Source organism: Phocoena sinus, chromosome 12 (genome assembly GCF_008692025.1).
Source record: "Phocoena sinus isolate mPhoSin1 chromosome 12, mPhoSin1.pri, whole genome shotgun sequence".
Lineage (NCBI taxonomy): Eukaryota > Metazoa > Chordata > Mammalia > Artiodactyla > Phocoenidae > Phocoena > Phocoena sinus.
The window spans coordinates 65,791,497-65,935,675 of NC_045774.1; positions in this window are offsets into that span (position 1 = coordinate 65,791,497).

The following is a 144,179-nucleotide window of genomic DNA, read 5'->3' on the forward strand; positions in this document are numbered from 1 at the left end:
AAAATGTTAAACAGACTTAGGAGGCATAGTAATCATTTGCAATATGTGAACATATCCAAGCTCGGGAAAAAAAAACTATAATGTTGGCCAAATGGAAAATTTGTATATGATTTGGATATTAGATGACATTAGGGAATCGTTGTTGATTTTTCTAAATATGAACATAGCATTTTGGTTATGGAGAAAGATGTCCTTATTCTTAGGAGAAGCGTGTTGAAATATATGAGCATTATAATTCTGCAGCATACAAATGTACAGCAAATGTGTGTGTGAATATGTACACATATTTTCCAAAATGTTAACTATTGCCAAACCTAGATGGAGAGACTACAGGTATTTGTTGTGCCATTTTCTCAATTTTCCTCAGTGTTTAAAGATTTTGATAATACAGGCTTAGACACAACTATCATACACTACATACCATACATGTAAAGATAGTAAATATTTTTTTCAAAAATATCAGTAAATTTTAAAAAAATCAGTAAATTAAACAAATAATATAGCTTTTATTTGGAAAAACAATTTTTTACTTGTGCAGCCATCTATGAGGCTTTGACCTTGAACAGCCGTGTTTTTATGTATCCAAATCTACTGCCTCTTTCGCACCCTCTTACTCTGAACTTGGCGATGCTCTCCATGCTGAGATGATGGCTCACTTACTTTTGCTCCCTATATGACATGCGGGTGGGAGAGTCAATCAATACTTCCTATAGTTCAATGCAGCAAATCATCTTTCAGAATCATTTGATTCCACGCTTATCTCAAAATCTTCTAATTCCTAGGATCCCTTCTAAAGGGAAACAGTGGCTATAGGTGAACACAGGTGTCCAAATGGCTCAGAAGGAATCACCCCTATTTAATATCAATCAACTCTATTTATGAGTAGTTGTGAATTTCAGTAACTCTAGCGCTTAAAACTCCATCAAATCTGGATTACTTAATTTAATTTTAAAATGGTGAGAGCCTGCTTTGGAATTCTGTAGAGTTCACTTTATTTCTACCATAAGTATTTCTCAAGCCTTCAGTAAGTCCCAGGCCTGGTACTAGAAGCTGGAGATAACACCAAAATATTGAGTTATTTATTGTTTATTTTCTCACCCTTCTCCTCCTTCCGTGCTTCACTCACCAGACTATCCACAGAATCATTATAAACCTCTTTCTTCCCTCATCACTGTACAGAAATGAAATACTTTAAGAAAGGGAACGGTCCTTTTGCTGTGTTCAACAATACAGTTATTATAAGGAAGCAGGAAACTTGCTCCCACCCAGAATAACCGCCTGCGCCTTCCTCCCCAGGCTCTGAGAGAGGACTGCAGGGGAAGGATTACTAGCACGTCGTGGGGTGGTGTCAAAGGGCAGTCACGTTAGCAAGTGCTGGCATGAACGGACCCTGCCTGTACCTCTGGGCAGTGAGGAAGTAGATGTAACATATATGGCCAGCTTACACGGCTGCTTATCCAACAGGCATGACTCCCCTTCCTTCTTTTTTTTTTTTGCGGTATGCGGGCCTTTCACTGCTGTGGCCTCTCCCGTTGCAGAGCACAGGCTCCGGACGCGCAGGCTCAGCGGCCATGGCTCACGGGCCCAGGTGCTCCGCGGCATGTGGGATCTTCCCGGACCGGGCAGGAACCCGTGTCCCCTGCATCGGCAGGCGGACTCTCAACCACTGCACCACCAGGGAAGCCCCCTCCCCTTCCTTCTTGATAACAGAAGTTTTGTTCCTCATTGGGCCTCATCGTGCTCTGGGGGAGGCTCATTTCCTCCCTAGACCTACTGGTTGAATTATGACCGATCAAAGCCAATCAATCACCACACCATTCCCTTTACCAACAACTGATTTAAGCGTGGATGTAAGAAGCAATTCTAAGCAATGAGTTTCTAGCAGATACCTTCTGAGGAACTGCTGGGACTGGTTTTCCTCGTGGATGAAAATGTATGTGATGGCATTAACATTCCATTAATGTTAATTATGCCTCTGCTGTCACTGATACCTGAAACGGAGACAGCCAACTTGCAACCCACCCCATGAGGACCAGCCCACGTGCTATAGAGGGAGAAGAGAAAGGTGGAAAGTATGCAGTTTCTTGATGACAACATTGAACTGCCGAATTCAACAAACCTAGAACTATCCTACCCCAGACTCATGTTATGTGAAGCAATAAATGTTCCTTCTTTAAGCCAGCTGAGTCACAGTTTACTCTTTGCTGATGAAAGCATCCTAACTGATGCAACTCTATATAAGTGGAGGGGATGATAAAAATTGTGCAGCTTAGAAGCGTGTGTTTTAGGATTTGGACAAGGTTGGGTTATCTGCTATCAAGAAAGTAGAAAAAAGGAAGTAGCTGGGACCAAAAACAAGACCCACACATTGGGTCAAAAAAAGACTTAGTGGATGGGTCGATTAGTGACTGTCCTGGGGAGTAGAGCCGGTCTGCAAATTAGATCAAGAGAGAACATCTCTGGACTCTCTGTCTGAAGCCTGGCAAACGTCAGCCCATGATCAGCACCAGGGATGTCAAGGTGAGATAATGAGGTACAAAGAGGTTGGAAGATCACACAGATATACTCTTGTGCAGGTAACGTTCAGCAGCAGAGGAAAATTAGGCAGAAGCTCATCATCCGACACCTCGGTTCCCAAGAAGCAAGGGCTCAGGGAAGTCCTGCAGTCCATTGTAGGGGGCTCTGCTATTAGATAGAGTAACCAGCTGAAACTTCTGGGTTGGAACTAAGGCTTATGTACTCAGTCAACATGGAAATACTATGGAGGGTTATGAGTTATGATCTGGGGAAAAAACATGTTGTCAAGCATCTTTAAAAAGGGATAGGGAAGATGAATAAAAAATTATGAGTGTAATATGTGAAAAGTAAGCTATGCCAAGTATTACTCCCATCTTAAAGACAGAGAAATTAGGATCAATACACAAGATGAGAGAGGAGATGCCATTGACCCATGCTGTGATGGAGAGATAAATGGTCGTTCCCTGCTGTGCTGGGGCTGAGAGATACAGTTTCCAGAAAGTGAAGACAGAGGGATAGTTGGTTGTATCTGAATACATTGAAGGTAGCCAGCTTGGGGTGGGATGTGAGGAGACTGAATTAAAGACACCAGTCCTAGACTGGAGAGTCCAGCGTTGGCAGCAGAGAAGGCTGCCTCTGTTGTTCCCATAAGGCAAAATCTGACTGCGGGAAGTCCTGTAGACCCATCTAAGTACTCCCTGCGTGGTCCAGAGGCTCAGGCCAATTGCAGCTACAAGAGCCTCTGAAGCATACCAAGCACCCATATTCTTTACCTGTAGTCGTAGGTCTCATGTCCAGTTGACAATAAGGGGATACAGGAAACAATGCAGGAGCCCCACGAACATCAGTGAGACGCTCAGTGCTTCAATATTGAGCCTCAGAGGCTGTGGGAAACATCGTGTTGATGGATCATGGAGGTCGTAGACTGTCCCTATTTATGGAAGCTCAGAGCTCAGGAAAGAGGGGGAGCTGGGATGGGGAAAACCTATGCAGAGGAGAGGTCAGTGGAGGTGGCAGCAAGCAGCCACGATAGATAAAGGCTGGAAGAAAAGCAAGCTGGAGCTCTGCCCTGTGCACTTTTCATTGTGAATTCGTAGCAGATTGCCTGACACACAGCAGGTGCTCAATAAATAATTGTTGGATGAATGATTTAATTAATCGAGGCTGTTTGGTAGCCCATTATGATCTAAGCGTTATACTTCACAGCGAGAAGTGTGTGTTTATTGTTTCATTCCACAAGCTGGCCTCAAGTTTCCTGGCCACTGTGTCTTCCACGTTTTAAACCGGCCATATTTCTTACTTTATAAAATTAAATAAATGCTAATGTGATAGCAAAGGAATGTAAACAAATGTGCTTAGACAAATTCAATGTGACTAAAAAGAAATGGTAGCAGGAGGATGAAAGTGGGCCCAGTTAAGATATATTTGCTTTTGTGCCACAGATTCTATGCTTTTCCGAATAGAACTGTTAGATGCTAAGGGGATGGGGACTATTTTTGACTCAGTTTTTTTTTTTTTTTTTTTTTTTTTATCTTGGGGAAATATATTTTCTCATCGATATTTTATGCTATTCTCTTTTCATACTTTGCTTTTGTGATGCTTCCTTTAAAGACCTTTTGTTCCTTTTTACTTTGTGCCATTGTTTATGCTGAAATTTGTTGCTGTTATTTTTGCATTTCTATTGCACAGAGAGACAATACTTAACAGTATAAAAATCCCGGAACTGCATCAGGATAAAAGAGGTGATTTATAAACACATAATAGTCGTTTCTGATACTTTTCATCATTAGTCAAGCTGAGAGAACAAATTGGAATTTGTGCTTCTGGTGGGCTTTCTGAAGGGATCCTCAGATAAACGTAACCAAAGATGAAAGATAATTCCAGTTAAAAGATGATGGATATTATACACAATTACAGCTGTGGCCAAGTCAAATACTTTGAAATTAAATGTCTTTGTGCGAGAAACCACAGTGTTAAATAAAATAATCAACAGGAATTTCTTTCTTTCTTTGCTCTGATCTACTCACATGCTCATTTCCTATTTTTGGTAGCAAGTGACAGTTCCACTTAAATAAAAAGACACCAAAACTTTCCAACCTGGAATAAAGACTAGCATTTAAATTAGTAAAGTATTAAGGTTATTTAAACTCTTCAGAATATAACATCTAATTGTATTTATGTTCATTTAATTTTCCTTATTTAGAGCCCCAAATTGGAAAGCTTCTGCATGGCAAATAATGTCTGATCCTGGTGACGATGCCTCTATAAATTTTCTATGTGCTAAATTTATCTTAGCTAAATATCACATCTATGAGGAACTATGGCAAAATAGACAATAGAAGAAATGACAGGATTCTCACTTTAAATGCTATGCTACCACACACCAGTTCATAGGCCTGACACCTGAGACACACAGAATGATAGCAAAGAGAAGAACACCTGAGACACACAGAATGATAGCAAAGACAGTAAAATTAGTACAACAAAATGAGTAAAACAAGTGTATTATTAATTCCAGCAAAACCACTAAATCTAATGACTCACCGATATGAATGTGTCAGGAGCAGATCTTAAAAAAATAATCTTAAAACGACTGTCTTTCTTCCTTGATAGCATGTTGACCATCTGATGTTACCAATGATAAAGTGGGTTTCTCTACAGACGGGGAAGATTTGTTATTTTAGCATATAGTTTCATCAAAAAGAGAAAAAAAAGCAGAAGCAGAAATATGTAGATGAAATACAGAGTCGTGGATTATCACGAGTTATCACTTCATGCTCGATTCAATTTGAAATCTCACAATCTTCTCAGTCTCCAAGGCAACTGAACCCTTTGTCCCATGGATCATCTCTAGGTACCATGTAAACATTTGCCCCTGAAGCTCAGTGACTGGTAGCTACAGTTTATCAAAAGTTGTCACCCTAGGAAAATCAATCAGATCACTGAGCTCACCTCATTTTGTTCTATTAGGGTCCTGATGAGTCAGGTGAGTAATAGGAACTGCTGTATCTTTCCAGAAACTGGTTATGTGGAGATATGCCTATTAATTTAATGCCTGTGTGTTTGTCCAGTTCATCAATTTCAAAACCCATGGAATGGGAGGAAGGATTTGAAATTAGAACTGGCTAACAAAACACTCCCCAGATTGGACTTGGAGGACATTTTGGGAAAGGGTATAAGAGGGCCCCTAATGTTTATTGCACCCCTGCAAAGAATACAGTTAACGTCCCTTAATGTTTATTGCTCCAGCTCTGAAAGAACATCACTAAGTCCGAAGCATCAGCCAATGGCATTCTCATCCAGCCACACCCCCTGAGCACAGATGGGATATTATGTAACACAAGGAGAGCAGGGTTGCTCACCCGGCTGCATTCGGAGAACTGTATCAGGAACCTTCTTTAAACAAATCCAATAACATGATAATATGGCAGCCCACGTCCCCCGTATGCCACCATCCTGTAAACTCTGTGGCAACAGAACTGTATTAATATTCATGATTCATGGTCTTAAAAAAAAAAGGAAAGAATGAAAATAAATACCACCACTATATGCTCTGCTGTATTAGTGTATCTAATGAGAATAAATTAAAACCCAGCTGAGACATGACCCTGAAACTTTTGCTTCCTCTTAACTGTCAGTTTGACTTTCCCTAGCACTGTGATCAACTGCATTCTAAGTGCAAGCTGACACTGGCTCAACATTCTGCGAATACAGGTAAAATGCGAGGGGAACTGCCTGAAACTCAACGCTGATGGCACCTGGTTCTGCCCCATTACCCCTCACCTGTGTAGCTTCAGTTTCGTGTAGCTCCAATTTCATTTCTTTAATAGCCTGGCTTTTGATAAGAATCGTCTCCTCTCTGCCACTCCCATTGCCAAGTTCCCTTCGTGGTGTCATTGCTAACTTCTCATACAATGCAACTTCATTTCTCTAAGAAATTCCCAGCAGTGGACTTTAATAGCAGGTCAATGGGCTGTTAATCTCAAATTCTCCAGGATGATTTCGTTACTAGAAGTAGTCTTCCTCCTATTTCCAGTGTGGTCAATAGAGGCTTGTTTTAGAGGCACTTAATTCTTTATACCCTAAGGGTATTGTGCCCCAAATGAGACCAAACAAGAGACACTTTTTATTCCCTTATGATATCGACATCATTTTAGGAAAATGCCTGCCATGGGTCCTATTTGTTATTCCTACGTAAATCAATAAAAGCTCTGAAAAATGCAGGAAGATTTGCCAGCTATGTGTTTACAAATATTAGATGAGAGGGTTCACAGATAGCAGATCATCCATAAGCTGGTTCTCAAGGCTGTGTTGTCATATGCTTCATGACTTGTTTCATTACCTGCTACTGCTACCCTATGTTGACTATTTCTTTCTAAACCCCTCATAAACAAGATCCTTAATGATACATAGCCCAAGTGAATTCATTTACCAAAAAAATAGAGTGCAAGGTTATATATAAACCAAAAACCCAGGTGCCTTGCTGCAGGATTTCTATAAAGTATAATAGCCTGTTGGAGTTTATTATAATTCCTAATTGGATCAGCGCTATAGATAGAAACCTAGCCAATGCCGATATAAAATTATTCCTAATGATTTTTAAGAATGGTAAGTAGCTATTAAAATCATGATAATTAGGACAGATGACAAAGAGTAAATGACAAAATAAAGCACTTTCCAGGTATACAGTTTTTGGACCTGATACCCTTCATGGATACTACCTTAGGCTAAAATAATTTATTGCACATTTTTAAAATAAATTTATTTATTTTATTTATTTATTTTTTGCTGCGTTGGGTCTCCTTTGCTGCGAGCAGGCTTTCTCTAGTTGCGGTGAGCAGGGGCTACTCTTTGTTGCGGTGCGCGGGCTTCCCATTGCGGTGGCTTCTCTTGTTGTGGAGCACGGGTTCTAGGCTCGCGGGCTTCAGTAGTTGTGGCTCACAGGCTATAGAGCGCGGGCTCAGCAGTTGTGGCGCACGGACTTAGTTGCTCCGCGTTATGTGGGATCTTCCCAGACCGGGGCTCGAACCCGTGTTCCCTGCATCGGCAGGTGGATTCTTAACCACTGTGCCACCAGGGAAGTCCCTTATTGCACATTTCTCATTGAATGTTTAAAATGAAGGTTGTGCCAGTTCTTAACATGTAATCTTAAGGGATTTGCATACAATTTTTATAGAACATAATATTCTTTCTTTCTAATTGAACAGTATAAATGTATCACCATTTATTAGAAATGAAACGGATACAGTCCAAAGAGCTATTTTTAACCAAGAAACTTAAAATCTAGTAGGAGAAATTTTTACAAGTACACAAATGACTAAAGTACAAAATGAAAATTTAAAAAGTTTTTGAGACACCCTTTTTTTTTTCTTTCAATATGTTGTTAATAAATGAGATATTACTTAGGGTTTTGCTAATAGTCAAAAAATAGGCAGAAAAATATAATGGTACACACATAAAAGAAGATAATCTATCATACACATAAAAGTTCAAAGCAGGTGTATACCTTGCATGTAGAGACTCGGGGATATAGTATCTTTCCGTCTAATGGATCTACCATCCCTTAAGACCTCATTGTCATTTGCATCTGTCTTTAGAAGGGGAAAGGAAGGTGCAGCCTGCATACCTGCGCAGGGGAGGAAAAGTAATTTTTCTTCTGCCTTTCTAGGTTCTTCTTGGTCTGATAATTAAATTGATATAAAGCAGACTAACGGGAGAAACACAAATTTAAGTTTGTATGTACGGCAGTCCCGTAAAAATATGAGACTCAAAGATAGTCAGGCAGTTGAGGTTTATATACCATCCTGAGCTAAGAAAATAGATGGGGTCTGGGGTTTCAAACGAGAAGGAGAAAATTCACAGGAAGATGAGAAAAGCAAATATTTGGTAAATAAATGCTTGCTTTGCCATGCAGGTAAGTCTTTCAGGTTAAAAAGATATCTGTGCTCTAACCACTTTTCCTGGTACAGGCCCCTTTACTAAATTATTTTAGGCAGTTAAGGGGAGGTAAGAAGATTATCCTGAGTCTGCTGGGTCTGGATTGCCTTCACCTCACAAGCCAAATGGCGCATTTTGGGGTGGCATAATCTGCTCTCTTTCTTTTTTAAAAGCCTTTACACAGAAATAACACATATTGCTTTCATTCATATTCCATTGCCTCGAATTCAATGACAAGGATACAGCTAACTGCAAAAGAAGGTAGAAAATATTGAATAGATCCTAGCTGTGTCCTGAAAAAAAGAAAATGGATTTTAGTGAAGGGCTAGCTAGTGCTTCCTTTTATGGTATTGGGAAATTGAAAAATCCTACTGGATCAACTTTCATCACTCTCTGAATAGGAATCTTTAAAGTAGGAATCTAAGAATTTTAAAAGTGGGAAGGCAAGAGAAACTCCATAAAGAGAAGACCTGAAGCTGAAATCAGAATGTCTTGAGTATAAACAAAGTATTGTACATAATTGTATTAGACACACTTGGGAGGTGAGTACTAGAGCAAAGCAAGCAGACAGGAGAGAATACCAAATGTTGGGTTACCTGGTTGTGAATGGCAGAAGAGTGAAACAGTGAATCAGCCCTTATTGGTCATAAGTAAATAGCGAATGTGACAGAGAACATGGCTCAGACCAGAAAGGAAGGGACATGAAATCAAGATGGATGTGAGAAATCAAGATAATCAAGGGGAATAGTGAAAAGATGAAAATCAAAGGCCTTCTAAGACAAAAGTTCAGTGGTAAATAGCTAAAGAATATAAAAACGAGTCCTCAGAAAAAGAATTTCAAGGCAAGAAATTGGCAAATAAGTTATTTCTATTGTTGCAGTTGTGAGATGGGTTTTTTTTTTGCCAGTGGGTGAGTGACTGGAGATAAGAGATCAATTGAGGAGATGACACTAATAACTTGAGAGTGTGGGATGTTAAAGAGGCGTCAGTATAAACATGGAAGGTTCTGATAGTGACAGAAAGAAGGGCTCCACCAGGAGAAAATGGTAGCCACAAGCATGGCAGTGGGGAGCAAGGAAAAATTTCACCCTGCCCTAGATTTTTTTTTTTTTTTTTTTTGGGTTACGTGGGCCTCTCACTGTTGTGGCCTCTCCCGTTGCGGAGCACAGGCTCCGGACGCGCAGACTCAGCGGCCATGGCTCACAGGCCCAGCCGCTCCGCGGCATGTGGGATCTTCCCAGACCGGGGCACGAACCCGTGTCCCCTGCATCGGCAGGCAGACTCTCAGCCACTGCGTCACCAGGGAAGCACTGACCTAGATTTTTTAAGTTGAAAAGAAGTATAACTTAATGAAGATGGTTGTGAGAAATGTTATGTTAAAGGCAATGTTTTGCCACATTACTGAAAATAGGGTTTAGAAATGGAGTTATAGAATATTTGACAATGGATTTTAGGACTCATATTTCTGTTCACTGAGGCAGTAAATAATTTTTTGTTCTTTTTAGTAAATAAATGTTTTAAAACTTCAGGATAAATACTTTAAGTTAGATGTAAGTTACCATGATTTAAATCATTTCTCTGAGAGCTCAAAAATTGGAATCTTAACTAGTGGGGATGGTATTACATTTAGAAGCAAGGATAACAAGAAAGAACAAAATGTGTATCCATAAACAGTGTTTATGTCTTTAAATCTACTCCCAAATCATAACCTTAGTTAGTATTCTTTGCTAAGTAAAAAATGTTTATTGAATGTAATTATTACTGCAAAATCATGGTGGGTAAAATTTAGGTTTATTTTTATTTACTAAAGGCATAATAAAAATAGCTGTTAGTTATCTTTAGCTGCCTTTAAGATTGGAAATGTGCGGAGCAGTATAATAGACTATTTGGCTAATTAATCTTTGTTTCCATAAACTTTAAATGTATAATTATAGTCTTTAGTGGTAGCACATTAAAGACTCAGAGGAGATTTTCTTGATTAGGACACACTTTGATGGGAGTAGAATGGTGGGTTGCAGGGGTTGGAGGGTCTAGATCAACTATATTCTGTAAGTAGCATTTGTATTGAGTGTATTTCAATCAGTAACTACCTAGATATTCATAGAAGTAAAAACTAGAGCTCAAATTCATATAACATAAGGAGGAAAGAGAAATGTTTTATAAATGTTTTCTGGTATCTGTGGGCAAGAAAGCTCATTAGAGATGACAGAGAAAGAATAAAGAGAGAGACAGGGAAGGAGGGAAGAAAGAAAGTTATCTCATTTTTAAGAAACACGTAGTTTGTCTCATTTTAGAAAACATTACACACACAATTATATGTAAAAGCCACACTATGTTGGGTGGATAGTAATTTGATTTTCTAAGAGAAGTTAAATTTTAGAATGTGCAATTGCTGTTTGACTGCTTTTTGTGGTCTATAATAAAAGTTTACTATAAATAATTTACAAGTCAACCACACATTACTCTGTTGAATAGGCACTCGATAAATACTTATTGAATGAATGAAAGATAAGTACAATGGATCTTATTTCAAAGAGGATAAGTAAAATGGGAAGAAGATTATGAAATCTATCTTACACATTATTAATAGTCATGTCCCTTCTTACCTTCAGAAAACATTTCATGATTCCTTTTATGGCAAAGCAGAAATTAGATTTATTATTTTTTAGTATTTTTACAGTAAGAATTGTTGTGGGAATAAAAGAACAGACATAGATTCCAAGTCATATCGTGTTGGTTACTTAATAATAAAAAAGAAACCATCATACTCAACTGAAGCATGACAACACAGGCTCAAGGATATGAAAGCTGCCTGTGGAATTCCACGGAGATCCATAGAAAAGTTGAATGTACTTTCTCTGTCTCGATAAAGTTAGTAAAGGACTGACTTCAACACTCAGTGATTAACAAAACCATGGAGTTGTGTAGGAAGAAGAAAGCAATGTCGCAAGCAGACAGGCAGTCCCAGGGCAATGCTTTGGTGTAAGGAGGTCAATAGAATCTGGGCCGGACAATGGCACTTCAATGACATTTTTATGATGATTCTTGGGAGACTATACAGGAATTCATTTTCTTTCTCATGAAAGAATATAATTTGATATATTCTTATCCCTTTTTATTGTCTCTGCTCCCTTCTATACTTCTATATCTAAGTTCATTTCTTGCTCCCTTTTCTACATATTAAATGCAAATCACTGGAAATGCCATAGCTGCCCCATTTTCTCCCAGTCTCAGTGCTGCATTCGGGGCTGTCTTGCTCATCTCTTATTCATTTCTGAGGTCCTCAGGAGGCAAAGTAAGCACACTTTCATCTACCAGTTTTAGGATTTTGCTGCACTCAAACATTTACTAATGTTACATTTAGAAATGTGTATTTATTAGCTGCTGGTATTCTTTGGTGGTCTTAATACAAGTGTCATTAAAGCTTCATAATATTTGGAAGAATTGCTCTGCTTTGAGATATTCAGGTTCATTAATGAACATTATCCATCTGACACATTTGGTAAACCACCAGCGCTTCAGAGAACAGCTCATCAGGGATAAGCTCGGCCCTCTAGGCTCACTTGGAGAAGCTCATGAACTCACTACTGTTGACCCTCATTAAGCTTGAGATGCAGAGAAGAAAAAAACAACACTGAAAACTGCCAATATTTGTACTTGCGAGTTTAGAAAGTCTAATGTCTTCTTTTGTTGTTGTTATGGAGATTGCTGGGCAAGAGAGAAAGAAATGCCCTGTGCAAGTTCTGTTTGCTTCTCTTTGGAAAATGTCAGCATGACCTTGAAATTCAGTTCAGAAAAAATAAAAACAAGGTTGAATTTTTTTTAAAAAAAGACTTTCTATCTAGTTCCCAGGTTTTGGGAAAAAATCAGGAGAATCAGGGCACAAATATTATCGAAAAAAAGCCAGAGAAAAATGTAAACATTATTTTTCTCCTAAATGACATTTCCTCTCATATGTTGCTCTGTGGAGCAGAAGGCATGAGCCACACTCACATATGACCCATACACTCTAATCCATGGAAATATTCAAAGAGACTGAATCAAGGTCAAGTTCCCAAAAGTTACATGATCCCAAGTATATACACTTTTGGACCCTTCAAATAAAATATCTTTCCCAAAAACATAAAAGATGCTTTTCTCAACACTGCAAATTATAGAGTAAAAAATATTTGAGTATCTGTGTAATTTTTTTGTACATGAAAGATATGTAACCATATCGTACAATCTTTACCTGGGAATAGGATTTTAAAGATCTATCATTAAAAATATCTTTAACGATTTAACTTCCCATATTTTATTATTTCAAAACTTTTTATGTTGGGGCTTCCCTGGTGGCGCAGTGTTTGGGAGTCCGCCTGCCGATGCAGGGGACACAGGTTCGTGCCCCAGTCCGGGAAGATCCCACATGCGGCGGTGCAGCTGGGCCCGTGAGCCATGGCCACTGAGCCTGCGCGTCCGGAGCCTCTGCTCCGCAACAGGAGAGGCCCGCGTACCGCAAAAAAAAAAAAAAAAAAAAAAAAATTATGTTGAGTCTAGCACTTAACAAGAACATTACTAATGTCTCTTTGAAATCATAAATAGTTCCCTGTTAAACATGTAAACTCAGTAAGCTTGCTCATTTTAAAGATATGGGGAGATTCAGCCTCCCGAAACCCCTGAAATCTCCATATTCCAAGTGTGCCCACTGAGGCCATTCAGATATTTGGTCCTACTGTGAAAATAAAAATCATTTATATTTCTCAAAAGACTTTCTAACTCTCATGAAAATGAAAAGGCAATGTAGTTACTGACAAAGGAGTTGGAATCAATTCGGTACCCGAAATTACATCCAAGAGAACTTCGATTCTTATTCAGATCAATAATCTTCACTTGTCAAATATTTATATTCTTTAGCTTCTCTTAGCTTTAATTTGGCATTCATAATAAAATCAAAATAATTATAAATGGGTGAATAAAACAATTCATTGTATTAACAAAAATAATGTTCATTATGGTAATTTGATAGTTTTCCAAAAACTTACAAGGAGATACCACTGATCCTCATTTTTCATGGATTCCATATTTGCAAAAACTTATTTGTAATCCCCAAATCACTACTTATAGGGTTTTCATGGTCATTTGTATTCTTGCATAGAGTAGCGAAAAATTTACCCAACGCACATGTTCCCAGCCGAGGTCATACAAGGCGATGCTCTGCCATGTTTCAGCTCTTATTCTGTCAACAAGTGTCCTTTCCAAGGTCTATTTAGTGTCAGTTTTTCACATTTTTGAGCTTTTTTTTTTTGGTGATTTTGCTGTGTAAAATGATCTCCAAGCATAGCACTAAAGTGCTACCTAGTGTTCCTGAGCCCAAGAAGGCTATGTTGTGACTTTCAGAGAAAATATGTATCTCAGATAAACTTTGTTCAGACATGAGTTATAGTGCTGTTAGCTGTGGATTCATCGGTAATGAATCAACAATGCATATTAAATAAGGTGTCTTTAGACAGAAACATAATACATAAAACAAGGTTATGTATTACTCAGTTGATTAAAATTGTTGTGACCAGAGCCTCACAGGAACCTAACTCTGTATTTCCCCTAAGAGCAATGGTTCCGTATTCACTAATTCACTGTTCACGGCAATGTATAGAACATCACTACCACAAATAATAAGAATTGACTATATATATATATTATTTTGTAAGTCCTCTTAGGTGAGACTGGAACTGTTGATATTACTCTTTTCTTAGGCAATGTACAAATTCAGTATTCATCAACCTGAAGTCTTTGTATGTCATGTTATGATTCTTATAAGAAACAAGTGCAATATAATAAAGATTCTCTCAACTTTTCTTTGGTTACCTAAGCATTCCAAAGAATGTACATGCAAACTAATGAGGATTATCATTTGGTAGGAATAATTCTTTTGCAAATATTTTGGTTGGGTTTTGTTTTGGTAAGTCACATTAAGATCTTATTGTTATATCATCTTGATTAATTAAGGGTTCTTCCATATATTCATGTTTAAAAGCATAAGATAAAATATTTGTTGTATATAACTATACTGAAACTGTCAATGTGTGTGTATATATTTATATTATATATATAACATATATATAGTCTTATTTTTTCTTTGCAGAAAGAAGTCATTTATGTATATATATGTAATAGTATATATATGTAAAAGTGTACATGTATATGAATACATATATATACATCACTATTTTATATGTTGTACAATTTCTTCAGATAAATTTGAAGATAATTATACATTTGTTATAGAAATAATCTAAAGAAAATAACTATTTCAATGCTGTTAACATAACTAGTACCCAGAATTGAGTTAAGCATTGAGTAAATAAAAAATAATTTATTGATGATACTTTATAACAATCAGAAGTTTACAGATACAACTGATTAAAATAACTTCATTTGCAAAACACAACTTAATGATTATTTCAAGACTCTGAGCCAAGTTATAAGGGACTTCTGAAGTTTTCAAAATCTAGCCAGCAGTTCGCTGGGAATTACCATGCACTTGGACTTAATGCTGGCATCAATAGGAAGATAGATATAGCATCAAATGTTGAAATAAACAAATACATAAGTAATAATAAAACTGCATTTAATCAGAATATATCTGGAAACAAAAGCCCAGTGAAGGGCATGGTTAGAACAGGTAGCGGAAAAAGAAGTGGCCAATGGAAAGACTAGAAGATTCTTTAGGTGAGGCTCAGATTGAGAGGAGCAGCTTGGATCGGGCGTAAAGAAAGGCATGGAGTGTTGGCAGTGGTGGTGGTTTGAGCACAGAGTTTTAATCTTGGCAAGCTGGAGATTTCATGCCTCTATGCATTGTTTTCCTTTGAGAGGGACCTTTACTTACCTCAGACACTCTTGCCTGGAATTCTTACTGTAATTCCTCATCCATAGTTGGCTATTCAGCAAGCAACAGAGCATAAGAAGCAACATTTGTTGTTCCAGAAAGGTTTCTGGGTAGTTATACCATCAGACCTGTCAGAAAAACCAAGAGCACTGATTTAAATCTTTCGGTGTGTTACTTAATTACTTTTTAAATTAGGATAAAATGTCTTCTCACCCTCTCCTATTTGAATACCGCCATCCTTGCTTTCAGGGCCAAGTTATAAATACACTGCAATGAATAGCTCTCGTCCCCTCCCCTCTCTTTCCCCACTGAGCCAGCTGCTCCTGTGTGTTCAACTGTCAGGATCTGTGCTGCAGAGACGCTCCGAGGGCTCCCTAATAACTCGGGGAATCGGTGCCGCTCATCGCGGAGGCTGACAGCTGAACACAGCTCAGGGGAAGTAAATGTGCCAGAGGAGCAGAAAGAAGAGGGGAGATTGATTCTTTGAGATGCAAGGATAAAATGCCTACGAAAATAGCCATGATCCTGCAGGCTGGGTGATGCGGCTGAGCGCCGGGAAATGTGTTGGTCGATGTGGGAAAGGGAAAATAAAGCTCCAGTTGGAAAGCCGAAGAAAAGATAATAACAAGGAACACTTGATTTATTTCCTTTTTCTCATAGACAGAATTTTTTAAAATCTGCTGGGACCCAGAACTGGGAGACATAGATGACCAAGGTTGGGGACTGTTTGCCCAGCCCTGCCACGGAGCCAGATTTCCCTTTTAGGGAAGAGACTATCTGTCTAAGAAAGAAAGAGCCTGCAAGTAGCTCTCTGCATGGTCTTTACGAGAGCTTCTAGAATTATAAAACATTCTAACAACAAGAATCCTGAGATACAATTTTAAAAACTATGTTTAATTGTGGTAAAATACACATAACATGAATGTTGTCACCTTAAACATGTTTAAGCATACAATTCAGTGGTATTGAGTACATTCACATTGTTTTGCAACTTTCATCACCATCCATCTCCAGAATTCTTTTGATTTTGCAAAACTAAAACTCTAAACCCACTAAACAATAACTCCGTAGCCCTCTCCCCCTGTTCCTGGTCACCACCATTTCACTTTCTTTTTTTTTTTAATTTTAAATTTTTTATTTTGTTTAACATCTTTACTGGAGTATAACTGCTTTACAATGATGTGTTAGTTTCTGCTTTACAACAAAGTGAATCAGCTATACATATACATATGTCCCTATATCTCTTCCCTCTTGTGTCTCCCTCCCTCCCACCCTCCCACCCCTCTAGGAGGTCACAAAGCACCGAGCTGATCTCCCTGTGCCATGTGACTGCTTCCCACTAGCTATCCACGCTACGTTTGGTAGTGTATTTATTCTGTCTGTGAGTTCAACTGCTCTAGGTACTTCATATAAGAGGAATCACACAGTATTGGTCTTTTTGTGACTGGCTTCTTCCACTTAGCATAATGTCCTCAAGGTTCATCCGTGGTATAGTATGTGTCAAATGTGAGTCCAAATTTCTCAATTTCTCAAGAAAAGCCAGAAATTTGGGTTTTTATATGAAGATTTCCAATTTTGAAAGATTACCTGATGCCATCTAATTTACACTTTAAAAAAAGTACCTCATGGGTTTCCCTGGTGGCGCAGTGGTTGAGAGTCCACCTGCCGATGCAGGGGACACGGGTTCGTGCCCCGGTCTGGGAGGGTCCCGCGTGCCGCGGAGCGGCTGGGCCCGTGAGCCATGGCCGCTGAGCCTGCGCGTCTGGAGGCTGTGCTCCGCAACGGGAGAGGCTACAACAGTGACAGGCCTGCGTACCGCAAAAAAAAAAAAAAAAAAAAAAAGTGGAAGATGTAAAGCCAGAAGAGAGTTATAGGGTGATTATCTTTTTCCCTGTATTTCCAAACACATCGATATAAAGACACATATCACTTTTATTATAAGAAATAATATTTTTTTAAGATGAAAAAAAGCCTTCTTGGTGAATATCTGTTTTAAATAAGATATAGAATAGGGGGAAATGTAAATCATTGAAAAGCAAGATTACAATTTTGTCCTCCTTTAATGTAATTATGACCCTAAATTGCAAGTAATTATCCATCTGTAGACTTGCTTGCCACTTGTAGAGGAAACTTGGGAGATGAGATTGGATGAGTTATCAAGGATTACCTGGGAAAGTAGCAGGAGTTAGTAATGTACCAGATTTCGCAATCTCTAGGTAGGCCACACTTACTGATCTATAAAGGTAAAATCAAGCTCTGCCCTCAATCACAAAATATGAATGTATTGGGTAATTCTCTAGGGGGCAAGAACTTTTGATTTGAGAAAAATTTGAATTTTCTACACACCAAAGATGGAAATGTTTTAAGTCAGGGAAAGAATGGAAACAAAGGAAGGGGAAACATAATATAAATGATAGCAATTCAAGGGAGTCACAGTAATAAGCTCACCGATATTTAAACAAAACAGGTCTCTGTTCAGGCCCAAGTCACACATTGAGCCTCCATGTGACTGATGGCTGAGTGAACTCAAAGCTCCCTGGCTTGAATCTAAAACTTCTTTTCCACTCTCTCACTTCGTCCCATGGACATATATACACTACCAAATGTAAAATAGATAGCTAGTGGGAAGCAGCCGCCTAGCACAGGGAGATCAGCTCGGTGCTTTGTGACCACCTGGAGGGGTGGGATAGGGAGAGTGGGAGGGAGACGCAACAGGGAGGGGATATGGAGATATATGTATACGTATAGCTGACTCACTTTGTTATACAGCAGAAACTAACATACCATTGTAAAACAATTATACTCCAATAAAGATGTTAAAAACATAATAAATTTTAAAAAAGAAACCTCTTTTGCTGTAGCAGAGCTCTATGGTGATCTAGAATTATACCTCATTCTCTCTTAGACTCATCTATGGAGCTCACCCATAATCACCTCTAAAACGGAACCTGTGAAACCAAGAGGGGGACAGTCCAAAAAGAGAAAAAGAGAGTCAAAAGAAGTATTGAGGTAATTTGCATTGTGTAGCTTTTTCAACCTGGAATTTTCTCTCAAAAGTTCATTTTTTGTTTTGTGTATCTGATTATTTTGCTCAAGTGTGTTTTCTTATAATTTGGGGAAAGAGGTAATTAGATAAAGAGTTAAAACGTAAGCAAATAGGCATCAGAAAATTTGTAGAACATTTCTGTCATAATAGACTCCATTGTACATAGAGACTTCTGAAGGGTACCATTGGCCTCAGAACTTAGTAATGAATTATGGAAATAGTTCTTTGAAGGGAAATAATAGTGTTTCAAATTAGTGCAAAGGTATGAATCTGAACTATGACTCAAGCTGAGTTTGTGGCGTTGTTTGAAATAATATGATCTTAGATCAGTTTAAAATATACATGTGAATTCCTATTTATTCTTAAAATTAGCCCTAAAGCTGACATTCAAAATATAAAAAGCTTATGCCTGGATAGGTGATGAAATATGACCCTCTCTTTTAGAGATAATCAGTCATTAAAGCTTAATTTTAAATCAATTATAGAAATAAATAGAACTCTGTATAAGTGTTCAACAATTCATGATCTAAGATTATTTTCCAATACTATCTTCTCTTCTTGTTCAAAGAAATCACCAGATCCTACCAAGTCTGCATTTTTAAATGTCTGGTTCTATCACTTTTGCTTTATCCACTCTACTACTGCCCCATTCATGAACAAGTCATATACCTAAGATACTGCATACATATGACTATGCTATTCATCTATTCAAAGTCCTTCAACTTCTAATTTGTGGTGGGGGAGAATGATAAAAGGAATATTAAAAAATCTTTAGCCTCCTTTATAGAATAAGACCTGCTATGACCTAGCTTCTGTCTGTTTCTCTCCCTAAGTCTCATCTTTTGCCATCTCTCCTCAGACACTCACATTCCAGGCATATAGAATTAATCCACAACTATTTTGTTACCAGCCCACCTTGTACTAGGCTAGGTAAGTGGTGGTTCTTGCCCTCAAATGCTTTATTCTAGACCATGTAGGGAAAACAATTAATAAATGTAAATTTCATATTTTCAGAAGAATGACACTGCAAAAATAAATGACAAAATAATAGGGAATTGTCAGTGGGGAGAGGGATCCCTTTGAAGAGAAAGTCATGGAAGTTCTCTTGGGATGAGTGATATTTGAGACAAAATATGGAGTTTGAGAAGGACCAGCTGTGTGAAGCACAGAGGACAGATCATTTCACTCTGGGAGGAAACAGGATGAGCCAAGTCCCTAAGAGAAAGAAAGAGGTGACTTGATCAGGATGAACAAGGTGTCCTATGTTGGAGATGCTCTTAGAGACACAGGGAGTTGCCATATTACATAAAGACTTTTAGACCATGATGAAGAATTGGCGTTTTATACTAAGTGCAGATGGCTTTAAGCAAGGAAGTGACAGGAACTAACTTTTCCAAATCTCACTGTAGCCACTGTGTAAAGGATGCAACGGCTCCAGAATATAGCAGGAACACCAGCTTCAGGTCCCTGGACTTTCTTGCTCATGTAATTCAAAGACTATTTACAGCCAAGAGACTTTGGCTTTAAGTCCCATATCATTCCATTACCCAAGTGGATGGTCTGGGGACTGCAAACCTGGAAGAGAGCGCAGAGCCTGGGGAGAGAAGTTCTGACTGGCCCTGCAGCGTGGACTCTGAACCTTGGAGCCTCCTGGACTATAGCAGCCATGGGTGTCTTCCTCCAACTCAGCTGGATACCATGCTCAAGGCTTAGCATTTCACAAATCTCTTAATGGGTTAGTGGAGAAAATAACAATAGTAGTAGTAGGTCAATAACAGTAGCCATAATTAACTGAACCCTGAACACAAGCTAGGTATTTGTGATGAATACCTTTATCATCTCTAATGCTCTTAACAACTCTACAAGGTAGTTTTCCTCCTTTTAGAAATAATAAAATTTGGGCTTCCTTGGTGGCGCAGTGGTTGAGAGTCCGCCTGCTGATGCAGGGGATGCAGGTTCATGCCCTGGTCCGGAAAGATCCCACATGCCGCAGAGCGGCTGGGACCATGAGCCATGGCCGCTGAGACTGCATGTCTGGAGCCTGTGCTCCGCAAAGGGAGAGGCCACAACAGTGAGAGGCCCGCGTACCGCAGAAGAAAAAAAAAGAAAGAAAGAATAAAATCTGAGAGCCCAAGATGTTGAATCTTAAGTGGCAGATGCGGCACTCAAGACTCAGTCTTGCCTGTCTTTAAAGGCCACTTTCTTTTCATTATACTGTGTCAAAGAGAAAAGGTTTTGTTAGGATTTGTGCTGTTGTTGTATTAGAAGAGAAAATAATTTAGTACTTTTGTTCCCACCCCTTAACCTCTATAGCACTTTGAAAGCAAAACCTCATCCACAATGTTCAAGCAAGAAAAATAAACAAGTACATACAGTTATGGGAAAAGTAGACAAAATTAATAAGAAACTTGAAAAGGAAGAAGAAATCTTTCCTGACATTAAAAAAAAAAGGGAGGAGATCAAAAAGCGGTTTGGCCTAATGTGGATCTCCCTGGATGGGCAGCACCGGCCAGCAGGAAAATGCCTGTTAACGTAGGTGAACGTCCTGTTTCCCTCCTGAAGTTGGTAGAACCACATCATTGCAGCCACACGGAAGGGCCAAATGGAGAACAAAGACCAAATCCCTCACTGTTTGAAGCCAAAGGCCAACTTATGCTCTCAAATGGCTCCACAGCTGGTCCTGGCCTTTCCGGTCTTGAGAGCATTCCTGACAATGCAGGGATGAAGGCTGTGTGCCCTGATGAGAGATGCTGAGGGCTTCTACCACCTCTAAGTCCATTTAGCACCTAAAGGGTGTGCAGCCTATTTGGATGCAGCAGAAGGTGGGTTTTAGACAAGGCACTGGTCCCACAATTAATACACTGAGCTTTGTTTTCTATCCAGTTCCATTCCTGGCTCCCAATCCTTATATTTCATTATGGAAGAATCAGATCAGGAGAGTCAAATATAACAGCAGATATTACTTTTGCTGAGTGCTGAGGGCTGCTTCGGGAGAGGACAAACAGGATTGACATTAGCATACATAGGCAACTGGTGACACAGGTTATTTATTTTGGCAAGGGAAATTTCTTTTAAAATTTATTTATTTTACCTATTTTATTTTTGGCTGTGTTGGGTCTTCGTTGCTGCGCGCGGGCTTTCTCTAGTTGCAGAGAGCGGAGGGCTACTCTTCGTTGTGGTGCACTGGCTTCGCACTGCAGTGGGTTCTCTTGCTGTGGAGCACGGGCTCTAGGTGCACAGGCTTCAGTAGCTGTGGCACATGGGCTCAGTAGTTGTGGCTCAAGGGCTCTAGAGCACAGGCTCAGTAGTTGTGGCGCATGGGCTTAGTTGCTCCGTGGCATGTGGGATCTTCCCGGACCAGGGCTCGAACCCGTGTCCCCTGCATTGGCAGGCAGACTCTTAACCACTGTACCACCAGGGAAGCCCGGCAAGAGAAATTTTTAATCAATGGAATGGGTATGGGCTCTGGAGTCAGACATAACTAGATTTTAATGTGGAGTTCCCAGCCATCTTATGACATTAGGTAAGTTAATTGAATTACACTGAATTACAATGTCAATATTGACAAAATTAGAAATAATAAGCAGTTTAAAATTTATATGAAAATGTCCCTAACACATAGATGGTACTCAATAAATATTTGGGGTTTTTTCCCCTTATTTGAATAGTTTCTTGCAGCAAAAAGGGGTTGAGCCATGAAAGACTGCTTATTGATCCATGGCATGTTGAAAAAAGAACCACTAAGTAACGTGTCCTTCACCAATTTGTTTAATATCTCTGGGTTTTAGTTTCAACATCTTTCAGAGAAAACTATCTCCCCAGAAAGCAATTACGGAACAAAGGATAAGAATAATTATGATTCTCATAATCTCTAGTCAGGGGTCTTTACTCATAGAGTTTGAGAAAAATATGTTGATAAAGTCAGGTACTTTGATTATTATAATGTATTCATATTTGTATTGAGCCTAATAAATGCCAAAAATAAGCACCAAAGAGATATTTGAAAAGCAGTGCTATTCCTTTGGAAGTTGCTCCTTTCCAAAATGTAAGATGACTTTGATGTTCCCTTAGATTGCTTTTTGTTAGAATTGTTTTTACATAGATATGTACCTATCCAATCCTTAGCCATTAGTACTAAAATGTGTTTTCTCTCTGAGATATAAATGATGTTCAAAGGCCAATCACTGGGTACAAATGTCACAGTCCTCAAGATTGATTTATCATTTCTCCAACCTTCAACAGAATTTTGAATCAGTAATACTTGGAGACACAAAGCACATCAAATATACTAGTGTAATGCTTACAAAATCAATAAATGGTGGTCTTGTGAGTCTTGTTATGTCTAGTTTATTGATGGAGTTTTTACTATACCTGTAATTATGGTTCAAAAATGCAATTTGATAGTCTTAAAAAAAGTATTAATTCTAAATTCTCTTAACCATAGGGCTTTAACTTTTTCCTTTTTTTCTATTGCTCTATTGTTTAACATTTTCTACATCCAAAGCCACAATATGGCAGCTGAGGTCCAGGGGCTGGAGTGGAACCTCTTATTGTGATAGTCAGATAAGTCCACCTATCGACCCAAGGAAGTACTGGGAAGGGCTCCTTTAACTCAGAACTTAATGGAGATAATCAAAGATGGTATTGAGATTGATTCATCCCACTTTCTTTAATGAGATAGTACTTACATACAATAAACCCTAGATAGCGAGTGTGATGTCTGGTGGTCTTCAGTTTCTTCTCACCAGCAGGTTGGTGATAGTTACCAGAGGCATGACTAGAGGCGAAATGCTGTGGCTCAGTTTTACTGCTATTCTGGTTCTCCTACTTCTTAGATCTCTACAAGAAATGGACTGTCAAGAACATCTGCTCGTATTCCAATGCCCTTATTGTTATGTCATATGAGGACTAGAATTTATTTTAAAATATCTTGGCATAGGTTATTTATGTATGTGACAGCTATTTGGAGATGGTCAGCTGTCCTAACCATAAATCCACTCCAAGGGGCAGTCAATATCTAACTAGAAAGGACACTCCTAGGTGCCATTTTTGTTGATCAAACATGCTTGAATATTGTCCATTTCCTATGGTTCAGATGAATATAATCACTTCAATTCATAACTTTGAGCAACATAGAGGCTTAGCTGTTTAGCTTAATCCATCTTCAAAGAGGGGTTTTCACTGATAAAATTGGTGTCTTTGACATGTATGTTAATGGATTTTGGAAATCATCTTTCTCTGGTAAAATTAATGCTCTTCAGTTATGTGGCCTGGCTTAATTATTTCAGAGACAAACTACTCTCTCATGAACCGAGTATAACATTCTAACAAACCCTTTAAGGCATAGCCACAGGGATGATGCCTGAGGCTTGATCCTTTAACGGTCTTGTGTCCAGCCATTGGTCTCTAGAATATTGTTGTATCTGCTTCAAGTTACCCTCCAATGCAAAGTATGATAGTAGAACCTACAAGTATAGGGGACTGAGGTTTCATTCTTCTTATAGAGTAAGTTGTTTGAAATGTTCTATGCCTACTTGGCAACACATGATTGTTTAATATGTGTCTCTGTGAGTGGTCCAATTTGATGTGACACTTGCTTACGTTATTGGTTGGTTAGGAAGTACAGGAAATGGCAGCTACATGATCACCTAGAATATCCTCACAGCTGTACATAACTGAGTTTTCTTAGGTCACTCTGTGGCACAATATCTTAATCTTCTAAATGTGTCCTTGATCAAAATACAGTCTTTGTGAGGTAATGACTCATCAGTCTCTGTGGAAGACTTTCCTTCCTCCCATAAGGCTGCCCTGTGCTGAGTGTCTCTGTGATGTCATGGTTCATTGACTCTAGACCAAGTGCTCTGTGTTAAAGTCATGTGGTTTGTGTCAGCTCTCACTGGGATCAGCATGCTCTCTGAGAGGATTTCAAACCTTTTCAGCTGGAAGAGTCACTTCTTGCTTAGGGCTAGGACTCCAAACAGACATCACCTTATCAATTTGAACAGGGATATGGGGTTGTGGTACTCAATGTTGACATTACTATACTCCCTGCCCTGAAATGTGGGGCATTACTGCTTTATGGTTTCATGTCCAGTGTCTTGCAGGAAAAGCATTATGTGTGTCCATTCTCTAAATCCTACTTTACAACCTGTATGGAAGCGAGGCACGACATGCTGTGATTTATAACGTAACATATTATCACATATTAATTTTGGAACACAAATGCCAGAGTTTAGGGTTTCCTGGAAAACAGATCCGGAGACACTTGATTCATATCAACTGGTCATTGAGTGTGAGCTGCTCTCATAAACGGTGTGTAATATTGGACAAGGCTGCTTCTTTTTGCCAAAGACAGTGCCCAGAGAGGGACCTGGCCATGAGCTGTCAGCAACCAACGCTCTTGGGAACTTGAAGAATAAGGACCACTGTTCTAAAGCCTGGTCAGGTTGGCACATCACAGAATCACCTTCAATTTAGGCTGAGGTTTGGACTATTCTCAATGAGTATTAGGTAACTTTCTTTTCCTGAGAATGTCCCTCTGTTCTGGACTTGACTCTAACTCAACTTTGACCTTGATTTCTGCAGTGTTACCTTAATTATCTGGGCACCCCACTTCTCTTCATAAATATGAACCCTGAGAGGACAATATTCGTCAAGAGAATAGTACAGTCTCCCTTTCCTGTTCAACATCAACCTAAACTGCTTACAGCGCTAACTAATAAGGGAAAATGTAGAGACAAACCACTGTTGAAGAGAAATCTGTTAATTTTTTTGCTGTATAGTAATAGTAATAGTAATCTCTGCCTCCTCCAATGTGAAGATGGAAACAAAAGAAAATACAGAACTTCCAACATGGAGCCAAGTGCCGTTGAGAAGTAGGAGAGGCTAAAAAAAGAGATTGGAGTAATTCGATATTTTATATAGCTTAGTAAGTTAAAAAATGACTTAACGACTGAGAAGAAGTGATCAAAGATGAATTAACAACTGGAAGATTACAGTTGTACCAGTGGGAAGAAGGAAATGATAGTGGGAAAAGAGTTCAAGAAAATGTTCAATTATTTTGATATGATATTTCTGGGACACCAGGAAAAGCAAGAAAGAAGGAGCTGGACTGATCAAAGGGTGGGTGAAGTGACTTCTGCTACTCTTAGGCTAACAAGTGTTCTCTGATAGCATTCGCCTATAAGACCATCCTCAATTTCCTCAGGTTTACGAGACTCCACATTAATGCAACTCCTGCCCAGGGACAGCAAGAGTGGGATTGAGGACAGCATTAAGACCTTCAGGAAAAATGTCATCCTTTAAAATAACATAATTTCTGCAAAGTTTCTAGATAACATTTCTAATTTTGACCTTTTACTTAAACCACATGCAGGCATATCTTGCCAATTTTCACCTCACCAATTCTACTTTCATTCAAAGTGTTTTTGAAATGCAACTTTCACCACGAAGTCTTCCCTCATAAGAATTTCTTTTTGCAGTTCTAGCTAATCTAAGCATGCAAATGTAGTGACGTTCTCACTTATCCCTGCCCTGATTTCATATACCTGGAATACGTGCTTATATAGAAATCTATTCCCTAGTTTTCCTCATCCAGTTCACCGATCCCAGAACTTTACAGGTAGCTTTGATGCCAATGAACTCCTGCAGAATAAAAGAATACATAATAATGACACAGTTTGTCACTTAAAATTACATCTAATTTGTGAAAGTATGGTCACATCCTGTACAAGAGTACACACTACACAAAAGTCAGAAATTCCTGTGAGGGGCCACTAGTCATCCCTCAGACTGAATTTATTCACATCTATATCTATAGCTACCAGTATAACTATTTATAACAATCTCTAGCTCTATATCTCGTCTACATCTACAGATATAGAAATAAAGATATAAAAGGAAAAGAGGTGACCCAGCATCTTTAAATAAAAGGGAGCAATGATTTTCACAGATTGTCTCCATGCAGAAGAAAGTCCCTGTAGAGAGGTCTATAAACAGAAAGGCAGTGTAGTCATGATATTTTATTCAGAGATATCAGTGTTTATTTTTAAACAAAAAGCAAGGCTCTCATGGAAGGCTCCCATTAGTTTTCTCTTAACCACAGACAAACTTCACCCACCACCTTTGGAAGCTGTGATTATTTTCATAGTACTCTGGATCATTTCAAAAAGAATAAAATATAGTGAAGGGCTGCTCTTACAAACAAAAACTTTGTAGAATCCTTTGCACTGGCAGCTTTGGAAATTCTTCTCTCAGGGGAAGTAAATTTAAGTAGAGCTGCACTTGAGTTCAGTTTGTATTCCCCTCTCAACTACCATCAATGCAGCTGAATCAGGAGCTACACCAAGATTCTTGAGACAGCTTTTTAAAAATCCAAAATAAAAGAAGAAAGTGTTATTGCAGACTGAGGTGAAAGAAATCTTGAGATAAGAGGGACAAAATCCCCGGAGGGAGGGAGTTGAGGGCAAGAAATAATGAAACAAAAACCTGCAATACCCAAAGCAGAATATGCACATTGTAATCTTTGTTCTTTCTTTTAATTGTTTAGGCCTGCAAATATTTGACGTGAGGTTGCTTGGCTTAAGAGGCAAGGTAATTTTTTAACAGATATAAAATAAATAACCCAGGTGATTATCATAATGTGGGAATGCCAGTTAGGGTAATATATTTGGAAGTCCCTGTGATTAGAAAACTCCCCAACAATGGACCTCAGGCAGCAGACGCTGGGAGAGTCCCGATCATGCCTTATTGCTTAGGCATGCTGCAGGCCACTACTATATCAGCATTTAATAGCTCAAAACAATAAGATATGTTTGTAAGAACATTATTCAGCAATGCTTCTCTACTACCAGTAGCTAGATCTTTGCTTGGGCTTCGACTTTTCAATAAATAAGAGGCATTTTGACAAATTAAAATGTGAGAGTAAGTTTCAGAGCTGGTTGCTGGATTTGAGCAATTTCAGGAAAACAGCTCTCTTGAAGATAATAGTGCAATCTGATATTTATGAAATGCTACTGAAACTTAATAATCAAAATGGAGTAATTAGCAGTGGAGCTATTTATCACTTACTTACCTTCATGCCTTAACCCAGGCCCGCAATTCAAGCCATACAAAACATTCAACTCTTTTCTGAAAGCCCTAAGTGCTACCAGGTGGGGGTTTTAACACAGTACTAAGAATATCCATGGGTGCATCATTAAAGTTGCCCAGAAAGTGCATCTTGATACATTATTTCTAGTCTGACAGCTCTGCTCTGTGAAACACAGCCTGGCTCACATATGCATGTCAGTACCATTGCAGACTTCCCTCTGTTGACCCAGGATACCACTGTGAAGATCTAAATTGGGTCTACACAGCAAGAATCTGAGTCTGTTAGATAATAGACCCAGGGTTGTCTGATTCCAGAAAGATTTTCCAGGGTACCTCCACAGACATTTTTGAAAAAAGAAGAAAAAAAACCAGAAAGAATTTGGTCCACATTTTATAAACTGACTAAATGAATCAGTGTCAGATTTGTGATGGTAAATGTAAAAATTGCACTTTGATTCTCATCTATCACAATTTAGATGGGCTAATTTTATGGGTCCATAGTGGGTAGTGCACCAAATACTGTGGATATAAAGGTAGAACAGATCTGGGCTCCAAGAATTATATTAACATATAGAGATGCACAAAATATATAAAGTTAAGAATTGGATGAAGTTAAGATTTTAATAGATTTAAGACTTTGGTGTGAGCCAGATCTGAGATTAAGACCTGGTGCTGCTGGGTAATAGTTCTGTGACCTTGAGCAAACTCCTTCATCACCATAAACCTCAACTGCTTGGTCTGTAAAATGGAATTAACACCAAGAGCTGCCTCATCGGGTGATTTTGTGATTTAAGTGAAGTAATTATGTAACTCATTTACTATAGAGCCTTGCTGATAATAAATGCTCAATTAATGTTAGCTAAAAGGTAGGTATTTTAACCAGTGATTTAAAAAGAAACAAACAGACTTCGTGTTTGAAGTTCTGAATATACAACAATCACAAAGGTCCTAGTGAGAGTGAGAGAGAGGGAGAGAAGTGATGGTTAATGTGTGTTCCTCTACTAACTGGCGGCTTTAAGTTCCACTTCATAGGGCTGTTCAAGAACATAATAACGGGCCACAAACACAACCGCCCTTCAATAACATGAAGGTGAGCTGTACGCAGAAGGTGGGCAGAAGAACTACAAAGGTGCAGTGAAGCACAATGGGAGGAAACATAAAATAGCTGCTGATCACTGGGAAGGAGTAACAGCAAGAGCTGGCGGGGACCAGTCAGAGAAGAGGTGGCTTAGAGTACGGGAGACAACTGAGCTTCCCATGAGGCAAGTTCACTGAGCTCTAAACAGCGGGTGACTGGGCAAGTCCACCAAAGGATTTCCCCTGCCCTCTGGTCTGGGGTGCTGTCCAGGTCAGTGGGTCTCTCTCCCCGCGGTTGGTACATAGATCCAGACAACAACTAGAGATAGCCTGGAAGAGTGAAAAGAGCAGAGGCTGTGTGTTTTCTCACAGCTCTACTACCTACTAGCTCAGTGAACTTGGGCAAGTCACTTGACCTCTGTGGGGCTCAGTAACATGGTGTATAAAATGTGGCAACATTGTCAACCCTGCAAGCAATCATTAATCGTTAGTGTCCTCTGATTTCTGTCTCAGCCCCAAGTCATCTAACATTTGGCTTACTTATATGTATATGTTTTTATTTTAGTACAGGATCCAGCACTTAAAGCACCTGGGGATTACTAAAGTGAATCTGTTGATCCTTTGCCATGGGGACCAAGTAGATTTCCCTTCTCTGTCACAACAGGAAATCATCACCACCCATCATTCCGCAGCAATCATTTCAACTGCAGCCGAAACTGGTCCCACTTTTTATCTCAGGATTACTTTTGCGCCGGGGAACTCTCTAGAGCTTCAAAATTCCTGGTGCATTTAACAAATTTTGCTTTCAATCCAGATACCGGATGCAGACTTTTAAAATGATTATTATTTTTTTACATTGTGGCAACCAGACTTCAGGTCTTTTAAAACCTCAAAGAAAGCCTGCTGCCATTGGGTTTTTCCCTTATCCAAATCGGCATGTACTTCCTGACCACGGATCAGGTCACAGATGAGTTTGGAGCTGCCAATCAGCCTCGGATTCATCAAGCATTTTAAACTGCTGGTGCCACAGTATAGAAGCCAGTGTGTGCCACAGATAACGGTATCATTTGCATAGTTACAATCAGTTAGCAATAGAATGCCTGAGAGGCAGAGCGGATGCGTGGCAAATACAAAGTCACTTTCAGATTTGCATTCATTTCGGTTTTAAATGGGGAACAGAGGACCTGACTGAAAGGGACATCACCTCCTGTGCAGCTTGATTCTGCGGCGCCTGTGCCTATAGAGCGTTTCAACCCTTTGAAAGTGCTTTGTGATCTTCCTATGAGCTATTCTTCTCAACAATGTCTGACATACCTAGTAGGCATTATTATCCATGATTTAGTGAAAGGGAAGTGAATCTAAAACAGGTTGAATGACTTGTTCAACCCTGCAGGAAGTCACAGCCGAGGCAGAGGAAGAACCCACAGCTTTGTACTGGCTTCCCATCTGTTGCTAAGCCCCTTTAGCTGTGCTTCCTACCTGGACCCAGTAATTAGCCCAACTAAGAGCTGCCAAATAAAGACGTTGCGTTGATTTTTCTTTTCCATCGTGTTCCATCTTTTGAACTTACTCATTTGACTTGCAAAACAGTGTAAAAATTACCCCCTCCCAAAGAAAACCCCAGGAACAATAAAAAAAGAGAGAGTGAACTGGAATTCTGAGGGTTGAGAGAGCACAAGCAGTTAATGTTTCTAAATGCTGTGGCTGGTGCTGTGAGAGAGGCTGGTAAACCTTGAGGGAATTGTGTTCTACTTAAATGACAGGTACCAGGCATCCGATTGATACTCTCTGTAAAGTTTTCCCCATTTACATCGTTTTTCCTTGGCATCTATGATTTATGGAATATCCCTGTATTAATTAGGCATATGCTAGTATTTTGGAACAAGAGGCAATGAGACAATTCTCCCGCATTTCACTGCATAATATATACAGTTTATGGAAAAGACATGATTTTAGAAACTGGGAGAAAAGGTTAAGCACCTGCTTCAGGTACCATAATGGAAAATGCTGTCAGAAGAAGATAGCCATCCCCTAAATATCAAAAAACCGAAAAAGTAAGTAAGTTCTTTAGTAGGAAAAAAAAAAGTTAAAAACCACAGCATTCCCTGACCCAGCAAAAAAAGCAGTTGATAAATTCACCTGCTAACCTATCTACAGCTGATCTAGACTTTTCAGGGTGGCCTTATCAAGTTAAGATCTTGTTGGAAAGTAATGAACACGAAGAAAGACCCTGGTCCTCAATTGTTCATCATTAGAGTTCCTTACACGACTTGAGTGGGAGCGGGGACTGGGATAAATCTGTGCTTTGAACTCCTGATAATTGGTGTTCAAATATCAGAATCTGGGTATTATTCTTGGCTAAAGTATCTGCCACCTGGCTGGACTGCCCCCTACATTCATATGGCAAAGACTAAGTTGGCAGGCTTTCGTCCTTGCAAAGGGAATTAACAGAGCTGGGAGACATAGGAGCCTGACTTACTGTGCACCCCGAGCAGTCTCTTTGTACCTCAGTTCCTCCCACATGGATTAAGAATGACAGTCCTTCTGGAGAGGGCAAGGGAGAACACACAAGAGGGGAGTTTACGTCTAATTAAAGGGCCACCTAAATGTAAAAGCAAACCTACCTATTGCAGAAAGTTAGCAAAGTGAATGAAACATTTGTTGAATACCGACTTGGGTGTAATTGCTAGGCATCTTACAAAGGATATTTCTAAACATCACACCACCGTGCAGAACAGGTAGCTCAGAATGACCTACATGGGCAGCTAAAAAGCCAAGAGTGGCAAGGTCTCTAACTCTGGGGTCAGAGGGCACTGCTCCCGAGGCCCTGTTTGAATTTGTTGGGCGATTCATAGGAAATCCAAAGTGAGTTCTTCCTTCTGTTATCTGCAATCTCTTAGACTTGCTCAGTCCTCAATCCATTTTTATGAATACAGTTACCTCTGGGGACCCCTTCATGTTCAGATCTTCCTTACGTGTGGTATTTTCCTGCCGGTGTGGCACCCTGGGGCATCCTGCCATCTAACCACAGGTTGACAGACACCTTCCTGTAAGTGGGAGCATTTTTATTCTCTTCTCCACCCCCAGCCCACTCCATCAGCTCCAGATTCCTTCTGTTAATCCCACATGCTCCGAGGGATGGAATACTTCTGCTCATATCAGATAGGTCCTAGATATTTTATTATTTTAGGGTGACATTTAAAGATCGTAGCAGCCACAGAAATGCAGGATCAGGATTTCCTAGTGTTTCCAAGATTGTATACAAAACACGAGTGGCAATGATTACTCAGCCTAGCTTAGGAAGGAGTCTGCGGATGAGGGACAGTCCAGGGGGGGCTCAAATCATGGTTCAGGCTGTGGGCAGCAGGGGGATGATTATACTACAGTGGTCACTTTGTTCATCATAGATTTATCTTTATCTAATTTGCTTAAGAGGAACTCTTCAAATTTATTTGTCCCCATTTTATACATGTTCAGCCAATGTAAGATGGATAGGATACTCTGAACAATGGACAGTTTTTTACTAAATCTGTCCAAGACATGCACATATATAAAATATATTACATTTCCCAAAATAGAAAGTATGGCTGCATCAAAATAAAGTGATTAAGAATGTAGGTTCTGGAGTCAGTTACTGAGATCCTTAGCTGTGAGTTCTGGGGAAACTTAGTTCATTTCTTTAAGTCTTTGGCTTCCTTCTGTGGAAACAAAATAAAAACAGAACTTACATTATAGGGCTGTTTGGAGGGTTAAATGTGATAATGTATATAAAGCACACAGCACAGCTCCCAACTCGTACTAAACACTTGATAATTGTTTTCACAAGTACCTCTGTCCGCACGCGTACAAAGGCCACACACAAGGCCAGGAGTGCAGCTCATCAGTAGGATAGACACTTCCTATAACGAATTTACTCCATTAGAGGAGATATTACTGTTCTTATCCATGAGGGAAAAGAAGAGACAGATTAAAATGGCTTCCCCAAGCTCACACGGCTGGTTATTGATCAAGTCGGAATCAACTCAAGATTCCGATTCCAGCTTGCCTCCATACAAAGGCTCTTCAGATAGCTATGCTCTGCTTCTAACAACATAGCATTCTCTGCTATAGATATAGTCAGCACGAACAAAAAGCAAAGGCATAATAAAAAAGCTTCATGGAAACGACTTTCAGCCTATTCCAAGTCCTTTCTCCACAATTCCTCCTAACTATTCATCCCCTGATTATCTCAGAGGATAGATATGCAAGGCTAGTTCCATTGACCTGATTTTTACTCCGGCACAGTTCCCATGCCCACAGTCCTAGATGGATAATGTTTTCAGGGAGTGCCACATCCTTTGGGAAATGATAGATTTAGAGAAGATTCTTGAAGACCCAAATGTGTAAAATCCAAAAGAGTGAGTCAGTAAGGGCAGAATTTAAGCATCATAACAGAAGAGGCAAGGAGATACTGGATATGAGAAGAGGAATTTTGGGTTTTAGCTGAGGAACTCTTCTAAGATGCTCGAATCTCTTCCTTTTCAGAAACCACCCTGCTCCACATAATGTTTTCCTTTTTGCAGTTTGTTTGCTTGATTTTGCTTTTGTCTTCCTACTGTAAAATTTTACAGTAAAACAGTTCAAGTATTATTATAATCATATACAAAGAAATCAGTCACCCTATAGCTGAGCTTTTAAAATATCAACTAGATAAACAATCTTCTTTTTTAAACCAATAAACACACATAATTCTGAGTTGCTCCCATGAAATTTGTGATATTCAGTGGAAATATCTTCCATTCTATAAATGAAAATCAGCATTAGACAACATTCCAAAAGAGACATTTATATGTAAAATTAAATAAATATAAAACAGTTGATAAATAGTAGAATTTAATCATAGGCAATATAGTTCACATGAAACTAATAATGAACAACAGGACCTTTTAAACATATCACAGAACCTTACCAGTCTTGTTCTGTGTAAAGATGTTAACAGTGTAGCCCACAGATATTTCATGTTCTAATGGATGAGACGCCTTGTATATCAATGTATATTTTCAGGTCTTGTTTCTACCACTTGCTACTTATATAAATTTGGGCAAATTTGTAAACCTCTGTGCCTCATGATCTCCTTTGAACACACAGTTAAGGATAATCTCTACTTCCTGGAAGTAAGGATTAAAGAAGTAGTTCATGCAACATGCTTAAAAGACACCTGTCATAGTCAATGTTTGATAGAACTTTTGCTGTTATTACCAATGTTACTATGATTAGGCACATGGTAGTCATGCATTGATTTTAGGGTAACCAAATTTGTGCAAATAGAAGTCAATTTTTATTTATTTATTTTTTTTTGCGCTACGTGGGCCTCTCACTGTTGTGGCCTCTCCTGTTGCGGAGCACAGGCTCTGGACGTGCAGGCTCAGCGGCCATGGCTCACGGGCCCAGCTGCTCCGCGGCATGTAGGATCTTCCCGGACCGGGGCACGAACCCATGTCCCCTGCATCGGCAGGCGGACTCTCAACCACTGTGCCACCAGGGAAGCCCAGAAGTCAATTTTTAATGGTGTTATCTATAACAAGGTTTTTAAAACAGTTACCATAAAATTGCTGATTTGGGGTCATCCAATGGATTGAGGTCCATCTGGGTCTAATCACCCGCAACCTGGGTTCAGCATAGGTGTAAGGATGCTGCTTCCAGAAGCTGTAGGAAAACCAAGTAATACAACTTTTAAAGCAGAAATGAATAAGATTAAAAATGTTCTTAACCTTGAAGAGTTTTTTTTAAGTTCCATTTATAGCTAGTTATTTTGATTAGCCATTTTCACATAAATCTTGTTTATACGTATTCTAAGTTTCAATAAAATGTGCAGTGGTTCTTGTTTTCCCATTTTATACAGATCTGTATCATCCTTATTGACTTTACTTAATGAAAAACTGGTTTCCCAGTGTCATTAGTGTTGATCTTGATGAGGGCAAAAGTGACTGTTAACTCTCAAAATCACCTGTAAATATTTAGTCACTCCCATTGATATTATGAGAAATAGATCAAGTGCTCTTTTTCTTTCCTGCAATAATAGCACTTGACTCTGTAAATGGAAGAAATCTGTGTCCTTGTGGTTTAAAAATACAGAAACCAAAACAACAGCAAAAACAAAGTAAAACAAAACCCTGGATATCTATGAGACTTCTCAGATATCAATAAAAGAATAGGGCATAAGAATCTAAAAATAAATCTTTGTCCATTGTCTTAAGTTATTATTTTGCATCATTGCTAACAGTAGATATCCAAAAACTTCTGAAAGAAAGTGTGGCCAACATCACAGCTGCCTGCCAATATTCCCCAGGACTCCTTTCCTTCTGGGTTTACAGTGGGATTGACCTACAAGACCCTTCATAATAAGGTGTGGTCATAGGACTTTCTTTGGTTACTTGAATGTTAGCAAAAGTAAAATATTTCAGTCTGAAATAGTTAATTACCAATGTTGAATCTCTAATTCTTTCTTGCCCTTTGAGGTTGGTTGTGGAAGAATTCCTGTATCAATATCAAGATGTTGAAGGAGCTCAAATCATCTATTGAGGGGGCTGCCGTGTACTCACAGATGGCTTTGAGTGATTGGAAGCTACACTTTATTTTGCTAAGCTACTGAGATCTGGGGAGTTGTTTAACCAAACCTATTCTGATTTATTGGCCTAGCTATAAAGTATTCACGTCAATTTTCTCTTTTACTAAAAGCAAAGATTTAAAAAAAAGTACTCAAAGACTTCAGTATCAACACGTGGCCAACTTTTGTCCATACATGTGATTATAAGTGAGAGATAACAAGAATTAATGACGTAAAATTTAGCCAATAATTTTACCTCCTCTCTAAATTATCCATTTTTTAAAGATCAAGGGCCAGTGAAATCGACAATTACTGTTAAGCCTTTGCAGACTATAATCTCTAATAGTTTCTAGTAAACAAAAGAAAATGGCTGGAAAGAAACTCAATGATATAGTCATTCAATATTATTTTTAATAAAATTAAATTGTTAAATCCTTAAATTATTGTAAAGGATATATAGGAAAAAGAGGATTGAAAGGAAATATACATATGTCAAAAAGAAGTTCTATTAGAGTGGAAGAATTCTAAATTATTTTTGTCATATTCCAGGTAAAGTATGTTTTTATAATTTGGTCACATTGCATTTTTTCTTTTTGTTTTCTTTTTCTCAGCTTAAAACAACACATTTTTTGGCTCATAGTTTCTGTGGGTCAGGAGTCTGAGCCCAGCTTAGCTAGATTCTCTGCTTCAGGGTCTCACAAAAATTTAATCACAATGTTATCCAGGAATACGTTTCCATCCGACACTTGACTGGGCAAGGGTCTGCTCATGTGGTTGTTGGCAGTATTTAATTTCTTGTGGACTCTTGGACTGAGGGCCTCAGCTTCTTGTTGGCTGGTGGTCAAAGGTCACCCTCAGTTCCTAAGACCTCCTTCAATCCTTCCCAGGATTTGTCTCATTAGTCCCAAGAGATCCAACTTCCACCTGCTCTGCACCCCAGGAGGCTGACTTCTCTGGAGTGCATCAGCTAAGCTCCTCTGCCTTCCAGCTTCTGGCTGTGTTTGACTAATGACAGGCACCAGCAGAAAATGTAGAGACAGAGGAGACTGAGTTTGTGTTTCTATTTCCCTGGTTCCCTCCATGCCAGGCATTGAGTTGGCTAGTTTTTTCTAAACAAAATTCAAAGCATTTTTCATCAGAGGCCTTCAGGTCCAACTGTTGTTTCTGGATCCTGGTAACTAATTCCTCCCCTTGCCACTTAGACAAAGAGTAGTGATGGCTTCCCCAGTTTGTTGGTCCTGGGAGGCTTTACCATCCCTGCTGGTTTCCCTTAATTTGCTCATATCTTTGAAGATATTTCCTTATTTATACTCTCCCTTTTTACCTCGTTTGACTGTGCACGTGTTTGTCCAGGACCCTGATACAACCTACTTTGTGAAAAATAGCCTAATTTTAAATGACTACTCAGTAGCATCAATCACTTTCTTCTCTCTGCCAATTATTTTACCCAGGTTTTTATATAACATAAAATTTATTATCTTAACCATTTTAAACTGTATGGTTCAGTGGCATTAACTACATTCATATTGTTGTGAACCATCATATCTGGAATTCTTTTCATCTTGCAAAACTGAAATTGTACCATTAAACTGTAACTCCTCTTTCCTCCTTAACCTCCAGTCCCTGGCAACCACCATTCTGTTTTCGGTCCCTGTGATTTCAACTGCTCTAAATATCTCGTATAAGTAGAATCATACAGTTTTTCTCTTTTTGCTTGTTTCTCTTAGCATAATGTTCTCAAGCTCCATGCATACTATACCATATGTCCTTCCTTTTCAAGGCTGAATAATATTCTATTGTATACATATATCACATTTTGCTTATCCATTTGTCCATTCTTAGACAACTTGGGTTGCTTCCACATTTTAGTTTTTGTGAATAATGCTACTATGAACATGGATGTACAGATATCTCTTTGAGACACTGCTTTCAATTCTTTTGAATACATACCCAGAAATGGAATTGCTGGATTATATGTTACCTCTATTTTTAATATTTTGAGGTACTACCATACTGTTTTCCAGAGCAGATATATCATTTTACATCCCCATCAATAGTGCATAGGATTCCAGTTTTCCACATCCTCACCAGCACTTGTTGCTTTCTGGGTTTTAGAGATTTTTTTTGATAGTAACCATCCCAACAGGTATGAAGTGGTAGTTCATTGTATTTATTCTTTGAATTTCCCTAAAGATTAGTGATGTGTGTCTTTTCATGTACTTATTAGCCATTTGTTTATCTTATTTGGAAAAACGTCTATTTAAGTCCTTCGTTCATTTTTGAATTGGGTTGTTTCTTTGTTGTTTAGTTTTAGGAGTTCTCTCTATATTCTGGATATTAATTCCTTATCAGATATACGATTTGCAAATATTTTCTCCCATTCTGTGGGTTGCCTTTTTGTTTTGTTGATAGTGTCTTTTGATAAACAAAAGTTTTAATTTTCATGAAATCCAATTTGCCTATGTTTTTTTTTTGATGCCTGCACATTTGTTGTCGTATCTAAGAAATCATTGCCAAATCCAACGTTGTAAAGATTTTGCCCCATATTTTCTTCTAGTTTTTATAGCTTTACGTTTTACATTTAGGTCATGGATCAATTTTGAGTTAATATTTGTATACAGTGTTAGGTTAGAATCTATCTTCATTCTTTTACATATGAATGTCCAATTTTACTAACACCGTTTGTTGAAAAGACTGTCTTCTCCAGGTAGAATGATCTTGACACACTTGTCAAAAATAATTTGGTCATATATGAAGGTGTTTATTTATGGATTCTCTATTCTATTCCATTAGTTTATATGTCTATCTTTATCCTAGTACCACACTCTTTTGATTGCTGTAGCTTTATAATAAGTATTGAAATAGAAAGTGTTAATCCTCACACTTCATTTTTTTTTTTTAACCAGGGTTTTTTTGGGTATTCCAGGGTCCCTTGAGAATTCATAAAATTTGAGGATGGAGTTTTCTATTTCAGCAATAAACGTTATTAGGATTTTGATAGGGATCACATTAAATCTGTATGTAGATCACTTTGGGTAGTATTGATGTCTTAATAATCCTTGAACATAGAATGTCTTTCCATTTATTTATGTCTTCTTTAATTTCTTTAATTTCAGAAATGTTTTGAATTTTTTTATTGTACAAGTCTTTCACCTTCTTGGATAAGTTAATTCCTAATTTATTCTTTTTGATGCTGTTGTAAATGAAATTGTTTCCATAATTTCCTTTTTGGATTGTTCATTGTAAGTATATGGAAACACAGCTGAGTTTCATGTGTTGACTTTGTATCCTGCTACTTTACTGAATTCATTTATTGCTTCATTCATAAAATCATACCATCTATAAGCAGAGATCATTTTACTTCTACCTTTCCCATTTGGATGCCTTTGACTTATTTTCCTTGCCTAATTTGCTCTGGCTAAATCTTCCACTACTATGTTGAAAAGAAACGATGAAAGCAGGCATCCTTTTCTTTCTCCTGATCTTAGAGGAAAATATTTCAGTCTTTCACGATTGAGTTTGACTTTCCTTGAGGGTTTTATCCTATCTGTTTTTTATGTTGAGGTACTTCCCTCTTATTCCTAGTTTTGTGAGCATTTTTATCCTGAAAGGATGTTGGAATATGTCAGATCCTTTTTCCATATCAATTGAGATAATCACACGGATTCTTTTTTTCCTACATCTGCTAACATAGTATATTACACTGAGTGATTTTTGTATATGGGATGATCCTTTTATTCCAGGAATAAATCCCATTTTGTCATGTATATAACCTCTTTAATACACTGTTGAATTCATTTTTCTACTATTTTGTTGAGGATTTTTGCATTCGTGTTTATAAGAAATATTAGTCTGTAGTTTTCTTGTAGTGCCTGTAACTGGCTTTGGTGTCAAGATAATGCTAGCCTCATAGAATGAGTTAAAGACTCTTCCCTCCTCTTCAGTTTTTTTGGAAAAGTTTGAGAAGAATTAATGTTAGTTCGTTTTTTGAAGTTTGGTAGAATTCACCAATAAATCCATCAGGTCCATGGCTTTTCTTTCTTGTGAGATTTTTGATTACTGATTCTGTTTCCTTACTCTTATAGGTATAGTCACATTTTCTATTTCTACATGGTTCAGTCTGAGAGGTGTTATATTTCCAGAAATTTTTCCATTCTATCTAGTTTCTCCAATTTGTTGGTGTACAATTGTTTGCAGTACTCTCTTTTAATAATTTTATCTCTATAGAATAGGTCATATCCGAATTCATTGATTCTTTCACCTGCTTACTCAAATCTGCCTTTGAATTCCTCTAACAATTTTTTAATTTTACTTATTGCAATTTTCAGTTACAGAAGTTCTTTTGGTTTGTTTTTACATTTTCTATTTTTTGACATTTCCATTTTGTTCATACATTGTTTACTTGCCTTATTAATGTCTTCTTTTAATTCTTTGAGCATCTTCAAGACAGTTGTTTTAATGTCTTTGTCTAGTAGATCCACCATCAGGCCAGTTTTTCAGGGATAGTTTTTTGCTTTATCTTTTTCCCTTCAAAAGGTCCATACTTTCTTGTGTCTTTGTATGCCTTGTGGTTTTTTAAGTGAAAACTGGACAGTTGAATCTAGTAATGTGGTAACTCAGGAAATATGATTCTTCACCTTCCCCAACAGCCATTAAGTTCTAATTTAGGTGTTGGTCATTTACTAAACCAATCTCCCTCTTTCTTCTCTACACAGACTACATTTCTCAGCTTCTATCTACTATGGACAGAAATAAGGAAATAACACTTTCCCCAGTACTGTATTTGGGCTCTGGTTCCAACCACTTGCTAAGTTCTGATTGATTTCCACCCTGGCCCAAGGGCACTGATTCTCCCTTCTCACTCTCCACCAAGTGCTGCTTGACTGCAGAAGAAAATGAAGCCAAAGCTGGAAAGAGCCTGGTCCCTGGATGTGACTGCATGGAGTCATGGATGGACTGTACATGAATAAGACATAAGCCACTATTTTGCTGAACTATTGAGATTCATGCATTTATAAGACCCAGCAGCTAGTTATCTGATAAATACAGAGAGAAAAAGACAAGTACACAGAAGTTTTGTAACTTTTAAAAAATTTTGTTTTGTTAATTGTGATTAAGATTGCAGTTTGATGAGAAGTGGTTCTCTCTCCAACATGGCCAAAGCCATTATCCTGTAGGTTCATCTCCACCCAAGATGTGGGCACACCCCCACCTGGGCCATAGGAAACTTTAGCAGCTATGGATCATTCCTCATGGACTCAGAATTGGACTTAATATCCACTTCCTGAATCTTGGATCCTCTCGTCTCCTTCCCTCATTACATTACTGAGTCCTTTACTACTTTCTCTCAGCTTCTTCTAGAGGTGAAATATTTGTTCTTCATGACACAAACTTCTGAACTGATCCTTACTAGCTACTGTAAGTTCTCTTCATCACGAACTTTTCCAAGACCTCAGACCTGTGGCTGGATTTGCTGAAGATCTGGAGCTAGCCTACTGGTCACCAACGTCTGTGGGATCCAGATAGAACCTTCTAATATGATGTTGATTGTCCACATATTCTAGAATCCTCTTATTTCTTATTTTTTTGGAAATATTCCTTTCTCCAGGGCTTTGGTTCTATCCACCTGCTGAGCACTCAAATGCCTGACATCCCAAAAGACACATTAAGTAACCCTGTACTTAGTGAGCCAATAGAGTAACCTGCTTATCTGATGACCTGCCAAGCAGAGGAACCTGCTTTCTGGTCCCGAGCTCCATGTTCACCTAGTCACCTAGGGTCCCCAGTTGCCATGTCTGGGACTCTGTATCACTCTATGCTCCAGATTTTTCAGGAACTAAAGTCATACCTGACCTTCAGTCTTAGAGGCTGGATTGGTTGGTTGATTTTTGATTTCCCTGATCACAAGTTGAGTCCTTCTTGCCTGCCTGATTACACTTTGAGAGCTGGAAATAACATCGTAGGTCCAGCTGGAAAATATGAGAATAGAAAAATAGAAGATTCCGACTCTGTCCTCCTGAAGCCCATACTCTAGTTGGGGAAAAAGTTACAGATGCACAAACCAACCAGAAATGCAGAGTGACAGGAAGGTAATAGTAAAGTGTTTACCAAGATAGAACAAACCATTTGGATTGGTCTAATAAGCAACATGTAGTCATTGCAAATAAGTTATTGAGGAGCCAAGGAATATGTGAGACAACCTCATTTATGTATGTTGAATGAGGCTGACCTTGAATGATTTGCTTTATAGCATACACCTTATTTTTAGTAGATTACATGTATTATAAATATTGAAGACGATCTAAATGATCTGATCCGGGTATTTCCCTACTGACTGGAACTGCTCCTTTCCACTTCTTGTACGTGCCTACTTGAGACTGAGATTCTGGGAGGTGGGAAGTGAGACTTCCTTACAGGCCTCGAGGCCCTAGGACATACATATTTACACACCCAGTTTTCACTTTGTCTGTGTTCCCAGTGTCACTCTATCTGCTTGAGCAGCATAAGATTGTAAACCACTTTAAAATTGAAACAAATGAAAGCTCATCACCACATCTCAAGGTACAGACTCTGCCATATCACGTAAATCACAATTTCATATCTGCACATACCTGCATGGAATCAAATTACATGTAGGCCCGCTGGACTCTCTTTCAGCAACCTCTTCATAATCTTGCTTCATTCAGTGGGTTCTTCACTACCACTGACCCTTAGAATAATGGTGCACACTCAATGATTCTTCTCATGTCATAGCCTGTGAAACAAGAGTCAAAAGAAACCCCAGACTTCAGTTCAAACTGTTTTTAACCTCTGTCACTCAAACCATCCTTGGGACATCCTCTGTGATCTGTCCCTAATAATCTCAAACCCATCCTCTCTCCTGATGGAAGCTCCTGATTTTTCTCCTTTAAAGACCTTTAGCTCACTTGAAATTTGCTCTATCTTTCTCACTCTGTCCCCCACCAAAATCACTTAACATCAGGGGTCAAATCCTTGGGCCATTCTCAGCCACATGAAATTCAAATTACCATGGGGCTTTTGTTTCTTCTGAGATAAGTCCTAGCAAAGTCAACCTTTGCTCAACAATTTAATTAGAGATTAAGATCTATTCCCTGATGTAAATGGTTTTAGGAAGCCTGTTTTTTGGTCATAGTCTAGTTCTATTTATTAAGTGTTGAAATCCACAGAACCCCCCCATACCTTCAAATACTAAAGTTAAACATCACTGTAGTTATGTAAGATTTGCAAGTAATAGATGTCATCTTTCTTCTTAATACTATGCAAATCTGCCTCAGATAAGTTTGAAATGTCCTCAAAATACAGGAGATATAACAAGAATTGAAGAGAACTCTGTAACCATAACTTTAGTGGTGGGAAAAAGTACTTAAAAGTTGAGATGTGTAAAACTGCCCCCAAAATAACCTTTATGTTCCCACTCTTTGCAGAAATATTTCCTAAAGCTTAGTAGAGCTGGGTAGAAATGGGCTCTGGATTAATTTTGACCTTCTGTGGCAATGCATTTTCAAGCCCAAGAATTTATGTGTGCAGAATATTAAATGTCAAATGCAAATATGAAAATGGAGCTACACAGTTGCAGATCGTCCCTAATTGATATTGAACAGACTATTCCCTTTAAATGTTAATGAAACTGTTGTAATTACTAAATGACCAAAACAGCACAGAAGCCAAGGTTCACAGCTGTAAACCATTACTTGTAAATTACTGGCACAGGACTGCATTAGCAGATGGCTCAGTCCACGGAAGAAATCTTCCTCAAGATGCTTTTCTTCCAGGCTTGGGCTTAGGAGCAAATTAGATGAGCATATTAGAGAGGGCCAGAGTGCCTGTTTGGACATGTCACTGGAGATAAGCACCTTCTTTGATCTTCTTCTTCTTTTTTTTTTTTATTACATTCTTTGTGGAAAGTGCTGAATGTCATAGAACACAAAGAAAGGAGAAGGAGAAACTGACAGAGCTTATAAATGTTGCACTAGGGTTCAGATATGCACATTTCTGCTGGCTTTTAGGGAGCAGTGGGTTTCCTAAATTCTGAGGCAGATGGACATGCTGGAATGGAGGTAAATACTGAAGTGGGGGAAGGGAGAGATTGAGAGAGAGAGAAACGGGTAAAAGAAAGAGAGAGGGAGAGAGAACACGAGACCTGCTAACAAGCCAGTGGCAGAAAAGCAATTAGAAGAAAAATAGGGCATTTGAATGCGCTTGGTACCCTCAAGACAGAGAACATCTATAAAGCTGTGTAAGCAAAACTATGCAGTAGAAACAAGCGATATCTTTATTAGAGAAGGCCTGTGGCTCTTCACAGCTTTGTTCTGTAAATTCCATACCAGCTTTGCAAACTCTCTGAGGTTATTAACTTTAGTGAAGATTTTTTTTAAAGAGTTGGGTGAGTCCTACAGTTGAGGCTTTCATTAATATGAAAGAAAGATTAATTAAGACATCTGCCAAGAACAGGAGGAAGGAGGAGTTTGTCTTACAACATACAAGGTAAACTCTCCTAAAAATGAAAGGATGGATTTTTTCGTGTCATGAACTACTCTGTGGAGAAAATGTTTAAGGGATAAGGTGTTGACTATCAAACTGGAGCGTACGGGCAATTTCCATCTTCTGAACTGTCTGAATCCCAAAGTGGTGTAGAAAGCAGTTGTTAGGATTTCAAAAGGCATCTTCACAGATAAAGAATGTTATAACTGTTTCTATGTTTAGAGGAAATATCAAATGAATCTAAACAACCTGAGCTTATGTGGCAGAAGGGACAAAGCATGGAGGTGTGGGGTGTGAACCAGGACATGGGTCAGAGTTGCTGTGAAATAACCAGGTGCAAAAAACTGAGACAATTTGAGAAATTTGCCAAGGTAATGCATAATAGTGAACTTTCCAAGATATTTATGTTTTATGTGTAAAACCTATGAGATCAGAATAATCAGAGTTAGAATGGAGCCATAAAATCAGGGACCAATGATCAATGTGCTGATACAGTGTCTGGAGTCTGGATTCTAGGATTCGGAAGTACTGCATTGCAAGAGGCAAAAAAGTGATGTATGTCATTCTTAAATCCCTACTGTAGGCTAGTCGTAGTATTAGACATGGGGGTAGCAGAATATGGGACATATGAAAATATAAGACAAATCCTGTCCCTCCCCAGTGAGAAATGGAACAGTAAAGAAACATTATCATGTAATATAACTGGTGCTATTTACTGGGAGTCCAGTGCATTCTTTCACATAGGAGGAACATCTAACCCACACTTGAAAAAAGATTTCTTGAGGAAGTGGCCTCTGAGTTGAAACCTGAAGGAGAAGTAGGCATTAGCCAGTTGATGGCAGAGGTGTTTGTTTTTAGCACAGGAAACATTATTGGAAAGTGTGGTTGTAAGACAGAGTAGTGGCAGAATTTTAAAAAGCTCTGAAAAGCTAGAATATGACATATGAAGGAGGTGAGAACAATAGATAACATAGGAAAAGTGAGCAAGACCTTGTTTGCCCTATTAAGAAATCTTGACTGTATTGGAGAACATTAGAGAATCTTTGAAAGTTTCTGGAGTTAGATTTGCACTGTAGAAAGCTGACTCTAAGGGCTGTGGGGAATGGACTAGAGAGGGACAAAACTAGAGTCAGGGAAAGCAGTATTAAGTCACTTGCAGTAACATGAGGAATAGATGATAGAGTCCTGGACTCTTGGCAAGGGACATAAAGAGAAGTGGTTGGATTTATGAGAATTTTCTAAGACATAGAAAAGATAAGATTTTATGTATTTGGATATGAAAGGTATGAGAGAGAAAAGCTCATCCAAGATTTCTATTTTAAGCCACTGGGTTGTTGATGGTACCACTGATTCAAATAGACACCAGAGGAGAAAAAAAAAGAAAGTTTGAGTAAGAAAAGATTAAGTTTTGTGATTATTGGATTTCAATTTCTGTGGCCTATCCAAGCCTCCACGGGGGCATTAGATATGCAGCTCTGGGCTGGGGAAAGATATACTTGAATCAGTAGCATTTGAAAATAATTGAAGCCACAGCAGTTGCTGAGATCATATAGAAAGAGTTACAGAACTTTAGTGAATTAGAGTAAAAGCTCAATTACTATAACAAAAGGACACTGTAATACGCTTGGAGAAAAAAGAAGTATAGTTTTCTCTCCAATGACAGTCCCAATGTGAAAAAACTGAGCTGGTAGGAAAGCTCAACTCTACACAGGTTCTTAGGGACACTTCTCTCCAGATGATGTGCCATCCCGTAGGTGTCATCAGCAGCATGGCCCCTCTGGATTCCAGCCATTTGTACCAATTTTCACTATAAATGGAGAGGAAAAACCATTAGTAGACCATTAGTGCTACTACTTGAGGTAAACTTCTGCATGGTTCATAATTTTTGCAGTGTGTAGCTAATATTATGCATGTTATTGTCCTTTCTTCCATTCTTACCAGTATGTTCCCATTTGCAAAACAAAAAAGCTAATAATCAGTAATAGTCCTATAAAAGATGTTAACTCTGTTTAGTCATTGACTGATCTTGCTCTAACCTTAAAATTTTGTGATTATTGACCTCTGTTGCATTTATTCTAAAACCCCCCAAATTATCTAGTTGTTGCAAATATCAACATTACTCTGGTGTATTCACTGCCGTATGCATTGTTTTTCTTTGTTGCTGTTATATGCCTTCATGTTAGCAAAATATGAAATTCTGTGAAAAAAGAAATCCCCTTTGATCTTTTAAAAACAATATCAACAACAGAACGCTCCCTCCTTCTGCAGCAGGAAACAAATTGCTTGTTCTTGAGAACTTTTCCATCAAGAATTTAGTAGAAGCAGGTATACTTTATCATTTTGATGTTTTTGCTAATGTCTCCAAATAATTTATTTTGAAATCACAATCACTTTATTTGTTTTCTTAGAATTCTTCTGACGCTCTTCATCACGCATTAGTGATCAGAAATGAGATGTAATTCCTCAATCCCTGCCCGCAAGACCGGAGTAGGATCTCACTGTAAACTGCGGGGAGTTTTGCCCTAACTCATGGATTGTGCAAGAATGATCTGCTGCTGGGTTTGACTGATTGTAGATGGTTTGTGGTGTGGTGTATCTGAAGGCTATTGAATGCAACTTACAATGCTTGTTAAAAAATCTTTATTCTTTCAGTATTAAAAATAATGAGAGAAAAGAGAGTCAATCTACAGCTGCATGTTAGCTTACAGATTTGAAGAGGGAAGTTAAGAAAATTTCTCTGTGAAGGAGGATAAAGATTATCTGGTGAGAGCAAAAGGGGCAGGACAGGGTTATAAATCAAAGGTGTAAAGAAGTTAGATTGTCTTCACGGAGAACTAGAAACAAAGGTTTTTGGAGAAAGTGAGTGGTCCAGATAGCTGGTCGTTCTGGAGTACCTAGTTATAACTTTATAACTATTGTATCAAATTATTCAATCACAAAATAGTAGAGATGTATTATGAAAGAAATCTTTACAAACATTTATGTCTTCATTGCTCTCATGCATTTATAAATATAATTAAACGCTGCTTACTGAAAAGTTTAAGCCATCCAAAATGGAAGATCCAAATTTTACAATATGACAAATCCATTTTTCCCCAAAGGAAATGTCAGCAAGAATCTGATATTCAGCTTAAAAGCATGGAACTGTCATATTTTTAAATTGAAAGTATGCATGTTATCTTTGACATCTAATTTTGATATTTTTGGTTACTGTGTTTAGGTTGCTTTGCATGCTAATAACCTCATTTATGGAGACATATGAGTGAAATCAATGTTCTCACAAAAGGCTTTGCCAGGTGACTGTACATTGTCAAATATAATTGAATTGTCTGGGATTTCTTGACTTGAAATCCTGGAAAGCCCTTTGTCCCAAAGTCATTTGGGTCAAAATGTGCCACAGTGATGCTTTCTGTGTCAGCAAGAAGAGGATCACAAATCCAGGTTTTAATATTTAAGTGGTTTGAGCAGAAGTAACCTGGGGAAGGATTCTAGTTTTTCCAGGGATCTGTAGATATCTTCCCACAGAGAATTTGGCAAGTCTCTATTACCCTCAATGCAGACTAAAAACACGATTTTTCTAGTATTTATAACTTTGAGATAGTTTCCTGATTCTAGTGTTTGGTTCAGAAATGGTGACTTGGATACAATAGTTTGTCATCTGTTGTGGTGGTGGCTTGAGGTAGGGATGGGAGTGGTGTGTTTGTTTTGTTTTGTTTTTAGCAGCATCTGTAGTTCAAGGCTCTGCTTTGAATGAATTACCTCATTTATATTGTTAAAAATAGCTTTCCCTTAGTCAACATACGGATCAACACCTCCTTGTCCAGTAGTTCTGAGTGAATTTTCCTTTATATCACTTTGTCTTCCACCTGTCCCCCTCCCAAAAAATTAATAAAGAAAAAAAGGAGAGAGAAAAGAGAGAAAAGAAAAAGGTAAAAGTTTCCCAAAATGCAATCAAGCACTCAAAGTTTTGCTTTTGGAACATGTAGTAAAGAAGTTAATATTCCTCTTTCAACCCTTGACAAAACATGCCGAAATGAATGATTTAAATCGTTGGCTCTGATAAAGTTGATCTTTCCATGGCAGTGGACGAAGATTCTTTCAGAATTACTGGCAGAGTCTCTTATGCCATTGCATGCCGATATAGAAGGCAGTGAGTCATTATGACATGTGGAGTGCCTTTCTTCAAGAAAGCAGCCAACCCAGATGTGTTGCCAAGCATTGCAGGTGCTCCACCTGTGCAGAGAACACCAAGATTTGTTTTCCAGTGGAAGCTTTCCCTGGCAAAGAAGATTTTCACCATTTTGAAGACACTGATGTTATTTTCAGGTTCCAAAATGGGCTTATAAAATGCAAATTTTTCTTTGATGGCAACAATGTGCACACAATAGATGAAAGCTAGGAGCTGGCTTCACTGAGGGACACCTATATTTTTGTCCAGTTGCATGCAGAATGCAAATTAAACAGCTGCCAATTTCTTTAAGGGTTGCTTTAAAATAGTGGAAAACATATCAGTATTTCTGGAATGGATAACATTTGTTGACAAAGGTAATTTTCCTTGAGAGATCAAAGATGTATGATGGCTGAACATGTATTTCTGGAATGGATAACATTTGTTGACAAAGGTAATTTTCCTTGAGAGATCAAAGATGTATGATGGCTGAACATGACTCCACAAAAGTCTCTCCAATATGGCAACTTATTTTGTTTGTGAGAGAGAAAGGTAAACTTGCAATGCTCTAATATATGAATTCTCAGTTGGGAAATCTAAGTTCTTATAAATATCCAATCCAAAAACTTAAGGCTTTTTCTTATAGAATGGATTCATATCACCTGATGTCTTTGCTTGATGGCCAGTTATAGGATTCTCCTTCCATTTGGTTAAATTTAACACGGGCTTTTTCCTCCCATGATTTTCAAAAATGTGATATGATAGTAAGATCAAAGGATACATTGGTGCCTTCATTTTTTAAAATTTATATTTGCTACCTTGAGCTGAGCCTGATGTACATAATCATAATGGCAGGATACATTTTAATATATATCAATAGATGGTATTTTGAAATTATAACATACAAAGATTAGCTAATTTATTTTTTAAAAAATCATGACACATCTACTATGAGTCAGGCACTGCTCTGGGAATTGGGTAGAAAGCACTGAACAGAAAAGACCAAAGTCCCTTCCATTGCAGTTTACATAGTAATGCATCACCCATGTTTGCTTCCTAAGTATATATAACAGCATGCTGTGTTACTCAATATTTGCTTTGAACAAAATAAAACACTAATAATATAATTTAGAAAATTCATGCTAAAATTATCTTTTATAATTTTTAAAATAACAACAAAGAGATTAAAGGTTTCTTTGTTAATTTATGTGATCATTTTTGTAGCTGGTTCCCAACTCCCTGAAACCTCCACCTGAATCTCTAGGGTCTCAGAGACCTCATTCATTCACAAACAGGCACCAAAAAAAAAAAAAAAATTAATTGTTGTAAACAGTTACCATATACTCAAAGTAGAAAAGGAAAGCATATTGTTTATTTCAAAGGATTGAAAGGTAGTACTTTCTGAGCCTCACCTCAGTAGCAATTATACTTATTTATATTATTATACTTATTTATATTATATTGTATCATAGAGCTTCTTTTTAAGCTACTATATATTTTTTAAGTTTCTTGAGCATATGGAAAGACTCTTGTTAGTAAAATCTTCATGTTACTTTCCATGATATCAGTTTAGTTATCATCTGTCTCAGTCAGCTTGGACCGCTAGCACAAAATACCATAAACTAGGTGGCTTATCAACAACAGAACTTTATTTTCTTATAGCTCTGGAGGCTAGAAATATGAGATTATTGTGCCAGCACAATGGAGTTCTGTTGAGAGCCCTCTTATATGTTGCAGATTGTTGACTTTTGTGTCTTCACATGATGGAAAAGGAGCAAACTGGCTCTCCAGCCTCTTCTTATAAGGGCACTAATCCCATCCATAAGGGCTCCACCCTCATGACCTAATTACCTACCAAAGGTTCCACCTTCAAATACCATCACATAGGGATTAGATTTCAACATATAAATTTTTAGGGGACACAAACATTTGATCCATAACATCATCACAAAGTTACTTATCTTTGGAAAGGTTTTTAACCTTCTTAAGTTGCTTCAACAGAACAGTTTTCCTTTGGAACTAACCTGAGTTTTCTTCTCTGTGTAACCTTGAAAATATGCATGAGCTAAACTATTCTGTTTGCTGTCTTAAATTGTGGAAACCCTTTTATTGTGCTGCAAAAAAAGGATAAGTACAATTAGGCTTCTAGGACAGTGGTCTCCAATTGGAAAGTAGGAAGCCAAACCAATAGGTGTTAACAAACATCTGTTGTTTTGTTTTCCTGGTGCAGCAATTCACCACATGTGCAACACGCTCCCACTAATTCATTCTGGCAATTTCCTTGCTCCAATACTAACTAGATGATTTCAAAGGAAACTGTCATCTTCTTACAGATTCTGATACCCTGTCTATGGTGATTATTGCTAATGGAGTCAGTATCTGAGTCAGGCAGGACCAATAAGAATCCTTCCTTGGAATTTATGAACCTGGGACAATATGGAAGAACTCTTAGGTCCTCTTTGGTTTCATATGTTAGGTACTCAAGTGTGGAGACAGCCAGTATTATTGTGTCTAGCAGGGGACGTCAACAGAAAGAAAGAAGCAGAGTTAAGTGGGTAATACTTATCCCTGAGCCCTCATTACAACTCTGTGAGATTGGTTATGTTAGTCAATAAATTATTCTTGTTTGCTAAAGGTAGCTCAAGATATGTTTATGAAACTTGGAGCAAAAGTGTCCTGATTATATAATGGTTCATTGATTTTCAGTTTGTAAAGTTGATTAGTTACCTCATTACTGATAGATTAATTGTATCAATAAAATAAGCCTCATGGAAATGTTCTTCAAGCCTCCTTAAGACCTTTATCCCATTGATCTCAACCTGAGTGGAGTGGATTCAAGAGAAAAAGGAAGTGACAAAGGTGAGAGCATTGATAGTTTTTGAGGTGTTTTGTCGTAATGTGAATGAGAGGATTAGTGTTGTATGTAGAAGGGAATAGAAAGGCCAGTGGAGGTTTTTGTTTTCATTTTTGCTTCTGCATTATGGATTTCTTTTTTAATGTACACAAACATAGAGAGAATTGTATAATGCACCCACAGGCATTGTTGCTATCAACATTGGGACAAATCTGTTAAGGGACAGATTCTTAGGAGCAGAATAACAATGTTTATATGCTAATGAGAAAGATTGAGAGGAAAAAATGTAATGATGAAGCAAAGATAGGGAGAATTACTAGAGAGATTTCCTTGTGTAGATAAGAAGAGATGGGGTCTAGTGCACTTGAGGAGGAGTTAGCCTTTGTGTGGAGCATGAACAGCAAAATCGTTCTTTTATGGACACAGTGCAGATGGGATTTAGATGTGGAAGTTTTCTTCCGTGTGCTTGCATTTCCTAAGTGAAATAGAGTAGAGGTCAGCAGCTGTGAATGAGAATGAGTGAAGGTGATGGAAGTTTGGGGAGAATGGGAAAGTGAAAGGTGCATAGACTTGGGGAATATAGTCTGGCTGCCCAGCAACGTTAAGGGCCCACTTAATCATGAATTTAAAGTGGGACCAGTTTGCATGACAGCGTTGATCTCCAGCCACATTCAGCTGTGGTGAGTGCAGGCTCAGAGTTTGTATAAGTAGGAAGGTGGTTCAAACAAGCAAGTGCAATGAAGCAAGAAGGTGAGGGCTGTTGAGAGCTAAGCAAGGGAGAGATTATCATGATGGAGGTCAAATCTAAGTTGAGTAAAGAGAGTAAAAAGGGCCTGATGGAGGTAAATTTAGTGAGAGAAGGGAAATTCTACAATAACTGTGTGAAATATTAAATGAATCAAAAATCACTAGCTTTGAAAAGAAGGCTAACAAAAATTTTATAATAATTTTCAAAGGTCTTTGTGATTCGCATTTTAAGTCATTGTGCTCTTTGTATTTTTTGTTGTTGTTGTTCCTGCCTTTAAAATGACAAGATAAAAAGCCACAACAACTCAAACATTTGGGAATTTTCTTTTTAATATTATTCACTATTATAAATAGTACCAAAAAATTAGATATTGCCTCACATAATAAACTGTATACTCAAACTTATGCAATTATTTTTTGAGATCTCTTTAGAAAGCAGACATCACCCAGAAGGAAATTGGAACAAAAAGAGTATTTTTCTTCTTCACAGATATTAGGGGGCTGGGGGACTCCATACTCCATAGCTTTCTTCCTTCCTTCCTTCCTTCCTTCCTTCCTTCCTTCCTTTCTTGCTTTCTTTTCCTTTCTTTCTTTCTTTTTCTTTTTTCTTTCTTTCTTTCTCTTTTGATACTTCTTCATTGTTGACTGTAGTTAAGAACAAGTTGTGGAGTCAGATTGCCTGAGCCTGTATCTTGGCTTAGCCACCAAGACAGAATTTATTACCTTAGGCAAGAGACATAAATTTAATCTCTTTTCCATGCTTAAGTGTATTGAAGTCATAGTGGTTAGGCTAATTAAGTATAATTACATTCTATGAGATACCATCCAAATGAAACACAGACTATAGCGCCTGGAATATACTAAGAAATTAATACATGTGTTTTGTTTTTCTTTATTGGATTTATTCATTCGCTGCAATTTTTGGTGTTACTGTTGCTGAAGTCTAATTGTCTAAATACCCCCTGATGGTAAATCACTAACCCAGTTCAAGTTTCCTCTGTACCAGGAAGTATTCTCTTTGCCCAACCCATCTATCAGATTTAGAATCCCTGTTTCTAAGCTCCACTAGTATGACATCTGCCATTCCTCTTGGCCATTATTTTTATGTACACACTCCTTTCCTAGAAGGAAGAAAGATTTCTACAGGAGGAGACTGGGTCTGATTTCTCCATCTCCCCACCACCTAGCAGAGAGCCCAGCTCACGGGTACTAGCTACATTATAAGTGAATACATGTGAATGGAATTTGAATTCAAGGTGAGAATATTTCATGGTTCAGGCTATTTATAGTTAGGGGAAGAAGTTTCATTCATTTTACTAAGTATTAATCATTGCTGTTAAAACTCATTTGTGCTTTACCTGCTTAAGTGTCTGGAGTCTTTTTGTTCTGTTTGTTTTTGATCTGTCTTCTATTATTGTCTGTGTCTGCTGCAAAGTTCTCCTCTCAAGCTTTTCCCAGGCCTGGGCCTGCCCTATAGTCTATTTCATCACCAACATCCTACCCTACAACAGCTATTTTATTTTATTTTATTTTATTTTATCATGAGGACCTGCCACTGGCCACCTGCTTAATATCTTCCTCTCAATCTTTCCTCCTTAGAGCTTTGGAGCATCTGACCCCACATTTTTCCCCACCAACACTTGCCTTCTTGTGGAAGTTCCTGCCACAGCACAGCTCACCCTTCACACAGTTGTTTCCAAACTCTGCTCCATTTTTTTTTTTTTAACATCTTTACTGGAGTATAATTGCTTTACAATGGTGTGTTAGTTGCTGCTGTATAACAAAGTGAATCAGCTATACATATACATACATCCCCATATCCCCTCCCTCTTGGGCCTCCCTCCCACCGTCCCTATCCCACCCCTCTAGGTCATCACAAAGCATGGAGCTGATCTCCCTGTGCTATGCAGCTGCTTCCCACTATCTATCTATTTTACATCTGGTAGTGTATATATGTCCATGCCACTCTCTCACTTCATCCCAGCTTATCTAAACTCTGCTCCTTTTGACATAGGAATTCTCAGAGTTGCCTCAGAGGTCACCACCAAGGGAAACAATCAAATATAGGAGCTCCTCTTGTAACTATTTTATATATTGGGAATGTAAGACTTTTTTTTTTTAAGAAAGAACAATAGTAAAAGAACATTTGGTAAATATTTCTTCACATTATTTTCAATGTCAAATAATATGTACCTATGCTTTCAGGACATTTATTATTAATGTTTAAATATTTTAAACATTGATATTAAAACACAGGTAATGTATCCCACCTCCCATCCACCTTACTTCTTGAAGCAGCTTCCACAGTTTCCAAACAGTGGCATCAAGGGTTTTCATAATTTAAAGCACAACCTAAGATGTTTAGCAAAGAATTAATATACTTTACTTTTATTTGTCACTATTTTAAATTTAATTAGATGTGTCCATGAGGAAGTACATAGATATGTGTATGTATATATGCAAATATATTTTACACATATTCTGAATCCACAAAAGAGCTGCCATCTGACTGCAGAACATATTTAATAAGGAGCTTATAAACATGAAAGTTAAATGGAATTATAAGTTATTTTTATTGATTTTTAAAATCTTTTTAGAAAGAAAGACCTCACATAAAAAACTTATCTGAGAAAAGTAACTAAATATAGATTTAAAGTTTTTGTTAAGGCTAATTTGAAATCTCAGCTTAAGTTTTAAAACAAGTTGAGACATCATAAGTTAAGACTATTCATTGCTACAGATACAGCCATAGTCCCCTTCCTGTAGGTCACTCAACCATCTAAATGACATGATGAATTAATACCAAATTGAAGTAGTTAAAGTTTTAGAATGTGGCCAACGGTTTCTATCTTAGTTAACTACCCTGGAGCTTATCATGTCTTTGACTGCTCCCTCTCGAAATTCTTTCCTCCCTTGACATCTTTGACATTCTCTCTCCTAGTCTTCTGGCCATATATGTTCAATTCATTTTTCATGCTTTCTTTAAAATGTATGCATGAAATGCTGAAGTTCCCCTGAGTTATTTTCAATATACTTAATCGTACTTGGAGATTTCATTTGCTTCCATGATTAAACTACCGATGTTTTGTATTCAGGACTCATAAATATATTAATAGATTTAAAACCTAGTCCTCTATTTTTTATTTATACTTGCCTATCTCACAGACAGAAGAAACTTGTTCATCAAATTCTTTTTCCTTCCCCTATGAGACATCTGGGTAGGCCAAATTCCTCAGTCTCCTACAGAGTCAGGTATGACCATGCAACTGACTTCTGACCAGTAGAATGTGTGTTGATGCGATACATGCCCCTTTCAGGTGTGCCCCCGAAACAGTCTTGTCTGTATCCTCCCATTCTTTGTTCACCCACGTGCTCCATAGAGAAGGTTCTAAGGATAGAGGGGGGCAGACTAAAGGATAGAAAGAGCCTTGGTGCATGAACAGCTGCATTGAGCATAGACCCTCCCAAACACCTTTCATTAAGCTGTGATATTGATGAAATAGAAACTTTTACTGGTTAAGCTAATGAAATGGTTATTTATTACAGTAGTCAGCCTACTCTAACTAATACACATTCTAACCTAATATCTGATCTTGAACTTACAGCCAGTCTTCTCTTCCTATTTTTCTTATTCAGATTCCTAAGCATGGCGTAGAAACATATTGTCCCCACCTGAATACTTATCTTTGTGGTCCATTATCCTCTCCTCTCTTTTCCATCATCTCAGTATTTTGCCAGTGTTATTCAGAGAGCTCTATGATCTCCCAGCCCCATACCCTACTCACACAGATGACTCTCACACCTGTAATACCTCCAGGGGTACAACCCCTCCACCCCAATGAACTGGCTCAGCATCAAGATTCAGCTTATTTGTCATCACCTATGAGAAGCTGACCAGTTGGCTGATATACCCTCTTCTATGATTCCAATCATTCTGTGCTTATTTCTATTATAGTAATTATCATTTTATATGTTTCTGTCTTTGTCTAGACTGCTTTTTTAATCTAAAATATTATTTTTTTTAATATTTTCGTCCTTAGCAAAAAACACAAGGCCTAGCCCATAGCATACATTCAGTAAGCATATGCTGAAAAAAAAGTATAGTATGATGAAAGTTGCACCATAGATGTGTTAATTTGCTTCCATAAACATGCATTGGCCATATACACAGTACTTGGTGCTTTGAATACTAAACTTAGATAATATATGCCTTGACCTACAGTTTACACATAATTGCCTAACATAGAGTAATATTTCTATAAAACTTAATTTTAATTACAGTTCTGTTTAAAGGTTAGAAGTTGTACCGCAGAATTACACACTTTAAACGGCACTGGCTCTGGTGCTTAGTAAGAGCAATGAATTTCTCTAACGTTAAATCAATTTGGCACTAGTCTTACTGAATATTACTTCAATATGTCTCTTAATTCCATCCCATTTTCACCATTCTCCATGATACTGCCTTTGTTCATAGTGTCCTCACTTGTTATCTGCTTTGTTTCCCAATATTTCTAGCCTAGATTTCCCATCATAATATCATCAAATTGACTTATCAGAATATCTGCACCTGAGTTTTCCAGTTGTATCACAAACTTAACATGGCTTTGAACTCATCATTTTCCCTGCTTCATTCCCTTACGTCTGTCTTCTCTTCCTCTCTTGGATTCCCCAATTTTGGTAAATATCATCAATTACTGCTAATCTTCCCTGCCAGAAATGTGGAAGTCCTTGTCAGTCGGTCATCTAAATGTTTCTCTAATATGTTTCCTGTTCCCTAGTTTCTCTTTCACTATCTACGTTTATTTCTTGCTTAGACTAATGCAATAGTTCAATCGCAAGTACCTACAAGAGTTCACATCCCTGCACCAATATACCATTTACACTCCCTTAGGGTGATCTTTGTAATATTCCAATCTTGCTGTCCTCCTTTGGCATAAATTCCTCCCATAGGATAAAGACCCAGTTCCTTAACTCTGCCTCATCTAGATCTCTATCATCTCATCAAGCCATTCTCTCACTTCACTGTGTATTCTGACTACATCAGTGGTTTGCAGCTAACTGAATACGAATGCATTCTTGTGCATGCACACTCTCTTCTGATTATAATACCCTGCCCCTTCTTTCTTCTAACTTTAACTCATCCTTCCAGAAGTTATAAATATAAGCAGTCCAAAATGGAATAGAATGTGACACAAAATAATATGTTCCCTTTCACTTGAAATATTTTAGTAACTGCTGGAAGACAAGCTACCTCAAATACCTCCTTGACTTCATCAACTGGCAGAACTTATTAACCTCTCAATACACTGTAGCAGTCATAATAAGGATCACTAATAACTTAATATTTACCCATAAACTTTGTTCTGAACCCAGAATTCACTTTTTAAACATTTAGCCGAGATTAACTTCAATCAGTAACATGGAGGTTGATATTTGAGGGCAGTATAAAGAGATAAAAAAAAGATGACTAAAATACGTATGTATCTGTATATGACCTTCACCTCCATCAGCCTGAACAGACAGAGGTAAAGGAAACTTTTTTCCAGCATAATCAGTAAACATAAATTCTGCTCAAAGCCCCAGAAATAGATTTGTCCTGGGTCAAAAATAAGTTGAAAGAGAAAATAACAAGGTAAACACTAATAGAATAAAGTAATCAGGCTCCTACAGTTGTTCTCAGAGTATGTGTGTATTTATGTATACATAATCAGTTCGACTCAACAAATGTTTACTGGCCACCAGACAAAATGTATAGAATATCCAGAGGCAGAACTTTTAAATTTGGCAGGTAGATAGACTGTATATTCTTTAAGGATAATGTCATTGGTTTCCTGTCTGAGTGTCTGGGGTGAGTTGGGCAGAGGAGGCCCTATTTACTCTCTGAAGATGGGCGTGTAGCCAATCCACTTGCCTATGCGAAGAATGGAGCTCAACATATATTGAATAGATCACATTACATTTTAATTAAAGCATGTTTACACTGCTTATATTTTCATTCTTAATATTCATGCATCGGGGTGTTCAATATCTATACCAGTGCATTTATTTATTTTTCTTAGCATTTTATAACAATATAATTCAATGTATCCAATGACAATATTCCTGAGAAAGCAGTGTATACAATCAAACCATGTTTTTACTTAGACTTCCACCGTAACTTTAGTGATGGTTAATCTTTTTCTTTCTCTCTTTCTTTTTCTGTTTGTTTTTTGTTGGCCATGTCTTGCAGCATGCGGGATCTTAGTTCCCCAGTGAGGGATGGAACCCGTGCCCCCTGCAGTGGAAGAGTGAAGTCTTAACTGCCGGACCACCAGGGAAGTCCCAGTGATGCTTAATCTTAATTTCTAACAGACTTTAATTGGAAGTGGCTCCTCACATGTCACTTCTGGTCCCTGTCAACTTGCTTTTAGCCATGGCTTTCATTATTATTTCAAAACGAATTGTTTACACCCCTAATTTTTTTTATTACATGTAATCAGTGGCATCACCATCAACAGTTCAAACCATGGCGTAGAAATAGTATTCTTTGTAAAGGAGAATCTATATTTTCTCAGTCTATTACAAATGTCAATAAAGAAAGACATCTTTAGATTATTGTTTTATCTGTGAAATACGATCTAAGTAGTATTATTACTCAAACACAGATTCGAGTTGCCCTCTTCTGTTCAGATTGTTGTGCCCTAAGCCCATCCTATTAGAAATTTTTGCAATATCAGAGAAATTTAAATTAGCAGGATATCATAAATTTGTTTTGAAATCCCATCTGGTTTACATGATCAGTTTTCCTAGTAATGTTTGCCATTTCCTTATGAATTTTCCTCTACCCCAGAGCTATGCAATTGCCTCCTACCTGACAGCAGGCTGAAAGGTTTCCTGTTCTCATTCTATGTCTCTCCTCCTTGTTGCTGGATCCCTTGGAAAAGACACTATCCAGATAAATGAAGAGTTTTCTCTCCTCCCTCTCCTTTGGCATCAGGGGTAACTCCTGGGAAAACTCTGTCAAGGAAGCCACAGTATTCTAAGAACTGGAAATGTTTCCTTCTCTCTCTCAGCAGAGTACATGTTCTGAGCCATCCAAAGGCTCCCTGCCAGCTGAGACATCATCCTCACTCAGGACTCCCTCCCCAGACAGCCATTTCTGCCTGGCAGGGCCCACTGCCCTCTCCACGTCTACCGTGCCTGAGGTGCCCTGTAACATATAAGTTGCTACAAGTATCTAAGACCCCTCTACTCAGAGTGCTCTGCCTCCTTTTCTTCCTTTCTTTTTTTTTTTTTTTTAAACTTGTAGAAAGTTATAGAAAAAAAAAAGTCTATTCTTTTTCTGCCTTCAGGAGAGTGTGGTAAGCTATCCTGTATGGCCCACTTATCTCTGAGCTTTTTCTCAGGGATCTTCCCAGCTAAGAAGACAGTTGGCTTAGAGAGGAGGAATTCTCAACAATTTCATTTATTTTCTTTCTTTTTCCTTCTCAGAGCAGTAGGAATGACATTTGGCTTCATTTTCTTCCAATGATTCAGCAATTATTTCTTGAATAATGACTGTATGTGTGGAGAAAATACAGGCTCTGGGAATAAAGTGGTGAAGAAAAAAAGAGATCAAGGCTCTTCCCTCATAACTTTTATAATCTCAAAACAAGAAGAGAAGCAAATCAGTTTAATCATCTCTGCTGAACAGTGACCTCATCGCTCCTATATCCCCAGTTCTGGTCAAGGAGGCCAGAAGGAGATGGAGGACCCAGATGTTCCTTCACGTAATGATGGTGCCTTTCGTCTGTAGGTGCTTCTTATATAAGAGCATTTGTCCAGACACCCCTAAAAGAATTCTCAGCCACTTCTATTTTCTGTAATCATATGCAAATCATATTGAAAATATCAGAGCATGATCTGACTTCCCTACTTCAATTCACTCCTGTCGGTGAGGAAGTTTTATAAAATGCATGAAAATATATATAGTGACACAAAAATACAAAGCTAAATATCTTCAGTAAAGAAATGCAAATTAACCACCATATTATTTTCCTAGCAGGAGATTCTAGCTAATATGAAATTTTATGAGGCATCACAGCACCCATAAAGTATGGAACATAAATAAATGAATTCCTGAACAATGTGGCATAAATTTAATGTTACCTTTAAATATGAAAAAGAAGCCTGTGATATATATCTCCATTAAGATCTTGAATTTGTCTCACTGGTTGTCACTAATGCCCTATTGAAATGCAATTGAAAATTAATATATCTGGCAGTAAAAAATATGATCATTAAGGAAAGTTCATGCATGATATTTTTATAGACTTGCCAAGTCTCTTGAATTCAGAATATGGGACAGATGGTCACATGGTGAATTGTTCTCACTCACTAATGCTTTCTGCTGCTTCACTGATTTTTGATCTTCAGATGACTTCAGTCTCATTCAGAACGTGTGGCAAAGAAAGATTCCCAATTGTCTCCACAAAAGATAAAAAATCTTAATACGTCCATGACAGAAAATTATAAAAATTTCATAGACCTAAGCCAGATCACAGCCTTCTTAAATTTCTAGGTCTTCTACAGGGAAATTTTAAGTTTATATCTAAGAGTGAAAATGATCTTTCTGAGAGTGTAATATGCTCAAATCCTAATTTTACTAATTTTTTCATTTATTCAGTTATTCATTCAGTTCTTATTCAATAAAGATATTCATTTAGTTACTTGTTCATTTATTTAGTCATAACTTTAGATGTATTTGTCTGCTCAGGCTGTCATAACAAAAATGCCACAAACTGGGTGGTTTAAACAATAGACAGGTATTTATCACAGTCTGAAGACTACAAATCCCAGATCAAGGTTCTGGCAGATTCGGTTTCTGGTGAGAGCTCTCTTCCTGGCTTGCAGGTGGCCTCCTTCTTGCTGAATCCACCCATGCCCTTTCCTCTGCGGTTTGTGGAAAGAAAGAAAACTTGGGTGTCTTTTCCTCTTCTTATGGGGACATAAGTTCTATCGAATTAGGGCCCAGTCTTTATGACCTCATTTAACCTTTATTACCTCCTATAGCCCCTACCTCCAAATACAGCCATGCTGGGGATTAGGTCTTCCACATGTGAATTTTAGAGTGACATAATTCAGCTAATAATACTAGGATACCCATTTTTCGTCATTATAAAATAAATGTTACTTTGAACATTTCATGGTAGGACATGCACTTTTTTATTCTTCTCATTGCAAACGATTATTAAAAGGTAGATATTATACCTGCTGAGTGGCACAATAATTACTGGTCCTGAATTGGCATAATTTTGAATCAGTGGCAAACATAGGTGGTAAATATCACACATACAAGTTTCAAAGCCAAATGGTCGATAGTGTGGTTATGAAGAAAAAGCACATGTTTTCTCATGAAGGAAATCAAACTACTCTTTATTATCAGTCTTAAATTGAGATGCTGTTCATACTGGGTCCTTCATACATGATACCAATAAATCAGGTATTTCATGACAGGCATAAGTTTTATTATACAAATGGTGACATTGAAAACAATTACTTATGAGGGTCGCATTGGTTAAATACCAATGCTCCATTGCTCTTGGTCACAGCTGATTGGATGAGGGTTGTGATCTGGTCTAAGGATAGTCAAACTGAGGGTTAGTTGGGTTAGTCAGAAGCCCACGATGGGCCATTAACAAATCTTTACACCCACAATTATGGTGATAAAATGGACATTGTTTCTCTTAGAAATTAGAGAAGTTTCTGATCAAGTCTACCAGTTGGTAGGCGCATAAAATGATAAAGACACAGGGAGAAGCAGTGAGTGGGTGGGTGGGTGATGGGCGGAAGGAGGAATGGCAGAGCTCAGTCAGTGCAGAGCCCTGAAGCGGATTCTCAGGAAAGTCTCCTGTAGAGGTGTGCAGTAAAGAATGGAACCTTGCCAAAGAGAAGCCAGGCCTTTGCTTCTGCTCCTGCAAGGTCATCTCTAAACCCTGGATGCCTTGCCTCAAAACAGTGTCTCTGTTTACCTAGAGGCCTTGGGCCATCATCCTACAGAGTCTAACAGTGTATATTATGGTGACTTACCTTGTGTCACAAGGGTATCAGCTGGACTTTCAGAGCAGCTGGAGACTGCGATCAGCCACATGGTCAGTCATCCATGTCTGTATGATGGGACCTCAATAAAAACTCTGGACTCAAGGCTCAGGTGAGCTTCCCTGGTTGGCGGTCTTCCATGTGTATTGTCCCAACTTGTTTCTGGGAGATTCAGTACTGTTTATAACTCCAAGGGACAGGACCACTGGAAATGCCTTGTCTGGAACTTTCCTGGTTCCAAAATTTCCTGGCACACTTGTCAGGCATCTTGAACAAGGCCTGCTTGTAGGTAGTTTTAATTCTTCTGAAACCAGGTTGTATGACCTTTTCCAGGTGAGGCCCAGCCATTGAATGCCTCCCTCTTGTGTTTCCACAGATGTCCCTATGTGAACTCTGCCACTTGAACATCTCTAAGGGAGTATATAAGAGCATAACAAACCCATCTTTAGACTTAAAGAAGTAGTGTCTAGTTTAGATCTCTAGTTTCTTTAATTCACGTTTGCAAATATGTTGCAGTGACATACAAGTATTTGTAGGAGAGATTTGTTATGGTCTATGGCCGCTGCTAAGGAAATATGAGAATAAGAAACCCAATAGGAATAGTTGTAGAACAATAATAAAAAATTTGCTGTAGAAATTTTGTTCTCTGCATTTAGAGAAAGTTATTCTAAGGTAGCTGGTAAGCTTTTAAGAAGAGAAATGGCTTTTGGGGTATCCTTGTGTTTGTCCTGCAGCTACTGTGATGCCTGCCAAAGTTTTGGGCATTTTTTTTTCACATGGATGCTCTCACAGAAAAATGTCTGTCCTGTGACTCATTTTCTTGGGATCCAGTTCCTTGATTTTCAAGGAAATAGGTTGCTAATATGATAAATTATGCTTGCCGAGTTATTTGGTATTGTTGGTTTCATACATAACCACTCAGTAATAACATTTATAATTTTGGGAACATCTTTCATAATGTGTATCCACGAATCAAAGAAATATCTCTAAGGGCAAGCTTTTAGATAGACCAGTGGTGGGAATCTTTGGCTGCAGCATTTTTGGAAAAGCGTTAGGAGACCTGTGTTCTATTCTGCCACTAATGAACTGTGAGACTTCGAACAAAGGATTTGATTCTCATCCGTACCCTCAACTGTAAAATGAGAGAACTAGTCCTACAATCTTATACACAGGGGACCCTGCCAATGACGAACAGCATTTTCTCTATGGAGGGTTACCATTATATCCAGGTTTGCCAGGGACAGTGACAAATTTATGCTTATGCCCCAGCATATTAATTAATTAATTATTAAGTGTACCCCCTTCACATGCTAAAGTAGCCCAGTTTGGATGCTATCCAAGCCATTTTTGTGCCAAATGCCCAGTTTATAGGAAACTTTCTCCTTATGATTGTCGTGATAACCTTGTAGAGATGAGCATAGGTAAGAATTACCAGTTCAAGGATCTGTAGCTAAACTTCACCCCAGATTAAAAACCAAACTCTCCACTGCCTGGCATAGGTAATAATATCTTTTAAAAGTTGTTAAAGTGACTGAGCCATTTTACCCAAAACATCTTTATATAAAAGTTCTATATCAAAAAATAATTAGATTGGTTTTAGGAAACCAATATGATATTTTTCTTTCATTCTTTACTCTTTCTACCCCCTATCCTTCACTCCTGCCAATACTGTAAATCACAAGGGAGCAAAAGTTATCTAACTCTAATTATGTAGGTTTACATTGTCCTCAATTCATTGAAATCCTTCCTTTCTGAAAATCCCCTCCAGCCAGGAGACTCCAGCGAGCATATTCATGTTTCAAACAAATCTGCCTTTGTTAATCATCAAAAGGTATTTTCTTTAATAAGTGAAGCTCGGTAGGCCCTGCAGCTGTGTTGTTTATTTTATAGCAAGCACAAAGACAATTTATTTTTTAAAATACTATAATTAGATTAGTGTTCTCTTTACTGAATCATCTGTAGGAAAATGAGAGTGTGTTTCTTCGAATGAATGAGCAGTCACATTTATTTTTATTAAATCTGAACTTATCCTCTGAGATAGCTGAATTTAATTTTATGTTCTAATACATGTAATATTCCAACTTTTTTTCAGATAAAGCTCTGGTTGCCCCCAAAAGGAGGTTGGACCAAATTGAATCTTCTGATTCCAGTTTTATGAACTGCATTAAAATCTCTCTAGGGTACAGGATTACGTTTGTGTTGAAGAATGACTACATTAAGGTATGTATTTGCATACATAAACAAATATATCCGATGGTTACCTACGACCTGTCACTGACACAGGGAGCACCATGGAATATAATAACATTATACCTTTGTTATGACTTTGTATGTCTTTACTAAAAAGTTTTAGAAGTGCAGTTTATAAATCAAAAAGATTAATTTCCAAAATAGAAATATTTTTAAAGTTTTGGAGACTGGTTTGTCAACACCGCATCTATAAAATGGCTCCTTAGATCTGTCTAGACTGCGATTAAATCACCCAGGGAATAAGGCATCACCTCTTGACCAGACATCCTTCCTTTTCACTTTGGCATCACCAATAAGGAAAGCATTTGCCTCTGTATGCTCTTTTCATCTTAGGTGATAAAAGCAATTTTTGTGATACTATACCTTTAACAAGGGAAAACTATTCTAGTTCTCTATTGCTGTGTAACAAGCAAACAAATTAAGTAGCTTAAAACAATAATTTATTATTACCTTTCCTGGTCTGTGGGTTGACTGGGTTCCGCTGGGTGGTCTCGCTTGGTGCTTCTCAAGCAGTACAGTGACATGGTGGCTCGGGTTGGAGTTATCAAAGGTTCAACTGGGCTAGACATCCAGGTGGGCTTTGCATCCCACTTAACTGACTTTTCAGCTGAGATGGTTGGAATCAGAGCGGGAAACTGGCCAGTTAATCTCTCTCTCTTCTTTACCCTTCTTCTCTCCTTTCCAAGTGCCTTTTCTACACAACCCATTCAAATGGCTAGTTTGGGCTTCCTCACGCCATGTCCATCTCAGAATGAATGAACTTCTTAAATGGGAACTAGCTTCGTCCAGAGCAAGTGTTCTCAAAGCCCAAGGCAAACGCTGCGTGGCTTCTTATAACGTAACCTTGGATGTCATTCAGCATCCCTTCCACTGCCTTTTATTTTCTTTACAAGGACCATCACAGGCTCAGTGTGGGAGGGAACTTCGCAGGTAAGTCAAGGTTCATTGAAATGTGGTGAGATGCGGGCAGAATTTTTGTAAACAAACTACCACAAAGCAAAACAAAATATGATGTTAAAATAAATTTTGGTATAATAAAGAATAAATGCCATCCACTCCTCAAGCTTATAATTTTTTCTAAAAAGTTTCTTTCAGAATTTTAATAGGTCTGCTTTTATCTCCTTATAGTAATGGTAGGCACTTTTTCCATTGTGTTTAATTTTATTATTTTTCTCTCTTAAGTGTAGTGTTGTAATTATTTACTGCTATATTCCTTTATAAAACATATTTTTTATTTTAATAACGTGTGTTAAACAGGCATTTATGGGATGTGCTAAGGATGTATTAGTCAATTGGGGGGACATAATTTATTTGAGTCATGAAGAATTCACACAGGCAAACATGAAAGCAGTAATAAAATTTGCTGCAAAAAAGTTTTTTTTTGATAAAGTATCTTTACGTAAATATCTTTACATTAAGATCTAACAAAGGAACGTATCACTTTCTCAGTGGCAGCAATAGGTTCTAGAGTCTTACCCTAATTTTGAGTTATAAGTTTTCATATCTATAAAAAGAAAATAGAGGTTAATTCACTTTCAAACCATATTTTTGGACATTAGGATATCTAATTTCTATTTATTAATTTCTTATTAAATCTCTAAATTTCTTCATATTTAAAAGCATTAGAGATCTAAGGAATACATTATTTTAATTATAATTTCCCAGGAATACATGAAAAGTCTTCTTACCTAGGTGAAAAAAGTATAAATTCTACTGAATGGAAAGTTAGTAATTTCAGAAAAATAAAATGGAAGCCTTATAAACTACACAAATTATTCAGTAATATTTTTCTAAAGTAGCTTTATTTTGTTTTTTCTGTTCTGAAACATTTTCTTACTATTTAAATCAATATATTTAAAATGTATGCAGTCACCATTTCATTGTAACTTCCTCCCAAAACCATTTGAGCTGGAAACACTGAAGATTACCATTTAAATAAATGGTTAGAGTAACTTGTAAAAGCAACAGTAAAAGCAATACAAAATTTTGGAATCTGTATTTTTCCACAGCTAAATTGATCACAAAACTGTCTGATTGAGATTCATTATTTTAAACTTGATGTTATACCCAAGAGAAGTTTCACATAAGGTATTCTTTGGAATTTAGGAATAGAAAATTTATTGTAAACCTTTTAGATATGGGCCATCAATCTAAAAATAAACTATGTAGTGAAACACTAGACACAAGGGGGAACAAAAAGAGGTAGTAACTTAAGGAGAAAAAAATCCTTGAACTATATTAAAAAATAAAAAGAAGAAGGAAAAGCCAGAATAACAATTCAAAAGAAAGAAGGGTAGAGGCAGCCATAGGGGAATGTTTTGTTTTGTTTAGTTTTGTTTTGCGGTACGCGGGCCTCTCACTGTTGTGGCCTCTCCCGTTGCGGAGCACAGGCTCCAGACGCACAGGCACAGCGGCCATGGCTCATGGGCCCAGCCGCTCAGCGGCATGTGGGATCTTCCCGGACCGGGGCATGAACCCGTGTCCCCTGCATCGGCAGGCGGACTCTCAACCATTGCACCCCGGTAATGTTTTAATGAATTGAGTAAGGCAGAAAAAAATTTTTTCAATGAAGAAATTATTTTTGAGAAGTTCTAATAAAAGGGGAAAAAAGAAACTTTTTACAGGCCAATTTAACATACAGAAAAAGTGTTGCAGAAAAATGGAATCATAATTTCCAAGCCAATTTTAACCTTAAAGTAAATCATAGTATTCTAGATTAGATCTATCAAGCAAGGTTGAATATTATTTCTTCTGCAACTATATTCCAGTATCTCCTTTGCCTACTCTGAGAGCTGATTTTTATTGACTGACAGCCTCAATGATTTTTTTCTCTAAAATAATAATAATAATAAAAAAATCTATTTGTAGATAGATGTGTGAGATGGCATTTTCATTAACATTTTCTCTCTGTGTTTTCCATTCCTAGATGAATTTGTACCAAATTTGTCCTGAACACTATGCAATGAATAGCATTATCTTCTTCTATCTTCTGGCATAGTTCTAATTTCTTACCAGAGTGATTAATTTTAACAGACTTTTTTGTCTGTTTCGCATTTCAGATTTACATGGCAAGATGCTATGGTAGGAATGGGCAGAATGGAGATGATGGTGGTGATGGTGGGGTTGTTATTGAGTGATTAAAGTAAATAACAAAACACTAAAGTGACAATTCATATAGAAAACTTTTAGGAAAATTTTTTATTATTATTAAAGGGAATGAAGTGTTAAAAGCAAGACAACAGGCCCACAATAGAGTTGCTTATGCTAAGCCCCACCCCCACGATACCAACTGATTCAATTACAGTTTTGGCTTTCACAGACATGGAATCTTAAACCAGCCAATCAGAAACCACCTGATCTGTACTAAGGTAATCTGCCTAATAGGTCCTTACTATCCCCTAAAGGAAAGTAACCTTGCAATAACCAACCTGCTTTTTTACCTAGTACATGACTTCCGTGTTCCTGTTCCCTTCTGCCTATAATAGTCTTATTTTGTACAGCTCCTCGGAGATCCTTTCTACCTGCTAGATCGGATGCTGCCCAATTCGAATTGATATTTGTTCAAACGAACTCTTAAAAATCTTAATATGCCTCAGTTATCTTTTAACAGGGTATTTTCAGTGCTAAGACACATAATTCAGAAATGATAATGAGTATCCTGTGTTCTGGATCAAATGGAGAAGCTTATGTGGGAAGACGTATTTTCCAGGTAACAAATACCTAAAACTGTGTCTTATTTCAGCCCATAGTTGCTTTGTGTTGAGTCTGACATTGTCTGTGACTCAGTTCATTCTCTGCTTGGGGACTTGCTGCTCTTTCCTTAGCCCACAGGCTGAAGCTCTACTTTGGGACATCTTTGAAATGTCTTTTTCCAGTTGTTCCATGATAACTCAGGATACAAAAGCTGCCTAGGATTCCTGATCTTTTCCTTTCCCATCACAACCCCTCCCTGTGGGATGTTTTATTATTATGAGCATTGATCTAAGTTGGTGACTTGTCATTCTCAAGCTTGTTGGCTGTGATCGTGTCTTGCCGATGGGTAATTCTGAATAAACTACTCAGGAAATCCATTTTGTCCATGCAGATATCCTCCTATTCTTTCTAATAAGGTTGAGAATCCCTGAGGGAAATATGCAGTAATTACTTTTGGCAAAAAATATATATTTTTTCCTTTTAGTTATCCTCTGAATTGGGGAACAGCTGGGTAATGTCTCTGTCCAATTAATTATGCTTCAATAAAATATTGATGGCTATAAAATAATAATCTATTTTATCAGACAAAATAATTTTCTAATTACCTTAGCTCCTGGATGATATAATACTTTACAAATAATAAGTCCTAAATAAATGTTGACTAAATAATTATTTTTTCATTTTAAATAATTGCCTTAAACAAACTTATTTTTACTACTTTTTCAAGCCCTTTAGGATGTATGCTTAACTGACCATTACAGGGTTATATTTTATTGCCATTCATTTCTCATTTATATTTCTATTAAATTCTCATTGCTATTGGTTACTATAACTTTTATTCAACTTATTTTATTATAAAAACAATTGCAGGACTTCCCTGGTGGCGCAGTGGTTGAGAGTCCGCCTGCCGATGCAGCGGACACGGGTTTGTGCCCAGGTCCGGGAAGATCCCACATGCCGCGGAGCCGCTGGGCCCATGAGCCATGGCCGCTGAGCCTGCGCGTCCAGAGCCTGTGCTCCACAACAGGAGACGCCACAGCAGTTGAGAGGCCCACGTACCAAAAGAAAAGAACCTTTTACGTTAAAATTAACAACCACATGTTAAGAAAATTATTTTCCTCCTCTGAAATATTTTACCTAAGCCTCCCTGATGTATTTCCTAAATATTTATGATATCTTTCACTTGAAACATGTTTACATATTCCTTCTTTATAGATAAAGCTACATTCTTTTAAATTTTAACATGCATGAAGGGATTTTAGAGAATGTGCTGGATTCAGAAGATGAGATTACTTTGAATTCTCCTATAGAATAAAAAATGCACTATGTACAAGGCAGACCAAACTTTTGATAAATGACCATGCTGAATCCAGTTTGACTGTCACCTCCATGTCCTGTTCTCTAACTATCATACATCTGATATTGACATTTCTAGGGCAAATTCTCTGACTCAATATACGCTGGGTTTTTATTCATTTTTAAGGGGAAAAAATGACATACCCCTGACACTGTTTTGAAGGGTGGTTTTTAAACTCAAGAACCTCAAGATTCCTACCACAATGGTCACCTATATCAATTAGTAAAGGGCTGAAGCAAAGTAAATTATTGAGAAGCAGTCCGTCACTCTCATTTTTGAAATAAGTCAGTCAAAAAGTATTTATGAAGGATTACTTCATGTCTAGAACTCTGCTAGATGCTACGGGGGAAAAAAGTTCCAGAACACAAGGCTTCTACTGACTAGGGGCATAGGATCTTTCCAAGAAAATATTGTCCCACTTATTTTCAGCTAGTCAGCTCTGGTATGGTTACTATGATTAAAACTATTTACATTGAGATATTGCTCGATTCCATTTGAAGCAAGAAATGACAGTCTTAGCAAAAAACTTGCAAAAGTTAGATTCTGGGCAAGGTCATGTGTGAACAATCCGATACATTTAGTGTTTTATCCTTAAATCTCAATATAGTTCTTAGAGGAAGTGATTCTCACACGTCTAGTGTTTCACAACTAAGATAGTCTAGCAATTTTTTCCTTTTCTGTTTTCTATACACTTTTAAGTTATATAAATAATATACATTTATTCTAAAAATAAAAACTATCAAGAGAAAAAATATCTAAAGATCATTATTTTTAAAAGTTGACTAGCACCTATCTGTAGTAGTTTCCTCTGGCTGCCATAACAAAGTACCACAGACTTGGTAGCTTAAAGCCTCACAATTTTGGAGGGTAGAAATCCAAAATCAAGGTGTTGATGGGTTTGGTTTCTTCTGAGGTTTCTCTCTGTGACATGCAGAAAGCCCTTTTCTGTCTGTCTTCACAAGAGCTTCGCTCAGTACTTCTGAGGACTAATCTCTTATAAGAACCCATTCAGATGACCTCATTTTACCTTAATTACCTTACAGTTACATTCTGAGGAATTGAGGGTTAGGACTTCAACATATGAATTTTGGGGGACTCAGTTCGGCCCATAAAATCATCTATATAAATAGCTGATAGATAGATAAGCTAAACATATACATATATATCCCCCTTTAACATATGATTTTTATATAAATATAAATTTTTTTTAAACTATGAAATATTTTCTCAATGGCTCAATATTATACAGCTGTATTACTTAGCACAACGTATTGAACCTGTTTCCTAATATTAATCGTTTGAGTTGTTTCTAGTATTTTTTCTATTTAAATACTGTCGTATGGACATTCTTCTATATGCACTTTAACATAACTTCATATTAATTTTCTTTTGATAAATGTCTAGCAGTGAACTCTCTTTGTAAAGAGTGTGCTTTCTTTTTCCCCTTAGGGATTTTTTTAAACATTTTTTTTTAATGTGGACCGTTTCTAAAGTCTTTATTGAATTTGTTACAATATTGTGTCTGTTTTACGTTTTGGTTTTCGGGCCGCGAGGCATGTGGGATCTTAGCTCCCCAACCAGGGATCGAACCTGCAGCCCCTGCATTGGAAGGCGAAGTCTTTAGCCACTGGACCACCAGGTAAGTCCCTTCCCCTTAGGGATTTTTATACTTCCTGAACACTTTGCATCAATTTTCACTTCAACAAGTATGAAATACAAACACCTCTTTACTACTGCCGTGCCAGCTTGTCGTTTCTATCATTCCTTTTTTATTTTCTGATAAACAAATGATAACTTACTGAATTTACATTTGTACTTGTTGGAATCGACTTGACCCTGGGAGGGTGTGGACATCTTTTTTGTCATGCTTTATGCCCATGTATACTCTTCCTCTTGTGAACACAGGCCTCATCTTAGACCTCCCACCTCCTATCACCGCTAAATATAATTAAAGCTTATTATTGTCTTCAGTGAATCACTGAGCAGAACATGTCGCTCCAGTCACCACCAGGGAAAGTTCTGTAAAGTTAAATAACCCGTCACTTGCCTTGCATTGTATGCCCTCCTAATGACACCTGTAAATTCTCTCTCACCTGGGATGTTGGACCCTGAGTAGACACAGTGCCTTCCTTAACAGAAATCCCACCAGGGCTGTGGTTCAGTAAGTGTTGTGCTCTCCCATATTTTCCAAATATTAATTGTAGTTGTTATTTTTAGACAGTAGCCTTTCCCTGTATCTAGACATCTGAAATATTTCAGCTCTAATACTTTAATGCACCACTGGTTGCACACTGTGGGTCAGTGTCTGACATTACATAGTTTCAGGTTAATGCGGCCAATAAAGCAAAGTTTTAAATATTTTACCGTCAGTTCCTTTTTTTCTGTCCCACTCATGTCCCTGCCATCCCTCATTTATATTTTAAATGGAGATTTGTTCCTTGGAGACTTGGAAAAATCGTCTAAAAATGATATTATAGATACTTGGTATGTCTCTCAGTGGTGGCTTCTCAGAAATAAGAGAAAAGTAATCGATTTCCTCAGAGATACTGACACTTCAGTTCACAGGCTGTTCTTGGTTTGTTTCTATTCCATATTGAATTCATCTAGGTGTTCTGTATGACCAACTTAAGTGTTCCAGAGGGGCTTCCCTGGTGGCGCAGTGGTTGAGAGTCCGCCTGCCGATGCAGGGGACACGGGTTCGTGCCCCGGCCGGGGGAGATCCCACGTGCCGCGGAGCGGCTGGGCCCGTGAGCCATGGCCGCTGAGCCTGCGCGTCCGGAGCCTGTGCTTCGCGACGGCAGAGGCCACAGCGGTGAGAGGCCCGCGTACCGCAAAAAAAAAAAAAACAAAAAAAAATAAATAAATAAATAAATAAATTAATTAAGTGTTCCAGACTGCTGACACCACATGCCTTATGACAGTCTTCTTTTTCCAAACTATATTTCATAGATTCGGAATGAGATGAATTATACAGCACATTAAACAAAGTGCAAGATTCAAAAAAAAAAAGAAAGAAAGAAAGAAAAGAGTGAATGCAATATGATTCCTTTGCTTTGGAAAATTTAACTTCACTTACCAAACTATCAAGAACACCAGTGCCCTCATCACCATCATTGTCCTACCCCATGTTTACCACAGCTCTTAGCTGCAGGAGGATTCAAACTCTCTGTATGTTTCTGGCCAAGGTCTTTATAGCAGTCAAAGCTCCCTTACAAAAACCACAGAGTTTTAAGAAAACACCTAAACATTTTCTAGGAGAGTCGCTTAATCTGTCATTCTTTTTTTTGTTGTTGTTGCTCTATCTTATTCTACTCTTGGACACATACCAATTTAAACTTCACTTCCTTACCTTTAGGTCTTCATAATAAATATCAGCTTGTAGATGTAGAATGTAGAGTGTTCCTCCAAGTGTAATGGCAACACAGGTGCTTATTTCTGCTCAAGATGAAGAAAATATTCTTCAAAAACTTGCTGAATATGTCTTTCATTCAACAGACCTAATGAGGTTCAGTTGCTTAAGCTGAGTAACTATTTGCTTCAAAGAAGATATTATATTTGCTTAATTGCATTTAAGTACTAAACACTCTAAAGGATAATGTTTCTTAAGAATGGAATATTTTCCTCCTAACTAGTTAGAGGATAGTTTATGAAACAAGGGTCAGGAGAAATTTACAACCAGTTTGAGTGACAGTATTTTTTTCTGGTTGTTGATATGAGCTCCTTCTCCTCCATACATCAAATATTCCATATTTACTTCATCAAATTTGATCTTGAAGCATATAGACTCCATAAGCAAAAGAAATGCATGGTTAATTGCTCAGTCCAAAGTGGGTCTTGGTAAGCAAAATGACAACAATATCACAAAAAAAAACCCAACCACACAAAACTACTCTTTCTGGATGTTTGGATAGAGTAATTCTATCATCACTCTACAGCGTTTGGGTTGTAATTAAGACACAGATCCAGCAAATCATTCTTAGTAAGAGTGGTACTGTTTCATTAGACCAAAATGAATTACCAAGTAATAAATAAATAAAACAAAAGTGAAATAAAACAAAACCAATTATTTTTGTTTTAATTTTCAGCTAAACAAATAAATAAGCCAACGATGGAAGCAACTGATGGCTAGAACTTGATAGCATCAATCCATCACCCTCTAAAAACTGCTTCCCTTTGATATAGGAAGCTTTAACTCTGACTCCAAATGAAGTGACGGCAAGATACCAAGTTTAAAATTCTCTGTCAACGGCTGTTTTACTAATTATCCAGATTCCAAGGCAATCATACAACCGTAATCATTCACCTCACGCCTGGAAACATAAGTCTTGTTCTTTTGATGAATATTTATAAGACAGTGTAAAGCAGTCTACTTTCTTTTCCCTTCAGGCAAGACAATTTGGAGTTCATCAATATGTATTACCAAGGACTTTTATAAAAGGCACTTCAAAGAAAATTCATCAGGCATTCCTTTTGTCTTCATTTCTGTTAGACTGATACTTCCTTTTGACAAGTATCAATAAATTATTCTCTGATGGCTGGAAACTTGATGTCTTATTCAGAAACTTCCTCACACAGCAAAATCTGGGCTCCGAGTTTCAAGTGAAATTATTAAGATCCAACATCTGACTTAAGGACAGACAGAAGATATGCAAATTAAAAACAATAAAACAAATGTGTATATAGTCACCCTACAGCACACAGGATGGAGTTTTACCATAGTTGAGGTTTTTCTTGCTCTACACAACTTGCAACTCCTCTATTTGCCATTCAGACATATTTAGAATTCCCTCACAAGTTGAAAAAAAAAAAAAAAATTGCAAGCCTCAGTTCCTGGATAAATGGAAGAACCACACCAAATTTAAAATCAAACTAATGTAGATATGGAAGTGGAGAATGACAAAGCTGTCTCTCTCTATAAGACTGATTAGTTTTCTTTTTTGAATATTATTGGTTAGATTCACATTTCTGTAAGAGGATGGTGAGTAAATGCAATTGTCTAAAATAAGAATGAAAAAAAAATCTCTGTCCTATTTAATGAGCATTGGAAAAGGATATAAAAATCCTTTTATTTGCATCCTTTCTAAAAAATGGTTAGTTATTTTATTATTCTGGCAATAAGTATTTGTAACATGGGCCCACAATTGATATCTATTTCTATAAAGAAACACATAAAACAGCACAGTGACTAAAGAGTTCATCTTATTTTATGGCTTTACTCACTCTTTACAAAGTTATTGTGGTAGTTATAAAAATATTTCCACATTCTAAGAAATTGTTTTGTCATTACCTGGTACAATATAAAATAAAATAAAGCATCTAATTGAAGCTTAATTTTAAAAAGGAACAAAGGGGCAGCTTTTGAGCTTGAATACGCGCTTTGCAAGACAACCGCAATATTAATCAAAGAGCCATTCTATACAACTTCATATGCACTATCAAAACATATGTTTTGTTTGTGAAAATGTAATCCACAATGAGTAAGTAATTTGGAATACAGAGTTAATTTTATAAAAATAAAGGAAAGAAAGAAGGAAAATACCATAAGCAGAGTATGTGTGGCAAACACAATGCTATAGTCTCTGAGTCCCTAAGAGCTGGGATATATTATTCCATGGCTTAATAAAAGTCATCAAATACAAGAATATTATTTTCAAATAGCTTATTTTTAATATTATTTTGTAAGAATGATGATAATGTTAAGTCTGAGGTGCATTTTCTAACTTTGCACTCCAAATACACCATGGAAAGTGTTGCTATGTTCTTGACATAATGGCTATTAATTTCTACATGTAGAAGAAAAATAGAGAGGATATAAGATCAATTATTTCTGATAATATTCCTTATATTCCCACACACTCATTTTAAAATAAAATCTATACCCTGAGTGCAATATTGTCTATTGTTATGTAACGAATGACTCCAAAATGTAATGGCTTAAAACAGTAAACATTCATTTTCTTATTATGTCCATGGTCTAAAAAGCAGGAGCAGCTTAGCTGGATGGTTCTGTTTTAGGATCTCTCGCGACTTTGCAGTGAAGGTGTTGGCTGGGGTTGCAGTCATCTAAAGGCTTGAGCAACACTGGAAAATCTGCTTCCAAGCTCACTCACAAGGATGCTGTCAGGTGGTCTCTGTTCCTCACAAGCTGTTGCCTGGAGATCTGTTTCCCACTGCATGGTTCTCTCTATATGGCTGTTTGAGTGTCCTCATGACGTGGCAGCTGGCTTTTCCCAAATTGAGTGAACCAGGAGAGAGAGGAAGGAGAAAACTACAATGCCTTTTTTGTTCCATCCTTAGAAGTCACCAAGTCACTCTCACCATATTCTATTCATTAGAACAGGAAAACATCACCAAGTCAATGTACTCGTGAAAGGAGGTGAATTAGGCTCCCCTTTTGGAAGGGATTATTACCAAAGATTTGTGGACATAGTTTTAAAAGTCCACAAATGTGCTCATGGTATGTGACTCTCACAACTGCAGGTAATGACAGTGCTCACATATCATAAAAATACATCAAAAATTCAAATTTTATCCACTAGGGAGAGTTGGACTGATTCCCTCAAATTAGGACAGTATTTTAAAAAGGTAAAAGTGCCATTAAGTAAAATGTGCAATTGATATGTGATCTTTGTACCTATAAGACACTTTATTCACTCATTCATTTATTCATATATTAATTTAAAAAATATATTTACAAGGACAAGCATGGAAATGCTCCTGTGCTCTTTGTCTGGAGAGAAAAATAAATGTTAAAAGCCTTTACCCTCCAGGAGAAGATAATAGGGACTCATGCAAATTTGGGAAAAGGACGTGGCATGATAAACTGTTTAAAATACTGAAGGAAGCCTAAAGATGGAAGACCAATTAAAAGGCAGTGAAATAATCTGGACAACAGACAAGAATTAAAACTTACGGTGGTGGTCATGGAAACGATAAAAAGGAAATGGATTTAAGAAACACGATGAAGAAAAAACAATTATCCCTTACTTAAGAAAGATTTACAGTGTCTTTTCTCTGATCGGTTCTTGAGAAGAATTTATATATCCATTTCACAGCTAAAGCACCTTCTTTTGCAATAATGAAGGGAAAGTCGTGTTAATTCCAGATCCATGCTTGAGTATTCAGTTCACTCATGGCTTCTGGTGGAAAATACACAACCATAGCAATGCTCACACAAGCAGAGGGAGTGTGAAGGAATAAGAGAAAGTGAAAAACCATTATAATTAGAGCATTCCTATTCTTTTTTCATCTTACATGGTTAAATTAAATGTAATCTGGGGGTAAGCTTTTCTGAAGAGACAGATGATACCAAAACATTAGTCAAAGTTTTTGTTGGTGGTGTTTTTATGGGAGTAACTACATCTTATATATTTTCCAACATATTCCCTGATACACTTTGGAATAAATTGAATGATATGATGGAAATATTTATATAGAATAATGTGGGGGAGAAGGGAGAATCTGACACACAGATTCCTATCTTGGTTCCATCACTACCTAGATTTGTGATCTTGGACATATTCCTTAAAATTTCTAAAACTTATTTCTTTAAAGATAATAATTGAAATTCACTCAAAGACTAAGAGTATTCAATAAAATAATTTATGTGAATACAAAGGACAGAGCCTGACACTTAGTAAGCTCTAATAAATATCTATGACTTATCTTATAGATAATATCATTAGGAATGCTTTGATAATATGGAACTAGTTGAGTTGAACTGGTTAAAGTAGTTGTGAGAATGTTCCCTGAAGCTCAAATGTTGACAGTCTCCGTTAAGTGGCAGCAAAAATCTTCTTTGAATTGTCTTTTGGGATTCACATCGTTCATTCACTGAGATTGGATCCATGTTAGCAAAAGTCCATTGGTGTCCTGGAGACTTCACAAAATTGCTAAGAGAAAAGACAGCAACCACTTCAAAATAGATAATTTTGTCAGTGGGAGATTTTTCTGCCGTTAGCCAGGGATCTGAACCCTTTGAGGGTCTTGATGATATCCAGAGAGATGATTTTGGAAGGCCTTAATCCCAGTGAGAATTTTGGACACTATCTCATAGATACTGAAATCTGCATTTAAATGGTTTAAGCAGGGAGTCATATGGGCAGCAGTGGCCTGATGCTGTGTGACTAATACATTGGCTGCATATGGGTGACCCCAAAGTGAGGGAAACTGCAAGCTCAGTGATGTGCCACTAACAGGAGACAGAGAATTGAACAAAAAGGAGCAGGACTCTGTATTTTGAGACTGCATTTCTAGAAGAAAGTAAATATAATGAACAGAAATAGATGAGGAGGTGTTATGGAAACTTCTAAAATAATGACTTTGAAATTTTTTGAAAAATGGTGGACAATCAACCCTCAAAGTATCCCTAAGTTTATCAGAAATTATCTTGGTAATTGATTCCAAAACAGAAGGACTTTTACTAAGAAATATTTCTTCACGTAGAATCTAATTTTTCATAAAATATCAATATATCAGATATATTTCCTATTAAATGATAACAGATCATAGTCTAACAATCTTCAAGAATTAGCATTCTTGGGCTTCCCTGGTGGCGCAGTGGTTGAGAGTCCGCCTGCCGATGCAGGGGACACGGGTTCATGCCCCAGTCCGGGAGGATTCCACATGCCACCGAGCGGCTGGGCCCGTGAGCCATGGTCACTGAGCCTACGTGTCCGGAGCCTGTGCTCCGCAACGGGAGAGGCCAGAGCAGTGAGAGGCCCGCGTACCACAAAAAAAAAAAAAAAAGAATTAGCATTCTTCCTTCCTTTTATAGACAAAGGAAGATTAGATGCCTTTACCTTTGGGTCACCTATTTTACTTTTAATTTTTTTAAATATTGTGTTGACAACTGAATGATTCTCAAGCATATAATGCATTAGGTCAGAGTGTTAAACATGATTTTGAAAGCGGTTATGCAATATTCCTTTTTGACATGTCAATAAATTAAAATGATAAAATAAATGTTTTTTATAGTGCCTAAAAAATAAAACCACAAAAACATTCACAGGATGGATAAAACTCCATGTTTTTACTGAAAAGCATTCCCAATTACTTTTTATCAGTTTTTGCTTGCTGACAAATAATTCTATTGGCACTTTCTAGTATATTTCTAGAAAGTGAGTATGCTATAATCATTGAGTTATTACAGATTTTTAAGTTTCAAATATTCTATTTTTTATTCCTGATGAACATTAAATTATTATAATAAGACCCAATATTCCATTAACATATTATTTTGAACATGATTATCACTGAATAGCTATTAAAGAACTCTTCTCACTGGGCAAATGAGACTTCAGAACCACTCATTTAACATGTTTTTCACAACTTTAGGCCATTCCAAAGATATTCAACTTGCTCCACTCATATATAAATGTATAATTCATAATTTTATAGCTAACTTGTTTCAAGTGTCAAAAAATTCACTATTAGTGTAAAATGTCATTAAATATATGTCAAGTCCCTTATATAAAATGCATGTAACTTCCTGTATACTTTAAATCATCTCTAGATTACTTAAACACCTAAAACAATGTAAACGTTATGTAAATAGTTGTAAATGCTATGGAAATAATTGCTGCTGAACTAAAGATTCAAATTTTGCTTTTTGGAACTTCCTGGATTTTTTTCCAAATATTTTTGACCCACAATTAGTTGAATCTGTGGATGTGGAACCTGTGGACATGGAGGACAAACTGTATAGTTGTTTTGTCATTACAGATGGGAAAATAAGGTCATCCATGACTTGACCAGAATGCATTAGCCCTGAACAAAATGTTAGCACTGTACATGAAAAGAATAACCAGTATACACGTTAGGCATTCATCACAATGAAAATAATAAGCATACCCATCGTCCAGAAGTTTCCTCAAGCCCCTTTGTAATCTCTCACCCTTGTCCCTCAGTGTGTTTTATCCTATCCCCAGGCATACACTGATGTGCTTCCTAGCACTACAGATCAGTTTTCATTTTCTAGAATTCTATATATAATTGGAATCACACAGTATTATTATTTGTCTATCCACTTTAACTCAGTATGATAATGTGTTTGTGTATATTGATAGCACCTTCATTTACACTGTCGAGTATTCTTCTATACATATATACCATAGTTTCTTTACACATTCACCTGTTTATGAATATTTGTTTTTTTCCAGTTTTGGATTCTTACAAATATGGCTGCTATGAATATTTGTGTAGAAGTTTTTGTATGAATATATTCTTTTATTTCTCTTGGGTATTAATACCTAGCAGTGGAATATCTGAATCATATAGTAAGTGTACGTGTAACATTTTAAGAAACTCTGCCAGACTGTTTTCCAAAGCTGTTCTGCTATTTTAAATATCAATTCAAAGAGTATTACAGCTCCACTCTCTCACCAACATCTGCTTTTAGCCATTTTATTTTGTGTGTAATAGTATCTTAGTTCACATTGATAAAACAAACACAATAGACTGATGGCTTAAACAATAAATATTTATTTCTCACAGTTTTGGAGGCTAGGAAATCCAAGATCAAGGTGCCAACCAATTAGGTTCCTGGTGAAATTTCTTTTCCTGCTTTTCAGATGGCCACCTTCTGGCTATATCTCCACATGGCCAAGGGAGAAACCATTTCTCTCCTCTCTTCTTATAAAGACACTGATCCCATCATCAGGGCTACCCTTCATGACCTAATTACCTCCCAAAAGCCCCACTCCTAAATATACACTACACATTGGGATTAAGCCTTCAGTTTATGAATTTGGAGGGAGAACACATTCAGTCCATAGCAAGTGGTATCTTGTTTTGATTGTAATTGTTCACTTCCCTAATTACTAATGATGTTGTTCTTCAATTTCTAAAAGAATTTGTATAGATTTTATATTATTTCTTCCTTACATGTTTGATAGAATACATCAGTAAATCTATATAAACCTGGAGTTGTCCATGTGGGAAGGCTTTTAACCTTAAATACGATGCCTTTCATGGATGAAAGGGCTATTCAGATTATTGGGTTTTTGTTGAGAAAGTTTTATTACTATTGTCTTTCAAGGAATCTGTCCATTTCACTTAAGTTGTTTGACTTATTGGCAAAACATTGTTTGCAAAGTTTCTTCATTATCCTTTTAATATCTGTTGATTCTGTCATGATAGCATCTTCTTGTTTCTTCTGTAATCTGTTTCTTCTTCCTCTTTTATCCTGATAAGTCTGGATAGATGTTATCAATTTTATAGACTTCCTCAAAGATGTAGCTTTTGGGTTTATTAATTTTTACCTTTTTTTCTGTTTTCTACTTTCTGACTTTCACTCTGATCTTTATTAGTTCCTTTCATTTACATTGGATTTAATTTGCTCTATTTTTTTAATCACCTAACCTCTTAAGGTAGAAGTGGATGTTACTTATTTGAGACTTTCTATTTTCTACTATAGTCATTTAGAACTATAAATTTCTCCCTATGTAACACTTTTGTGGCAGCCAGCAAATTCTGTTATGCTGTGACTTTATTTTCATTCAGTTCAAAATATTTTGGGTTTTACTTTTGATTTACTTTTTGATCCCCAGGTTATTTAGAAGTATGTTGCTTAGCTTCCAAATATTTGGGAACTTTCCAGATCTGTTATTAATATCTAATTCAGTTCCATTCTGGTATGAGGACATATTCTGTATTATTTAAATCCTTTAGATTTATTGAGACTTGTTTTATAGTTCATCTTGGTAAATGTTCCATGCACAATTGAACACAATATGCAATCTGCTGGTTTTGGACAGAGTATTCTAAATTTGTTAATCAGGTTGATTTCATTAATAGTATTGTTCTGATCTTTTATATTCTTTCTAATTTTCTGTTTACTTAAGTTCTCAGTTATTGAGAGGAGAGTACTGAAATCTCTGACTTTAATCATGGAATTACCTCTCTCTCCTTGCAGCTCTATCAATTTTCCCTTCACATGTTTTGAAACTCTTATTAGATGCATAAACATTTAGGATTATTCTGCCTTCTTGGTATACTGACCCCTTCATAATTACGGGATGATACTCCGTATCTCAAGTAATATTATTTTCTCTGTAATCTGCTTTGACTGACATTAATATAGCCTCTTCAGCTTTCTTTGGATTAATATTAGCATGGTATAGTTTTTTCGTTCCTTTTACTCTTAATTTATTTATGTCTTTAGCTTTAAAGTGAGTTTCTCATAAGCAACGCATAGTTGGATGTGGCTGTTAAATCCAACTAACCATCTCTGCCTTTTAACTGGAATATTTAAACCATTTAATGTGATTGTTGATATTGTTAGGAGATTTACTGTGAGGAACTGGCTCACATGATTATGGAGGCTATCTGTAAACTGAATTACAGTGGTATAATTCAGTCAAAGTCCAAAAGCCTGAGAACCATATGAGCCAATGCTGTAAACCCCAGCCCGAGGACAAGAGAAGATGGCATGAGATAGCTCAGACAGTGAGGCAGGAAAAAAGGGTCAAAAATGTCTTTCCTCCAACTTTTGTTCAATTAAAGCATTAATTGGGTTGATGTCCACCCACATTAGGGAGGGCAGTCTACTTTACTGAGTTCACTGATTCAAATGCTAATTTCATCCATAAACAACTTCACAGACACATCAAGAAATAATGTTTAATTTTGGCACTTCATAGCCAGTGAAGTGACACGTTAAACATCACATACAGTGTCTTTTTTTTTAATATTAATTATACAATACAGTGTTATCAACCAAAGTCATATCACACACACACACACACACACACACACACACACAGTTAGTTCTCTTTCTCTGAAAAACTCTCGGTACATCATTTTGTTAGTTTTAAAGATGGCCTCAAATTATTTGACACTCCTCCAGCTAAGACATTAAAAGGTGAGGTCTGATTCCCCAAACATTAAATACAGCCTGGCCTTAGTAAATTACTTGTAGCTAATAGTATACAGCAGAAAAAATGATGCATGATTTTCCAAGGCTATGTCAGAAGAAGCCATGCAAATTCTGCCTCATTTGTTGGAATGCTCCCTCTTGGAGCCCTGAGCTCCCATGCAAGACACATGACTACCCTAAGACTGCCATGCTTTGAGAAACACCAAGGCACATAGTGGTATTTCATGTGGACACTCCAGCCAATATTCTAGCAGAGCTCATTCTTTGAGTCATATGAAACCAGACACTGTAGATGAGACTAAGTCTCCAGGTCTTTCTAGCTATTAGTTTTTTTAGTTTCCCCAATTATTTAGGTCTTCCCAGACACAGTCTCAGACATGGAGCAGGGACAAGCCAGCTCCACTGTGCTTATATCCAAATTTGTGACTCAAGAAATCAGTAAACACAATAAAGTGATCATTGTTCTATGCCACTAAGTCTGGAATTTTTTAAACAAAATGTGACTGGTGGAACAACTTAAATATATTCAATAATACACTCTTAGACACACCCAAACACTTCATAAAAATTCATATTACAATGTCTATTGATATAGGCTGATACCATAATGCCTAAATAATTTACATCAAGGATTAAATTGTCATGGCCTAAGTACTCAGTTTTTTGATACTCTGGCACACCTAGTATTTCCAAAATTCTTCTAATCATGAATAATCATGGATATAGTAGAATATATAGATTTACAGGCTCTTCTTTTGAAGATTCTGATACACTAGGTCTGAGGTAAAAACTGCAGGGAGCTGCATTTTTAGCAAATACTCCAGTCATATCTGGAAACAGTAGCTCAATACAAGGTTAAACTTAAACTATCAGAAGCAGAAATTATAAATCAATTTTCAATAGGCCATTAAATGTTCCTGACACCAAGATGTTGGTCAGGATTGCAACCATCTGAAGCTTTGGCTATGTTTGGGAAAGGCAGTCTCATGCATGCAGTCTTTTTGGTCTCCCTCAGTTGCATAAAGAATAGGCCTTGGTCCTGGAACAGTTGTTTACCAAGATATAAAGAGCCCACACAGCTTATGACAGGCTTATCACTTTGGTGGGAATACCTTTCCTTGTTTCACACTCCATGAGTACTCTTTTGTTTCTGCTTGAAGCACATGCTTCATATAGCATTTGGCCAACTCCACTGTTATGTCTGTCCTCTAGGGAAGGGGACGGGGTCCTTCCACTGTGGCACTAATCTTTCTCTGTCTTTTCTGTATGTAAACAGCACTTTGTTCCATCTACTACTTGACTGAGTTGTGCTTTCCTTGGTGATTCTGGTACCAAGATGCAATGGTTAGAAGTGTTTATGGTCCTCCCCCTGGATTGGTAACCAGTACATGGTACTCTACTTGACAGCTAGTGTTGAAGAATCCAATTCTACGTTAGCTCAATCTCATGCTTGGAAATCTAGTCCTAGTTTTGGTAGAAGGCCTCAGTTCCTTTTCAGGTGGATCTCTCTAGAGGGCTGCCTATCCTCACAACATGGCAGCTTCCTTCAGAACAAGTGATCTAAGAGAAAAAAGATGAGTGCCAAGTGTCTTTATGGCCTCACCTCAGGTGTCAAATTCCCAGAATCTTTTGAAGCTCAAGCTCTCTTCACTTTGGTCCTCTTTACTGTCAATCTCCTTGAAAAATATGAATTTAATTTGCGTCATTTCCACAATACCATAGTGGTTAAAAGATCCACTCTATTAAATGTGGGAGGGGATCACACAAAGAAACACCAAACAAATTCCAGGAATGGGAATCATCTGGTCCATCTTTGAGGCTGCTTACACGCAGTCAAATCATAAATGTGGTTGGACACACTGAAAAAGCTATGTCAAAGGTAATTTCAAAGTCAGTGTGAATAACCTATCCAACAAAGTCCACCAGCCGGTTCCTTTATCTCCTCTTCCCTAATGACTCTCCCTCTGTTTCAGTAACCCCTTGCTAGGGTCACATTCTGGGTCTTATCATTATTAGAAATGTTCTAACTATGAATGTTTAAATTTCAAGTATCCCATTTCCCGAAACTCCTATTCTGGTTGCTTAATACCTCATTAGGTTCTACAAATGTGTGAGTGTCATTCAAACATTTCCTGATAATCTTTGTTTTCTTCATCAGCTCATTTTCACATTCTCCAAAGAAACTACTTCAAACCTTCTGGGATAGTTTCAAATCTCTGGAGACAACCTCCTTCCCTCCACTCTCAGCAGATTATCCTGCTTACTACTCAGCAAAGAAAACTGAGACCTATTAGATGGGATGTTCTTAATAGCCTTAAAAAATGCACAAACTTAAAGAACCTGGTCTTTTTGGTTTTCTTTTTCTTCCATTTTTCTTTTTGATATAATAGAAGAGAAGTCTTTTCCCCCTTCCTGGGCCCTGGATCCACCTGGGCTCTTCTGCCTTTGAATGTATTTTACTCTATCAGTTTTTCTCTTTCTGTCATATATTATCAGCCTTTCCTCTTATCTGTTGTCTTTCTAGAGGAATGTGGTCAAGAATCTTCCATATTAAAAAAGGAGGAAGGGGTGACTTGAATTCTGGTAAGGTATTAGAAAAAAATTTAGCCATATAGTAAAGATGGTGTAGTCATAAACAGAAGGACTCTGGTGGCTGAATCATGTGAAACTCAAACCTGCCTCATTTACCCCCAAGCTTCATAGTTCTCTCTACTGATAGGCCCCTTGAAGGATTTGCATATACTCTCTGCCTCCACTTTTTCACATTCTACCCACTCTAACATCTGCAATCTGGCTTATAGACCCTCTTCACTACGTTAAAATGAACCCTGAAGGAACTTTGCAAATAGAGAATCAGCAAAAGGCCTGGTGGGAAAGAAATGGGTGGAATTTGAGATATTATCATTATCATGGCCCTTTAGAGAATCTAAACTTATCATGATACTATCCTGATTTCGGTTAACAAAAATGGACATCACCTCAGACACACTTAGTTGTAGCTACCTCTCTGTGCTCCAGAAACATTCCAACAAGGAGAAAGCTTTCCAACAACGAAGAAAGAAATCTTCCAACAAGAAGCCTGGATAGGAAATGGGATAGCCCTTTCTCCTTGGGTGCCAAAATCTGGGAGCCAGCGCACTCTGGGTTTCCCTGTATACGTATAGGTATGAACAAATTAAAAGATTCAAACATGACACTAATTTCTCAGCAGAAGATAACCTTAAAAACAAAATACAACCAAACAGTTGGAGGACTACAGAAGGAAAAAGATAAATATAAAAAATCCTGTTGGCTGACAAGGGGGTAGGCATTTATTCTTCATATGTGAAAATTTTACTGAGAATGTACTACACTGTAGACATTATGTTCATTCTAGTATGAGTTGAAAGTTGGAGACATCTTCGTGTGAGCAGTTATTCATGATTGTGCCCCGTTATTGAAAAGCCCTTCATCAGAGAGACAAGTACTCTTTTCCTTACCCTTCAGGGAGGGTCTGGATGCTCATTAGGTTTAATATACCTACTGTGACAAACTAAATGATTAAGGTGAATTACCTTCCATCAAATTTATATCCATTTAAAAAAGTTTGTAAATACCTTAACACACATTCCAACCCTAGAATGTGAGAATTACATGCATAAAAACGTTATCAGCTGCCTTTCCAAGACATTGTTCAGGGTATGCAAATGTGTCTCGGGAAATTGAGTAGCAATCAGCTTGTGTCATACCAAGATTGAGGATACTGCCATTTTCCTTATATTCACCAGAAGTCTTAGATTTAAGTTTTTCTCCCATTGAACTAATGGCACATCTTCAAAAGTAAAGTATTTGAAGAGTCAAATTGTTGTGGCACAAGTCTATAGAATCTGCATGAACAACTGCTAAAGGTATAATTTCCTAAGAGTTAATCAAGAAGGCATTGTGTAGTGAACAAAGGTGAACTTACAATAAAGCACATCCAGAATTCTCACAATTAGAAGACTGAATCACAGTGGACTTTTTACTATTGTTTCCTTTTCCTTATTGAAAACCTATAACTGGATAGAGATACAAACAACTTTTGATTACCCATTTTCAAAAGAGATAAAGCTAGCCTAGATAAACTATATCCACAAATAAGTCCAGAGTACAATATTCTCTGGGAGTTATCTCTCCCAACAAACATTTGTCTAGAAATTTCTCATGAAAATAAAGTGATTTGACATTTACGGTCTCTTACATTTTTCTGCTAATACTCTACTGGAGAAGATGATTCAAGAAGGGAAAAAAAGCATAGAAATACGGGGAAACATAAAGAGAGCAAAGAGCATGTTAACAGTCAAGAGAACTAACTAGGACCTCGATGTTAACTATATGATAGTCTTTTAATTTGCCCTAGTTTAGTCATATTGCTAACTCTGGTTTTGGCATCTTATACAAATATATCTCTAACAATAATTTTGGTCAGTTGTAAACTTCAATGACATTTTTTCCAACTATTGATTAACAATTGATAACCAAATTCATTTTGTCCAAATAAATTTCTTACTCTCAACTAATAACTTGATTCTTTCTTCCCTGATAAAAACAGAAGCAACTGGAAGATAATTTAATCTTTTCATTAACAAATCCAACAATCTATCTCAATTTATAGCCGTGTGCTGTTTTTCTTTCTCCACAAATGGGTGAATGATCCCAAAAACTAAGTCAACCCCTCCACTGTAGCTAATGTCACCTTTCTGTTTCACTCAAAAACTTTGAAGTTACATCATCAATTTCTCCTTCTCCACAAGAAGATTCCCATTAGCATGCAAGCATGCTCTATTATGTCTTGTACTTAAAAAAAAAAGACACTCCTCTGACGTCACAGCCTTTTCAAACTACATCTTCCACTTTTATGCTCTTGTTTATAGAAAAAGTCATCAAAAGACTTCTGTATCTGCTCTCTTTAATTCCTTAATTTCTATTCTTTTTATAGTCTTCTCCATCCAACATCTTATCCCCAACAACCCACTGAATTCTTCAGCTTGAATGATTGTTTTCCCTACCTTCTCTTTTTTGAGCTCTCGGCAGCACTTAAAACAGAAGATGCTCCCTGCCTTGTGAGTCACTGTTTTCACTTGGCCACAGGGATAACACCCTCTCAAGGTTTTCCTCCTACTACGAAGATGACTTTTTCCCAGTCTCCTTTTTGAGATATTTCTTATTTTTCAAAACTCTAAATATGAATTCTGCAGACCTCAGCCAGTGCATCTCTTTTCTAACCACATGATGTCATTCAAATCCCCCTTTATCTCTAGCCCCAAACTCTTCTCTTACCTCTACACATATTATTACACTATCTACCCAATAGCTCCATCTGAATGTTTACAAAACACAGAAAATTAATGTGGGCCAAAGCAGAAATGTCCATCCTCCCTCTTCCAACTAACTCTTATCTCAGTGTTTCACATCTAGATCAGCAGCTACAAGTCACCTTGACTTGTCCCATTCTCTCTACTGTACATTACCAAGTGCTTTAAACGTTGCCATCTTCAGAATAGATTCTGAATGCAAATGGTTCTCACCTCTGTACTGCAAACATCTTAGATCATCCCACCATCCTCTTCACCTGGTCTCCTGTAGTAGATGCCAATTGATCTCCATCTTTCTTCTTTCTCTCCCTGTAGACATTCCTCCAGCTAAGAACCATGAAATCCTTCTGAAAATGTAAATTAGATCATGGTACGTTTCGGCTTAAAACATTTCAACGTCCTCCCATTAACACTAAAGTCTACTGTCTAAATTCCATGGCCTGTAAACCATTCTTTGCTCCAATCTGTGCCCATATCTCTAGTCGTGCTCCAGCCACACTGGCCTTCTTGCCACTTTTCACCCATTTTCAGCTTACCTTGCTTGTTATTCTGAGTGCCTGAGAAAGTTTCCCCCCATATTTTGAATGTCTCCTTACTTTTTAAAATTAGGTCTCAGGTCAATTATCACCTCTGCAGAGAGGCCTTCCCTTACAGTTCTATCTGAAAGAGCCCACTTCTTCCCTAGACATGCTTTTAAATAATACTTATTATATAAAATTAATAACATGTAGATGACCACTGTCCCCTTTCTGACATTCTTCCTCCCATTACAGTAAAATCTCATACACTCTACTGGTTCTGCTTTAAACATACTTCTTTCTCAGTTGCCAGTGCTACTTTTTAATCTTGTTCAAACAATCTCTTAATTTTAACATTGTCAGGGTTCTGTATTTGGTCGTTTTCTCTTTCACTCAAGAAATCTACTTGTTATTCTCATCCATTACCTTCATTTAAATTACCATTAACCTCTACTTTTATCTATGTCTTTGTCTTCAGTCAAGATCTGTATATACCAATAGAAATCCACAACGATTTATTAGATTACTTATTAATCAGGTCGATTTAAATTCACACAAGCACCTTAAACTCCATATATTCCAAACAATTCATAATCTTACCTTTTTATCCTTTTTTTGAAAATGTAATCACATTCTATTTCCTCTACCTTTGTTTATGTCACTACCAAGTTTTCATTTACCCAAACCATAAAACTTGGAGGCATTCTTCATTTTCTCTTGCTTCCACACATGTCAAAGTCAATCATTTGACATCTTTAAGACTTTCCACTGTTCCCTATTTCTAATTCCAGTACATAAATTCAAGTTCTTGTCATTTCTTGCCCGGACAGTGGTAAGAGTATATTCCTTTATGCTCCTTTGTTGGTTGCCTACCTAGCAGCCATTACTGTATTCTTTCCTTTTTCTGTTTTCCTTTTTAAATAACATTCATAATTTCCTTTTGGAAGCCAAGTCACCCCATTGTGTAGCTACCCCCCAATACAGTTAGGATCAATGTGACTACCAGCTCTAGACATTGCCTCTGACTGACACAAACCAATATGCATGATCTCATCCCTCGCACTGCAGTGTTCAAGTTGAGCTAATAAAAGCAAAACTTAGAATCATTGTTTAATCTTTGTGGGATAAAACCTCTTTCTCCTCAGATGTGAAGGAGTAAATATGTAGTGCCAGTTAATGATGAGAGCTATTTTGTACCTTGAGAGGAGCCAGTCTGAGGAAAAGTCAAGTCATGGAGGAGGCCAGTGAGGACTCGGAGAGAAATGGAGCCTGAGCCCTGACTGGACCCATACAAAGAATCCACCTTAATACTGGTTAGGAGCCAACCAATCATCTTTAAGCTATAAATTACCTTAGATTGAATTTTCCGTTACTTGCTTTCAGTCTGATTGACCTCACGTATTTCATAGTTACCACAGGACCATAGGAGTGATCATATCCTCTTACCAGAAAAATCTGATTTTGTCACAGCTAAAAATTCTTCAGTGGATTCAGGTTAAAATACAAACTTTCTAGCATTGTACATCCTACACTCTGGACAGAACTGAATTCTGCAAGTTCTCTAAACATGCCCTAGTTATCGTGATATAGTACTTTCAACAGTGCTGTTTACTTTGAAAAAAACTTTTCCTCCTTAATGCCTATCTTTAAGCCTCATCCTAAAAGTAACTGCCTCTGTGAAATCTCGTTAACCTCCGAGCAGAGCTGCCAACTCTCTGCTCTGTATTTCCCAGTCAGATTTCTGATATGACTAAATTTACGTCAGTAAATGTCTCTCCTGGTATGGTCATTATTGACTTTCTTATCTTTCTCCTTATCTAGACCACCAGTGGTCTACCTTATTTATCTTATGTTCCTACAACGTGTCACATGCTCCACTGTTGTTTCTTGAATGAACCAAACCGACAAGGACCTTGCCTCCAGTAAAATTTACATTATAGAAGTAATATGAACACAAGTCTACAAGACCAAGGTTAAAGTCCTGAGGGCCATGGGAATTGTGCAGAGGAACTGACTCACAAGAGATGGTTCTGACTCTTTCCAGCTGAGATAATTTAATAAAAGTCCTTTAAGATAAAATATAGTGAAACCCAAAATGGACCCTTCTACCCTTATCCTCTATATAACACTTTCTCTATCTGTGATAATTTTGAAGTGAAGGACCACAAAGAGAGCTAAATTAGGTAAAATGCACTCCTAATGATGTGACTTCCTTGGACATGGAGGGCACCTCCTAATCTCTTACATGGTAGCAACAGGTTCCCTGGTAAGACAGTTATCTGTTCAACCAGTTTAATTACATGCCAAGAAAATGATCTCTATTGTCTACCTTAGCCTATCAGAATGTAATCTAATGAAGGAAAACTTTAAATGACCAATATCCTAGTTTTTATTTTATTTTTTTAATATATTCTTGTTACAAATACCTTGTTTTTCCAGGTAACCTTTATTTGTATTTCTGACTGTAACTCTATATGTTTAAATTTGTTTGGCACAGATATAATAGCTTTAATATCAGTTCTACGCCATTATATTTTCCATTATCAAATGGAACCAGCAAGTGAAGAAAATAAAATTGTGTAGGAAAATGAATGAACCCTTATTCATGCATTTGTATTACCCTCCAATAATCTATAAAATATAATCTCTAAATTGTTTCAATATTTACATTATTCATGTATGCTTTTTATGGAACTATATAGTGTATGTGTATACACACACACACACACACACACACACACACACACACACACAAACCCTGTGAGCCTGAGAATTAAGAGTGCATTCAATGGATGGACCTAGAATCTGTCATAAAGAGTGAAGTAGGTCAGAAAGAGAAAAACAAATACTGTATGCTAACACATATATATGGAATCTAAAAAAAATGGTCATGAAGAACCTAGAGGCAAGACGGGAATAAAGACGTAGATCTACTAGAGAATGGACTTGAGGACACGGGGATGGGGAAGGGTAAGCTGGGACATAGTGTATGTATGGACATATAAACACTACCAAATGTAAAATAGATAGCTAGTGGGAAGCAGTCACATAGCACAGGGAGACCAGCTCAGTGTTTTGTGACCAGCTAGAAGGGTGGGATAGGGAGGGTGGGAGGGAGGGAGACGCAAGAGGGAAGAGATATCGGGATATATGTATATGTATAACTGTTTCACTTTGTTATGAAGCAGAAACTAACACACCATTGTAAAGCAATTATACTCCAATAAAAACGTTAAAAAAAAAAGAGTGCATTCAGATATTGTTTTTTGAATAAGGGACATTTGCTATGCAGGTGTTTTGGTACTTGTGAGGCACTGGGAGAAGTACCCTTTTCAGTGGTGCTCAGTGTTACACTTCTCACTGTGGTGTGGAGAGCAGCCCGGTGCTCACGCATGGAGCTACAATGTGAAACATGGGGGGAGTAGTGTCCGGTGCAGCCTCCCTTCAAGGTGTTTTTCCATCATTGCCACCAACGCTTCCCTCCTCTGACAACCCTCTCCACGGTCTATCTTAGAAGGTAGGAATTTCTACGTTTGCAGTTTTCTTGTTTGAAATCCCCATCAGAAAGTATACATTCCATTCCAAGAGTGTGTGTTCTATAACTATAGACACATTGAAAAAAAAAAAAAGAGTATGTTCTGAAATGTAGGAAGTATCTACATTTAATTTAAAATATATTTGCCTCTTGCTTTCCTATTATTTCCAACAATTCAGGAGAATAGACATTTGATTCCAAGGGCTCTACATAAAGACCTCTTTCACAAAACAAGTAAAAACTTTCCATTTCACCACCATTCCCATAACTTAATGCATAGACTTAACCAATTTTTGTGTATCCAAAGTAGAGTTTTTCTAAGTGTTTTCACTTATTTCGTCTCTTTCCTTAGACATTTTTGGTGATGTGGTAGGTTAAGGCAGAGGGCGGGATCCCTCTGTGTCCTGGCACAGGTATGTGCTATGTAGTCAGAGACATGTCTGTTTGATTCCCAGCTCTGTCACACACAACCCCTGTGAGCAATATGGCCAATCACATCATTTCTCTGTTCAACAATTTCTCCAAATAAAACATGGCAGTAATGTGTATTTTTTCAAGTCTGTCAGGCAGAGAACACTTTAAAAGGTATATAAAGTTTCTAGTCCTGTACCTTACATACCGTGGGTATTCTATACATATTAGCTTACTTTCCTCATATTTCTTCTCCTTTATACATATTTTGAGCCACTTAGACACTGAACAAGCTCCTTTCAAAATGCTTGCAATAATGCAGAGAATTATTTCTGAAAACTTGGCAAGTTCTTTGTCACACATTTCCTCTATCTTCAAATCCCATGGTAAGATTATAGTATATATTTTCATTTAAAAGCATGATGAGGTAAGAATTATGAACAGATAAAAGTCAAATTTCTGTTCAATCTCTCTTCCTGGATTTCCTAGTGGATCTGTCTTGAACTAAATGCTGACTTAAAAAAAAATCTATGATTGTTTCCATCTGCTGTATGTTCTTTCTTCAATCAGAAGTCTAATTATCTTCCCTGAGAAATACTACAAAGTGTCTAGATATTAAGCTTCTTGCTTTTGTTTAGAAGTTTACAAGTAATCTATCATCTAAAACATTTTTCTGCTTAAATATGAGGTATTAGAAGAAAAAATCATTTTACTAAAGGACTTAGAGGACTTTCTTTAAAAATTATAATGAGCTTTCTCTCGTGGATCATTAAGAAAAGAATCTGTGTAAGAATCAAATGAGCAGAGATGATTTGGGTTTTATATAGATTTAGGTAAAGGCACTGCATGGAAAGTCCTAAAAGCCTTTTCCATTTCTGTGGCAGACACTCTTGGTTACCAACTTAATAGCCATCAGCCCAACAGGATGCTGAGTTTGTTACATCAGATTATCTTGCTTTTCAGTAAACGTTGCATCCCTGCCCAGCTGATAGCAGGTTAAGGAGTAAATCTTAATTAGTATAAGCAAATCTATGTATATTGTCAGTGACTGGTATAGAAATGGATGTGACCCAATTCTGAATCATGAGAAATGAGATTCCACTGGGGTTGGAATAGTATGCCCATACTACTCAAAATCATCTATAGATTCAGTGTAATCCCTATTAAGATTCCAATGGCATTTTTACAGAATTAGAAAAAAAAAATTCTAAAATTTGTATGGAACCAGAAAAGACCCCAAGTAGCCAAAGTAATCATAAAATAGAAGAACAAAGCTGGAGGCACCACAAATAACCCAATTAAAACTGGGCAAAGGACCCGAATAGACATTTCTTCCAAAGAAGATATTCAAACGGCCAGAAGATATATGCAAAGATGTTCAACATTACAAATGATCAGGAAATGCAAATCAAAATCACAGTGAGCTATAACTTCACATCTGTCAGAATGGCTATGATCAAACATACAAGAGGTAAGTGCTGTGGAGGATGTGGATTAAAGGGAAACCTTTCACACGCTTGGTGGGATTGTAAATTGGTATAACCACTATGGAAAACAGTATGAAATTTAATCAAAGACTAAAAATAGAATTACTATATGATTCAACAATTCCACTTCTGGGTATTTATCTGAAGGAAATAAAATCACTATCTGGAAGAGAGATCTGCACTCATATTTATTGCAGCATTATCTACAATAGCCAAGACATGGACACACACACGTACACACATATATACAATGGAATATTATTTAGCCATAAAAAAGAAGAAAATCCTGCTATTTGTGACAACGTGGATAGAACTTGAGGGCATTATGTTAAATGAAATAAGTCAGATGGAGAAAGGCAAATAGTGAATAATCTCACTCATATGTGGCATCTAAAAAAAAAAACGGGCTCATAGAAACAGAGAGTAAACTGGTGTTTTCTGGGGAAGCGGGGGTGCAGAGACAAATGTGTAGAGCTGGTCAAAGGGTACAAACTTCCAGTGGTAAGATAAATAAGTCCTGGGGATGTAATGTACAACATGATGACTATAGTTAACAATAATGTATACTTGAAAGTTGCTAAGAGAATAAATCTTAAGAGCTCTCACCATACCAAAAAAAACAAATCATAACTTATGTGAGGTGACAGATGTGTTAGCTAGCTTATTGTGGCAATCATTTCACAGTACATACACATATCAAAACATTATGTTGTACACCTTAAACTTACACAACGTTATAAATCATTTGTATCTCAATAAATCTGGAAAAGAATTTTAAAATAATTGCTTGGTAATTATTACCTAAGGCCATGATATGTGGGTTCCTCATGACTAAGAGGGGACAAGGCTCAGAACAAAGGTCAAGAGGCTGAGGATGGCGGGGTGAAAGACTGGGAAAATCTGTCTCCTCACCGACATTGTTCAGCAGCGGAATTAACTAACCTTGGAAACTCACTTGAGGACTTATTATGTGAGAGAAATATATACATATATATGCTAATTACGGCTGTTACCTGAAGTTGAAATTACCCAAATTGATACAAATGCTAAGAATTATACAGATATGTACGGACAGCATAAAAAAAGGAATTGGGAAAGGGTATGTGCTCTATTGCCTGCATTTATAGAGGACTGACAAAGAGCTATGGGGACTTTTGAATTACCTATCAGCAAATGGTAAAGCCTTATGTAATCGCCAATTACTGAGTGAAATCCCAGGCTATTAATTATATGCCAGAAAGGACATACACTTGAGGAAAGGACATCCACCACCTAGAGATGATACTCTAGACCGGAAACTCACCTTTTTCCTTTTGGGACTCTGCCACCATATTATTATTACTACGCCTGCATCTTTGTTGTCCCTTGCACAAATATTCCATGATACCATCATCATTTTTAATCATTCTGTGATTATGGGAACATGCTGGATAATTTCCAAGGCCAGAGAGGAATGTGTTGTTTCCATTAGCCTCTTCTTGCTTCATATTAAATGCAAGATAGTTGACTCCGGACTATCCTACAGGATCACTATCAAGCACTATTTCCAAGATCTTCAAAATCCATTTATTAGGCACAGACTAAACCATTAACAAGAGACTGGTCAATATGAGATTTCTGAGTGAGAAAATTAAAATACATACGGTAGTAAGTCAAGATCTCCCTCAATTTATATTTACTGACAGAAAATGGGGGATTGGGAAAGTAAAACACAGTGCTAGTAATGGCTCTCCTTGTAACAAACTCTCTGCAACTGACAAGTGTACAGAAAATAAAGGTAGCAGTGCATTTTTCATTAGAAGTCGATAGACTGCAAAGCTGCCAAATGTTAACTAGCTTACCTTCTGCTCTTTGCAAAAAGGTTAATGGATACAGCACATTTTCCAATGTGACTCTGAAAAACAAAGAATTACAAATAGTATGTAGTGGTATTTGTTTTTCTTCTTTTGTAGCCTACCCTATGAAATATCTAGAGGTTGAATGCCACATCAGAGCTTTCAGCTATCAAAAAATTGTTAGTGATCATCTGTGGAGGTGGGGGTGGGAGCTAGAGCTGTAGTGGAGGAGTTTTGAATGAATTTACAGTAGTTGGTGTGGGATATAAAGGGTGAACCTTTATACATTTAAGAAGCAAACCTTTAACCTCAACCTTTTGGAGGAACATGCTCTTTATTTACCATTTATCTAGTTTGTTCAAAAATATTTTACAGCTATGTATTATAAAAAAGGGTATCATTTAGGCCAGCGAGTATGACTAACCTATATGTAGAGACTCAAAGAGCACACCTAATTTTCGTCACTCCTGATAAGAATGAGAACATTATCAACAATATCCCCGTCCTCTGCCCAGGAAGTGAACACTGAACTGTATTTCTAACTGACCATCCCTTTGATTTTCCTCAGAGTTTTACCACATATATTGTTCTCCTAAATATGGTTTAGCCTTGTGTGTTTGGATATTTTAGTCAGGGAAACATACTGTGTATACTCTTGTGTGCTTTATTCACTCAGCATTTGGCTTTGGAGATTTACTCTAATAGATGGTTCATTTAGTTATCCTGACTCTAGGAATTTGTTGCTAGATGCACTCCTTTTTTAAACATCCTTGTGTACATTTCCTAGTGCACTTGAGAGTTACACTAAGGTGTATATCTAGGAATCAAACTACTAGATTTCAATAGTTGTGTGAATTCTTATTCACAATGACAAATAATAAAATTTAATCAGAGAAGTGAGAAAATACAGAAACAAAGGAAAACAGTCAAGCAAGACAAAATAATAACAGTTTAGCCATAAAACAAAGTAGGACCTTTAGTTCCCCTCAAGGGCTGCAGATAATATTCTGAGTCATATCCTTGAGTTGTTTTGCAGATACTACAACCCCCACCAGGTGGAGGAAGTTCACTGCATGCTGACCAGCAGCACATAGACCCAAGACAGGTTGGAACCAGAAGGATGATGATTGAGATTCCCCAAATACCACCTGGCAACCTCACCATGAACCAATCAGAGAACTGAGCACTAGTTGGTCAGGCACCCCGCCACCCTCTCCCGCTCGCCTTTAAAAACCCTTACCCATCTGGGAGTCTCATTTGAGCAGGAGCTGCCTCTTCTCCCCACTTGTCCCCAGATTGGGTGCCTTGCAATAAACACTGTGCTTTCCTTCATTACAACCTGGTGTCAGTAGACTGGCTTCACTGTGCATCAGGTGAGCAGACCCAAAATGGGTTTGGTAACAGTCTTTCCAATTCTAGGTATTCCTACCTATGAGTGTGGTGTCTCTCTCTCCATCTATTTAATCTTCCTTAAATTCTTTGATTATTTTTCAATAAAATTCTTCAAAATGAGATTTCTGAAATTCTATTCCTTTAATTTCCACTTCTAAAATATTTTATGTGCATAAAACATGTATATAAATATGTTTAAGTTCTTATTGTAAATATAAAGTAATGCAATTAATTTTTATTGATATATTTGACAAACTTGATAAACTGCTTTATTAAATCTAATAATTTTAGACTATAGACCAGGAATTGGCTCTTTTTTTCTGTTAAGGACCAGACAGTAAACATTTTAGACTCCAAGGGCCATATGGTCTCTAGCAATTATTCAACTTTGCCATTGTAGCATGAAAGCAGCCATTGACAATACCTAAATGTTTCTAATAGTTCACTGACATACGATATTAGCTGTAGGTTTGCATAGATTCATTGGCTTATAGAAGTTTCCCTCTATTCCTAGTCTGTGAGAAGTTTTCTCATTATTTTTCCCCTGTATCTACTGAGGTGTTTAAATGGTTTTTATTCTTTAACCTGTTAATATTATGAATATATTAACAGATTTTGTAATGTTCAACCAACACCGTATCTCTTGTACATGATGGTATTTTCTTTTAAAAATATTATTTAGTTTGTTTTGGAATGCCGGCATCTACTTTTATGAGTGAAATTGACCTGTTTATTTTGTTTTTTTCTCTCATTGGCCTTTTCTGGTTTGGAAGTAGGCTGAAATAGTTACATTAATAGAGTGATCAAGTATCCCCTCCTTTTTTGTTCACTGCATGAGTTTGTATTCTATCAAATTAACTCTGCTTTGGATTTTCAGTTGACTTCCATAAAGCTATCTTTGCCTGTTATAATGTCTGTGGAAAGATTCTTAATCACTGATTCAATTCTTTAACAATTACAGAAGTATTCAATTTTTCTATTCTTGATTCAGTTTTGGCAATTTGTATTTTTCTAGAAAGGTATTTTGACTAAGCTTTCAAATCTGTTGGCATGAATTTATTCAAAACATTGTTGAATTATCTTTTTAAAATTCTGCAACAATTATAGTTATATACCTGTTTTGATTCTAATATCATTTGAACCCTTTCTATATGTTACTTGATCAATCTTGCCAAAGCACTGTCGATGTTATTAATCTTCTCAAAGAGAAACGGTGTACCTTCATTAATCCTCTGTATTATTTTTTCTATTTCATTGATTTCTCTTATTTTTTATCCCCCTTTGCTTCATTAGTATTTATTCTGTTTTTCTTTTTCTGATTTCATAAGTTGAACACTTAGCTTACAAACCTGTAGACTCTCCTCTTTTCAAATATAAACATTTAGAGTTACAAGTTTTCCTTTGTCCTTTTAACCATATTCTATATTTTTATACTTTAATTATTATTTAATTATTTTCTAATTATTTTCTGATTTATTCCTTGACAAATGAGTCAGTTGGAAATGTGTGTTTAAATTTCCAAATATATAGGATTTTAAGGTTACATTTTAATATTGATTTCCAAATTTGGAGCATTGTAGTCAGACTGTTTTATATTATCCCAATTCTTTGATTTTTTTCATTACTTAGTATGCAGTCAATTTTTGGAAGATTCTAAGTGTGCTTGAAAAAAATAGTGTATTTTCCCATTCTTGTGTGAGGGGTTCTATAAGTGTATATGAAATCAAACTTTTTAATTGTACTGTGAAAAAATTCTATACCTTTACTATTTTTTTCTTAATATATCAATTAATAGAAGTGTATTACAATCTTTCTCTAATTTCTTCTTGAAGTTCTGTCTAATGCATATATATATATATCTCTACAACTATCTATCTATCTACCTACCTATCTACATTTTTAGATGTGCACAATGTACAATTGTTAGGTCTCCCCGTTGAGTTGAAGCTTGTATCCATTTTTTCAGAAATGTTTTTTAATAAAAGTATATATATATATTAATATACACACATATATATTTTAATATAGCCACCACAATTTTTAAGTAGCTTGTATTTGTCTGGTATTATTTTCCCCTTTCTTATAATTCCAAACTTTGTACAAGTTAATGCTTCACCTGTATCTTTTACAAACACTATGAGACTAAAATTTTAAAATCAATTCTGAACATATTTGTTTTTAAGAGTAGCCCATTTATACATACAAAATTACTGACAAATTTTGTATTTTTGAGTTTACATATTTCTATAATTTTCTCCTTGAAAAAAAGCAATGATTGTTTTCCCGTCAATTTTTCCTCTTCTGCTTACCTTAAGCAAACACCTATTTCTAATAATTTAATGATCACCTTTGAAATTTAGTATACCATATAATGTAACAAGGTCTTTACTGTGTCTCTACCCTGCTTTACCCATTTACTGAAAAGTAAGTGTCTTTACTGTGCTCTTTCCCAAATTATTCCTCTTCCAGTGTTTTACTTCTATCGTGTTTTATCTTAACACTAGGTCATAATGTTACTATTTTATAAAGTCAATATTTTTAAGATATATGTTTCTTCTTTTGTTTCACACTGTCCTCCTCGAAAATCTTTTCCTAAAGTCTTTGTGAGGTCCTTTAACAAAAATGTCTTAATAAAAAATCTACAAACAATAAATGCTGGAGAGGGTGTGGAGAAAAGGGAACCCTCTTGCACTCTTGGTGGGAATGTAAATTGATACAGCCACTATGGAGAACAGTATGGAGCTTCCTTAAAAAAAACTAAAAATAGAACTACCGTACAACCCAGCAATCCCTCTCCTGGGCATATACCCTGAGAAAACCATAATTCAAAAAGAGTCATGTACCACAATGTTCATTGCAGCTCTATTTACAATAGCCAGGACGTGGAAGCAACCTAAGTGTCCGTCGACAGATGAATGGATAAAGAAGATGTGGCACATATATACAATGGAATATTACTCAGCCATAAAATGAAATGAAATTGAGTTATTTGTAGTGAGGTGGACGGACCTAGAGTCTGTCATACAGAGTGAAGTAAGTCAGAAAGAGAAAAACAAATACCATATGCTAACACATATATATGGAATCTAAAAAAAAAAAAAGTCATGAAGAACCTAGGGGTAGGATGGGAATAAAGACACAGACCTACTAGAGAACGGACTTGAGGACACGGGGAGGGGGCAGGGTAAGCTGGGACGAAGTGAGAGAGTGGCATGCACATATACACACTACCAAATGTAAAACAGATAGCTAGTGGGAAGCAGCCGCATAGCACAGGGAGATCAGCTCGGTGCTTTGTGACCACCTAGAGGGGTGGGATAGGGAGGGTGGAAGGAAGATGCAAGAGGGAGGAGATATGGGGATGTATGTATACGTATAGCTGATTCACTTTGTTATAAAGCAGAAACTAACACACCATTGTAAAGCAATTATACTCCAATAAAGTCGTTAAAAAAAAAGTCTTGATTGTAAATTCTCTCAATTTTTATGAGATAAAAGAAAAACCTCTATTTCATCCTTTTTCTTGATAGTTTTGCCAGGTACAGGATTCAAGTTATTTTTTCCTCAAGACATTGAAGGTATTATTCCATTCCTTTCTGACTCGTATTGTTGCTGACGGGAAATCAGCTTTCGTCTAATTGTCATTCCCTGGTCAGGAATTTGTCTTTTCCTTTTTGACAACTTTTCATATCGTTTTTCTTTCTTATATGTACTTCAGTTTTACTACTGTATTTGAAAGTATAGATTTCTAGCAATTTATTTTGTTTGGGATCTGTTGGGCTTTTGAAAGTTGAGAATTCATACCTCTCTTCAGTTCTGGAAAATTCTGTCTACCGTTGCATTTTCAAATAGTGCCTAGTACTCTGCTCTCATAACCCTCCCTGCTAAATCTCTTTCAAGAGGTTTTATTAGATGAATATTTGACTTATTTATTTTAATCACCTTGATTCTAAATCTCTCCCCATTATTTTGCAACTCATTTTTTTTCACCATGAGACACAATCTTTGACAATTCTTTAGACCTATCGCCCAGTTCATGGACATGTTCAACATCTTAATATTTGATTGGTTTTATTCAAGCCACACAGAAAGTACAGATATTGGCCTCAAACCCAAAGGAGGGCCAGCTTAAGGGATAAATTCTCAGGACAGACATTCTTTCCTCAAGAAAAATTATCTGGAAGAATTAATTCTGATGCTATATATGAAAAAATACACAATGCATTTTCAAAGTGTCTTCCTTAAATACCACTTTACCCATTTCCTTCTAATCTACATCCAGTTTATTTACACCTTTTCAATTCTGCAGTTAGCCTTTTTACTTTTTCAGATTATGTACTAGTCTGACAGAATGGCATACACAAATTTTTACTCTATCATTTCTAAATTCAGAGAAATATTTTTCAATTATCTTTATTTCCCTTACCAGCTTTGTTGACCCTGAAATTACCTTAACCAAGTAAGTCTTCTTTAGAAGACTTTGTATTTCCTCTTGTATTTGTATTGTATTGTATTGTATTTCCTTTTGGTTATGTGGCCTCTCTAATATTTTAAGGAGTGCTCCATGTACATTTCATCTTGTTGGGTTTCTGGATAATATTATTTTCCTGTTATCTTTTACATCATTTTTAACGTATTGATATAATTAGTTACACAGGAAACACTAAAATCTGTAATCAGTCTTATGTTTTATCACTAATGTCTTATATGACATCGAGAAAAAAGTCCCCCCTTATTCCATCAAGATGCCCAACTATAAATATCCATTAGAGATTAATATTTGGGGTTGAAAGTCCTTGATTAAGCCTGAGCACGAAAAGATATTAAATGATCTGATTCACTAATGTTGTTTAAAGTGTATGACTCTTTCTGCAGCAGCTTCAGTGAACTAGTACCCAGCTACCTGAAAAACATCAACTTACTCCATATGGTGTGTGTAGGACTAGAGAGAATTCCAAATTTTATATTCTATTCAACTTTACACAATGCCTAAAAAGTTCAATGTAGAAACACATTTAAAACCCTGCCCTGATCTTTTTCAGTAAAAATGCATTTGTATGCAAATTATACTGTACAGTGTACAGCTGAAAGTGTATTGCTTTGCATTTTTCCTAAGCCCCAGCAAAATAGTTAAAGGATGTCTGAAGGATGTTTGATTTGAAAATGCTTTTGAATAAGAATGTACAGTAAACTTAAAACAATTTCTTCATGCCTGCCACAAGATTGGTATCTGGTATAAAACTGGCTCAATATTCAAAGGCATTGTTTTCACTGACCTTATTAGTGTATATGATGGCCCATGGCATAATTTGTTCTACATGCACAAGGCAATGTGGAATGTACATATTGTTACCAACATTTTGCATAAAGTGGCGTTTTCTTATCGGGTCAGTAATGGAAAGATCAGAGGCACTGAGTGTGGAAGACTGGAACAATCACTCGCCTTAAAAACTACATGATTTAAATCTTTTCTCTGCCATCCCCTAGGTTTATAATTTTGGGCAAGTTTTAATCATCTCTAAAACTTGATTTCCTTATTCATAAATGTATAAAAATATTTAAAATGAATAATACTATGTTCAATAGTGTAATCTAAACTTTTAATTTGATCTTTCTAATCAAATATTCATTTAAATTAAATTCAGGGGCAAGTCCTCTGTCCCTAGACTAAATGTGATAAAGATGTGGCTGAACTTACTTACATTATTCAGTCGAAACTCTCGGGATTAGAGGAAGAGAGAAATGCTGATATACTTCAAGTTCTCCTTGTTTCCTTAAATAAAAAGGAGCACACCTGTAAAAATATGAAGGCCAAGCCACATGTGGTACATCTACTTACTAATCTGTATCTGGATTATATTTGTACTGATATTATGTTTAAAAAATCAATTATGTTTAAAAAATGTTTATGTTTAAAAAATCAATATTTAACATATATTCCAGTTAAATTTTCTTATGTGGATTTTAAATAATTTTTACATAATTGAGCAAAGAAATTTGTAGTCATGGATATCACTCTGTGTTGATTTTGGTATCTTCTGTCTGTCAAATTTTATTTGTGGTAAAAATAAACGAATAAAAAAAATAAGAATTTTATTAAATACTGTTCTCTGCACCGTAAACTGGGGAAAATAGGCCTTTTTTAGAGATGCTTATTAAAAACATAAAACAATCAAGTATATCTCTTTTGCCTTCAATATCCATAAGTGTTTTGTTATGTTCATAAAGATCTCACGTGAAGCTGATGATTTTTGTATTTAAAAAATTCTTTAAGCAATAAAATTAAAATTCTATTAATATCCTGAAAACGCCACTTTAGATAGTGGCCATAAATTTTCATCTCTGGCCTGTTATGCATTCATATGCATTTCTTCCCAAAGCCAACCCCAATGTATTGAGGTACACAAAACATCAGGCAAATACATCAAAAGAAAGAATGGCCATAATATACAATAGTTCTCTTTTTTAATTGAAAGTACATATTTTATCTCCAGTTCGTTCTTGCTCTTATTGCATGCTACTTTTAAGCTTCTTCCTCAGAATTATGGTGTAAAGGCATTCCATAAAACAACTGCTTGGAATTGTTATATATCACATTTTTGGGATACAATAAGTAGTGTCATTACAGTCAAGATGAAAATTGATTTGGGGTGTTTCCTAGTAAAGAATATAGTCTTTAATTCTTCAAGGACTCAAAATTCTTAGTGAATGTGAATGTCATTCCTATAAGGATAGCTTCATGATGTTATACTAGTGGCAAGAAAGAGAAAAAATATCTTATTTTCTTTTCAAGCTTAATTTAAATGGAAAAAAAACTTGGGGTGGAGTTTTTTTTTTTTTTACTTAAAGAATCTGAATTTGACCTTCACCTAGCTATCTTCTATTTCTATGTTTATTTGTATGTACAGTGCGATAACGTGCAGTCAAGAGATGCAATTCATTTTATAAGCACCCATCAAAGAAAAACATCAAATTAGAGATATAAAACATTACCCACGACATCCACAGCCACGCACACCACACTTGATTTCAATTCCCACCCAACCCTGCACTTTTTCCTTTGCACACTCTATGGTAACAGTTAATTTATTTGCCTTTCCCATTAGAGTGTATGTTTCTTGTGATCAAGGATCTTTTTCTATTCCTTGGTATGCCTGGCTTCTAGGTCTCTACTTCAAATAAATTGGGTGTCTAATATGACTTTTTTTTGATAATGAATAAATGAGGGAGGAAGAAGAGGGAAAAGGAAGACAGAGAAGAAAATATGAACTACGTAAACCGTGATAGAAGCGTCTCCCCACGGAGGTATGCATAAGACACTCCAATCTAATGTTCTTTGTAAATTAACGTTACCACACATGCATCTGTCAAATAGTGCAAAAAAAGTGAGCTGCAATGACTAAAGAAGTTTAAATCTAGTGGGTTTGAAAAAAAATAAACACATAGTTTATTCAGAACAAATATTTGTTATTGGGTTTTAAAAAATAGATGCTTAATTGTTATTAAACACCTTTTTTTTTCTGGGTATTTCTACTTTCTAGCTGCAGAAACCTCAGGCAAATAGTATAATCTCTGTGACTCAGAGTCCCTATGGGCAAAATGAAGATAAAAATATCAGTCTTCCCTATTTTAAAAAGTCATGAAAATCAAGTAAGTTAATATGAAATAAGGTGATGGTCATGTTCTATTAAAAACATTTGAAATGTTACTGCCCAGCCACCTGATTGTTTATAGTCTTAAGATTTCCTTTATATATCTAAGCTCAGATAATACACTTTTGATTGTGAGATAATATTTGATAAACCTTGTCAAGCAATTTCTTCTTCATTAAGTTATTTCATTTTCAATTTTAATTTAGTAATTTATTATGGTGTTAAGCCTATAACAAGTGTTTCATCAGACATACTTACAGAACAGAGAGCCAATATCAGGCTTGCTCACAAAATCACACCTCAGAGGGGGTGAAAAACTCCTCTGACATCACATGAAATAATTTCAAATCACAGAAGATTTTATACAATTCAACAGAGAAATCAAAGGCTCAAAGAGAGACATCAGAAGACAAAATGAGTTGAATATGCAACTATGAAAGGCAAGCTAGCAGATATTCCATTTATCACATAGCACACCTGTGTACCTGTGTACTTGTTGCAGGTTACATATGCAGAGCTGTCATATGATATTCAAGAAGTAGGAATTTTAAACATAAACACAGGTAAACCTTAAGGAGTATATGTATATTGGCAGAGTTTTTAATGGACTGAGGTATACAGAAACGTTTAAAAAGAAATATCACTTATACGCGGAATCTAAAATATTAATACAAATGAATCTATTTACAAAACAGAAGCAGAGTCACAGACAGAAAACAAACTTATGGTTACCAACGGGGAAAGGGAGAGGGGAGAGGGATAAATTAGGAGTATGGGATTGACAGATACACACTACTACATAAAAAATTAAAAAGCAACAAGGATTTACTGTATAACACAGGAATAATGTTCAATATCTTATAATAACCTATAATGGAAAATAATCTGAAAAATATATATATATAACTGAATCTCTTTGTTGTACACCTGAAACCAACATAGTATTATAAATCATCATACTTGAAATAAAAAATAAAATAAAAGTCATTTAGTAATCAAAAAAAGAAATGAAACAAAAACTAAAGTGAGCTTTTCACACACACACATATACAAACATACATATACATATTAGCCTTAATGTTTAGTAAACAGGCTTGTCAAGGAATTCTACTGGTACTTTAAATCTCTCATTGCATATGTACATACACATACAAAGTAAATAAAATACATGTGTTTCATATACTGTCAGCACCCCGGCTGCATTTACTTAATAATTTACTTACTAATACGTGAAGACACAATAAAACACTGCAAAGTCATACTCTATAAACCACATGTAAAGAGAAGAGAGAAGCTTGGCCCAGCATCTAGAGTCTGAGGCCTCTTAAAGTAAGTTGTAAATTGCCCTTTTTAATCAGGACACCGGGGAAGAGAATTATTCCTTTTGAGTGTGGGCACTTCAGAATTCCTGGTGTCAAGTGGAAACCCACAGGCCTCAGGAACCAGGCTCTTCTCCCTTGAAGAAGTTTCAGTGCATGCACATTAGATGCTTACATGCTCTTGAATGCAGCCTATTATAAGGACCACAAAGAAGAGATCAGTGAAGAGAATTTCTTACAGAAATAGGCATCACCCCAGGAGCCAGTTTTAGGCTGGGAGTAATAGAAAGATAAAACAGAAAGGTTGTGACCTTCACTCTTCATCTCCCTACAATTTGATGGCTTGTTCTTGATATAAATCCTTCTAGCTAAAATATAGACTTAAAAAAAAAAATTAGAAACACCAGACTTCAGGGACGTGTGAGAAGGTAGGGGGGATTCCTGTAGAGCAGGACTCTGATTACACAGAGGGGGGTCAGCTCTTTTTTCAGAACAAACTTTATTTTGTAAGATTTACTCTCAGAGCTCTCTCTCTATAGCAATTCACCCTACGAGCTCATCAATTAATTCCAAATATTTTGGAATCAAGGAGGATAGTACTGTTTAAATTGGATCTAAAAAGTTTGCTAATTATTTATTGCTGTATGCTGTTACCTTTATGCATTTTCATCCTGCTCTCAGGTGAAAATTCTGAAGTAACCTACTAAAGGCACTGAAGGAAACCAACATTCTAATCTCAGGAGCATCCCAGTTATTACATAAAAAAAGAATTTATGTAATTCCTACTTTGCTCATTATCTTTCTTTACTTTGCATGTAAGTATTTCTTTAGCCATTAATTGCCCTGGTGTATGCATGCTACTTAAATCATCTTCATAGCAACCTGCCCCTAACTGAATTCTCAGTGACTTCGGCTCAGTCCACTGATGGCAATTCACACAAACCAAAAAAAGAATGAGAATCATGGCCTCTCCAATTTTAGCCCAATTCATGGAATGGCAGAATTTATTTCACAATAGACCATACACATAACAGACAACCGTAATAGAACTTCACAAGGCCAGAATCTACAGGACTCCCATGAATACACAAAAGGTAAGTTTTCCCTAAATGAAATGAGGGTTCTGAGTCATTCATTTTAACTGTACATGTACAGTAGGCATTTTTAAAGAGCTAGCAATAATCTGTACGTATTTCCCAATTATCTGTATATCTAATCTAAGTTTTCTAAACCTTTATCTTCTTGGCTTTTCTCCAGATAATTAAAATAATTGTCCTCCTGTTGCTTTACTATGTTTCAGACATTGTTCTATGTGCTCTTTAAAAATAATAAGCTGGTGACCATTTTTCTAATTTTCATATGTCCCTTGTATGAGAAGGAAGCAATGTTAGGACACTATGAGAGATGATCTTGCCCATCTCCCCTTTAACAACTGAGGAAATTGGAGACCCTAGAACAGAAACCTCATCACTGCAGGCTGCACAGCTTATAAACGGCAGAGCCAGATGACTCAGTATCCCAGCTCCTTTCCTGTTAGGGTAGGTAACCTGCTGCTTGGAAAGGAAGTCCTCTATGGAGGCCACCATGGAGGTTATGGATCTGATGCTTAGGGGACCAGCAAGGAAGAATTATGGAGTTTGGAGAGAATGTATTAGATGGGGAACCTGAAAGAATCATGGGAACTAGAAGAAAAGAAGCAGCTGGGTGTAGTATTAAGGCAACAAACATTAAAATGATTACCTTGAACCAATCACTTATCATCTCTGAGTACTGTGCATTTACTAGAGTTTGAATAAGCCAGTAAACAGAGGACATGTATGGGTCACTTATTTTGTCAAGAGGCTTTTTTTTTTTAACAGATGAATAAACTTAAAAATCTAGTGTCTCTAAGATTACAGAGTTAATTGTGGAACTGGAATGCAGAGAATTTTGCAAAATTATGATGATAATGTCTACTTTGTCTAAGGCTTAGGGCTGTTTGAAAAATTAAATAAAGTATACGGAAAACACCATTGAAAACTGGTTCTTATCCCCATTTTGCCTGAGACAGAGGGAGTATTCTCGGACACAGAGCTAAAAGTGGGAGGTCTCTGGCAAACTGGGACAAGATGTCAATAATGCTAGGTACAGTGTGTATTTAATGTATTATATCAGTCCATATTTACATATATAAACATATATATAACAGTTCTGTGGACAGAGCTCAAGGATATTTTGGGTTGAAAAACGCAGCTTCTACCTCAAACTGGAGGGTATCTGCGATTCAAACCAAAGAACTTTGTGTCCTCAGGGCTAAAACCTGAGAATAATAGCTCTGGCATGGCTAAGAAAGTGCCAACAGATAGGAAAGAGTGATAGATCCAGGGGTAGATAGAGTAAAAGAAAAACACAGCAGATGGATGACAGTAAAAGGGAAGTTCCAGCAAAAACCGCATTAAGCCAAGCCAGGGTGGATTTATCTTAAACTGGGCATATATAATTTAACTCCTTTTTGCATTTTAACTTAATTCTGTTATTATTTTGGTTTACTTTTAGACACTTCTACAGTAGTAAAAAGCATGAAGAGAAGACATAGCAAAAGAAACTCAAAAGCAAAATGTTCAAATCTTTATAAACCATAGTTTTCTGAAAAGCAAAACTAAAAATTCCAACGTAGCAAAACAGGATGGGTTTGGTTTGAATGTTCGTTTGATCTCATGAAAGCTAGGTATTCTTTTATAATGATTTATATCAGAGTAAATGGACTTCCAGCATGGCTCAAGAGGAGTGAAGTCTAGCCTCGAGTCCACTACTAGAAATGGGAATTGACACTGACTCGATCAGTTTTCCTCTGAGAGCTTCATTTGCTTCCTCTGTAAAGAAGGGCCCTTGGACTAGAAGACCTCCAAATTCCTTTCCAGTTCAAAAATGCTGTAATTTTGGAATCACAAAATTCAGATTCCGGTTATCTGGCTCTTCCTTTACATTTTTATCTCACGCTAGAAAGGTGACATCCTTGGCCACCCAGTGAGATTGGGAGGCGAGGGACAGGGGTAGCTGGTATTTCTACAGAGACCGTGAGATCTAACCAGACAGATCTTTTGAATCCAACCCCCAAGACTTACTGGCCAGAGAACCACAGGCAGTGTAACCTTCTGAAGTCTAAGGCTGCTCATTTGAAAATGATGTTCATAGTAACTCACAGTGTGACTGTGATGACTGAAAGACAGTGTCACAGTGTCTGGCACATGGTAAGTGGCCCATAATTTTTTTCTCGCTTGCTTTCCTTTTGGGTTATCCTGACATAATATGTAGCTTGGAGCTAAAGGATCAAAACATAATAAATGACTTGCAAAACAGACAACTTCTGCTCTCCAGTCTTAATGAGTATTTATCCTCAACCCCAACACACAGATCATCCACTTGTGATCATCCCGACCTGCCTTTCTAAACCCCAGGTAATCTCTTTTCATATCATTTAAAACTAAAGTGAAATAAAGAATACAGATATGGAATCTACAGCACCACTAAATTTCCCTATTGAATTTCTATAAAAACTTATTCCCAACGACTCCACTGCAATTTCAGTAATTAGTACAAATGATTCAAACAAAAGCATTTTTGGCTCCATGACAATGCATACAGCTACTATGGTTATTTGTTGTATGAACTGCTGTACACCACTTCTCCTTTTTTTTCTCCCCACAGTGATGTTAATTTGTCCCAGTAGCAGCAGAAGAAAGCGGCTGTCCGATCACATCAGCTACTCTGCTGGCAAAGAATCACTTTAACTCTTCTTTGAATTTATATGGAATGAATCAGAAGAAGATTCTGTTCTTGAGCGGTTCAGTTTACTCAATATCTGTATTTATGCATCCTTAATATACATATGTATCTTCAAAATAATTATACAACACACATATCCATGCATATACTGACACAAAGGTAATGCTTAAAACATAAATTACAGTGTCTAGCGGTGCTGATTTTATTCGAAGCACACTGGCATTGTTAACACCTAGTACATGGTCCTAATTTGGGGAATCATTCTCAAAAGGGGCTGAACGAATTCCAATTTGCAATACCAAGTAGGCTTATAAAGAAAGGGTTATCATTTTTTTAATGAGTGGTGCTCTGACCCCTTCATTCAAGGTCAGACCGTGAAAATGTTAAAATGACACATAAGGCAGGAATATTCATTTGACACCTAGGTATACACAGTCTTTGTTTTCATATAAGTTCCTGGTGTGGCAGAGATTTCTCATTAAAAGAAAATTTTTGTGGTTGAAATCTGTTACTAGCACCAAAGCACCTGTCTGCTTTTACAACATACACGGCATTCGATCCAGAATGCCACGTGGATATTCACTCTCTCCATAGGCTTTGCCACCCTGAACTAAACGCCCAGGATCTGTCCCTCCTGAAATTAGATGACTAACTTGCAATCTGTTTTATCTATGTCCACGAGGCATTCAGGCAGATTTGTGGATACATGTGCTGGGAATGAACGGTAGCTTTGTTTCCTCAATTCTTCCTACACCATCACCTGGCTCCAGGTTCTGTCTTCTCTTGACTGAATTGCTGCAAGAGTGTTCTGATTGGCCTGCCAGATTTGAGTCTTGCCTCTTTCAAGTATGTTTTCCACATTGCAGTCAAATCTGATCCTGTCTCTCTTTTGCTTAAAAGCCCTTAGCATAAAGTTCAAAACTAGTAACATGACTGAGGAGTCCCTGGTGTTTTGTCTTGTTGCTTCTCTGCCTTGTGAGCTCTGCCCTGGCCATACTGAGACACTAGCAGTGCCCAGGATTTGATGTGTATATTCTTGCCTCCTGGTCTCTGCACATTCTATGCCCTCTGCCCAAACTGTTAGCTCTCCCCTGCCACCTCTCTATGCACCCCTAGAGTTTCATTCACCCCTTGGCTTCTCTCCTTTAGGTATTAATGTAGCTATGACTCCCTCTAAGAATCCTTTCCTGACATCTCCCCAACCTCTTCTCAAGAGCTCATGATTTGTCCCTGTATGATATCACAGGTCAGTTACTCATATATGGGACTTGCCATACCGTACCATAATTTCCAGTTTGCTTTTTTGTCTCTCCCATAAGATTTTCTTATAAACTTCTTGAGTGTAAGGATTATATATTATCAACGGTGGTGTTATATCTCAAGCAGAATAACCAGCACTTAACAGAGGCTTAATAAATATGGATAATGAATAAATAAAAATAATTAAGGTTAGTTATGACACAAGTCATGCGCTTATGAGATGTACTTATTAATTTACTTCCAAACAAAAATCCCATTCCAAAGCTAGGAAATATGCTCTATTTAATAAATGAGTAATAGAAAAGATTTAAATTGTTCCATGTTGAATTATAAAAATATTTATCCTCTAAATAAATACTTTAAAATTCATTTTCACTCAATTTCACCAAATGGAAAACAAAGCAAGGAAAATAAAATATAATTTCACAGCATTCTTTTCTTCCTTCTATTTCAAGGAAAGTAAATATGGAGAAATTAGCCTTACTCCTAGCTTTTGCCAATCACTTCTCATATAACTCATTTGACTACCCTATTTCAATGACTTCACTCAATTGTTCTGGTTACCTACTGCTGCACGACAAATTACCCCCAATTTAATGGCGTAAAAATGATGATCATTTATCATCATCTCTCATGGTTCTGGGTGCTGACTTGGCTCAGCTAGTTGGTTGTTGCTCAGTGCCTCTCATGTGGTTTTAGTCACATGGTGAGCTTGAGTTATTTTGATGGTTTCCTCATTCATATGTCTCATGACGGATGCTGGCTGTCAGCTGGGACTTCAGTGGGAGCTGGTGGTCAAAAGACCTATAGGCAGCCTCTCTATGTGGACCGGGTTTCCGCACAGCATGGAGGCCAGGTGCCAAGAACAGTTCTAAGTACTGCACAGCCTCTTCTAACCTAGTCTCAAAAGTCATGCTGCCTTGTTTCCCCTGGAAAGAAGTTTATAAGTCCAGCCCATATTTTAAAGAGAAGAGACTTGGACTCTACCTCTTGATGGGAGGAGAGTTTAAAAACTTGTGGGCATGTTTTAAAACCATCAAATTTGCCTAACCACTAGTCTCCAAACATTCTTCTTTCTAATGGACATACTACTTCACTTATCCCTCTCACTACAGGCTTGCCTCCTCAGCATTTGTTCATCTATCCCTGCATGTTTGGTTTCTTTCTGTGAGGTGAGCTCAGCATGTTGGAGCGTGGGCACTGGCATTTATAATCATGCGTCCGTGTGGACATGAAGATGCTTCTGCTGGATCTGAGAGGATGCACACCAGTGTGTTCGCGTGTGCGGAGGGATGCAGATGCTCCAGGATGAACTCTTCATTGTCACTGTGAACTCCCCTTTACTTTTCCCTGTTAGAGCTACTGATGTGCTTAAGAAAAGCTTTAAGATATTTCTTCCTAGTTCGGGAATTGTAGTTTTCTTAGATTATGGTTTATTTTTTCTGAATCAAAACTGGTTGATTCTCTTTGAAAATATTCTGTTTGGGGTGATAAAAATAATATCTATTTGAAAATAGATCATGGTGAGAGCTGCACATTGTCAATGTAATTAACGCCACTGAATTGTATACTTTAAATGGTATTAATTGGCAGATAATGTATATATAGCTATACACACACACACACACACAAAGATAATTTTAAAAATTAGTAACTTTGTATACCAAAAACCATTAAATTGTGCAGTTTAAATGGGTGAATTCTATAGGATATGAATTATATCTCAATAAAATTGTTTAAAAATGTGCAAGGGACAGATATGGATACTGCTTTTCACTTCCCAGAATTCTAGGGAAAGGTGCTTGGAGTCATATTCTATTCAACGTTAGAAGAAAAAAAAATTATACATTATGCAACCAACATGTTTATAAACAGTGATATGGGGCATACTGGTTACTTTATCAGCCTGTTACTTGAGTACTTTTTGCCAGCTTTTAGTTGCCAAAGAAATAGTTTAGGTCTTTTGTATTTTTGTCTGTTTTATGGACAATTATCAGAGGCGCTTTATGCTCCCAAACTGGAGGCACTTTATCTGTGCTGACAGTAAGTGAGCATCACATATACATACAAAGGACACTAGCCCTAACCTAACAGATAGGAAAGCTAAGTCAGGCAGTGAATAGTTATAGATGACTTTAGGCATAAATTCTTTTCAATTTTGTATTAAACCCTTTCCTCTGTTTTATTTCTAATGACTTCCATCATTAAAATTTTTGGCTCCGAAGTGAAAATGTGGGCGTGGAATCAGCATATGGAAAAATATATGTGGAACAAAAAGTAAAAATAAAACATATGTGGGTGTGGAATTTTGTGTTTTGATTTGCTTTCATTTCGGGCTGGGCCCAAAGAATAAAAAAAGTTATCTGGCTTCCCTGGTGGTGCAGTAGTTGAGAGTCCGCCTGCCGATGCAGGGGACACGGGTTTGAGCCCTGGTCCAGGAAGATCCCACATGCCACGGAGCGGCTAGGCCCGTGAGCCATGGCCGCTGGGCCTGCGCGTCCGGAGCCTGTGCTCCACAACGGGAGAGGCCACAGCAGTGAGAGGCTCGCGTACCGCAAAAAAAAAAAAGTTATCCAATCCAAACTGCTACCTTGAGTGAAGCTCAATAAAATCTTTTCAGCAGCCTGACTTTCCAAATGAGCCCTGGCTACGGATCACCCAATCAAATTTGAGTATCCTGTTCCAATTCTACTCCATCCCATCCCATCCCATCCCATCAGGGTCAACCGCCCTCAGTCCTTCCTTCCATTAGACCTCAGCTTGTCAGTAAATAGGAACGATTGCATTGGTCTGATTAATCTAAATAGGCTCTTTCTTCTCATTAACATGGCTGTTCAGAACATATAGAAAATGTGTCAGATACCCAAGGTCCAGACCATAGATTACACTGTTATAAAGATCGTACAGCACACACTTGAGTCTCTAGAAAGTAAACAACAAAACCAATGAAACATCTTAAAAAACATCTTCTCCAGAGGATGTAAGCCAGCATAAACTACACAAAAAGCAGAACTTTTAATAAGTGAACCAAAAGTACATTATCTAACCAATATGCCCCATTTCACTATTTGGGGGGACATACTGATTACACGCTATTTAGTCTTGTCTCTTTTAATGATAAACTTAATATGACTTCAATTAAGTCATATTCTCTAGAATTGTGAAACTGAAATACAGTTGTCTTAGTTCCTTTGGGCTGTTATAACAGAATACCATGGACCGGGTGGTTGGTCAACAACAGGAATTTATTTCTCACAGTTCTGGAGGCTCTAGTTCGTGATCCAAGTGCCAGCAGATTCAGTGTCCAGGGGAAAGCCTGTTTCTTGGTTCATAGATGACCATCTTTCCAAAAGGCAGGGCAGAGGGGGTGAGGGAGCTCTCTGGGATCTCTTCTACAAGGGCATGGACCCTGCTCATGAGGCTTCACTCTCATGACCTAAGCACTCCCAAAGGCCCCACCTCCAAATGCCATCACATTGGGGATTAGGTTTCAACATACGAATTTTAGGGGGACACTAATATTTACATAACTCTCTATAATACAGTTATGTGCGGGCTCCAGGCCCCAGGAAGGCAGGCACAGTAATCTGCTGTACATTCCCCAAAGTCTCCTTGTTTACATCATTAATGACCCCATGTCAGGGAACTGCAGGTCTGGGATAAATACTGAGTTTGGGAAAATAATTTCTTTCCCATTGTCAAAGTGACAGTTGATACCTCCAAATGCATTCATATAGTTGATAATGATACCTCAATTTGCATTAGTAAATAACACACTCCTTCAATCTACATATTCTGCATTCCCATGTAAGGTAGCATTTTCCTTTCAGAATAACTGTTTGCCTCTCTTCTGTGTAACCAAAAGATATATCTTGATGAATTCCCCCAAATAATGGTAATGGCATGTTCACCTATAAAAAAACAAACAAACAAACAAAAACTACCAGAAATTCAACAGATAAAAATGGTCTTGGTGAAATGTGAAAAAAAAAAAAAATTGTGAAGTCACTCACTATAGGCCTCACACTAGGTCTGCAATAGACAAGGAACAGAAAATGAAAATTTCAGAATGTCCTCATGTTCATGTCTCCCAAGGAGTGTTTTCTAATATTATAGAACCTGGGAGAAGATTCTCAACCTTATCATGCCTATTTTGCCTTTTATTACAAATATTTGACATCTCTGCTATACTGAAATGAAATTCATAGATATTATAATCTACAATCATACAATTTCAAAGCATCAATATGATGACATGACATGTAAAAAACGAAATAAGAGAAACGTAATTTATCACAAGGTAATGTATAGTTTACCTATAAATGCTTGAAAACTACATTAGAATACAAAATAAAGTGGTTATATACTTGCATCCATTAGAAATAAGTAAGCCACAAGGGCTTACTGATTTAAGTGTGTTTTATTTGCTGCACAAATTCCACTACAGCAAGAGTGTTGGTAATTTGATTTTCTGTTATATGAAAAAAATAATTTTACAGTTCTGAACAAAATAAAGCACAACCTTCCCTAGATTTACACAATATTTGCATTCCCAGTAACTCAGCATACGTTATGATCATGCCAGAAAAAAACAACTTACTTTGTGTTGATATGTACAAAAGAGTTATGTTCTAGTCTCATAAAATTAAAATCTGTTTCTGACTCACAAAAATATCTCATAGGATATTTCAAAATCCTGTAAAAATTGAGACAATTTCTCAACATGCTGGCTAGCTAGCAACCCAGATCACTCCTCCTAAATGGCTGTCATTCCTCCAAACTTGGGAAAATCAAAAATGTCTTCATAAATGCCCAAAACGTCCTTTAGAAAGAAGTACCGCCCACCATGAGAACTACATTCTAGGTTCTCCAGAACGAGTTACTCTTCCTATGTGTGAAGCTGTGCTCTGGACTGCCCTGGTCCCTCGGTGGATAGGGTTTCCTCACCCTGCTGACCACCAATGGTCTTAGTTTTGGGTTTAGATTCTCAAGAGCATGGTCACATGCGCCCCGTTAGCTGGTGCACCTGGTGTCTTTTCATGCAGCCTTATATATTTCAAGAAGGCATCCTCTCCCCTTTATGGTCCTTCCTAAATGTCAACAAGGAAAACCATGGGAATTTCCTCCTAATTCGGAACTCTTAATTCTTCCAGCACTACACGCTGGATGCAGTGCACTAGATGCACCAGAGAAGTTGCCCCTTCTCTGAGATCATGTTCTCATTAAAAAATAGACTACATTTCAACTCTGATGTCCTCCCCGTTCCTTAATAAGGTTGCACTTATTTTCCCAACGGGACAAATCCACGCTTACTCGGGATTGTCAAGGTGAGGCATTGGACCCTCAGTGAACTTTCAGTTTACTCAGAAAACACTGGATTGAATACTGAATCTGGGATTCCGGTGACCAATACTGGCCAGAAGCTTCCACTCCAGGAATATGCCCTCAGCCGTCCTTCATTTTTCTGAAGTCAGCAAGGGTGGGAGCTTTGTACCCGCCAAATAAAATGTCACAACTTATCATGTTTGGTCTGTTCCATGTTTTTTATTCTCTTCCCTCCCTAAGCAACATCTAAAAATAATCAGTCGATATAAACTGGGAAAATGCCATACCGCTCTCTGGGCTAGTCTAGCCTTAGTTTGCCTAAGCCTAGGACGACACTTTCCTTCGAAGAAAACTCTGCTCATAATGATATAAGAAGAGAAGAGGAACAATTAACCATCCACAACAGCATTTAAGTTTGTCATGAGGCACATTCATGGCAATTAATTGATTTAACAGATTAATTCTGGAATAGCAGTTTAGTTATAAAACTTCTGCTATGTAGTTTAGGTAGAAATATTTTTTGTTAACTGTAACAGAAAAAAAAAAAAAGAACACAACAACTATTCTTCAAACTATTATTTTCCCCTATCCCTTTCAGTTCCCCTTTATCCCTTTCAGTTATTTTCCCGCTTTCTCTGGGGAGAAATTTCTCCCCTCCACCATACACACACATATATACCTCTGTGAGTAAAGATAAATAAAGACCAGTCATATTGTCCACTCCCTTTGTCCTGTGATTTGAGTTTGTGACCATCTGTCAGTTTGTAGTTGCTGCCTGCTGGCACGAGCAAGTGTATTTCTTAATCTATTTCACACGATTATGGCCCAAAGAGAGATCACTCTGTTTTTCTTGAGTTTTGCTAAAGAGGCCTGTGCTTTTCAGGGTGGAGCTTAGAAAGAAAAGCAGCAGGAAAGCCAAGTGCACTTAATGAAAACACAGCCCACAGCTCCGAGTTTCACACATCGGTGAGGCCCCGGCAGCTCTGCCGTGCCTGCAATCCCAAGGTATCAAGCCTCCCCGCCAACGCTGTGGGCACAAGTTCACAACACATTAAAAAATGAGACATTCTCATTACGTGGCAGTCTACTCAACTGAGTTATCAGGGGATCGAAATAAAAGGATTTCAGTCATCTTTTCTCAAAAAGAAAAAGCCAGGGCATCCATTAGGAAATGAATCAGGATTCCTACACTGTTTTTTATTTTTTTTTCCAGTAGTATGGAAATGGTGATAGAAATAATAATTCTAATTATTATTTATAAAAGGCTTAGTATGTGCCACACACAATACTTAATTTTTTATCTGCATTAATTTTATTTTTTACCTCCATTCTGCAAGGAGGATCAAGATAAAATTCAGGCAGAATTAAGAGAGTATTTTGGGGAGACAGGGTCCTCGTTGTCTTTAAACTATATCCTACTTTTAACAAATTAAAATTTTAGTATGCCTGAAGGTTCATCTTAGCCTGATAACATCTACAAGGCTATATTTTAAATTCTGTGTGTGAGTTTTAGGGCCAGTTTCACTTATGCTCAATGCTTTAAATGATATAACATTTTCAACTTTTTGGTTTAGGTGATTAGATAGTCCATTAGGGGAAAATTGTTAAACTACATATATTAACATGATCTAAAAAGAAGTCCAAGCAATATAATAATTGCTTCATTTCTTTAAAAAAAAAAATCCACTTGACTTTTAATTGTAAAGAATAATGTAGTGTCTCAGCCTAAGAATTTCACCTGCAAACATTTTCTTTTGAAATGAGAGTTCCCTTCAGTATGGTATTTGAAGTGTCTTTATGCTTTTGGGGGTAATTTTATCCATTTAAAATTATAATGATTATAAATATAAAAATGCAGCTTACACGGGTAAAAAATACTTGAAATTAAAATCTTAGATATAAAACCAAGGACAGTAATAATATGGAAACCGTGATGGGGGAATTGCAAATATAAAAATAAACTGAATTGAAAATATTTTCTAGTCTCTTAAAAGCCCATTCACCTTTCAAGTATTCAATTGTAAAGTATTTTATAATTCTGATGTGTCATATTAAATCCTTTAGAGTTTTCATTCAGGCTTTCTGTAGGTGATATGTGCATACTGGGTATTATTTCCACTCCTGAAAATTTCGGAAAACTTTAAAGTACGCCTAAAATTATGACAGAAAGAGTACTTTTTGAATAGTTCTTCGAATCACATTTTCCAGAGTTCAAAACAGGGAAGGTTCTGCCACCTGGGGCATTCTCCAGACAGCCATGGCAGAGGGCTTCTGCCCATCAATTCTGGCCACCAGTTCATACAGAGAGGGTTGGAGGGAACTGAGAATAAGAAATTGCCCATCAAAGTCCCCATCTCAGCACTATCATTTGACATAGCAATTTCTGGAATTTATTAGTGCCCAAGTAATTGAGAATCTGTACATGGCGTTCAAGGTTGAAGAACATTTTACTACTCTGGAAGCAATTTGTCTTACTCTGGGATCCCCCAAGAACAGAGACTTAAAATTCTCCTGTGCAGGTAGCTTCATAATGTGATACCAGGCGACAGGACAGGGGGAGTAAAGAGGAAGCAAATCAGAAGGAGGGAAAGCCAATCAAGAATGTGTCACTGCATTGGCCGACCACTGCCACAGGCCACTCGTGCTTACTCTCACCTGGACCTTCTGAGGAACCTTAAGAAAGTCTTCCCTAAGAAGATGGTTAAGAAACCATCCACACAGGAGACCAAAAGAGGAACTATTACCAATAGGCTTCTGTCTCCCACTGGTCAAGATGCCCTCATGGACATCCATACCCTCATACTTCCAAGTCACATATGGGTGAATGCCAACTGTTTTCTTCAGGAGGTCCTATGAGGCAGCATCTGAGAAGCCCTAGGACAGGAAGTAAGAAGTAAGCCCTCTACCAAATGCTCACAGATTACATCTATTAGAACCTGGTTGAAGCCTGGACATAACTAGTCACCACTGCAATGGCTGAAGCTGAGGCTAAGAGGACTTGAAGTGATGCATAAGGGTCCAAAACAATTGTTAAGTGACTCAGTTTCTTTCTTACCTTTAACCATGAGCCTACTTAAATCAAAGATATCAATTGCGAAAAAGATGACAATTTGCTAACATTCACGTCATGGTAGTTATATATCATTTATGTGTAAATATGTGGCAAATAATCATTGCCAATTGGCCCTAAAGATGGATTATTAGTATCATAGGACTCAAATATAATATAACGATACGCTATGAAGGAGAAGCTTGTGCACTAAAGCACGACGACTGAGACATAGTGTGATGCCCTCATCAAAGTAGTATCCTTTCTGCATGTTTCATATTTTACAGACATTGTTTAGTTTATAATCTGATTAAAATAAAAGATCAATTAAACCCATTTTTATTCCCATATAACTTGTTTTTCTCCTACACTTTATGAGTTTTTGTTTTGGGGGGGGTTTGTTTTGTTTTTTAGGATGAGAGAGCAAGAAAGTGCACACAGAGAGAGAGAGAGAGAGAGAGAGAGAGGAAAATTGCAGGTTCTTGCTTGGATTTTTTTCTTGGAAAAAGTGTTAAATGTGAAATAGCACCATGAAACACTTCACAGTCCATTCAGTTTCTTTTGGAAAATAAGAGCTGGATTGAAATGAACACTTTAGAAGATATATCATTTCTTGGCATTTAAAATCAATATTTTTCTCACTGTCATGAATATTTGGGGGCGAAGCCTAGGCAGCTATTTTTGTTCCCTGTAATTGTGGCTCCACCGTAGCTGAAGATGGAACACCTTCCTCTCATTATTGAGAGCTCAGTGGCCCTGAGCTAAAGGCTGCGATTCTTCATGTCACCACTGTGGTGGTAAATAAGAATTCCTGTTTAGTTTCTAGTAACCTCATTTGTCAAGAAGACTGTATTTCAAGTTTATATAGATTCAAGGCAAACAAAAATGAGATCGCTAAATACCCCTTTGGTCATAAAGTGTATTCACCAATTAGAGGAAAGTTAAGCTAATGAGAGATTAATTGTACAGACTACTAACCTAATTCAAATTTATTTTTTAAAGATGTGCAAAATTAATTTAATTTTCAAGTTGATTCTCCATTAGTGACAGTGTCAACGTGCTGCTGATGTAAAAGAGCACTTATATGAACCACATCCCAAGCGAGGGAGATTTTAAATTCCTGAAACTTTGCTGTGAATGTGAGAGTGAAAATAACGTTAGCAGAATGTTCTGCATGGCAGTTTAATAAGGTATTTTTAAGTAAAAGCTTTGAAATTGTTCTCAAGTCTTCCTTTATGCTTTCAATTTTAGCCTGAGTTGATCAAGAATAAAAAAAAAAAAAAGGTCATGCTTTGAGAAACTTTAAAACTGTCTCAATCTTGAGATGACAAGCCTTTCAAGCCAAATGACTAAACCCCTCTGATGGGGAGAAGTGCACCTTGGGTCCCTTGGTGCCTCAAATAAACTCCAGGCTTCTTACTAATGCAGCCACGTGACACTGACTTGTGTGGCTTTATAAACCCTTTCTGAGCTCAGATCATTCTCTGTTATTTCCCATTACCTTGCCTACCATCCAAAAATGCTGAACTACAGCTTCACATACAGAATCTGATGCAATTAAAAATTCAACAAAATCAAGGACTTGCTAATGACACAACAGAGTGACAATTATCGTGACACCTCTCACTAAATCCCACCAAATCTCCACTATGCTCCTTTTTCTCCCATTCTAATCACTGAAACAATAGATGCTACTCTTTTCAAGATCATAGAAATTCAGACAAGTCGTAATCAACATCATTTATTTGTCATTTCAGCACTCAGAGTTTTCATATTTTCTCAGAACCTATCAGATTTAGCTTACATTACCTAAGTTTCCATCAATATCCAATTGATTTTTCCAAGTTCTTGATCAATATTTTTTCATTTTTTTCACCAACCAATTGATTAAATTATGCTTCAGACGTGTATATTTGCATGACAAGATGCAACAGGCACAACAGTGAAAAAATCAAAATCTTGTAACTTCTCTAGTATGTATTTCACTAGCCGGTTTAGACATCATGTTTTATTGACCAGATATCTGAGGAAATCTGCAAATATTTTCCTCTAATACCATTCTTGAATACATAAAAACTTCTAGAGCAAGTAAAATCTCGTGCCATTTTTCCAACTATTCTTATTACTTTTACATAGAACCCAAAGTCTAGTCTAGATCCAACCTGATTAGTATAGCTTAAAATCTATTCCATCTTGCAAAACATGCTTAATCTAGCTATGAAGGAGCATTAGCACATCATCTGATGTCATGGAAAGGATTTCCATGGTCCACTCTCAAACTTCAGTATATATAAAAGCACGTGTATCTTGCTTCTGGGGTGATGCCCAGGAACCACCGTTTTTACTAGCCACTGTGGTTTAGACAATCCTAGGAAGAACTATTATTTTGATTACGCTTGCATTGCACTCTATTTTCTTTGCATTTTTTTCCTTTTTCCAGCTTCACTGAGGAGTAATTAACAAATATAATTGTGTATATTTAAAGTGTTCGGTTTAATGATTTGATATACACATACACGGTGAAATGACTACCAAGATCACATTAATTAACACATCCACCACCTCACACAGTTGACTCTTTTTGTGTGTGTGGTAAGAATGCTTAAGATATACTCTCAGCAAATTTCAAGTGTGCAATACCATATTAACTGTGGTTATCAGGCTGTATATCAGATCTTCAGAACTTATTCATCTTATAACTGTAAGATGACCTACATCTCCCCGTTTCCCATTCTCCCTAGTCCTTGATAATCATCATTCAACTCTGTTTCTATGTGATCTTTTTTTTTTTGATTGTGTATATATGCCACATTTTCTTTATCCATTCATCTGTCAAGGGATACTGAGGTTGTTTCCATATCTTGGTTATTATGGATAATGATGCAATGAACATGGGAGGGCAGACATCTTTTTGAAATACTGATTCTATTATCTCTTTGATTTTTAGTAATAAAACTTAACCACAGGAAAATGTTGTAATTAGCTTGAATCTGGAATTTGATGTGATTCCATAAACCAGTATCTCATTCACAGAGTACTTGTTTTCTGGGGCTGGGGGTAGAATATTCCTACCATTTTAATATTTTATCTTTAACCATCAATTATTATACTTCAAAACTTAAGGCTACTGACAAATGTAATGTGAATTCGAACTACACTGATAAAAGTTCAGTGTCCAGAATAAGGGAGTTGATAATTCCTTTCTTTCTGCAAATATCAGACTTCGCCTGGTGTACTGCCTTTGGTTCTAGACACTTAGCTTTATGAACAGTGACAAGTTTATAAACAATCAGAGGAAAGAACCAGTGAAGCTGAGGAGACATCAGCAGAGACATGATTACTTATTTGGGCTCTTAGATAATCAGCCCTAATTGCACCCTCAAAGTGACATTGCCACTGATGATGTGGCTCAAAGATGGACGTTGAGAACAATTCATGCCAATCTGGGAGTTTGGTTTTTTAATGAATTTTACCTATTCCTATTATACAGCTTCTAAGCTCTTACAATTATTTTGAATTTGGTTCTCCAAAATTTTGGTGATCTGAGGTAAAATCTATTCACTTCTTTAAAAATGAGGAATGTTTGATGGAATTTGGGCCTTTTTTTTTTTCCTTTAAGAAGAATAGGGATCCATTTATTCCACACTGTATGTCAGGATTCTGAGTTACATACAAAGAAGTCCTCTCAGGCCAGCTTAAAAACAGAAGAGTCAATAAAAGGATATTAGGAACCTCACAGGGCCAGAGAGCTGGGCTGGGTGTTACCTGATGGCAACGGCCCTGACTTAAGCCTCGCAGCATGTTATCCTCTCACCGCTGGGAGTATAACAACCCCATCGTTTAACATAAAAGGCACTTGAGACCTTACGCCTCAGCTCAGGACCACGCAACTTCTTCCCCAGTCACTCACTGCCCAACAGAAGTCTTCAGGGTAGACCTGACAGGTAAAGCCTGGATCCCATGTCTGTGCTCGAGGCTGGCAAGGCAGGCACTCTGGCTTCTCCTTGGTTGGGCAAGTAAGACCATAAAGCAGGAATTCCCCCAATGTTTGAAGGAAGATCTGAAGGTGATGGGAAGGCTGAAAATATGAGGAACAGTCACTATAAAATTCTATTTATTGGGCTTCCCTGGTGGCGCAGTGGTTGAGAGTCCACCTGCCAATGCAGGGGATGTGGGTCCGTGCCCCAGTCTGGGAGGGTCCCGCGTGCCGCGTAGTGGCTGGGCCCGTGAGCCGTGGCCGCTGAGCCTGCGCGTCCGGAGCCTGAGCTCCACGACGGGAGAGGCCACAGCAGTGAGAGGCCCGCATACCGCAAAAAAAAAAAAAAAAAATTATATTTATTGATTAGTATGGGCCAGGCTTTTTGCTTGGCTCTTGGGTATGGTATATACTTTTATATACAGTAATTCTTAGAAATAAGACTAAAGGTTAAAAGTTACAAGAAAACAACCTCACCTCAATACCAGTGAATAAATTTCTAATGTTACTTGTACTAAAAGAAACTTCACGTTATAGAAATCTCACTAAAATCTGTTTAAAGTGAAAACCAAATCAGGATAGGGACCAGAAAATTTTGGACTAAAATTTATTTGTAGTTTCAGAAATCTCAGAAACTTCAATAATCAAGATGCTTATCAATAAGTGACTTCTATTATTTCAAGCTAAATATAATAGTTAATCAAAATAGTAAAAAAAAAAAAAGTTCCTAAATGTCACTACACAAATACAGAACTACCCATAACGTCAAACTGGGAATCAATGAGCTCCTGATCATCAAAATAAATTGCAGTGCAGTTCATAAGCCTTTGTTAAAAAGGAATACAAAGCCGGCTAAGCAGACAGCCACTCAGAAAAAGCAGATGTCGATTCCTATTCTACTCACACAACCACTTTTTGCCTGAACACAAAAAACTCAATCACAATTGCGGTTATATATATCCAACAGTAAGGGTCATGTGCAAATCACAGTCCCTCAGTAAACTCATCAAGCAATATAAAGAGTGCCGGTCTCAAGACTAAAAAGTAATAATACGTAATCATTGTATAGCACTTACTGTGTGATAGTTAAGGTTCTCAGAGTCTTATATGTGTTTATTCATTTAGTCCTTGTAAAAAAAAAAAACTTCATAAATTATCCTAATTTTATGGATGAGGACAAAAAGATAGAGACAGGTGAAATCATTGCCCATGATAGCTAACAAATGGCAGAGCTAGGATTTGAACAAAAGAAGATGGGCTCCCACCTCTGGTCTTGTTTTCATCACGATGCTGTATGTTCTCTAACTAAGTAACTGACTTATTAACTGACTCGACCTTCCCCCAAGGTACGCCATGGCACTTTAATATGTCATGAATGAATATGCTAATATGAATATTAGCCTGAGACTAATCTCCCCCAGGCCTTGGCAGCTGTGTATGGTCAGAGGACAGGAGAGGGAGAGCCCTACTAACTAATAACGGAGTAGGATCAAAAAAGAGGCTCACTGTACCCTATGGTTTCCAAGTTAAAGTTGTCAAGTTATCTCTTAATTACCTTTACATTGAAGAACAAGTTCTTGTGGACGCTTACAAGTGCTTTAAGTTGTCTCGAAGTAAAACCTCTGCATCTCTCCAAAGCTTTAGTAAAACCTGATATACACAGAGAGGCATGTGTGAATTCCTCGTGGACATCTAGGAAAGGGTTGAGTTGCAATGCATGGAGTGGAAATAACCCCGGCAGAACAAACTTCAGAAATTAACCCAATTCAGCAAAGACAGCTTCCAGACAGAGAGAAAGTTGGAAAGCTGGGAACTGATCCCTGCACCCTGCACCCCCCACCCCACAGGCTGCTCCTTAGAGTTTGGAAGGAATATAAAATCTGCTCTTGTTCAAAAAGAGTCCTCAAAGGACAGAGTAACTTAATTGACTTCTGAGTTACACTTTTAATTAAATTTATTCTAAAATGAAATGAAAGGCCTCAAGAGATACAGTGGTTCCTGTTTTTGAAAGACAGTTCAACAGATTCTTGAAGTGCTAAGAACTTCATACATCCAATCTCTAAAATTCTGAAATTCTATAAATTGGGAAAATTTGTGTGTGCCTTTGTGTCTTTTAAAACAAACACGAAAATTGGTTTTTTTAACCAATGAGGAGGATTCAAATTCCAGGAGGAACTAATAATGATATCATTTTATTCGAGAAAATGTCATACATTCTAAAAACTATATGTTTGATAGGCATCAGAGGCTTCAAAATAGACCTTCTTCGTTAATGTTCATCATCAATCTTAGATCCCAGTAATGGCCTAGTTAAGTGGTATAAACATAACCCAAACGTAACTTTGCATTCCTTCTTTTAATTAAAAAGAAGCAAACTATAATTATTTCAACTCCCGTTTAAAGTATGAACAATAAATACTTCTCAAAGAAAAAGACCCTTTGAATGACAGAAACAGCTTGTTTAGGTTTAGAAACAAAGCTGTGCCTGTGAGAGAGAATCAATGTTCCTAAAAACATAAGCCCTTGAATACAACATATTGTGAGAGAAAAAAACAAGGAAGAAAAGTACGAAATAAAAAAATAATTGGATTTTTCAAAACAGGCATGACACTGATCTTAAGAAGCAAGTGTCCTGCAAATACCTAACCTAAGGAAATGTTGGTAGGAATCATCAGGGGGCTTTTAATCTGGGATATAAAAGTAGTCACATACAAAAGTCAACACACACACACACACACACACACACACACACATACACACACAATATCTGTAAATGTATTTATTACAAGTGTATGCCCCAAACCATGAGGTCATTTGTAAAGAATTTTACATTTTATATATATATATATATATAAATTCAGGAACTTTTTATTGAGGCAAAACTGAAAATGTGAATTGAATGTGAAATTTCTAGTTTTCAAAATACCCTTCTTCTGATTCTACTAATATGGTGGACTAGATATATTTTTTAAATTTCCTAATGTAAAACACCTAGAAATGAAAATGGCCCAAAAAATCAGATATTCTTTAGATATTTACCTGAGATTAAGCAAAGTTAGAGAAAACTCTAGAATCCAAAAGTTAAGAAAGAGGTGAAAACCAAAGTAAGTAAGATTATGTTGATGTTTAGGGTTGATGAAGCAACTCAATATCAAAAAACAACCCAATTAAACAGTCGGAAGACCTGAATAGACATTTTTCCAAAGAAGGTATACAGGCACATGAAAAGATGCTCGACACCACTAATCATCAGAGAAATGCAAATCAAAACCACAATGAGTTATCACCTCAAAAAGTCTACAAATAACAAATGCTGTCAAGGATTTGAAGAAAAGGGAACACTTGTACGCTGTTGGTAGGAATGTAAATTAGTGCAGCCACTATGGAAAACAGTATGGAGGTTCCTCAAAAAACTAAAAATAGAACCACCATGTGATCCAGCAGTTCTATATCTGGGTATATATCTGAAGAAAACAAAAACACTAATTTGAACAGATACATGCACCCCAATATTCATAGCAGCATCATTTACAACAGCCAAGATATGAAAGCAACCTAATCAAAAGATGAATGGACAAAGAAGATGCCATATATATAATGGAATACTACTCAGCCATAAAATAAGAATGAAATTTTGCCATTTGCAACAATGTGAATGGACCTGAGGGTATTATGCTTAGTGAAATAAGTCAGACAAAAAGACAAATACTGGATTTTATCAATTATATGCGGAATCTAAAAAATAAAACAAATAAATGTATATAACAAAACAGAAACAGACTTACAGAGACGGAGAACAAACTAGTAGTTACCAGTGGGGAGAGGGAAGGGGGAAGGGGCACGATAGGGGTAGGGGATTCAGAGGTACAAACTACTACATATGCAATAAATAAGCTACAAATATATTGTACAGCACAGAGAATATAACCAATATTTTATAATAACTTTAAATGGAGTATAATCTATAAAAATATAGAATCACTATGTTGTACACCTTAAACTAATATAATATTGTAAATCAACTATACTTCTATTTAAAAAATAAAAGTTCACTAGAAGATGAAAAAGCAAGTCTCTTAACTTGCAGTGCATTTGAGGGAATATAATAGAAAAATAATAATAAATACCAATTCAAAGGAAGAATCAAAAACCTAAGAATAGAAAATGCAGGACAAATGAAAAATACAAAGTAGTATAGTTAAAAAAATTCAAGTATACCAATAATAACATGAAATGTGACTGGACTACACTTGCCAGTTAGATATTGGAAAATTTCTGCTATACACCATTCACAAGAGACATACCTCAAGTACAAAATCTACAGTTTGATGTAGAAGTAAAACCTCACAAGATCAGTACAAATAAAATCCAAAAATTACAGTCCAGTTTTTCAAGGGAAGACACGCAAAATCAATTCCAAATGGATTGTAGATCTAATTGTGAGAGATAAAAATATCTATCTCTTTCTATTTAAGATTTTAACTAGAAAAATGTACTCATGATCCTGGGGTAGAAAAATATTTCTTAAAGAAGACTCAAGAAAGCACTAACAATAAAAGAACTGACATATAAATTGAATTTTATTAAAATTAAGAACCTCTGTTTATCGAGAGGTCATCAAAAGAGTGAAAAAGCAAGCTAAAATCAGAAGATATTTACAAGTCATATATCCAACAAAAGATTTTCCTACAAATGGAAGACAAAAAAAGACAATCCAACTACAAATGGCCAGAGACTTGGAAAAGCATGTCCTAAAGAGAATGGTCACACTTCAATAAACATAATTCCTCAGGATCATTGTTCATTAAGGAAATGGCCATTTAAATCACGATAATATACCTATCAACACCCACTAGAATGGCTTAATTTTTTTTTAATTGAAAAGAGTTATGACAATGTGGAGCAAAGGAGCTATCATATACTGATGATGGGAGAATAAATTGGTAAAACCATTTAGGAAAATTCTCTGTATCTGCTGAACCTACTCATACCCTATTACCTAGCAACTGGATTCTTAGGTATAAACCCAAGAGCAGTACCCTCATTATGTATGCCAAAAACATGTACTGAAAATGTTCATAGAAGCATTATTCTTAATATCATAAAACTAGGAACAACCCAAATTCTGTCAAGAATAGAACTGACAAAATGTATTTTCATACAGTGGAATACTATACAATACTGAAAAAAGAAGTTACTGTTACATACAGAAGCGTGAATCAATCCCACAAATATTACATTGAATTAAAGAAGCAAAATATTTTAAAAAATTACTGTATTGTTCCAATAATATAATGGTATAACATATTGTTCTAATATATATATTATTCCAATATGTTAAAAACAAGTAAAACTAATCTACAGTGACAAAAGTAAGAACAGGGCTTACCTTTGGTGGGAGTCATGGCTAGGAGGAAACATGAAGCATCTGGGATGCTGACACTCTTATATCTTGATCGGGATTGAGGTCATCAAGGTGTGTTCACTTTGCAAAGATCTATCAAACTGCAAATGCATGATTTTTGCATTTAAAAATATATTTAAAATATAATACTTGACACTCTCTCTTGCCTTCCACGCTTTGATGCCTCCCACCACCTGAACTCATTGAGAAGCCAGAGGGAAAGGAGAACATTGTTGCAGTGGGTAGAGTGTCAGCCTGCTAAAGCACCAAGCAAGGCCAGGAACCCATCTGAAGTGGCCAAAACAGAATAACCAGCTCAGGGGTGGTTCCAAAATGCACACTGGAGCTTAGTTTATAACAATGAAAAACTGGAAATAGATTGAATGTCCATGATCAAGTGAATTAATAAATTACATATAAAATAAGTATACAATGGTATATCGTATACCATTGCAAATTAGAGGTGGATGAATCAGAAATAACGCACAAAATAAAGCACAAGAGGGAACTTCAGAAAGAAAATACAGGATGACATCGATTTTCTACCTTTTTAAAATATATAAGACTATTTTCTATTATTTTTTTTTTTTTTTTTTTTTTTTTTTTTTTTGCGGTACGCGGGCCTCTCACTGCTGTGGCCCCTCCCGTTGCGGAGCACAGGCTCCGGACGCGCAGGCTCAGCAGCCATAGCTCACGGGCCCAGCCGCTCCACGGCACGTGGGACCCTCCCACACCGGGGCGCGAACCCTCATCCCCTGCATCGGCAGGCGGACTCTCAACCACTGCGCCACCAGGGAAGCCCTATTTTCTATTATTTGAGGATACATTCATATAGCAGTGGGAGTAAAATGCTTAAGAAAAATAAATATCAAATTCAAGATAGCTATTTTTCCTGGAGAAGTGTGGAAATGTGATCATAAAGGGCTTAACACGAATTTGTAATATTTTATGTCCTAAGCTACGGGAGAGTTACATAGATGTTGGTTGAATCACTCCTTACACCCTGGTAAATATCTACAGTATTTCATAATAAAAAGCAACAAAAAATTCTGGGCTCATAAAATATCCATTTTATATGGCATTACTATAATTGGGAATGAAAGAACTAATCATTCCCATAAGGTTAATTCTGACCCATCAGTGAAGGAACAATGAGTGGGCCCCATCAATACAGCACATTCTTGAGTTGTTTACTCCTGGATTAGGGACCAGTTTTGGATGCCCTTTATGTGAGCAACTATGTGTAGTTGTGGAAGTCATTTGGGCATAATCGGGCAGTATGTGGCTCTTGAACACAGCAGAGATAACTGGTCCACACAGAGATTTAATCCTCAGCTTTGACTCATCAGCTTAATAATCTCAGAAACTGAACTCACTTTAGTAAATGTATATATGCTTCATGATGTTTTCTATTGTGTGATGTTTATATCAATTTGTATACATATTAAAGATATCTACCATCAAATGACTATTCTGATTTGTATTCCTTGAAAGTTATTTAATATCTGTCTTCCTTCTGAGGAAGACCTTTAGGTATTCTTGCTTTCTAATTATTTAAAGTTTTAGAATTTACTTCCTTAGTTCATAACTTTATCCTTGAAATAATACCTAATAGAGCTGTCCTTTATTTTGCAAGCATAACAAAGACGATATGCTGTGTAGTTCTGGAGGCTTTCTGATGAGTACTGCATAAGCTGAGGTCCATTTAACAAATACGATCTCATGCACTGTCAGCCTATGTGTACTCACTCTAATTAAAATGCAATAACAAGAAATGCATGGCAAGTGAGTTTTAAACCTCTACCGACATATGAAATAACTTCTCCCTTCCAGGGTCAATTGAACCACATTTCTCACTTATTTTGCCCTATGTCTCCACATAAATCTATGCTACTAAGGGGAAAAAATTCCCTTTCTCATTACAGAGCAACACTGTAATAATTTAATTTCATTGCTCAAGCTAAGGACGTTTAAATGTTACGATTTCTATGGCAATCTCCCTTCCATTTATTATACTGGAGAATATATGCAGCCTTTTTATTCTAACTGCATCCATAATATTATCAAGTACAAGCAAATTGCAGCTAAACCAATCACAGCACGGCAATTCTTGAATTAACATTATTAAACAGTGAGAAAAATTTCAGAAATGCTTCCATGTTTCTCTCAACTTGGAAGAAATCAATTCAGTATGTCTCGTGATCACTAAACCTCAAAATTAAAAGTGGAAAATTTCAGGATCCAAATACTTGGCCTCAGAATTTATGAAAAAATAGCTGGACTTTGGATATTTTTCTTTGATTAAGGTTGGCATTTGTTCAGCTAAGCATTTAGATATAAGCAGATTTTCTTCCCTCCGATTGCTGCTTGCATGGCATGCGCAAATAGTTTCTCCTCCACACACACCTACTGCAGCTAAAACATTCCACTGTCTAGAATAACCTGAAGATTGAATTTATTCAGATAACGGTGTTCTTTATAACTGTGGAAAGCACTTTCACTTACATAGAATTTTCTGTAAAGTTTTCATTCAAATATTTGATATCGTATAGACACATCTTTAGTTTAAATGGACAGAAGAAATCATCTCGGTTTGTTTCCTGAGAGAAGTAACAAGATAGTTAAAGTTTTTTGTTGGTGTTACTAGACAGTATAGGTTATTTACTTACCCAAAGAAGAAACTTCTTATGGCCTTTTTTCCTTTTTTTTTTTTTTAATGTGGCCTCCGCGCGAACCCTTGGGGTCCGCAGCATCTTCTCTATCCTCTGGGTGCCGGACACTGAGCGGGAGCCAAGCAGAGACCGGAACCGGAAGCGAAGGCACGCCTTCAGTACCGCCCCCGGCGACACCTGTTTCCTTATGGTCTTTTTTTTTGTACGCGGTACGTGGGCCTCTCACTGTTGCGGCCTCTCCGGTTGCGGAGCACAGGCTCCGGACGCCCAGGCTCAGCGGCCATGGCTCACGGGCCCAGCCGCTCCGCGGCCTGTGGGATCCTCCCAGACCGGGGCACGAACCCGTGTCCCCTGCATCGGCAGGCGGACTCTCAACCACGGCGCCACCAGGGAAGCCCACCTTATGGTCCTTTGACGTCGTTTTATAGTCTATCAAACACAGCATTTTTTTAAAAAGAACGAAAGAAAAACATCAGGGAATATCTTCAACCTAAATGAGTGTTGATACATTAAGTAAATGTCACCAATAAATAATTTTATAAGAATGGTTTTAAGGAACAGGATGGAGAAAGACTATTATATTTCTTTATTCCTTACCCATGTCAATTAGCTATTCTTCATCAGCTACTAGTATATTATACATTAATAATTTTAAAGAGTCTGGTTTTTTACATCTAGGAGAAATACAATATAAGTGGTTGATAAATTAAAAGGTAATGAAGATTTCAAAGTTTTAAAATTTATTACAGAAGAAAGCTTTAACAACAACGAAACAGATTCAAGTACTAGCTAAACTTTTCTCATATGTAATTCTTTTTGCTTTGTAATTGAAGTTTTTGGAAAATAAAGTTTTTTAATTGGAAAATTTGAAGAAGGCAATTAAGTTAAATTGAAGATAATTGACAATACTTAATATTATGTTGTAATAAGTAGGGCACTCCTATTCAGTTGTGTCTTGTTTCTCTTTTGTGATGTCTTTTCTGATAAGATTCGCTTAGGTGATTTTATTTTAAGGTGATAAATTGTGCACATAAGGTGTCTTATTTATCTATGTAAGCACTACACTGGCCATATTACATCCTGATTACAGTAGTATCTAATATAAAATGATTCACATATTTCTCCTGTGTTCAAAGCACCATGTTAAAGACTGAAAACATTCAGAAAAATTAGACATGGTGCAGCTCGTCTTTCATGGATTTATAATATATCAAGAGAAACAAATTTCTAATGAATTGATGTATGTTCTAATAATACTTTGAGCTATGTTCTATGGAGTCACTAAGGGTGTTAATTAATTGAGGTAGGTTATGGAAGCCTTTCAGAAAAGGGCATATGTGAGCTAGATCTTGAGGAACAAGTGGGAAGGAGGGATTTAATGCAAATGATAAAGTTTCCTGAAGTTCAGTCATTATGGATCACATCCAAGAGCTATGTTAACACCTCTGTAAATAGTTACTTCATATTTTCCTCCATATGATTCAAGTTTTATTAAACTTTAAATAAATATACTTAAAAATAAAACTTTGTAGGACCTCCTATAATCAAAACAAAACAAAACAAAACAGTATCATCTGCCACAAAGAGAAGGTGAAGTTAAAACATAAGTATGTTGAAACAGAGAAAATTGTATTTGATGTAGCTTCTATTGTTACCAAAGGAATTCAAGACAAGGTACTGAAAGAAAATAAAGACTCATTTGAAGAGATAACAAAATGATTCTGCAGAGATCACACTTGTGTCCCCCCAAATTCATATGATAAAATCCTAACCTCCAATGTGATGGTATTTGGAGATAGGGCTTTTGGGGGGTAATTAGGTTTAGTTTAAGTCATGAGGATAAGCCCCCATAATGGGATTAGTACACTTACAGGTAGAGACACAGGAAAGCTTGCTTTCTCTCTCTTTCTGCCATGCAGGGACACAGCAAGAAGGCAGCCATCTACAAGACCTTCAGGTTCTTTCCTTTTTAATAAAATAAAGTTCCTAGTCATTTCATAGACAAAGACAAATTGGTGATCAGAAATTAAGCAATGACAGTATTTCACAAATGTGAACAGAAATATATTAAATCATGGCATTTATCTGCTCACTACTTTGATAACATAGATCTATTCTATTTTTAATCCTGAATAATTTAAAAAATTACTCTACATTAAATATTTAACCTATTCTAAATGATCCTGTCCTAAATATATCAATTAAATGCATACATTATATGCAAGATCACTTTTATTAAACCAAATTAAATATTGAACTAAATTTAATAATTAAAGTGGATTTCATATTAGATCAATTTAACACACAGTGTAAAAAGTTCAGTTTGTGCAAGAATGAAAGGGTAACAGAAATAAATACTGGATAGGTTTAAAAAAAAAAGAAACGACTATAAATATAGTTAATAAACTATCCAACAGGTAAATTGTTAAGGTAATAATAATTCATGTGGCATACACATGTGTGTGTATCACTGTGCTGATGTAAAGATTAAAAATATTGTTACTAAAGTGGACCCTTATTCTGGAGAAATATACCAAGATATTCATGACTTCCTAGAATTCTCAGGCACCACCATGGCATATACTTTCCCTCATAAAATGCAGGCAAGTAGAACTGAAAACCCTAAATTACCTCCTCAACCCCTAATGAGAGCTACCATGTTCCTAATAAAAGATGAGTTTAGATGGTGTCTGAGCAGTTAACTAGCCTCACCCTCCAAGCTTATTCATTCATTGACAATAAAAATCTTTATTCAGCATTTGATTGTGCTGGTCACTGTTTTAGTTCCTGAGGATATAGAAATGAATAAATCAGAAAAAAATCTCTGCTCCTATGGAGTTTCATTTTAGTGAGGGGGGGGAGGGGGTTGGTGAGGGGACAGCAGAGAACCAAACACATAGTGTGCAAACAACATGAAGAAAAATAAAGCAGGATAAGGAGGACAGAGAATGGCAGGGAAGGAAATGATATTTTATTTGGGGAGGTAAGACAAGGCCTTTCCAAGAAGGTGATATTTAGGCATAATGAGACGAGGGTGTAAGTGTTTTTGACCTGGAAGAAGAGTGGTTAAATCTCAAGGCTGAAGGAAAGGAAGTGACTCCTTCTCATGCTTCTTACCAGAGACTTCCAGGGTTGAATACAGACTGTCCCACATAGGACTATTAAATCTGAACATTCTCCCTGGCAGTCCAGGGGTTAAGACTCCACGCTTCCACCGCAGGGGGCGAGGGTTCGATCCCTGGTCAGGGAACTAGATTCCACATCCCTTGCAGTGCTGCCAAAAAAAAAAAATCTGAACATTCAGGAAGCTTTAAAAATCATAAACATCCAAGGAAGGTCTCAAAATCCTAAGCCTTTGTGCAACTATCAGTTTAGAAGTAAGTTCTTTTTTTTTAAGTCTTTATTGAATTTGTTACAATATTGCTTCTGTTTTGTGTTTTGGTGTTTTAGCCGGGAGGCATGTAGGATCTTAGCTCCCCAGTCAGGGATCAAACCAGCACCCCCCATAGGAAGATGAAGTCTTAACCACTGGACGGCCAGGCAAGTCCCTAGAAGTACACGTTTTACACACCCCAATGAAATTCAAAATATAATTGCTTATACGTAAAACTTAAATCAAGTGTAGACTCCAATCACTGATATACAAGATTAATGCTATCTTCTGTTTAAGTTAAAGCAAACTACAGCCTGCTGTTCATAACTTTTCGAAAATGCCACAGTCCTTTTTCTGCCTTTAGAAGGAGGACTCATTGAAACTTCTTTGATGACTGAAAAGCTTGCAGGACCTTGGAGTCCTCACTCTGACCATTCATTCCTACTTGTCTTGCACCATTTGCAGAAGTAAAAGGTGTAGAAAAATCACACTGAATTTACACTAAAAGCAAGATGTGAGCTGAACGCTTGGGGCTAAAACTCTAAAATAAAGCTGTTTTTTTTTTAATTATTTATTTACTTTTTGGCCTCATGGCATGTGGGATCTTAGTTCCCTGACCAGGGGTCGAACCCACACCCTCTTCAGTGGAAGCATGGAGTCTTAAACACTGGACTGCCAGGGAAGTCCCAAGCTGTTTTTTAATAAAATCAATTTCAGTAAATTTTCTGAGTTTTATTCTTGAGGTCTATGATTACTTAGTTTCTAGTGAGTCAATTTCATTATAAAACAATTATTTCATGTTATAATTTTCATTTCTTTTCATTTCAAACTTCAGGAATTATTAAAGGAATTAAGCCAACATAATTTAGCTTAAAAAGTAGAAAGTTGGGGTGGCTCGATATTTTACACACGTTCTCTTTTCCACTTCATTGTCACAGCTCTGCAAACACATACTGCCTTTTTGCCTCATGGCATAAGTCAAATAGTGAAAGTTAAAATGCTCTCAGTCCAGAGCTATCATGTGAAACCTGCTTCCTCGGGAGATGCCTCCTTCCCATTGCCTTGACATTTTATCTGGCAAAGAACCTCTAGTAGAACGTCCATTTGGTGGCTTTGTTTGTCCCTAACTAAAATCGTGAGAAATCAAATTGATTCTAGTCAAAAGCCACTTACTTGCCTTGTAAATGTACTGCTATTACCGTAAGTTTAAGATCTTGAGACAAATTATTATTCTTTTCTGAATGCTCATTCTTTAAAGAAGTGTCTGAAATACTATAGCAATCCCCACAAATTGAATTCAACTAAACTAGAGTGAAATACCCAGAAGCACATGCTACCTCTACCTCTTAAATCTCCACTGTTTGCCCCTGACATGATTTGGGCCCAACTTTATGCAATAGCATTTGTCTTACTCTATGTATCCTAGTATTCAAGATTTTATCTCAATAAAAAAAATAATGAAAATAGTAAAACATGTCCTAAATCTAAATATACCTTGGTTATTGCTCCCCAAACTGTCTTCACTTTTAATTTCCCTTGATTTCACTTGCAAGAAATTAAATGCATACCTATCTATAACTTACACTCATGCTCTTCACTAAGTTCTCTTGATAAAGCTCCATTCCTAAGAAAATAAAACAGTTTAAATTGCATTTAGGTGATTTTCCAGAATAACCATTCTTTTTATTTTTTTTAACATCTTTATTGGAGTATAATTGCTTTACAATGGAGTGTTAGTTTCTGCTTTATAACAAAGTGAATCAGCTATACATACACATATATCCCCATATCCCCTCCCTCTTGAATCTCCCTCCCTCCCACCCTCCCTATCCCACCCCTCTAGGTGGTCACAAAGCACCGAGCTGATCTCCCCGTGCTATGTGGCTGCTTCCAACTAGCTATTGGTTTTACATTTGGTAGTGTATATATGTACATGCCACTCTCTCACTTTGTCCCAGAATAACAATTCTTGATATCAACTTATTCTCAAATGAAAAAATAAAAAAAGATTTTATTTAGAATTCAATTGCAGTGTTCCTGATCATTGCAGGTACATATTTTTAAAAGATAGCTTTCAGGCATTCTTTTCTTCTACTATACTCTTGTAATATGCAAGACAATATATTTTTTATTTTGCGGTACGCGGGCCTCTCACTGCTGTGGCCTCTCCCATTGCGGAGCACAGGCTCCGGACGTACAGGCTCAGCAGCCATGGTTCACGGGCCCAGCCGCTCCGCGGCATGTGGGATCTTTCCGGACCGGGGCACGAACCCGTGTCCCCTGCATCAGCAGGCGGACCCTCAACCACTGCGCCACCAAGGAAGCCCCGCAAGACAATATTATACACATAGGTACTAAAACACCCCAGAAAGAAAATTTATTCACGCAAATTTGAAGTTGAAACAATTAGCCCTCCTTCTGAATTTTTTAAATAACTATTAATTCCTCTACTTGATAATATTTTCACAATACTTTAGTACTATTTAGCAGGGACCACCATTATTTTTGATGCGAAATCCTTAGTTTAGAGATATCTGAACTAGCTATGCTCTGATTCTAATATAAGTCATTGATTGGAGAAGTGAAGCAAGTTAGGAGACACATGTAGGCTAGGGGTGGCCTTTTTATTATTGTTTTCCATTTTTATTCCTTGATTTAAAAGGAAAGTTGTATCAGAGCCATGGTTTCCCTTGAACATGGGAAAATGACTTTTGGGACATCAAGCGGATAGTGACAGAATGCTGATTCAATGATTAGACGTTCTTAAAATCATTTGCTAAAATGATTTTTTTTAAAAGCAGACTTATAATTTAACTTTCTACCTGTATCCACGCACTGCTGTTTATGTGAGGTTTTGACATCTCTTTGCATTATCCTGGCTATCTGGCACATCCCAAGACTATGTCCTAGGAAGACTTCATTGTGTTACCAAATCCCAGCAAGTATTTTTCAAGGAACAAAATCATGGTTATGCTACTGCCACAGAAGCGATGGAAAGGAAGAACATGAGATATTTCAGACCTCAGCAGCGGAATGCTTCTTCCCTTCGTGTGCTTTTGAATCATCTCTATCGATTCTCCAGGACCTCCCTTAGGTAGATTTATACATCACAGCCTTTTCCATGACATAATTCTCCCTCTAGAGGCAGAGTGTGTTGCTCTACCCCACTGATGTTGGAATTGATGGCATATCAATGGTCCCTGGAATGTGCAGGAAGTGAGGATGTGCTAGTTCCAGGCAAAGGCCACAGAAGACATCAAGTATTTTCACTTATCTTTATTCACTCTAGTAATTCACTGTGCTAAGAATAAGTCTCGGGTAGCTGCTGGTTCATGACGTGTAAGAAAGTATGTGGAGCTGACCTATCCCAACTTCAGCCTGGAGATATGGTGACCAGTATCCCTAATCAGGGCTGCATATGTTCACTCTCAGGACTAGGGCTAAGAAAAATGAGGGCTTATTGTTATAAAGCATGGAGTTTGGATATTTTTATTATGCAGCAGTATTGCAGCAATAATTGACTAATACAGATAGTGTGTCCACCTTAAGAGAAAGAAAAGGAACAGAATGCTTCTCAGAAACCATAACTAAGGGACTTCCCTGTTTGTGCAGTGGTTAAGAATCCACCTGCCAGTGAAGGGGACACGGGTTCAAGCCCTGGTCCGGGAAGATCCCGCATGCCGCGGAGCAACTAAGCCCGTGCGCCACAACTACTGAGCCCGTGCTCTAGAGCCCGCAAGCCACAACTCCTGAACCCACATGCCACAACTCCTGAGCCTACACTCTAGAGCCCGTGCTCCGCAACCAGAGAAGCCACCGCAATGAGAAGCCCGCGCACCGTAGCGAAGAGCAGCCCCCGCTCACCGCAACTAGAGAAAGTCCCCACGCAGCAACCAAGACCCAACACAGCCAAAAATGAATGAATTTAAAAAAAGAAACCATAGCTAATTTAGTGATACATTAATATAAGAGTAGCCAATCATTTTAATCATGAAAACGATGGCATTTTTCTTTAGGTTCCAATGAATGATCTCTGTGAATAGACCCAAATAAAAGGGACTAATGCAGTTTGACTGAAATATCTTTCTGAATATAAAATGAAGGCGTGAGTTACAGACTTATTTATGAACAAACACGTGAAATTAATTGTGTCTCATTCTCCAGCATCTGTAATTATAATTTACAACGTCCTCGAAAAATATAAATTAAACAGACATGTTTGATTGGAAAGATCTTTGAAAACTTTGTTTGCCTCATAGCACAATCAATACCTAGGGATCAAAAAATGCCCCATCCCAACCTGGCTAAAAAATGACTTTCTCAAAACTTGTATAGCCTCCTAAATTATAACTTTTCACATCTCCTTCAACCCTTTGATTCTATCTTCTGCACAAAACCTAGGCATGACTGAAGGGGATAAACAAACAGAAGATCATTAGGAGAACTCAAACCTTCACAGCTTCTTCTGGGGAGTTCCCGGATGTTCCTTTCTAACCTTTACTGTGACCTCCTGAGAGAGAGACGGAGACAGAGGGAAAGATTTTTTTTGAGAGAATTTGTTCTGTTTTCTCCTGAAAACCAACTGCAATCGTGTGTACATGCATATCTTTGGGTTCCGTGAAAAAAAACATTATATCCTTAAACTAAATTTCCCCTTTTGCTTACAAAATACTGTCAGCATTTTGAATTGTACTCCTGCTGCTTGAAAATAAGTAATGGAGAAATTAGTTCCAGCAGTGGGGATGGCAATTCACAAGCCCGAAGATATGAACCTGGAGGAAGTAAGGTTAGATAGGAAGCATCCAGAACTGAGCCCGATCACCTTTATGAGAGAGAACGTATTATTTAAACTCTCCTCTTCAGTTTCTCAGGAATTAATCCACATGCTCTAGAAGGTTTAGTAGAAAAACAAGGCAGAATAGTTGACTAGATGTGCATTTTCTATATAAACTGTATCAAAGCTAGTCTTCATAAAAACTGAAAGGGAATAAGAGAAGGACTATATGTTTCTTAAGAAAAAGCTTTTTCTGCCATAGTCAAAGGTCTAAGCACTGATGAAGTTTAAATGATGTTTAAATAATAAAAAGCCTCGTTGAAGGTCAGCAATCTCAGACTCTGTTGTACTCTAGGCAGAGCACCATTTGGGAGGCTGTGCAGAGGCAGATTACCTAAAATGTGCCCCCAAAGTGACAAAGTTACAATAGGAAGGGCACTGCTCAAAAGTAGACTAGGAAAAATTGTCTCCCGCTCTGTCTAACCCAGCTTATGGTTTCCCATCTATGCTCTGAGGCGAGAACCAGTAATGAGAGAGCAAATTGGGTGGGAGAATTCATAGACCTTGTTCTAAGAATTAGACATTTTTCAGATGTCATTCACTTTTGACCGTGGGCTAGAAAACAGTGATTCCATTGACTAATGGAGATGAAATTGAGGGTCAGTCAATTACGGCTTGGAGGTAAGCCTCACGCTCACTGAATAAAGAGTGGTGATTGATTAAAAACATGGCCATGTTCACGCACAATCATTCCCACTAACAGTAGATGGACTACGTGGACAGCAGGAGAAGTCCTAACACAAAACCGTCTCAGAACTGACCTTCAAAAACAATGAGAGAAGAAAATCCTCCCAGCAGACAGTATTGAAGCAGCTAGCTTGATCAACCCAATTGCTACCAAACTTAGAGTTTGGTAGCAGGCAGAAATCTCTTGACAGTCTCCGCAACACTTTCACATAACCGGGAGGTGAGTTGAAGGAACGACAGCATGGTAGATAGCTCCAAGGGTTAAGAGTTGTAGAATAATCCATGAGGGTACGTTACTTATCCAGGAAACCCACAGTTTTCAGGAAGACTCTGTTCCATTCTAAAAGCTAGAGTGTTTCCCCCAAACTCTGAATGCTAAACATTCCCCAAATTCCAAATGCTTCAAGAGATATACTCATATTAGAGTTTTGTGGTGATATTATATTTGATACAAACCAGATCTAACCTTTTTCTGAATATTATAAAATGTCAGTGTTTTCACATTATTAGTCGTCATTTACCACAGCTTTCTTCATTGATCCTCCCCAGTGAACCTGAGGTCCTGATGCTGACAAAGATGCAGCTGTGGTTACCCTGGAAAGGAAGTGAGCTTGTTGATGGCAGATAACATCTCATTAGATTGTGGAAGGACTTCCCAGGGAAAAAGTCAGTAAGAAAGCAAGAAATACAGAGCTTTATAAAGATCAACTATGGGTGATATAGAATTGAGAAATTCCACCTATAGGTAAATTTGTAATAGAACTATTACCAAAAGACAAAGTATCTTAAGGGACTGTGTAATACAGGGAAGAGCAGAGGATCTATAATACAACATACGGGATTTTCATTAGAAAAGTTCGTCAGAGAGAGCCAAAAGGAGAAATGGCACTAGGAGAGCGGGGTGAGATTAATTACACAGCAGAACAGAGGCACGATCCTCTCATGGTTTTTACAGACAATTATTCCTAGTGAGGCCTAAGATCTAAGTTCTTCCAGGCAGGTACTTATTGTAGAAGTGAAGTACTAAACATTTTACGAAGGCAAATCTTTCATGACGTCTTCCTCTGTTTCCTTTTGCAGGTGTACACAGTTTGAAGGGCATAAATGCACCTTCAGCCAGGGGACATGGAGGAAAATAATGGCTGTACGTGGTGTAAGCCTTGCTGATTTCGGAACAATTGGGCCCATTCTGTGCGTCACAGGGATTCCGGTAGGAGATTTTCACAGCCTCATAAGAACTTAATAGTAATCAAAGAGGTTTTCCTTCTTCTGCTAAAAGAGAAAAAGTAGGGGGCTGAGAGGACAGGGGAAATCTTTCACCTGAGTGTGAGAGGGGACCAGTTTCCCATTAGCAGGCTAGACCTGCTGGACCAGTTCATTAACCGTGAATGCTCTGTTCCTTCACAGAATGTTGTGTAGCCCTGATAAGCTTGGCTTTGAGTGCCTCCCGGAGGAGGGCAGACTCAGTGTTGGGAACACAGCAGGCTAAGCCCGTGTTCCAAAGAGAGTGTACAGTTGCTAATAAAGTGTTTGGATTTTTCTTTTCGTCTTTTCAGGTGCAGAAAGCTCTGGTGGCACTGACGTACTGCCTGAATGTTTTGATCTCTGTCTAAATCTGTGCAGTTTTTTGTGCATCTAAAAATAGGTCTTCAAGAGAATGTATTCCTTAATATGTATTCAGAGAAAGTAGAAGGAAGAGGAGCGCATTTTATCAAGAAAGTTAAAAGTAAGTGAATCTGCAATGACCTTATGCCCAAAAGATATAGAATCATAGGATCTAAAAGCATTGAATAAGACCTCAAGAGTCCAACCTCGCATCTTATTCAAGTCACCGTCTCAGGAGCTGGCCTCCTCCTGAACGTATCAAGTGAGAAAGGAGGGCCCACCTCCCAAGACAGCCTCTTGATTTTTGGCCACTCCTAATTATTCCATCATCTAACCGCTGGTCTCAATTCTGCCATCAGTGGCCTGTTAACACAAGTCTGATTCCTCAGCCATATTTGTTTATCAAATTTTGGAAAACACCGTGTCCTCTGTGAACTTTTCTTCAGACTAAATAATCCTAATTTTTTTTGCACTTCTTATATGGTTTTAAGTCTTAAAAACTTTGTGCTAGCATATTATTTAGGATTAGTTAGCATGTTAGCACTTTAGTCAGTTGCAAGTGACTGAAATCCAGTGGAAACTAGTCAGGCAAAGAGTGAAATGTATTATAGAAGCACTGGGATGTTTCACAAAATCCAACGATTTTGAATCAGTTACCTTCTGGATACTCTTTTGACAGTAAAGATTCTTTAAGGTGTGATGAAAATGGCCTCAATGATGTCTGACAGTTCAAATATAAGTCTATCTCTTATGTCCTCTTTTCTAACCTGTATCTGTTTACTAATGCGGCAGTTCTCAGCTCAGCCACGGCAGGCGTAGAGGGTGCTTCCCGTGGAGAGGCAGGTGTTCTCTCATCGCCTGGGTGTTCTACTGGCATTGCTGAGTGGGGGCCATGGATGCTACCTCTCTTGTCAAACACAGACTGTTCTGTACTATGAAAAATCATCCTGCCCAAAATGCTGACAGCAGGCCCACTGAGAAATACTGTTAATGTAGTCAGAGTCTTTGGAAACCATATCATCATTTCCCATGAAATTTCACTAAGTCAAATCTCTTTATCTTATAAATTTTGCACTTGAATTGTTTTAATCAAAGTGCAGGCCTCATATTTATTTTAATTTACGTCACTCTTGTTATTGTTCACCATGTGTTCCAAGCTACCATTTATTATCTTTTTGAAATTTTAATTTTGAGTTAAGTCCTAGGAGAGGCACTGGAAATTACTGGCTACATCATGGGCTAAATCACATAGATATAGGTTTAAGTACTGACTCTACTACATTTAAGATGAATGACCAAAGATAGCCTAACCTGTCAAATCATACCTCTGCCAAGTGAGGAGCTAATGGTTAGCTCATCATTTGGTTGTGAAAATAAAACGAGAGAGCCTAGGATAAAATTTTCAATGCACGGTGGTCATTACACTGGTAGTAGTTATTATGATTATTCACAAATTTCATGTAAATGCCTTACACTCACCATGTTATTGACACAACTGCTATCATATACCTGTACTCTGTCCTCCTCTCAGGAGGCCTCCACGTAGAATGATCTTTTTTCCATTGATCACCAGCCTCAGAAGACTTGCCTAACATAAGAGGCAGCTGTTATGTTGTCAATTATTTTTAGCATCTTGGGTCATACCATGTGTCTGTTTCTTGAGCTTCAGTTCCATCTAAATCATGCCATGGCATTTCTAGTCTCAAAATAATTCTGTAACTAGAGAAGGAACAAAATCTGTTTCAAGTAACCCAGGATTCACTATTTTTCCAATGAAAACTAATCAGGAGAGTAGAGTTGCAAGTTAAAAAAAAAAAAATCATTCTGTTCCAGCAGATATTTTAAAGTATTCACAGAAATCCTAAAATTTGGGCATAATTATCAACTCTTCAAATGCGATCTTCAAATGCAATCATTTACATTCCCACATCAAAGTTTATTGACTAGGCAATTATCTGTGGATCCAAATAAATGATTAATTTCACCAAGCCCTGAGGCAACACAGATCATTGCTAGAGCACATGGTTCTCCTTTAACTTAGGATCTAAACGAAAGAGACATATGTTAAATATGATTTTTTTGGGGGGGGAACAAAAGAAGAGACCTGTAAATGTTGCTCATATTTAAGGAAAAATTAAATGAAGAAAATGTTTAAAGGTCCAAGTGTATCTCTCTGTCCTGACTTGGCATCTTAGAACCAATCAGAGACCTTAATTTGGAAAAGCCATATGAATAGAGGCTAGTGACAGGTTCCTTAACCCTCTCATGGATACAAATGCTGGGTGTGCAGCAATTATCACATCTTTAAGGAATGCCCCATTTGGGTCATATAGGAATAAGTGCTCTTTCCTGTGTCCTGAGAACATGGTATTACAGCAGTGTTCCATGTAAATATTGCTTATTAGCCTAGTTGAGGGTATGGTCTGGAACAGAGTGGAGGCTGTGGGAGCAGCCTGTCCCGCCACATTGCATATGGGTACACAGGCATGGTGTCCCAATAAGGGAGGCACTGACAGCAGCCCGGACCCTGCGTCTGTCTAGAAAAATGCGCTCCCAAGAGCTATGAGTGCCCTCAGGTAATTCCATCATCTGCTCCTTTCCACGGTAGTGTTACCCTCACCATTTAAATTTTGCAGGAAGCCATCAAACAGTATACATTGAAAATTTCCCTTGGGCTGGGATCCTGGGTTACAAAATCCAAAGAATCACAGTTGCCCATGAGTTAGTGGAAAATTAAAGATTTTAGAGTTTTCCATAATCAAAAGCATATGCTCTACCTCTAAGCCACATCAATTAACTCTTTCTGATATGTATATTATTTTTTACATGTAGAAAAATGTGTGGAGAGTGATATAGGATTAGAGCTGAAAGGGATGTTTTAAAAGTCAACTTAGTTGTAGGTCACTTTTGTCAGATCCATATTCAATTAATAATTATTGAGAGGCTATTGAGGGTCTATTTCTAAGTACTATTGCTGCATTTGATTCTCCCCACAAATCTATGATACAGATTGTTTTAATCTTTATTTAATGGACAAAATAGAAAAAAAAGGAAAAAAAATAAAACTGCTCAGGACAGCAAAGGAACGTACTTTGCCCAAGATCACAGAGTAATATTTCTAGAGT